Source organism: Hyperolius riggenbachi, chromosome 4 (genome assembly GCF_040937935.1).
Source record: "Hyperolius riggenbachi isolate aHypRig1 chromosome 4, aHypRig1.pri, whole genome shotgun sequence".
Lineage (NCBI taxonomy): Eukaryota > Metazoa > Chordata > Amphibia > Anura > Hyperoliidae > Hyperolius > Hyperolius riggenbachi.
The window spans coordinates 46,140,610-46,284,788 of record NC_090649.1 but is presented as its reverse complement, the minus strand read 5'-3'; the positions used below and the strand labels follow the sequence as shown (position 1 = coordinate 46,284,788).

The 144,179-nt window shown below is 46.6% G+C and overlaps 1 protein-coding gene across 1 annotated transcript; it reads left to right on the top strand.

Moving 5' to 3' along the window:
* Positions 1 to 48,976: 48,976 nt before the first annotated feature.
* On the top strand, positions 48,977 to 135,075 carry LOC137571201 (serotriflin-like). Its single transcript, XM_068280025.1, has 10 exons — positions 48,977 to 49,070; positions 55,397 to 55,457; positions 59,325 to 59,420; positions 67,865 to 67,984; positions 68,569 to 68,688; positions 74,566 to 74,656; positions 83,496 to 83,647; positions 96,809 to 96,903; positions 98,383 to 98,471; positions 131,672 to 135,075. The coding sequence occupies exons 1-10, from the start codon at positions 48,979 to 48,981 to the stop codon at positions 131,803 to 131,805; spliced, it is 1,050 nt and encodes a 349-aa protein (XP_068136126.1). The 5' UTR covers positions 48,977 to 48,978; the 3' UTR covers positions 131,806 to 135,075.
* Positions 135,076 to 144,179: the final 9,104 nt, after the last annotated feature.

Genomic DNA, 144,179 nt, shown 5'->3' with positions numbered 1-144,179 from the left:
TGGCGTACAGATCCCTTAGACAAAGATTCTTTGTAAATATTAGAGCTCGTAATAGGATGTTATCCTAGCCATTAGATTTCAATAAGTAGGTCACACAATTCCCTGCAAACATTTAATGAAAAATGATTTTGTTTAATTTGCATCCCATCAGACACGGAATGAGGTTGCTGCTCATTGGGTCCGCTGAGCAATTGTTGACAAGGAAGGAAGTTTATGATGCTTAATGTCCCTGTTAGAATAGGAGGAACAATCGGGCCATTGTTTGCTGATGTTCTTCTAGAGCAATTGGGAGGCATCCAAATTCTGCGCAGAAAATTATTTCTTGTAGCGTATTGACACAAGAATACGTTAGACAAGCATGCGAGGCTGAGTGTTTTCACTATTGTCACATTATAGTTTTACTTCCTGGAAGGAATCGGACAACATAGGAAAACGTTAGAGAGAAGCACAAACTAATTCCTCTTTCATAATCTCTCCTCAAAACACTGAGAAGCTTGGAGAGAAGTCTCCAATAACGATACATTGTACCAAAACATACAGGCTGGATACAGGGCCGGATTTGTACTCTTTACTGCCCTAGGCCACTTTCACCAGCTGCCCCCCTTCAGTATAGGTAGCGAGATGACCCCTCCAGTATAGGCAGCCAGATGACTTCTCCCCCCTTTCCCTACAGTATAGGTAGCGAGATGACCCCTCCCCCCTTCCCTCTAGTATAGGTAGCCTGATGACCCCTCCAGTATAGGTAGCCAGATGACTTCTCCCCCCTTTCCCTACAGTATAGGTAGCGAGATGACCCCTCCCCCTTCCCTCTAGTATAGGTAGCCTGATGACCCCCCCCAGCATAGGCAGCCAGATGACTTCTCCCCCCTTTCCCTACAGTATAGGTAGCGAGATGACCCCTCCCCCTTTCCTCTAGTATAGGTAGCCTGATGACCCCTCCAGTATAGGTAGTTAGATGACTTCTCCCCCCTTTCCCTACAGTATAGGTAGCGAGATGACCCCTCTCCCCTTCCCTCTAGTATAGGTAGCCTGATGACCCCTCCAGTATGTGTGGCCAGATGACTTCTCCCCCCTTTCCCTACAGTATAGGTAGCGAGATGACCCCTCCCCCTTCCCTCTAGTATAGGTAGCCTGATGACCCCCTCAGCATAGGTAGTCAGATGACTCCTCCCCTTTCCCTCTAGTATAGGTAGTCAGATGACTCCTCCCCATTTCCCTCTAGTATAGGTAGCCTGATACCCCACCCCCAGTATAGGCAGCCAGATGACTTCTCCCCCCTTTCCCTCTAGTATAGGCAGCCAGATGACTCCCCACCCATTTCCCTCCAGTATAGGTAGCCTGATGACGCCCCCAGTATAGGCAGCGAGATGACCCCTCCCCCTTCCCTCTAGTATAGATAGCCTGATGACTCCCCCCCCCCCCCCATTTTTATAGCAATAGCAATTTTTATAGCAATAGCATGTATGGGGGCTTTGCTATTAACTGCCAAAGTCGGCAGAAAATCACACAAAAAACTTAAAAATTACGCCGAAAAATTATGCAGAATTATGAAATATTACTATTACATACGAAATTGATTAATTTAATTTTCTCTGAAATTTCGCATTACGATTAGGATGCGTAATTGCGAATTTCGATGCAACATTTTGGCTCACCACTGGCCGTGATATCCCAGGGAAAACAAAACAAAACACATATATACAGTAACCTGTGATGTCACTTCCTTCAGGAAGGTTATTAGACCTTTCTCTTGAGAACGTATGAGAAATTAGATTTAGAACAGCTTCCTTCTGTGCTGCTTGCATGGCCGGATTTCTGGCAAGGCCACATAGGCCATGGCCTAGGGCACCAGATAAACAAGGGGCGGCCTGCAGGCAGTGGGCATTATTTGCAGGGCATTATTTGCAAGTGTCCAAACAAATGAAAGCGGTCAGGATAACTGCACTATTAGTACCAGCTGGCATCTGCCTGTGCTGTGCTACATAGAAACTGGATAGACCAGCACCCGAATGGGGACAGACGTGTGCTAGAATGGAAAGACCCAATAGCCCTCAGAGGGTCAGCAAAGTCCAACACGAGAAGTCCACAGCACCACGTCAGTAATGTATAGCTCTTTTATTAAAAGAAATACAAAGAGATAGCCATAACAGCGACAGACGCTGTTTCGGACAAGGTCCTTCCTCAAGCTGTATCAGGCTCTCTCTGAAATACAAACCATTTGCTACTCCTATATATACTAGCTGTCAAAACGACATAACCAATCAGGATGCAGGATATATGGAGGACCTGATGGGGAACTGCAAGAAAGCCAAGTAAGCTACACCCACTACGATGAAGAGCCAATCGCTGTCAGACCCAATAATTCAAATATTCCCTTACCTCCTCCTTCCAACTGACAAAAATGTAGAGGACCTGATGGGGATCTGCAGCTCACTCCCCGTGTGCCATGCCAAAACACTTCCTGGAACGTCATGGTGACATCATGACGTACGCATTGACGCATGCGTTAACGTAAATATACGCGTCAAAAAATCCGCATGATTACATGCGTACAAGTGTCTGCGCATGCGTAAAAATGTCCGCATGAATCCCAAAAGTGGGAAATAGAAAAAATGCAAAAAGGCACAATCAACATGTACACAAGTATAGAGCGTACAATATGCAAAGTGATGATGGCATGACAATAGGGGATATCAAAGACCATGCTAACCTACATTAGCCAAAATATGTTCACCCATAAAAAATTAATGGTTGAAAAATGGGCCTATCTGTGACTATCAGAAATCAAAACACAGGTTCCCCCATATCATATCTGCATCCCGACCACATAAAAGAGACACACATTACAAATATTAAAGCCATAGATATAAACCAACAACCACTTACACTAAAAAAGAAAGAGATTGTGGATCACAATATATCACAAGCATGCCACCCCCCAACCTCTACCCATAACCAAGCTAGACCAAGTATCGAAGACAACGGAGTTAGATACAAAAAGAGAGATCATAGTCCCTGTTCAGTCCACTATTACCCAATGCTCCCAGGCGTTTAATCCAGAAAGCTTCCCTCCTGAGAAGATCCTTCGCTCTATCCCCCCTAAAGTCGCTGGGAACCCCATCTATGACTTGAACTCTCAGTTGCGAGATCGTGTGGCGGCACACAGTAAAATGCTGAGAAACAGCTTGTTCCATATTAAGTGTTCTAATAGCAGATTTGTGAGAGGAGATACGTTCGCGCAGCCGTTGTGTGGTTTCACCCACATATACCAACCCACAAGGGCATCTAAGCAAATATACAACATATGAAGAATCACAGGTGTAGAGGCCCCGTATAGAGAACCTCTCACACCTGGATGGATGCGCGAACGTATCTCCCCTCACAATGTGGCTGCATAAATGGCAGCCTAAACACGGGAAAGTGTCCCTTCTAGAGGTCACCGCAGGGATAACAGGCCTAGATTTAATTTTATCCCTCACTGTAGGGGCCCGCTTAAATGAAAAAAGGGGCGGATAGCGGAACTCCTCAATATGAGGAAAGGATTCTTTCAAGAGGCCCCAATGTTTCCTCACAATAGACCCCAGCTGATTGCTGCAGGTATTGTAACGGGAAACAAAGGGGAGTCTTGGCCCAGAAGAACGTTTCCTACGTGAAGGCAATTCATCTAAGGTATATTCAGGATAACCTCTACGCCTAAACTTATCCCTCATTTCCACAATACGGGTCTCCCTGACGGCAGGATTCGAGACAATCCTCCTGACTCTACCCAACTGGCCACCCGGAATATGTTCACGGGTAGACTTAGGATGAAAGCTGGTAAATTCCAGCAAAGAATTTCGGTCAGTTGGTTTGACAAATAGATCAGTTTGGAATGTCATTCCAGAACGGATTACCATAGTGTCCAAGAAGGCAACACGATCGGGGTGCACATGCGCCGTCAACCGGATACTCGGACAGCTCTCATGAAGATCATTAAGGAAGACCGCCAGGGCCTCCTGGGGCCCCCTCCATACGCAAAATATATCATCGATATATCGTAACCAGCACACAACATGCCTACGATAATATTCATGAGTGTAAACAAATGCCTCCTCATAGAGGCCCATATAAAGGTTTGCGTAGGAGGGGGCCACATTTGATCCCATGGCGGTCCCCCTGCACTGTTGATAGTATACGCCCTCAAAGACAAAATAGTTTTCCTCCAATATAATCTTAAGTAGAGAAATAGCAAATTTTCTCTGCCCCTCAGAGAGATCCAATTGGGTAAGTAAGAACCAATCCACAGCCTCTACACCCCCATCGTGTGGGATGGAGGTGTAGAGGCTTTCTACATCAAGAGTTACCAAATAAAAATCAGAAGATCCGACATTCAACAACTTCAACTTATCAAGGAACATGGTTGTATCCTTGAGATATGAATCTAATAATACAACAAACGGTTGCAATAACTTATCCAAAAATTTGGCCAAAGGGACAAAAATTGAACCTACCCCAGCCACAATGGGTCTCCCCGGTGGCTGGAGTAGGTTCTTATGGATTTTCGGTAGCGTATAGAATTGGGGGGTTGCAGGGTGGTCACATAGTAGAAACCTACGCATATCCTCATCTATGATATTTCTAGAATAGGCCTGATCTAAGGCAGTCTGTATTCTTCTGCGTATATGGTGAATAGGATCACCAGTTAGTCTCTTATAGACATCAGATTGACTCAATTGAGAGGAAATTTCATCCTTATAGTAGCTCGTATCTAGGACCACCACTGCTCCCCCCTTATCAGCCGCCCTTATAGTGATGTGAGAATTCGCCTGCAGTCTCTGAAGAGCAATCTTGTCGGATTGATTCATGTTGGACCTATATTGTAAATGTCCACTACGAAAATTGACTCCAGAGATTGTATATCTTCCAGAATTCTTGAAGCGAACATGTCAATTGCAGGGTTGCTTGGCGGAGAGAAAGAACTTTTATTTCTCAGGCCAAATTCTCTAGCAGAAAAAGTTCCCTCCTCAGAGGATCGAGGTCTAGACAAAAAGGAATTATTAGCGAAAAAAACTTTAAGTTTGACATTGCGTAAAAAACGGAAACACTCTTGTTCAATGAGGAAAAAGTCAGGCGGATTGGTTGGACAAAATCCAAGGCCATGGTTCAATACTCGTAACTCCGTGTCATTCAGTTGATAACTGGATATATTTACAACTGTGCTACAGGCAGCTGCAGTCCGTTAACCAAACATCTGTGAACAGTGTGTGACTAGCAAAAGCCAGACCTTGTCCAATGACATAGTAGCAGCTGCAGGCAGTTACAGAAGGCCGGGTTTCACGCACTTGGTGTGGGGGATGAAAGGACCAGAGCCAGCACCAGCAAATAGTACATAATACAGAAGGCATCCTATCACAGTACCCAATTCTTAATTATAAAAAAAATATAGGTAGAGAAAAGTAGACGGGCACTACACTGCTAGTGTGCTTTCATCAAGGTATATAAATGACATTAAAGGAATCCGGAGTAAGGACCAGGTTGGATCAATATAGTTCATGCGTGCTCAAAACCAATAAACAACATTGTGCATATGAAAAAAGAAAAAAAGAAGAAAGGAGCAGTTTGGCACTTGCATTCCACTAAAAAAGCTTTATTCTTGCGGCTTCAGAATTTCTCTTGAATAAATACATGTAAAAATCATGTTGAAAATTCCTACCAGGTCCCTTGGGCGCTGTGGGGTTGGTGGGAGCGGTGTGGGGCCTGACGACCGTTTCGCTCACTGAGCGTCCTCAGAGGCTCTCTCAATTCTCAATTCAATTCTTAATTATTGATTGGCCAGCGCTGTTACCCTGGAGACAGCAGTGGGTCCAGGACTCACTTTTACGTGTTGCTGACCCCACCCAATGTCCAAATGTGAGCCACTTGTGACTATGTGGGTGTGGTGGACGGCTCCCACCACGCCCATCACCTGTAGATCGCTTGATTGACCAGTTCCCCCGTGTGATATGATTGATTTACTTCATGTTACCATGGAGACCTCGGCACTAGCCGCAATAGTGGACACCAGCGACCCAAACATTTTTGGGTGGGTGGGTGTGTTGAGAGAGGTGGTAGGATACGGTTTCGGTTGGGGCGGCTGGTAATAGTCGGCCTTGGGCGGTAAAAAGTACAAATCCGGCCCTGGCTGCTTGCATGTGGTTCCTTTCATGGTAATGCATCTTCTGCAGGGATGGTCGTAGTCAGCCAACTTCACTACGCTGGAAATACGCGTAGTTTTACGCAATTACGCTTCGCCAAACTACGGCTTCGAAAACAAATATTCGCTTCGTATGCATTTCGTAGAATACGCGTTAAAATACGCAATTACGCGTATTAAACCGCGCATGCGCCGTGCTGTCACGCCGGCCGCCGTCATGACGCGCGGCGGCCGGCGTGTGACGTCATTCGTGACGTATGGGGAAGAAGAAGCCCCGACACTCGCCAGTGTCGCCCGGGGGCCCGGCCTGTCCGCGCTATGCGGACAGCCGCCGGGAGAAGAACCAGGAGGCCGGCGTGGGACGTCCCGACCAGGGCTGGGATGGAGAAAGCCCCGGGTAAGTTCAAATTTTATTTTTAATCAGAGCTCGGAGTCCCTTTAAGTTGAATAAGGAGAGCTAAATCATGAGTTAAGTCATTTAAGGAGAGATAATCTGTGAGCACTACCCCCTTAAAGGACTTCTTATGCAAGACATATTAAAGCAGAATGAAACCCAGCAATTCTTCTTTGCTCTAAAACATTATTTACAGCATATTATATACAACCAGCATTTTTTTTTTAAAACTAGAACAGCATTCAAAAGGTTACACACAGGACTTTAAAGTTCAGTGCAGAGAAATCTGGAGGCATCCAAATGTGGAGATAATGTTATCTTGTGTTTACTTAATTGTATCAAGTGAGGAATGTGACACATTCTCTGACTGTGCAGAAGCTCCTGGACACAGACAGACACTCAAAGCATTTCTGCCTTCAATACAACATGAATAAAACCAGTTATGAATAAAATGCAAAGGCAGCTCTCAAAGCAAAAACTTGTAATTTCTATGAATAATAATACTTATGCACAAATGCAAATATGATAACCGTGTGGCATATAAAAAGTAGGAAAACATGTTTTTATTGAATATTATGTCAGGGTTTTATACCGCTTCAAACAGATTTTACTCACCTGGGGCTTCTTCCAGCGCCTATCAGCAGTCTCAGTCCCTCGCCGCAGCGCCTGTCCCCCTCGTTGTCCCGCTGGCCACCGGTAAAGATCGCCGAAGGGTTCAGTCTTCTGAGCCTGCGCATTGTCACCTGCGGCATACTGCCCCTGCGTAGTACTCCCCCAGATGACTTGGCTGCGCAGGCACAAATGCCCGTTCAGTCGCAGAACAGCTGACCCGTGGGGGGGTTGTGATCTTTATAGACGGGGCAACGCGGAGGACCAGGGCTGCAAGAACCCCCGGGTAAGTAAAATATGTTTACTATGTCTCGCATTGGAAGTGCTTTAAGGTTCCTCTGCACAGCCCTGACCCGAACATCACTGTTATTTGGTTCACTGTGGCCTGGTGCACACCAAAAACCGTTAGCAGATCCGCAAAATGCTAGCAGATTTTGAAACGCTTTTTCTTCTTTTTCTGTAGCGTTTCAGCTAGCATTTTGCGGTTTTGTGAAGCGTTTTTGGTGTAGTAGATTTCATGTATTGTTACAGTAAAGCTGTTACTGAACAGCTACTGTAACAAAAAACGCCTGGCAAACCGCTCTGAAGTGCCATTTTTCAGAGCGGTTTGCGTTTTTCCTATACTTAACATTGAGGCAGAAACGCAACCGCAATCCAAAATCTGCAGCAGCCCGGGAGTATGCGTTTCTGCAAAACGCCTCCCGCTCTGGTGTGCACCAGCCCATTGAAATACATTACCCAAGCGGATCCGCACCCGCAAGCGGATCGCAAACTGCAGCCGAACCGCTCTGTTGTGCACTAGGCCTGTGAGACTTAGACAGTAGGATATCCTGTATCATTAACTGTAGACCAACCCTAGTAGCTGATAGCAGTGCCATTACTAGAAGCCACATTAGTAAGCATAGTTGATGGTGATTGCAGTTACTGCTATAGTAAATGGGACAATGGTGTTTCTGGCATGTTTCGTAACTAAGCCACATCCTGTTGTAGCAAGGCTGTCTTTTCTTCCTGGCATTTGCCGGTATTCCGTCCTCTGGTAACGCTGATGATAATAACTCAATTTGCTGGCAGAGCTGTGCTGTAAAGTTTAGATGTCTGTGCCAAACAATACAAGGCGTGGTTCCTATCCAGATCCACTGAGGAAATGCATAATAAATATCCAGCAGGTGATTTATATAACCAGTCCATTAAGTAAATTCATGAAGGTTAACCCTGACGGCTGAGTAAATTGAGGAAACAGACAGTGCACTGAAACAGCAACAAAAAATAAGAAGAAGGAAAAAAATTAAAGAGGAACTCCAGTGCCATATAGTAGAATGCAGTAAATTATTTAGGATACCCACTTTTAAGTTAATTATTCTTGTTATAGCATCAGAAACATTTCCTATAACTATATATTGCTGTATGCTGGTATGTATGTACACCAGGGTCGGATTTACCATAAGGCACCGTAGGCCCGTGCCTACAGGCGCCTGCTGATGGAAGGCGGCTCACTCCCCTACCCAAGTGCCCCCCTTCTTCCTTCCCTATGTAGACTCCTGATGAGAGTGTAAATGAGAGGCTACAGTACTCACCCAGATCTCAGCATTTCACTGACGAGATCTCCCTTAACCCATTCGCGTTCCGTGGTTTTCACGTGAGAAATGTTCACCTCCCATTCATTAGCCTATAACTTTATCACTACTTATCACAATGAACTGATCTATATCTTGTTTTTTCCGCCACCAATTAGGCTTTCTTTGGGGGGTACATTTTGCTAAGAGCCACTTTACTGTAAACGCATTTTAACAGGAAGAATAAGAAAAAAATGGAAAAATTCATTATTTCTCAGTTTTTAGCCATTATAGTTTTAAAATAATACATGCCTCCATAATTGAAACTCACGTATTGTATTTGCCCATATGTCCCGGTTATTACACCGTTAAAATTATGTCCCTATCACAATGTATGGCGACAAAAAATTTTTGGGAAATAAAGGTGCATTTTTTCCATTTTGCATCTATCACTATTAACAAGTTTAAAATAAAAAAAAAAATATAGAAATATTTCATCTTTACATTGATATTTAAAAAGTTTAGACCCTTAGGTAAATATTTACATGTTTTTTTTTTATTGTAATGGTTTTTTTTTATAGTAAACATTTTATTTGGGTAGTTTTGGGAGGGTGGGAGGTAAACAATAGATTTGTAATGTAAATGTGTGTTCATTTTAATTTATTTTTAATTTCAGTTGCAGTATTACTTTTTGGCCACAAGATGGCGGCCATGAGTTTGTTTACATGACGTCACTCTAAGCGTAACACACGCTTAGAGTGACGCATCGGGGAGGGAACGGCCAGAAAAGGCGCAGCTTCCGAGAGAAGCTGACGCTTTTTCAGCGGGGGAGAGGAATCAGTGATCGGGCACCATAGCCCGATACATTGATTCCCTGGCTACCGAATCCGCGGCCGGGAGTGCGTGTGCACGCGCGCGATCGGCCGCGGGAGCGCGCGGTAGCGCGCATGGTTCCTGGACGTAGTTTCTACGTCCAGGAACCAAAATAGGTTAAAGAGACCCTGTAATAAAAAAAGAAAAAAAAAAACCCTCTGGGGTATACTTACCTCGGGAGGGGGAAGCCTCAGAGTCCTAATGAGGCTTTCCCCTCCTCTGTAGCTGGGGGGAATCCAGCGCTGGCTCTTCTGAAAGTCCCTCAACAAATCATGACAAGGGTGCCTGCGCGATTAATATTCACCTATCACGATCCTGCGCAGGCACAGTAGCGGCTCTCCATTCGGGTTAAGGTGGAAATAGCCAAACCAAATCGTATCCGCTCTACTGCACAGACGCAAAGGACTCGCGCCTGCGCAGTAGAGTGGATACAATCGGGTTTATATCCACCTAAACCCGAACGGAGAGTCTGCGCAGGATCGTTACTACTTAATGCTGAGGGCACCTCTGGCTACCTAATGCCCCTGTGGCTACCTAGTATGCGGGACAAGGCAAGTAAGGGGGAAATGACAGGTGGGCCAGCCAGCACACTTGTGGTGCGGTTCGGCGGGAAGGGGGGGGGGTCAGGGGGTTTGTAGGTTCATGGAGGGCCAAGTTTATTGTGCCAGGATATCTGTACCTATAGGCCCCTGTGATGTAAATCCGATCCTGAACCACACCCTCCAATTGATGCTTAGCCTAGGCTGTTTATTATGCAGAATGTCTTATTTCAATGCATTTTGGGAGACGAGGTGGTTTTTCTGCTGACTTCGGAACACAGAGTAAACAAACATTCAGCAGTGATGCACCTGCCAGCAGTAAAGCTGTCGCCATGGGTGATACATTTTAGAATGTAAATCAGAGCGAGAGAGAGATTGTACAATAGGCAAACACTGACTAAATCATTTCTAAAGTGATCTGAAGTTAAAGTTAAAGTCAATAGGAATCATAATAAAATTTAAAAAAGACAGATACTTACCTAAGGAGAGAGAACGCCGTGGGTCCCATAGAGCCTTCCCGCTCCTCTTACGGTGCATTTGTTGCAGCGGCAGCTCCTCCGTTTGAATCCCCCGGCGCAGGGGACCTCAGAAGTCTTCAGGAGCCCGAGTCCTCCCAAAGACACTGCGCTAGGGTGCTAGAGAGGGCGATTGCGCATGGAGTTCTGTCTCTCCAAGACTTCTGAAGCCTCCCTTCGGCGGCGGAGATAGCGGTATTTGACCAAATTGGTGAAATACTGCTACAGGGAATCCCGCGCTGTAACGGAGACCGGGAGAGGAGAGTGAAAGCTCTACAGGACCCAGAGCCATCCCTCTCCTTAGGTAAGTATCTGGCTTTTGTTTTATTACAGTTCCCAATGACTTTAAGTCCCTCATTAACCTTCTGGGCGATATGCCCATAACTGTGTCAGGCAAGAAAAATTAGCTAAAAGCGGTATACCTAACATGGTACAGAGACACCCAGCCCTGTTACTTACCGTGCCTCTTTCCAGTGATCGCAGCACCCCATTGATCCAATTAGAATCAGGATGATTCTCATTGGGCCACCTAGAGGATGAATGGGGGGCCCCAGTGGGAGATTCAATGATGCTTCTGCTGGGGCTCCCATTAAGAAGAGGATGGCAGTGGCAGCGGAGAAGTTCCCAGCAGGTCCTAGCAGTAGCGATGAGAGGCGGGAGGCGACAGACGGTGGGTAAGAACAAAGGATGGCAATTGCGGCGAGTGTACGTGTATCTCCCTGGGTAGCAAGGCAGCAGTGCTGTGGTGCTGAAGGACAGTTCCAAGGCCTAAATGCCTCGATCCACATCGCTCACTACACAGGAGCATCGCTCAGCGAATACCTAGTGTTCCCCTGAGTTATGCTCCTTTACGCAAAGACATCGCTCAGGGGAAACTGGCAATTGAATTGGCCGGTAAATCCTAAGCGATGTTAGGAGACAAGAAGCTCGCATGTTTTAAGCTTCTTATCACTTTGAATTATGGCCCCCATTGCTCATACGCAATTAACTTTTTCTCCTTACTTTTCTCCTACGTGATATTTTCAAAATCGACAATGGCCTCAATTCACTAAGATCATGCTGGAGATAATAAGGCAAGAGTAAACTTACCAGCACACAGTAAGAGAGTTATCTTATCTCTTCATTCCTTAACTTACCTCCTCTGTAGTCAACTTACCTCCTCTGTAGTTATTTTCACACGCAGTTAATTCATAGCCTGGGCCATATGCAATTCACTTTTTTCACTTGAGTTTTCTCCTAGGAGATAATTTTTCATTTTCGATTGAAAATAACTTCCCAGCACTTTTCAACTAAAAAAGTACCAAAAAGTAGTTGGAAAGGTGCTATCAAAATTATTTTGAGTATTTTGTTGCTTTCTGGTGGTTTACAAGGCATTATATTGACAAGTTTAAAAATATCAACTTGGAGAAAACGAAGGAGGAGAAGTGAATTGCATATGGGCCCCTGTCTTTAACTTTAGAATTCTGGAGTTATTTTAAGGATTGAAGAGTTAACTTAAAGACAGAAGAGTTAACTTTAGGGTTGCCTGAGGTAAAATGTTTCCTGAATACGACATGCCTCATCACCATGGTGACAGCTCTAGAAGAGTTAGTAAAGACAGGAGATAAGCTTAGTGAATTGAGGCCAATATATTGCCTTCTAAACCACCAGCAAAATACTCAAAATAATTTTGTTAGTACTTTTTCACCTACTTTTTGGTACTTTTTCAGTTGCAAAATGTTGAAGAGTTATTTTAAATAGAAGATGATGCCCTTTTTTTTTGTTTGTTTACGGCTAGTGCCTTGAGGCAAGTTCTTGTACATCATCATGTTGGTCAGTGCACTTCCCTTTCACCATTGCTAATAGAACAATTATGGTTTTATTGCAGAGTACATAAAGGAAGCCTAAGTGAGGGACACCAGGAAGGAAAGAAGGTTTACAATGCCTTAGTTCTCGGAATGAAGAGGTAACATCTGTTCTCGTCTTGTTTGCGGAACAAAAGCCGAAACCAAGCCAAATCGTAAAGTGGCATCAAACATGTATTGTTTATGGTTCAAGTCAATGCGTCAGAATAGCCCACCGATGTCCTAGGGTGCAACGCTCACATTAAAAAATACCTTCTTACCTGCCAGAAAACAAACAAACTAAAACTTCTTGGTTCTCTCCTCAGAATAATGACTGGTTCTCTTCTGCTGCTCAGACCCATCCACTTTACCCCCATATGATGTGTATGGAAACCTTCTTTTTCCACTTGACTATTCCCACCATTATTTGCATAGTTTCAGAGGAGAAGTATCCTGGTAGTCTGGTAGTCCCAACCTTCTGTGTGCTTCACATATATTGATGTCATGGCATGTAATAATAATAATAATAATTATTATTATTCTTAGATGATGATGACGATACTGTTATTATTATTATTATCATTAGATGATGATGATGAAGATGATGATGATATTATTATTATTATTTGTATTATTACTATTATTATTATTAATTTATTTATTTAGATAGCACATTTTCGGTAGTGCTTTACTATAGTCATGTCACTGACTGTCCTCAGAGGAGCTCACAATGTAATCCCTACCATAGTCTTAGTCTAACATGTTATTATAGTGTATTTATATAGCACTGATATCTCCTGCAGCACTTTACAGAGTACATAGTCATGTCACTGACTGTCCTCAGAGAATCTCACAGTCTAATCTGTACCAGGGATGCTCATCCGATATTTGGGTACCCGAACTATCCAGAGAATCTGAACTTTTTCCACTATCCAAACTTTGATTCAGATTCCGATATCTGTGTAAATCCGAATAGCACTATCTGAGTGAACTCGGATATCTAGGTGAAATCCAGAATCAGGTCGGATAGTTAGTTCGGATACCCGAATAGAGAGAGAGAGAGAGAGAGAGAGAGAGAAATTTCTATCCGGATATCCAAATCAATATGGATTTCCCGGATAATGGGTCGGATATCTGATTCTTTTTTTTTGGTAACACTGTTTTTATTAAAGAATAATGCAGCTTACATAGATCAATTAAAACATTTGAACAGCTTATTATTATCCAACGTATACGGTGATAACATTGTGAAAGTAGAGTATGATGCATTTTCATAACGGATATCTATACGATGATTCGTATTAGAACAGGTGAAAACAATAACACAAGAGTAAAAATAAAGAGAAAGAGGAAGAGAAATATAGAAGTGATAACATAAAGAAAGGTCATAATATATGTGCATTATATTGTAGGTCAAAAGATAGTTTTTGAGTTTGGTCTGGTCTGCCCTCATTTTTTTATTGTGTAGTCATATGTCTAGAGAATAGTATATAGGTCCCGTAGCAGATTTACATCATTTGTATATTCAGAATCCTACCATTCCAGTGTCATCTAGTAGGGTGGATACCTCTCGATATGCTGTTGGAATTATCCCACTTTCTGATATCAGGGGGGGATATAATTTGAGAAATAAAGTTCCCATGAATTCCATACTTTTTCATATTGGGGTTCAGTATCCCTAAGAAGAGCTGTGAGATATTCCATGACTTTAGTCCACTGTAATTTAGCTATGATTTTAGGTGTAGTTGGGGCCTCGACACTGCGCCACTGTGATGCTATAGCTAATCTTGTAGCCGTTAGTATATGTGTCGCAAGTTTCATAGAGTGTCGTCTAGAACCAGTGACCGGTTTGCCCAGCAGCATATTGATAGGATCCAAGGGGATGGAAATATTGGTTATCCTCGATATTAGAGCTTGTATATCGACCCAGAGTGGTTGTATAATTGGGCAAAACCAAAAAATGTGTTCTAGCGTGCCCAGATTATTACAGCCTCTCCAACAATTGCTTGAGACATCGGGATACATTTTTGACAACATGTCAGGGGTTCTGTACCAGCGAAATAGTATCTTATAGATATTTTCCTTCACTTGGCTGCACATCGAGGTTTGTTTAGCATTGTCCCATATAGCTATCCAGTCGTCCACTGTCAGAGACTGACCAATAACATGTTCCCATTTAGACATATAAGGATGTTTGGTTTGAGTTTACCTGATTTATCTAAAAGCAGCGTATATATAGAAGAGATTAGACCCTTTTGGTGCCCCCTAGTGTCACAGATACGTTCAAACGGGGTATGGGTAGGTTTAGAAGTCATTCCTTTAGTATAGGTTTTTAAAAAGTGGTAAATTTGGTTATACTCCATATGAGTTTGTGCGGTGAATGTTATTTTTTCCTCTAATTTACTTTTCGTAATGAGTTTACCAGTAAGAGTATCTGTCCATTTACCAAGAGTATAATATTTAAAAGTAAACCATCTTCCCATAAAATCTTCAGCAGTCCCTGGGAGAAAGGAGGGGTTGCCTAAGATCGGGTATAAAGGGGATATTGAGGATCTGAGATTGGCTGTTTGTGCTGTAGATTTCCAAATTTGTAGAGTAAATTTGATAGTGGGTAGCATTTGTATTGTGGGGATTTTGGGGGGGGGGGGGTTTGAGACCATATTAGAGCCGATAAGGAGATTGGGTATATACTTTTTGCCTCTATGAAGCCCCATTTAGTATGAACCGTAAAGTCGGACCATTCTGGCAGTTGTCGTAAATGAGCCGCCTGATAATAGAGTTTTAAAGATGGTACTCCCAGGCCTCCTTGTTCCCTAGAGGCCATGAGAACAGATGTTCGGACCCTGGGGCGAGAGTTATGCCATATAAATTTCAAGAAGGCTCGTTGCAGTATTTTAAATTGTAAGGGGGGGACCTGGACAGGGAGAGTTTCAAAAAGGTATAAGATCCGCGGAAGGATATTCATTTTCAGTGAGTAGATCCTACCTATCCAGGATATTTTATATGCCGTCCATTTATGGAGGTCTTGTAGAATACAATGTATTAAGGAGGGAAAATTTGCTTTATATAGGGTAGAATAATTAGGTGTCAGATGGATACCAAGGTATTTAATAGCTTGTGTTTTCCATGCGTAATGAAATGAATGTTTCAGACTGTTTAACATCATTGGGGGTATCTTAATGGGGAGAGCTTCTGACTTTTCTTTGTTTAATTTAAAGCCTGAGATGGATTCAAACTCCTGTAAGACTGAGTGCAGGGTGGGCAGGGAAATAAGCGGTTGTGTTAATGTTAGTAGGATATCGTCTGCAAATAGTGAGAACTTGTATTCCTGAGAGCCCTGTTTTACCCCTGAAATGTTTGGATTTTGCCTGATGGCACAGGCCAGGGGTTCAATACTAATGGCAAATAGCAGTGGAGATAGGGGGCACCCCTGGCGTGTGCCGTTTTGAATTGGGAAGTTGTGCGGGGAGGCAAATGGGAGTTTAACCGAGGTAGATGGAGAGGAGTATAAGAAGTGAATTAATTTTAGGAAAGGTCCCTCAAACCCTTGGTGTTCCATAACTTTAAATAGGAAGGGCCATGATAGTCTGTCGAAGGCCTTCTCTGCATCCAAACTAAGGAGCAGAGAAGGCCTTCCAGATCTATTCATTAGTTCTATTAAATTGATGGCTTTTCTAGTGTTGTCACCGGCTTGACGGCCCATTATGAATCCTACCTGATCATTGTTGATTAAGGATGTTAGAATGGGGTTCAATCGATTAGCTAGTACTTTAGTGATTATTTTAAGGTCAGAATTGAGGAGGGATATTGGCCGGTAGCTTTGCGGGAGTTGGGGGTCTTTTCCCTCCTTAGGGATCATAGTAATTAAGGAGTTTAGAAGTGAATGGGGCGAAGGTTTTCCTTCCATTAGACTGTTAGCTAAGTGAGCTAGATGGGGAGCAAGGATATTGGAAATTTTTTTATAATATGAGTATGGTAAGCCATCTGGTCCTGGGGCTTTAGATGAGGGTAGTAGCTTAATAACTTCTATAATTTCTGTGGCCATTATTGGAGTGTTTAATTGTTTAATGTTGTCCTCTGTTAATCGTGGTAGTGATAGTTGGGCCAAGAATGAGTCAATTTTAGAGGAATTGGTTGCAGGGCATACAGGTTTAGGAAGGTTATATAGTTGTGTATAATAATCTGTAAAGATTTGTGCCACTGTCTGAGGATGGTAATGTACTATATCATGACTGTCCTTCATAGAATATATGTGATGTTGCGAGGGTTTCGGATTTAGTTTACGGGCCAAAATAGTATGAGGTTTATTGCCTCTTTCGTAAAATAGTTGTTTTGTCCATCTCAGGCTTTTTTCTAATTGTGTGCATTGTAGTGCTTGTATCTCATGTTTAATAGTTTGTATCGCAGAATAATTTGTTTGAGTAGGTTCTTTTTTATATGAAGTTTGAGCCTTGGAAAGGGTCGAGTGGAGGGTTGAGAGTTTATGTGTTGCATTTTTTTTGCGTTTGGTGCTTTCTGAAATGAATAATCCTCTTATAAATGCTTTATGGGCTTCCCACATAACCCCAAAAGATGACACTGACCCAATATTTGTTGTAAAATATGATTGCAACTCGTCTGCAAATTGAGATAGCAGGTCTTTATTCTGTAATAAGTTCTCATTCAGCCTCCAAAAAGTTGGTTTGTGACTGTATGAGAAGAGATCTATTTCTGCAGTGACTGCTTGATGATCCGTCCATGCAATTGGTTGGATCTCGGACGCTTTTAGCAGAGGTATTGTGGTGGCCGTAGTGAAGAGGTAGTCAATACGGGAGTTGGATGCATGGGGGGGGGGGGAGAAAAAAGTATATTCTATGGATGTAGGATTAGAAATCCTCCAAATATCTAATAGTCTGTATTGTCTTAAGAGAGTTCTGAATTTACGAGAATTGCGATCATGGGTGGGCCTAGTAGTTGAGTTAGGGGGGATATAGCGGTCTTTAATAGTGGAGAAAGCTAAGTTAAAGTCCCCTCCTAATAAAAGGGTTCCTTCTATAACTTTGAACAATTTTCGAAGGAAGGAGTTTAGGAATGATATTTGGTTATTATTTGGGACGTATATATTAGCCAGAGTGATGGGCCTTCCTGCTAGAGATCCAATGAGTATTATAAAGTGGCCATTTGGATCAGTAATAGTTTTAGAGATTTGTAGGGGAAAGGATTTCTTATATATAATAGCTACTCCTGCTTTTTTCTTGGGACCAGAGGCCAAACACACCTCAGAGTATAGCTTGTTGTAGAGACGAGAAGAGTCGTCTTTGCGCAAATGCGTTTCTTGCAAGAAAGCCAGATCAATGTTTAATCTCTTCAGGTCTCTAAACAATGAGAACCTTTTCTGTGGTGTGTTAAGGCCTTTGACATTGAGAGTCAAGAAATTAGCCATAATCGGTATATGCTTGAATATGCACATACCACGTGAGGGCAGACCAATTAGACCTTTTAGATATCAGATTGTTGATATACGTGTCAACATGACAAACCTTAAGAGTTAGAAAGAAAAACTGACAAAACCATAACATTGTAGAGAGCCAATCATCAGAGTTAAAGCCGCTTTCATACCAGCGGCTACATGTACAGGCAGCATAAAACTGCTGCCAAAGTAGAGAACCCCCTGGGTTGGTCAATCGCCATGGCGACTGGTCAAGTCGAGGGAGTATCTCTCGGAGGCACAAACGGGTGACCAAGGTGGTACATTGTATAGTAAGTACCAGAGATAACATCAGTTAAGTGGTTGGGCTCGAATCCACCGCCTATGAGCGGAAGAAAATAAATGTAACCGGGGAGCTTATGTCTCTAGATTCGAGGGGGCAGTTGCAGGTGTGATAAATATTTGAAGAGTTAGTCCCCAGAGGTATTCGCTATAGAGCATTTAAGGATTACAACCAGGGCAGTTAAATTCCAGTTAGAGTAAAGAGAAATCTGAGATGCAGAGTTCAAGTTCAGGCTGGCTGGTCCTCCATCTCCTCAGATCTATCTGGGAATGTGATACTGCGTATGGGGCGTTTGGTCCATTCTGAAATGTGTCATATTTTCTGTGGTGGTGAGGAAGCTGGTGGGGAGCGGGTCAGAGAGGCAGTGTTAGTAGGGAGCCTGAGGCCTAATTGTTTAAGGAACATGGGGGCGTCATCTAGATCAGAAACAGATAGGATTAGTCCTTGCTTGTTTACAGTGAGGCGGAAGGGAAATCCCCATTTGTATGGGATATTCGCATCTCTGAGAAGCTGTGTTACTGGCTTAAACGCTCTCCTTTTTGCCAGTGTGATTAAGGATAAGTCGTTGTAGATGGCGATCTCTTCCCCTTTAAAAGAAACAGTGGAGGTGTTCGGATATCTGATTCTATTGATTCTATTCGGATTCCGGAACGATCAGATTTGGATATCCGATTCGGATCTGGATATCTGGGCATCCGGATCCGAATCAATTCGGGTTTTAAAAAGGGGTATCCGAGCACCCCTGATCTCTACCATAGTCATAGTGTTATGTCCTACCGTATTTTTATTATGTACTAGTAGACCCAGCCCGTTTAAAAATGGGCTCTAGGTCTACGTCCGCCGCCAGTGCGCATGCAACCGCAAACACTCATCTCGCTCGCCCGCACCCGCCCACCTCGCTCGCCCGCACCCGCCTACCTCGCTCGCTCGTCCAGCTCCCTGGTCCCAGCTGTCCGTTACTGCGCACATGCGCAGTAACAAAAATCCTGGGACACAGGGACAAAATTGCTGAACGCAGCGACACTTAGCTTTTATTAGGTAGGATTTGTATAGCACTGACATCGTCTGCAGCACTTTACAGAGTACATAGTCATGTCACTGACTGTCCTCAGAGGAGCTCACAGTCTAATCTCTACCATAGTCATAGTGTTATGTCCTACCATATTATTATTATGTATTTATATAACACTGATATCTTCTGCAGCACTTTACAGAGTACATAGTCATGTCACTGACTGTCTTCATTGGAGCTCACAATCTGATCCTACCATAGTCCTAGTCTAATGTCCTATCATATTATTATTATGTATTTATACAGCACTGGCATTGTATGCCGCACTTTACAGGGTACATAGTCCTGTCACTGACTGTCCTTAGATTACAATCTAATCCCTACCAAAGTTATATGTGCATCATAGTCTACGGCCATTTCCTGGGGGAGAAGCCAATTAACTTATCTGTATGTTTTGGGGGTATGTAAGGAAACTGGCAAGCCTGGAGGAAACCCATGCAGACACAAGAAGAATATACAAATGCTATGCAGATAGTGCTTTGGCTGGGAATCAAACCAGGGACCCAGCACTGCAAGGCAGTGCTATCCACTACAACACTGTGCAGGTATGTGCACACAGAGGGATACAGAGGGGCACAGAGGGACACAGAGGGATACAGAGGGGCACAGAGGGACACAGAGGGACACAGAGGGATACAGAGGGGCACAGAGGGGCACAGAGGGACACAGAGGGGCACAGAGGGACACAGAGGGATACAGAGGGGCACATAGGGGCACATAGCGGCACACAGAGGAATAGAGAGGGGCACAGAGGGATACAGAGGGGCACAGAGGGACACAGAGGGATACAGAGGGGCACAGAGGGGCACAGAGGGGCACAGAGGGACACAGAGGGGCACAGAGGGGCACAGAGGGACACAGAGGGACACAGAGTGGCACAGAGGGACACAGAGCGACACAGAGGGATACAGAGTGGCACATAGGGGCACACAGAGGGATACAGAGGGGCACAGAGGGATACAGAGGGGCACAGAGGGACACAGAGGGATACAGAGGGGCACAGAGGGACACAGAGGGGCACAGAGGGACACAGAGTGATACAGAGGGGCACAGAGGGACACATAGGGGCACACAGAGGGATACAGAGGGGCACAGAGGGACACAGAGGGGCACAGAGGGACACAGAGGGATAAAGAGGAGCACACAGAGGGATACAGAGGAGCACACAGAGGGACACAGAGGGGCACAAAGGGATACAGGGGGACACAGAGGGATACAGAGGGGTACAGAGGGACACAGAGGGGCACATAGGGACACAGAGGGGCACAGAGGGACACAGAGGGGCACACAGAGGGGCACAGAGGGACACAGAGGGGCACAGAGGGACACAGAGAGATACATAGGGGCACAGAGAAACACAGAGGGGCACAGAGGGGCACATAGGGACACATACGGGCACACAGAGGGATACAGAAGGGCACAGAGGGACACAGAGGGAAACAGAGGGGCACAGAGGGACACATAGGGGCACACAGAGGGACACATAGGAGCACAGAGGGGCACAGAGGGACACAGATGGACACAGAGGGACACATAGGGGCACTGGGGGGCTCAGAGGGACACAGTGGGGCACAGAGGGGCTCAGAGGGGCACAGAGGGACACAGAGGGATACAGAGGGGCACAGAGGGGCACAGAGGGACACTGAGGGGCACAGAGGGATACAGAGGGGCACAGAGGGATACAGAGGGGCACAGAGGGACACATATGGGGCACTGGGGGACACAGAGGGACACATATGGGGCACTGGGGGACACAGAGGGACACATAGGAGCACAGAGGGACTCAGAGGGGCACAGAGGGATACAGAGGGGCACAGAGGGACACAAAGGGGCACAGAAGGGCACAGAGGGGCACAGAAGGACACAGAGGGGCATTGGGTAAGGAGAGTTATGTGTTGGGCCTAGGAAGAGGTGAGTAGTTGGGGAGAGGGACACAAAGGGGCACAGAATGACGCATAGGGGCACTGGGGGACACAGAGGGGCACAGAGGAATACAGAGGGGCACAAAAGGACACATAGGGGCACTGGGGGACACAAAGGAGCACAGAGGGACACAGAGGGGTACAGAGGGATACAGAGGGGTACAGATGGACACAAAGGGGCACAGAGGGACACAGAGGGACATTGGGTAAGGGAGAGTTATGTGGTGGGCCTAGGAAGAGGTGAGTAGTTGGGGATGGAAAAAAATCAGACTGTGTGTAAGAAATTGGCAACTGGTTAAAGCCAACTTCAAAGATTTGTATGTATAGTTTTAGATAGAGAAGAAATATTAAGCTTGACCAGGGGCCTGGCAATGGCGCCCTGGAGCAGAGGGGGAGGGATGGAAGTGTGTCATTCTATCGGAGGAATGGCAGTCTATCCACTGTTCAAAAAACAAATGTACACCTGTCAGGTAAGTTTACTGTAGAACTGCAGTAGACAAACTGGAAATGAACATTGATAAACCCATAGGAAAGCATATGTCCATCAAGCCACTATGGCCTACTCCGAGAAATGGTCTGGCAGCTGCAGCATACAAGCTTTGTACAGACGCATCCGGCAACTACAGCCAAACTTTCTGCAGAAAAGGGAGGAGCAACAATAGTGCAGTGCCCGATAGAGCAGCTTCTGGAAAGTGAGATAAGCACAGGAACAATGCACTCAGGAGTTCATTTCCTTAAAGATCCAGCAAGCAGGATCTGAGCTCCTGTACACGTGCGGGATTCTCAGTGAAGACAGACAATAGCTTTAAGCAGTGGCATAGCATTAGGGGTTGCAGAGGTCTAGACCTCACTGGGGCCCTATAGAGCCCTTCCTCAACTGCAGTATTAGTTTTTTATTGGCCCTATGCTTTGAATGATAATGATCATTAACAAGCTGTTCCCCATCCACTTCTTGAACCTCTGACCTCTGTGGTTGTCTTTGGCAGGTTTTGGTACACTGGATAATTGTTATATATAGAGTGCTTAGGGGGGCCCAATGTAAAACTTGATCATGCACTCTCACTGTCGGAAACCCTTCTTGTGGACTAGAACAGACTCAATCTATTTGTAACAAAGACATTAACCACTTTACCACCACAGGTGCGTATATCTACGCTCCTTTTAACACCCTTTCCCCACCAGGAGCGTAGATATACGCACCCCCGCCGCTACCGCCGCTGTTAGCACTCTTGCTCGCGCGGGCGCTCCCGCACTCGTGCACACCGCCGGCCGCTCGCCTGGAGATCAATGAACTGGCAAAACCATTCCCGTTCGTTGATCTCAGCCCCCCAGCAATGATCGGCTGCTTCTATGAGAAGCAGCGCGATCATTGTGAAAAAAAGTTTCCCAGCCTCATTGTACTTCCTGTAAGCATACTTCCGACGCATACAGGAAGCATTCACAAAAAGTTACTGTGGCCATCTTGTGGCCAATAGTAAAACTACACCCAAAAGCATTTTTCATATACAAATACATATTTATACATTATAAATTAACTCATTACCTCTCACACTCCCCAATTTATTTATTTTTGTTGTAATAAAAAAAAAATTACAATAAAAATAAATAAATACATAAATAGTTACCTTAGGGACTGAACTCTTTAAATATTTATGTCAAGAGGGTATAACACTGTTACTTTATAAACTATGGGCTTGTAATTAGGGATGGACGCAAAACTGAAAAAAATGCACCTTTATTTCCAAATAAAATATTGTTGCCAAACATTGTGATAGGGACATAATTTAAAAGGTGTAATAACCGGGACAAATGGGCAAATACATTTCATGGGTTTTAACTACCAGTAGCATGCATTATTTTCCCATTAAAACACATTTAGAATAAAATAATTATTGGCATAATGTCCCACCTAAAGAAAGCCTAATGGGTGGCAAAAAAAACAAGATATAGTTCATTTCATTGCGATAAGTAATAATAAAGTTATAGACGAATGAATGGAAGGAACGCTGAAAGGTGAAAATTGCTCTGGTGCTCAAGGGGTAAAACCCCTCAGTTGTGAAGTGGTTAAACTACTGTTAGCTATGGATATGAGTTAATTGGGCAATTTACATTCTCATGCAATCAACACTGCTTAAAGTTCATGGGCACTGCAACATAGTCTGACTGTAGAGAAGCACAATAAAAGTTCATGGTGAATACACTAAGTACCAACTGGGGCCTCTATGCTTCAGGGCAGCCCCGTTTCTTGCCCCGTTCGGAGCGTGCCGCCGCCCGGGGCGCTGTTGGGAGGGGGGCGCTATAATGGAGGGGGGAGCCGGAGCCGCGGGGAGGGCAGCCCGACCTCTCCCTCCCTCTCCTCTCCCAGGCGCCCTCCGTGCTCCCCCCTCAGATGCAGAGTCCGTGAGCAGCAGGGAAGCGCTGTTTACAACTCACCGGCTGCCTGGCTCCAAGCGCTGCTCTCTCGCCGCTGGTCTCCTCTCTCTGTATACATACTGATACACGCTGCTTCCGGCTACAGGAAGCAGCGTGTATCAGTATGTATACAGAGAGAGAGAGGAGACCAGCGGCGAGAGAGCAGCGCTTGGAGCCAGGCAGCCGATGAGTTGTAAACAGCGCTTCCCTGCTGCTCACGGACTCTGCATCTGAGGGGGGAGCACGGAGGGCGCCCGGGAGAGGAGAGGGAGGGAGAGGTCGGGCTGCCCTCCCTGCGGCTCCTCCCTCCATTATTGGGGGCATCTACCTATCTAACCTATTCTGGGGGCACCTACCTAATCTAACCTACGCTGGGGGGCAGCTGCTAATCTAACCTACGCTGGGGGGCACCTACCTATCTAACCTACACTGGGGGGCACCTACCTAATCTAACCTACACTGGGGGGCAGCTACCTATCTAACCTATACTGGGGGCAGCTACCTAATCTAACCTACGCTGGGGGGCAGCTACCTATCTAACCTACACTGGGGGGCACCTACCTAATCTAACCTACGCTGGGGGGCAGCTACCTATCTAACCTACACTGGGGGGCAGCTACCTATCTAACCTACACTGGGGGGCAGCTACCTAATATAACCAACACTGGGGGGGGGGGCAGCTACCTATCTAACCTACACTGGGGGGCAGCTACCTAATCTAACCTATACTGGGGGGCAGCTACCTATCTAACCTATACTGGGGGGCACCTACCTAACCTATACTGGGGGGCACCTACCTAACCTATACTGGGGGGGGGGGCAGCTACCTTATCTAACCTATACTGGGGGGCAGCTACCTAATCTAACCTATTCTGGGGGGCACCTGTCTAATCTAGCCTATACTAGGGGGCACCTACCTAATCTAACCTATACTGAGAGGCACCTACCTATCTAACCTAGGGGGGGGGGGCGCAATTTTTACACCCTCGCCCTGGGTGCATTTTAGCCTAGAAACTGCACTGCTTCAGGGCCCCATAGCAGCTGCTATGACTGCTATGGCTATTGCTATGCCCCTGGCAGGGGGCACTTGGCTACCTATTATCATGGGAGAAGGGGCCACAAAAACCTTAGCACAGTGATGGCTAACCTTGGCACTTCAGCTGTGGTGGAACTACAAGCCCCATGAGGCATTGCAATACTCTGACAGCTCTAAGCATAACTCAGGGAGGTAGAGGCATGATGGGATTTGTAGTTTTGTCACAGCTGGAGTGCCAAGGTTACCCATCACTGCCTTAGTAGCACCCCTGTTCCAGACACATCTTCCACACACCATCAGCCACACCTTCACCATACCTCCCGTCACTCACTCATGACCAGGGTTGCTCGGGTAGTGCTTTTCATTACCCGCCCGGATCCGGATTCGGGTACCCAGATACCTGGATCCGATTCGGATATCCGGATCCGACCTTGCAGCTATCTGGATCGGATCCGGATATCCGGCCGCATTACCCGCGGATACCCGACCTATTCGGGTATCCGGATAGAGAAACCGGAAGTGCCCTTTAAATAGCTTTTAAAGGGGTTTTTAGGGTAAATGATGCATGTAGCATCATGTTTTTTTAAAGGGAAACACTAATTAAAAATTTTGTTAAAATAAATAAAATAAAATAAAAAGCCGTCAATTAACATCAGGACTAGGTTCCAGACAGCGGTCGTGCAGCCCACATTGTGTCCAAAGTCCAATCGCACAACTGAGACATGACAGTTTTCAGCCCAGACACCTCCAAAAAAATGACACCGCAATTGTGTTTTGGGTTGAATATAGGTGGCAGTATCAGCAGCAGTGGCCTGTGGCACCGTGGCGGCCAGATTGGGGAGGTGAAGATTCACCTGCGGCAGAGGCGTAGCTAGGGTTTTCAGCGCCCGGGGACAAAGACTAGTAATGCGCCCCCCAAAGTCAAGGTTGCGGCGCGCGCCAAAAAGGGGCGTGGTCACATAATAAATGTGGGCGTGGTTATGGGTGGAGCCAAATGTATATGAAGGTTAGCAGGCTCACGCTCACCCACCCTCCCTCAGTATGTACCTTCCAGCATGTTCCAAGACAAATTCAGCAATCATGAGCCCCCCCCATCAAGACAAATTCAGCAATCATGAGACCCCCAACATAACCAACTCAGCAATCATGAGGCCCCCAACAAGACAAATTTAGCAATCATGAGGCCCCCAACAAGACAAATTCAGCAATCATGAGGCCCCCAACAAGACAAATTCAGCGATCTTGAGGCCCCCAACAAATCATGAGGCCCCCAACAAGACAAATTCAGTAACCATGAGGCCCCCAACAAGACAAATTCAGCAGTCATGAGTCACATAAATAGACAGCATTTCACATAAATAGGTAGAATGCCCCCTTAATATGGTAGACACCTCTCACCTGGCAGCAGTTCTCCAAAATACACTCAATCTGACGTGGTTCCCCAAAAATAGGTAGCCCCAGGTCTATAGTTGTCCCCAGAATAGGTGGCCAGCAGTATAGATGTCCCCAGAATAGGTGGCCAGCGGTATAGATGTCCCCAGAATAGGTGGCCAGCGATATAGATGTCCCCAGAACAGGTAGCCAGGGGTAGAGATGTCCACAGAACAGGTAGCCAGGGGTATATGTGCCCAGTATATGTAGGCAGGGATATGTGTGCCCAGTATATGTAGCCAGAGGTATATGTGCCCAGTATATGTAGCCAGGGGTATATATGCCCAGTATATGTAGCCAGGAGAATAATATTTGCCCAGTATATATAGTCAGGCGTATATGTGCCCAGTATATGTAGCCAGGGGTATATATGCCCAGTCCATGTAGCCAGGGGGTATATATGCCCAGTATATGTAGCCAGGGGGTATATATGCCCAGTATATGTAGCCAGGGGGTATATATGCCCAGTATATGTATTCAGGGGGTATATATGCCCAGTATATGTAGCCAGGGGTATATATGCCCAGTATATGTAGCCAGGGGGTATATATGCCCAGTCCATGTAGCCAGGGGGTATATATGCCCAGTATATAAAGCCAGGGGTATATATGCCCAGTATATGTAGCCAGGGGGTATATATGCCCAGTATATGTAGCCAGGGGGTATATATGCCCAGTATATGTAGCCAGGGGTATATATGCCCAGTATATGTAGCCAGGGGGTATATATGCCCAGTCCATGTAGCCAGGGGGTATATATGCCCAGTATATGTAGCCAGGGGTATATATGCCCAGTATATGTAGCCAGGGGTATATATGCCCAGAGTAGGTAGCCAGGGGTATATATGCCCAGTATATGTAGCCAGGGGGTATATATGCCCAGTCCATGTAGCCAGGGGGTATATATGCCCAGTCCATGTAGCCAGGGGGTATATATATGCCCAGTATATGTAGCCAGGGGTATATATGCCCAGTATATGTAGCCAGGGGGTATATATGCCCAGTCCATGTAGCCAGGGGGTATATATGCCCAGTATATGTAGCCAGGGGTATATATGCCCAGTAGATGTAGCCAGGGGGTATATATGCCCAGTATATGTAGCCAGGGGGTATATATGCCCAGTATATGTAGCCAGGGGTATATATGCCCAGTATATGTAGCCAGGGGGTATATATGCCCAGTAGATGTAGCCAGGGGGTATATATGCCCAGTAGATGTAGCCAGGGGTATATATGCCCAGTAGATGTAGCCAGGGGTATATATGCCCAGTAGATGTAGCCAGGGGTATATATGCCCAGTAGATGTAGCCAGGGGTATATATGCCCAGTAGATGTAGCCAGGGGTATATATGCCCAGTAGATGTAGCCAGGGGTATATATGCCCAGTAGATGTAGCCAGGGGTATATATGCCCAGTAGATGTAGCCAGGGGTATATATGCCCAGTAGATGTAGCCAGGGGGTATATATGCCCAGTAGATGTAGCCAGGGGGTATATATGCCCAGTAGATGTAGCCAGGGGTATATATGCCCAGTAGATGTAGCCAGGGGTATATATGCCCAGTAGATGTAGCCAGGGGTATATGTGCCCAGTAGATGTAGCCAGGGGTATATATGCCCAGTAGATGTAGCCAGGGGTATATGTGCCCAGTAGATGTAGCCAGGGGTATATATGCCCAGTAGATGTAGCCAGGGGTATATATGCCCAGTAGATGTAGCCAGGGGTATATATGCCCAGTAGATGTAGCCAGGGGTATATATGCCCAGTAGATGTAGCCAGGGGTATATGTGCCCAGTAGATGTAGCCAGGGGTATATATGCCCAGTAGATGTAGCCAGGGGTATATATGCCCAGTAGATGTAGCCAGGGGTATATATGCCCAGTAGATGTAGCCAGGGGGTATATATGCCCAGTAGATGTAGCCAGGGGGTATATATGCCCAGAGTAGGTAGCCGTGTCCCCCTCCCTGCCTCCCCAGCAGGAGGGGAGCAGCGCAGAGAAGAGGGAGAGCTGCTCTCTCTCCCTCGCTGTCCCCTCCATTAATGTCCGGGTGCTGGCAGCGGCGGCGGGCGGAACTTACCTCCGTCTCGTCGCAGCGCGGATGGATCTGCCGCTACTCTGGTCTAGTCCAGACCAGAGCAGCGGCTGCGGGATCCGAACTTCCGGCCGGCGCTGGAGCGAGACGGAGGTGAGTCCCGCCCGCTGCGCCAGCACCCGGACAATAACGGAGGGGACAGCGATGGAGGGAGGGAGAGCCCTAAGGTGAGAGAAGGGGGGGAGATGGCCCCCTTCTCCACCGTCCGCATAGCTCTCCCTCTTCTCTTCTCTGCGCTGCTCCCCTCCGCAGAGGAAAAAAAAAAAAAAAATCAGCTCAGCTGGGCGCCCTTAGGGACCCGGCGCCCGGGGGCACTTGACCTACCCCGACCCCCCCTAGCTCCGCGCCTGACCTGCGGCCTGAATGGGATGCTGCAGCTTTTCTCCCTGTGGCGGTTGGGGGTTGAGTGGTGCGGCTGGTGGTAGCGGCAGAAGGATGTGGTGGGTCCCACATTCCACGGCCACTGTCTGCAATGCTGATCCTCCGTGCCAAACCCACCGACGCATCCTCCTCCTCAGAGTCAGAGCTGACATCCCCATCCTGTGGATGGTAGTCACGGTCCTTCATCCCATCATCAACATCATATCCCCTCTCCTCAAAACCCAGAACATCCTCCTCAAACTCCTTGCAGCTAACAGACCTGAGTTCAATCGCAGCGCCTGGAGCGAAAAGTTCGCTGACTGAGGGTAGGCTGCCCGCTGGGTCGACACTGACACGGCAGACCTTCTGAGGGTGGCCGTAATGTTGCTCCCTGTCCTCTTGCCCTTGCTGCCCCTCCCCCAGCTGCCGGTGCCAGCAGACATAGTACAACTTATACGTGATGATGTCACCAGATGATGTGGGGTACTTTTACTTTAATAAAATCGGGGTTGGACTTTACATCAAATCAGCATGGAGTGACAGACCGCAGAGTAGAGGACAGACAGTGCACACTGTGTTATGGTGGCGGCCTGGCGGGTACACACCGTGCGTTCCTGCACTCGATTTCCCGCTCGACTCCCGTCGACTCGATTATTTCCGACATGTCCGATTTGCGTTTCGATGGATCGTCAGGTCGATTTGGCATACTTTACATGCGAATCGACCTAACGATCCATCGAAACGCAAATTGGACATGTTGGAAATAATCGAGTCGACGGGAATCGAGCGGGAAATCGAGTGCGGGAACGCACCGTGTGTACCTGCCAGGCCGCCGCCATAACAACTAACTGCAGTACTAACTACAATACAATAACACAGTAATCCTCCTATTCCCTATACTGTCCTGCTGGCCTGCACAGCACACACAGACACAGACAGGCACAGGACCCAACTGAGTGAATGAAAGCAAACAATTACAACAATAGAACAATAGTGTAGTGAAGGTGTTTAGCACTCAAAGCTTTAGGTTTATCACTGTATAATACAGCACTTGCTAAGCCAGCACTGGAGCAAGTCTGTCAGTGACCAGCCAGCCACACAAGCAAGGACGATCTGTCTCATCATGCCAGCCCTCCTTACTATACAGGGGGGCTGGCCAGGGTTCCCTTCTGTGATTGGGTGCCAGGGCTTAGGCTGGTAGGCCTCTGATTGGCTCAATGAGGTCAAGTGGGACTGGCCAGGGTTCCCCTCTGTGGTTGGTTGCGAGGGCTTCTGCTGGGAGCCCTCTGATTGGCTGAATGACATCATTCATCTCCTTAGTTACACTATCCGGATCCGGATATCTGGACGGATACCCGCGGGTATCCGGATTATGCGGCCAGATATCCGGATAGAATCCGGATAGTGCTATCCAGATAGTGGCCCAGGTATCCGGATCCGGATCCGACCCGGATGGCATAAAAATGGTCGGATACCTGGGTTTATCCGGGTACCCAGGATCCAGATGAGCATCCCTACTCATGAATCCTCCAATTACATCTTTATCACACTTTTAGTCAAACAAACCACAAATAGTTTAGAAAAAAAAATACTTCTTTATTATACCATTCAGAGATAAGCAGCACAACAATACGGACATAGAAATTATCACAATGTAACCCTTTTTATTTAGTAGTTACATAAAGTGAGTAATTAATACAGAGTTATTGATACAGGTCTGCACAGGTCAAAAATGGGGACAATAGAAGGAGAAAGAGGAAGATGGAAATTTGTGTACAAAAGAGGGACAGTAATGAGATATGACCTGATAATTAACTCCAGCGAGCAACTCATATTAAAGAGGACCTGCAGTGAAGATAACACAATTAATAAAATTGCTTATACTTTTTTTTACAATATTAATGTAAAGGTTATTTAGTCTGTGTTTGCCCATTGTAAAATCTTTCCTCTTCCTGATTCCTGATTTACATTCTGAAATGTATCACAGGTGGCAACATCTTTAGTTCTGTCAGGTTATCTATATGGAATGTTCATTACTGAAAGTTCTATGCACACTTGCACAGAGGAAGATATTGCTTGCTTGGAAGTGGTCATGACATCACATTGTGGTTGGGGTTTCACCACAATATCACCCCCCCCCCCTTCCCCCATGCTCTATTTGAGAGAAGGTAAAGATTTCTCCTGGGAGAGAGGGTATCATCTACTGAATGGAATGAAGCTCAGTCCTTGGTTACAGTTCTTCTTTAAATCTCTTGTACTGATAATAGGCCTCACTTTTGTTGCTCATTTTTGTCTTGTTGTCTTATTGGGGAATTGTTTATAGGGATCCTGGATTGGTTTTCTCTCACTCTGTTGCCTTTACTCACTTGTGTCATCCTCATCATCAGAGTCATCCTGAGGTGAATAGAAAGCACACCCCTTTGTTCTCACAGCTATGACGTAACACGTACAGCAGACCTTCTGCAACAAGGAGAAGATATCGTGGATTGCAACTCATACAGCCCACTCTGACCAGTGCACGTTTCTATTTTACTTCTGTCACAGGATGTCACTGGAATTCAAAGAACATTGCAAAGAAATGTAAAACCGTACAGTTGCTGTTTGCCTGGTACTACCATAAGAACCTTTCACAGGGATTGGACGAGCATGCACTTAGGCCAGATTCACACTTGCATTAAAAAAGGTCCACTCCCGGATTGGACGGAAGCAAACAGATCCAATGTTAATCCATGGAACCAGAGGCGTAGCTAGGGTTTTCAGCGCCCGGGTACAAAGACCATCTTAGCGCCCCCCATCGGGTGGTCGTGTGGCACGTGAAGTGGGCATGGTCATGCAAACTGTGGGTGTGGTCATGGAGCCAAATGTACATTGTCCATCTGCACAACAGCAGGCTCCATGTACAGTACAATCCCTTCAAAGTGAATTTCAAGTGATGGGGTCAAGTAGTACTATATCAGAAGTTTACTCTATTGGGCATACTTTGTATATTCATACAAACACATTTTTGGGACCCAGGGACTGAGATCACTATATGAAGATAGGTCATACATTGTATAGTCATGAAGGTACATAATCGGGACCTGAGGACTGAGTTTATTACTGTATAGCTGATTACCTGGCATTGCCTGGGTATGTATTTGGCTGGTGTTTGCTCTGCCCACTTTTTCTAACCCTAACACACAAACACTCAATGACCAAGTTTTTGAGCTTTGGGGTCCTTGGCATCAATAATTTGTATGTTCCCATATAAATTAAACAAATCAGAATGGCTATGTGGGGCTCCGCCCCTCTCCAACATTTGAACCACAGTCACCCAATGACCAACTGTAACATGTTTGAGGCATCTGCTGTTAGAAGTGTAAAAATGGCAGCAATTTAAATATTCCCCTTGAAAATCAACAGGTGAATTTTGATTGACTATTATAGGCTCCATCCACTTCCCTGAATATTAATCTCAGTCACTCAGCTACCATTTGGGCAAAGTTTGAGAGCCCTGCCATTAACAGTGTAAGAATGGATGCAGTTTATATTTTCCCAGTGAAATGTGTTTTTTGGCTCTGCCCACTTTTTTAACCCTGACACACATGACCATGTTTGTGAGCTTTGGGGTCCTTGGCATCAATAATTTGTATTTTCCCAGTGAAATGAAACAAATATGATTAGCTATTTGTGTCTCCACCCCCTTTTTCTCTGAATTTGAACCCCAGTGACCCAATGACCAACTGTACCAGGTTTGAGGCTTGTGCCATTAACCGTGCAAAAATGGCAGCAATTTTAATATTACCCTTGAAAATCACCAGGTAAGTTTTGATTGGCTGTTTTAAGCTCAACCCACTTTTCTGAATATTAATCCCAGTCACCCAGTAACCAACTGTGCAAAGTTTGAGAACCCTGCCATTAACAGTGAAGAAGGGCTGCAGTTTACATTTCATTTTCCCAGGGAAATAAGTTTTTGACTCCACCCACTCTTTGTAACCTTGACACACAGTCACTCAATGACCGGATTTTGAGCTTTTGGGTTTCTGGCATCAAAATTGTGTGAATGGAAGCAGTTTATCCAGCAAAGAAATCTGATTGGATGTTTGTGGCTCCGCCCCTTTAGTGATTTTGAACCCCAGTCACTTAGTGACCAACTGTAGTAGGTTTGAGGCCTCTGCTTAACAGTGTAAGAATGGCAGCTGTTTCCATATTCCCCTTAAAAATCAATAGGTGAATTTTGATTGGCTGTTGTAGGCTCCACCCACTTTTCTGAATACTAATCCCAGTCACCGAGTGACTAACTGTGTCAAGTTTTAGAATCCTGCCGTTAACAGTAAGAATGGCTGCAGTTTATATTTTCCCATGTGAAAAGTTAGTTGCTTTTGGCTCCGCCCACTATGTATAACCTTGACATACAGTCACTCAATGACCAAGTTTAGAAGGTTTGAGGTCCTTGGCATCAATATGTTGCATTTTCCCATTGAAATTAAACAAATCTAATTAGCTGTTTGTGGCCTGCCCCCTTTTTAGAATTTAAACCCCAGTGACTGACTTACCAGATTTGAGGCCTCTGCCATTAAGAGTGTAAGAAGGACAACAATGTAAATATTCCCCTTGAAAATCAATAAGTGAATTTTGATTGGCTGTTGTAGGCTACACCCACTCTCCTGAATATTAATCCCAGTCATCCAGTGGCCAACTGTGTGAAGTTTGAGAACCCTGCCCATAACAGAATGGCTGAAATTAATCTAACAAATCTTAATTGTTGTTTGTGGCTACACCCCCTTTAGTGAATTTGGATCCCAGCCATCCAATGACTGACTGTATCAGTTTTGAGTAGTGTTGGGCGAACATCTGGATGTTCGGGTTCGGTGTGGTTCGGCCGAACATGCCCCTGATGTTCGGCATGTTCGAGCCGAACCTCAAACCCAACCCGAACATGTCCCTTTGGGGCCCCTATAGGGTCCCAGCATAAAGGAAGAGCATGCCCCGAGCGCGGGGGGGTCGGAAATGCCCCCACCCCTCATGTAGATGACGCATACCCTCGTTCGCGTCATCGCGGTACTTCTGCGCTCTCTTGATGCGACTTCAAATGTAAACAGGAAGTGCGTCAAGAGAGGGCGGATATAACCAGATGGTACTAGCGCCTAGCATCTCTGGCTTCCCGCTTCCTGCCCTCCTCCTCAGGTACTTTTGGGGGGCTTAAATTTAACATTATAGGGAACCGGCAAAAGGGAGAGCTTAGCGGGGAGGGGTGGGGGGCATTTCCGACCCAAACCCCCCCCCCCCCCCCCCCCCCCCCCGCGCTCGGGGCATGCTCTCCCTTTATGCTGGGACCCTATAGGGGGCTATGTTCGGCCGGACACGGCTGTGTTCGGCCGAACAAAGAAGGCCTGTTCGGGTTCGGGTAGCGTGCCCGAACACCCTCCCAAACACCATGAGGTGTTCGGGGGGTGCCGAACCGAACCCGAACAGGCCAAAATCCGGGCGAACCCGAACAGTGTTCGCCCATCACTAGTTTTGAGCAGGGCTGTGGAGTCGGTACAAAAATCTTCAGACTCCAACTCCGACTCTGACTCCTCAGTTCATGAAACCACCGACTCCGACTCCAACTCCGACTCTGGGTACCCAAAATGGCTCCGACTCCTCGACTCCGACTCCTTAGTCTAATACTTAACAAGGCTGTGGATTTTGTACAAAAATCATCCAACTCCGATTACCGACTCCTCAGTTTATAAAATCACAGACTCTGAGTACCTAAAATTGCTCCGACTCCTCGACTCCAACTCCGACTCCACAGCCCAGGTTTTGAGGCCCTTGCCATTAGCAGTGTAAGTATAGGAGCATTGTAAATATTCCTCTTGAAAATGAATAGGTGAACTTTCATTGGCTGTTGTAGGCTCCTGTCAGAATCCGCTCTGCTGGCCTTGATTCCCTGGACAGTTTTGTTTCCTATGCAGGTTGCATAGTTCAGTCCAGGGAAAAGAGGCCTTTTTGTCAGTTTGCAAGGCTGACTGATTTGCATCCACTTATCTTGCAATCTGCTTGTCTGCTTCCTTTGAAGGTTTCCAGTATAAATGTCACTTCCTCCCAGAATTCCTTGCTCGTCATAGTTCCTGTTTAGGGAGAAACACAACAGGTAGGTATGTTCAGTGATGAGGTGGGTTCACTGAACACAACAGGTAGGTATATGCAGTGATGAGGTGTGTTCACTGAACACAACAGGCTGGTATATGCAGTGATGAGGTGGGTTCAGTGAATATAACAGGTAGGTATATGCAGTGATGAGATGGGTGCACTCAACACAACAGGTAGGTATATGCAGTGATGAGTATTACAATGTGCACCCGTCACACACACAGGTAGTCACTGAATGTGCTGGGCCTGGCAGTGGCACACACACAGTATGAATTATCAAGGCTGTCTATGCAACACAAGTGTCAGTGGAACACACAGAAAAAAAAATAGATCACAAGAACAAGATTAGCTCTCAAAAGAGCTGTTGTGGGGTGCTATTTTAGCAATAAGAATCAGCCAGGAGCAAGCTAACAAGCCTACAAGAGCCTAACTAATGTTTCCCTATGAGAGTCTGCCAGCAGCTGTCCCTTCTCTCACTATTGCAAGCACACAAGTGACTGTAATGGCCGGCGCTGCCTGCCTTATATAAGGGGGGGGGAGTGGCTCCAGGAGTGAGTGTAGCCTGATTGGCTACAATGTGTATGCTGACTGTGATGTAGAGGGTCAAAGTTGTTGAACTCGATGGACGTATGTCTTTTTTCAACCCAAATAACTATGTAAAAGTTGACCCTAATGGAGCATTATGGGGGCAAATTGAACTTCCGGGAAACTTCGCCTTTGCCGGCGAAGGCAAACCACCCAAAGTTCGCCTGGAACCATTCGCCGGCGAACTGTTCGGGCCATCTCTAATGTACACACCCAGGGTGTCCTCAGAGGAGATGGGGCAGTATCTCTCTGTAGCAGTTCAGTCCCCATTATTTTAACCAATTATGAATAGTTATGAATTCTGTTAGACCCTAGTGATAAGCACACATTTTGCATAATCTGAATTTTGTACAGTACAAAATAAGAATGTGAAAATTTCGGGTAAGACCATAATTAATTTTGTTTGTAAAACAAGATCAGGAACCATAATTTTGCATAATTTTCACATTTTTGTGTGTGCCAAATTTAGGAGTTAATAGCAAAGCACCCATACATGCTATTGTCACCAAAATTGCTACATATGATAACGGGAATAGTGGGAACAAGATGGAAAAATTATTTCTCAAAAAGACCTTGTAGTTGAAAAATGCAAAGGAAAAATGATTTTTAACCTGTAATTTTTCTAAATTAAAAAAAAACATTTTTCCTTTGCATTTTTAAAATCGATTTTCTCAAAAACTACAAGCAGGGATGCTCAAAACCGAATTTGGGTGAAACCCGGATAGTAGCTATTTGGATTTCACCCAGTAAACCTGTGCAGTGTGGGCGGGGGGGGGGTCAATCTTACCTGTCTGACGTCTTCTTCGTCCGTCTGTCGGCACCTCCCACGATGCGTTCCAATCCGGCGTCACGTGACTATACACCTCCTCCTTCAACCTGGTGTTTGTAATCACGTGACAGCAGATTGGAACGCATAATGGGAGGTGCCAAGGGACGGACGAAGAAGACGTCAGACAGGTAAGATTGACCCCCCCCGCCCACACCGCACATGTCTACTGGGTGAAATCCAGATAGCTACTATCCGGGTTTCACCCGAATTCGGTTTTGAGCATGCCTGACTACAAGGTCTGTTTGAAAAATAATTATTTTGTCTTGTTCCCTTCTCCTTAACATGCGCAGCAATATTGATGACGATAGCAAGTACGGGGGCTTTGCTATTAACCCCTATTAATCAAAAAGCACAAAATTATGCAAATATTACATAAAAATGTTAATGGATTACATGAAATCAGTTGAATGTCCAAATCATAATTATGTATGGCTGTGATTGCAAAAATGTATGCAAAATTTTGTGAAATTGTAATTAGCAGACTATGGTCATCATTATAACCCTCATAACTGTGTAATTTAAATGGTGCAAATATTTGTAATTATTGTTGCCATAAAGAAAAAAAGTAAGCCTTCAGACTGATCCCGTCATTGTTCTCCTCTGGGTCCCTACCTCATAGTCATCTCAGTTCTCTATTGGAGCACATTATTTCAAATAGTTACATAGTTACATAGTTACTTTGGTTGAAAAAAGACATACGTCCATCGAGTTCAACCAGTACAAAGTACAACTCCAGCCTGCTCCCTCACATATCCCTGTTGATCATAAAATCCCTGGATTAACATCATTGGCATTACCTAGTAATTGTAGCCATGGATGTCATTCAACGCAAGGAAAGCATCTAAGCCCCCTTTAAATGCAGGTATAGAGTTTGCCATAACGACTTCCTGTGGCAATGCATTCCACATCTTAATCACTCTTACTGTAAAGAACCCTTTCCTAAATAAATGGCTAAAACGTTTTTCCTCCATGCGCAGATCATGTCCTCTAGTCCTTTGAGAAGGCCTAGGGACAAAAAGCTCATCCGCCAAGCTATTATATTGCCCTCTGATGTATTTATACATGTTAATTAGATCTCCTCTAAGGCGTCTTTTCTCTAGACTAAATAAACCCAGTTTATCTAACCTTTCTTGGTAAGTGAGACCTTCCATCCCACGTATCAATTTTGTTGCTCGTCTCTGCACCTGCTCTAAAACTGCAATATCTTTTTTGTAATGTGGTGCCCAGAACTGAATTCCATATTCCAGATGTGGCCTTACTAGAGAGTTAAACAGGGGCAATATTATGCTAGCATCTCGAGTTTTTATTTCCCTTTTAATGCATCCCAAAATTTTGTTAGCTTTAGCTGCAGCGGCTTGGCATTGAGTACGATTATTTAACTTGTTGTCGATGAGTACTCCTAAGTCCTTCTCCAAGTTTGATGTCCCCAACTGTATCCCATTTATTTTGTATGGTGTTAGACCATTGGTACGACCAAAATGCATGACTTTACATTTGTCAACATTGAATTTCATCTGCCATGTATGTGCCCATATAGCCATCCTATCCAGATCCTGTTGCAATATAACACTATCTTCCTTAGAGTTGATGATTCTGCACAATTTTGTATCATCTGCAAAAATAGCAACATTGCTCACTACTGTATCCACTAGGTCATTAATAAATAAATTGAAGAGCACTGGACCCAGTACAGACCCCTGTGGGACCCCACTGCTAACAGTCTCCCATTTTGAGTATGATCCATTGACCACAACTCTTTGTTTTCTGTCCATTAGCCAGTTCCCTATCCAAGCACACAGACTCTTCCCCAGTCCTTGCATCCTCATCTTTTGCACCAGACTTTTGTGGGGAACAGTGTCGAATGCCTTAGCAAAGTCTAAGTATATCACATCTACAGCATTCCCAATATCCATATTAGCATTCACTACCTCATAAAAGCTGAGCATGTTAGTCAAACAGGACCTGTCTTTAGTAAACCCATGTTGATGCTGAGAAATAAGATTATTTTCTACTATGAAGTCATGTATAGTATCTCTTAGTAACCCCTCAAATAGTTTGCATACAACTGATGTTAAGCTTACAGGTCTATAATTTCCTGGATCTGATTTTTTGCCCTTCTTAAATAATGGGAAAACGTGGGCTGTACGCCAATCCACTGGGACTCTGCCAGTTGCAAGAGAGTCACAAAAGATAAGATAAAGGGGTTTATCTATAACTGAACTTAATTCCCTTAGGACCCGAGGATGCATGCCATCCGGGCCAGGTGCCTTGTCTATTTTTAATTTATTTAGTCTTGCCTTTACTTCTTCCTGCGTTAAGTATTTAATATTACAGTTAGAAGATTGAGACTCTTCCGCCTCTGTAATTTGCAACAGTGCTGTTTCCTTTGTAAAGACAGAAGCAAAGAAAGCATTTAATAACTCTGCCTTACCTTGGTCATCCACCATTGAGTTCCCACCCTCATCCTTTAGGAGTCCTATACAGTCAACCTTTCTTTTTTTAGAGTTGATGTACTTGTAATGTAAATAAATAAATCCAACTCAAAGGGTTTTTACAGTAGAAATCTTGGTTGCAGGACTCTTTTCTGGACCCTACAGAAAAGCCTCAGTGAGGTCCAGCATCAGGACCCCAAAACTGCAGCCCAAACTCTTTGTCGGCAGGTGGCCCGAACTGTTTGACAGCAGACAGTTCCCGGTGAATATTGGCTGTTCGTGTTCATGTCTTTTCACGACCCGACCCCTATACATTATAATGGAGCCAAAAATGAACCTCTCACCCCAGAGTCAGGGGACACGTGGCAGCCAATCAGCTATCCCTCCCACCGGGACACCACACCCCTATCAACCTGTGTTTGGCTTCTGTTCTAGGCAGATCAGGGAGAGCGTGCTGCTGACAGGGATAGCGTTAGGTTGCTTGCTGTGTTCTGTGATTACAGTGCAGTTTCTTGCTGCTACAGTACCAAGTCAGCATCTACCTAACCCAATAGCCATTCTAAGCAAGGATAACTCACAAGGAGCTGTTCTTACTCCGACAACAGCATTGCTATTTTCAACCTGTGCCATAGGCAACTGAGTCCTGGGAAGGTCAACATCCACCGGGCAGCATTGCAAAGGCACATGCAGGGCCGGATTAAGGCCAAGGCCTGCTAGGCCATGGCCTAGGGCACCACAGGAGCAAGGGCACCAAAGCAGCAGGCTAAACTAGTGCAGCATTTGCTAGCTTGCAAATGCTGCAATGCAGGGAGATCAGGCGAGCGCCTGACCGCGGTACTCTGCTGCTAGCTGCCTGTGCAGCAGCCACCTTGCTCTCTGTGCATGTTTGCATTGTGGCCGGCGGCTATGGACTTGGGCACTGGAGATGAGTGGAGAAATGAGTGACACTGATGGCTGCTGCGGTGTGAAGGTCAGCTGGCTACCTATACTGACGGGGGGGGGGGGGGAGGAGGGATTAGGGAGTCATCTGGCTACCTATACTGGAGGGAAGGGGAGGGGTCATCTGGCTTCCTATACTGAAGGGGGGCGGCTGGTGACAGTGGCCTTGGGTGGTAAAGAGTACAAATCCGGCCCAGGGTACATGATCTCCAATCACAAACCACAGTGGGTGGAACACATGAAGATAAGCAGCACAGAAAGTCAAAGCCTCCCTCCTCCTTGTCCAATTTCTCAGTGATGTCTACCTCTGTTCCCCTTGTCTATTTTTTTTTTTTGATCACTTAACTGTCATTGAGCTTTCTCAGCCCGACCATAGGGGCTGGAAAACCGCAAACAGTGCACTTCCTTAAAGGTGTGCACAAGCCACTACACACCACTACACAAAGATTGCCGCAGAGAGGACTAACATATATGTCCTGGAGGCGTTAACTAGTAAAATAATAAAATCACTTACCTAATGTTGCCACTAAAGCTCTTTGAGGTTATTTGCAGTTCGGTAAATGCAGCAATTAGTCTGTCAGTGTGAACTAGGCCTTAACTCTTACACTACCTGATGGACATGCACACATGCCAGACGTTGCAAAGCACTTTATTCCACAAATTTAGGAATGTAATGTGATTGCTGCCCTTAGGAGATTAAAACACAACTCTGCATAAATTACATAATTGTTCATGTGACTTTTCCCATGGCATACCATGGTCCAGGCTTAAGGCCCCTTTAAACAACTTTTCCGTCACTTTTGTGGCCAGAAACAGTCCCTATAGGTTTTAGAATTCGCCTGCCCATTGAAGTCTATAGCGGTTTGAGTGGTTTCGAACATTTGTGGCAATTTCAAGTTCTCAACATCACTAACAGCCAGGGCCGGTCCGCCCATGAGGCGGGGTGAAACAAATGCCTCAGGCGGCACTTCTGGGGTGCGGCACCCACCTGCCCGTGGGTGTGGGGGGCCGCCGAGCTGGAAGGGGTAGCAGGCAGGAAGGGAATATTGGGCACAGTGGTGGGGAGGGGGGTTGGACCCGCCCTCCCTCGCCTGGGTCCCCCTATCTGCGCTCCCCCTCTAGCTTTTAGCCATCACTGGTAAGAGGCAGTGGGCGGGGACGACTCACCTCTTCCGCGTTCCAGCGTGCGGTCTACTGTCTTCACTTCCTGCAATGCCATCCACTGTATTGTAAGTGGACGGCATTGCAGGAAGTGACGACAGTGGAACACACGCTAGAACGCGAAAGAGGTGAGTCATCCCCGCCCGCTGCCTTCAGTAGCGGCTAAATGCTGGAGGGGGGCGCAGATAAGGGGACCCAGGCGAGGGAGGTGGGGTCCGACCCCCCCTCCCCACTGCTGTGCCTAATACCCCCTTCCTGCAGACTACCCCTTCCAGCTCGGCGGCCCCCCACCCACGGCTTGGGGGGTGGGGGGGGGGGGGCGATTTTTCCGAAGTTTGCCTCAGACGGCAAAAAGTCTAGGGCCAGCCCTGCTAACAGCCATGCCTCACAGATCTTTTATAGATTACTGATCTGTCAGGAGCCAGCGGGGGCACACACAGCCACAAGTAGACGAGTATCTTCAGATGAAGTCCTGCAGGGCGTAGATGCACTGCATGCTGTGCAGTAACTAGTTAAATCACCAGCAGGCAGGAAAATACTCAAAATCATTTTGGCAGTACTTTTTCACCTACTTTTTGGTTCGTTTTCAATTGCAGAGTGCTGAAAAGTTACTTTAAATAGAAGATGATTATCTCCTAGTAGAAAACTCAGGAGAAAAAGTTGATTGCATAAGGGCCAATATCTGTAAAATAATGTCATGTCAAAAGGCAGGATTTTAGACACTGCTACTACTATTACTTTACCCTATCCTAAACTGCTAGGCTGTATTCTCTATTGGGCTTAAAGAGAATCTGTACTCTAAAATTCTTACAATAAAAAGCATACCATTCTATTCATTATGTTCTCCTGGGCCCCTCTGTGCTGTTTCTGCCACTCCCTGCTGCAATCCTGGCTTGTAATTGCCATTTTTATCCAGTGTTTACAAACAAAAGACATAGCAAGCAATAGGCTGAGAGTTCTTACAAGTGTGAGTCATACAGAGTGTGCAGGGGGCCTGGAGAGGGTGTGTATAGCTTCTATCCAATCACATGCAGCACAGCACATTCCAGCCTGACTGCCTGAGCCCGGCAGACGCGACAGAGGAGAGAAGATTAGATCATATAACAGAGATAACACAGCCACTGTGCAACTAGGAAAGGCTGCAGTTAGACAGAGCACATTACAACAGCTATAGGAACATATAGGATAGAAGAAATAAGGATGAACATTTTGTTACAGAGTCTCTTTAAATTATATTTTTAAACCTTATTTATTATTGTTATTATTATTATTATTATACCCAAGTTTTCGTTACCAGCTTGTTGGCAGGGATGGTGTTAAAGGTGGAGCTGCCTGTAATCAATAAACAGCATCCACACATAGCTGTCTCTCTGCTTCACGTGTGATAGTGCAGTGTGGAGGGCGAGTGAAACAGCATCCTCAGTTGACTTATTTGCTCTGTAAGCAAACTGGTGTTGGTCTAGAGAGGTGCAGATCTTGCTCTTTATGTGCCTGAGGACAAGTTGTTTAAAGCACTTCCTAACAATAGGCGTTAGATTCACCGGGTGATACACACTTAAATAGGGACTGTCACGAAAATCTTAAAATTTAAAACACATACAAATAAGAATTGTATTTCTCCCAAAGTAAAATGAGCCATAAATTACCTTTCTCCTATGTTCCTATCACTTACAATACGAAGATTTTGGACTAGCCCATCTTCTCTTAGGGTGGCTCTCAGGGTTTTCTTTATTTTTAAAAGCACTTAGTGAATGGCAGTTGCTCCGTCCAACTGCCAAAATAGTGTGCAGCGAGCAGGGCGGTGGGGCAGCATCATTGTATACATCTTTTTCAGGAAATGTCCTTATAAAGAATAAAGGCCATGCTGAGAATCCCCCATAAAGAGATGGACTAGCCCAAAACCTGTCGGTAATGTCAGATTTCTACTACCTACTGTGAGTGACATCAACATAGGAGAGAACTAATTTATGGCTCATTTTACTCTGGGAGAAATGTACTTCTTATTTGTATGCATTTTAAATTTTAAGATTTTCGTGACAATTCCTCTTTAAGGACCTTACCACTGCTTATTTTGGAATAGGTACTAGTGTTGGGCGAACATCTAGATGTTCGGGTTCGGGCCGAACAGGCCGAACATGGCCGCGATGTTCGGGTGTTCGACCCGAACTCCGAACATAATGGAAGTCAATGGGGACCCGAACTTTTGTGCTTTGTAAAGCCTCCTTACATGCTACATACCCCAAATTTACAGGGTATGTGCACCTTGGGAGTGGGTACAAGAGGAAATTTTTTTTTAGCAAAAAGAGCTTATAGTTTTTGAGAAAATCGATTTTAAAGTTTCAAAGGGAAAACTGTCTTTTAAATGCGGGAAATGTCTGTTTTCTTTGCACAGGTAACATGCTTTTTGTCGGCATGCAGTCATAAATGTAATACATATAAGAGGTTCCAGGAAAAGGGACCGGTAACGCTAACCCAGCAGCAGCACACGTGATGGAACAGGAGGAGGGTGGCGCAGGAGGAGAAGGCCACGCTTTGAGACACAACAACCCAGGCCTTGCATGAGGACAAGAAGCGTGCGGATAGCATGCTTTTTGCCGCCATGCAGTCATAAATGTAATACAGATGAGAGGTTCAATAAACAGGGACCGGAAACGCTAACCCATCACAGATGTTCATTGTTCATGTTACTTGGTTGGGGTCCGGGAGTGTTGCGTAGTCGTTTCCAATCCAGGATTGATTCATTTTAATTTGAGTCAGACGGTCTGCATTTTCTGTGGAGAGGCGGATACGCCGCCGATCTGTGACGATGCCTCCGGCAGCACTAAAACAGCGTTCCGACATAACGCTGGCTGCCGGGCAAGCCAGCACCTCTATTGCGTACATTGCCAGTTTGTGCCAGGTGTCTAGCTTCGATACCCAATAGTTGAAGGGTGCAGATGGATTGTTCAACACAGCTACGCCATCTGACATGTAGTCCTTGACCATCTTCTCCAGGCGATCGGTGTTGGAGGTGGATCTGCACGCTTGCTGTTCTGTGTGCTGCTGCATGGGTGTCAGAAAATTTTCCCACTCCAAGGACACTGCCGATACCATTCCCTTTTGGGCACTAGCTGCGGCTTGTGTTGTTTGCTGCCCTCCTGGTCGTCCTGGGTTTGCGGAAGTCAGTCTGTCGGCATACAACTGGCTAGAGGAGGGGGAGGATGTCAATCTCCTCTCTAAAGTCTCCACAAGGGCCTGCTGGTATTCTTCCATTTTGACCTGTCTGGCTCTTTCTTCAAGCAGTTTTGGAACATTGTGTTTGTACCGTGGATCCAGAAGGGTATAAACCCAGTAATTGGTGTTGTCCAGAATGCGCACAATGCGTGGGTCGCGTTCAATGCAGTCCTAGGCCGAAGAGGTCATAGCCTAGGGTCACAAAACCTGTTTATTTGGGCAATTTCAATGGTGGCGAGTCTGACATACATAAATCGCAGCAATGGCCGTTAGCAACGTCTGAATCTCACGAAATGTCTCATGCAGGTAGAAGACATATTGTTAGACTTGGGCTCCAAAGATGGGTTCCCTACATCTCTGCAAACCAGAGTTACAGGGCTCCAAATTTGGTAAAATCCCCCATAGGCTTTCATTGGGCCTCCTATTTACAGTTCCAAAATCTCACATCTTTTCAAAGGGCAATTACTCAGCAGTGGCAAATTTTCTAGCATTGTAGGGACCCTTAGGGGGAACATGACTGGTGAGTTTCGGGCCCCTAGGCCAAAGAGGTCATAGCCTAGGGTCACAAAAACCTGTTTATTTGGGCTATTTCAATGGTAGTGATGGTGACGTACATAAATTGCAGCAATGGCCGTTAGCAACGTCTGAATCTCACGAAATGTCTCATGCAGGTAGAAGACATATTGTTAGACTTGGATTTCAAAGATGGGGTCCCTACATCTCTGCAAACCAGAGTTACAGGGGTCCAAAATTGGTAAAATCCCCCATAGGATTTCATTGCCTCCCTATTTCACTTTCCAAAATCTCACATCTTTTCAAAGGGCAATGGCTCAGCAGTACCAAATTTTCTAGCATTGTAGGGACCCTTAGGGGGAACATGACTGGTGAGTTTCGGGCCCCTAGGCCGAAGAGGTCATAGCCTAGGGTCACAAAAACCTGTTTATTTGGGCTATTTCAATGGTAGTGATGGTGGCGTACATAAATCTCAGCCATGGCCGTTAGCAAAGTCTGAATCTCACGAAATGTCTCATGCAGGTAGAAGACATATTGTTAGACTTGGATTCCAAAGATGGGGTCCCTACATCTCTTCAAACCAGAGTTACAGGGGTCCAAAATTGGTAAAATCCCCCATAGGATTTCATTGCCTCCCTATTTCACTTTCCAAAATCTCACATCTTTTCAAAGGGCAATGGCTCAGCAGTACCAAATTTTCTAGCATTGTAGGGACCCTTAGGGGGAACATGACTGGTGAGTTTCGGGCCCCTAGGCCGAAGAGGTCATAGCCTAGGGTCACAAAAACCTGTTTATTTGGGCTATTTCAATGGTAGTGATGGTGACGTACATAAATCGCAGCAATGGCCGTTAGCAAAGTCTGAATCTCACGAAATGTCTCATGCAGGTAGAAGACATATTGTTAGACTTGGATTCCAAAGATGGGGTCCCTACATCTCTGCAAACCAGAGTTACAGGGGTCCAAAATTGGTAAAATCCCCCATAGGCTTTCATTGCCTCCCTATTTCACTTTCCAAAATCTAACATCTTTTCAAAGGGCAATGGCTCAGCAGTACCAAATTTTCTAGCATTGTAGGGACCCTTAGGGGGAACATGACTGGTGAGTTTCGGGCCCCTAGGCCGAAGAGGTCATAGCCTAGGGTCACAAAAACCTGTTTATTTGGGCTATTTCAATGGTAGTGATGGTGACGTACATAAATCGCAGCAATGGCCGTTAGCAAAGTCTGAATCTCACGAAATGTCTCATGCAGGTAGAAGACATATTGTTAGACTTGGATTCCAAAGATGGGGTCCCTACATCTCTGCAAACCAGAGTTACAGGGGTCCAAAATTGGTAAAATCCCCCATAGGCTTTCATTGGGCCTCCTATTTACCATTCCAAAATCTCACACCATTTCAAAGGGCAATGGCTCAGCAGTGGCAAAACTCACCAGTCATGATCCCCCTAAGGGTCCCTACAATGCTAGAAAATTTGGTACTGCTGAGCCATTGCCCTTTGAAAAGATGTGAGATTTTGGAAAGTGAAATAGGGAGGCAATGAAATCCTATGGGGGATTTTACCAATTTTGGACCCCTGTAACTCTGGTTTGCAGAGATGTAGGGACCCCATCTTTGGAATCCAAGTCTAACAATATGTCTTCTACCTGCATGAGACATTTCGTGAGATTCAGACTTTGCTAACGGCCATTGCTGCGATTTATGTACGTCACCATCACTACCATTGAAATAGCCCAAATAAACAGGTTTTTGTGACCCTAGGCTATGACTTCTTCGGCCTAGGGGCCCGAAACTCACCAGTCATGTTCCCCCTAAGGGTCCCTACAATGCTAGAAAATTTGGTACTGCTGAGCCATTGCCCTTTGAAAAGATGTGAGATTTTGGAAAGTGAAATAGGGAGGCAATGAAATCCTATGGGGGATTTTACCAATTTTGGACCCCTGTAACTCTGGTTTGCAGAGATGTAGGGACCCCATCTTTGGAATCCAAGTCTAACAATATGTCTTCTACCTGCATGAGACATTTCGTGAGATTCAGACGTTGCTAACGGCCATTGCTGCGATTTATGTACGTCAGACTCGCCACCATTGAAATTGCCCAAATAAACAGGTTTTGTGACCCTAGGCTATGACCTCTTCGGCCTAGGACTGCATTGAACGCGACCCACGCATTGTGCGCATTCTGGACAACACCAATTACTGGGTTTATACCCTTCTGGATCCACGGTACAAACACAATGTTCCAAAACTGCTTGAAGAAAGAGCCAGACAGGTCAAAATGGAAGAATACCAGCAGGCCCTTGTGGAGACTTTAGAGAGGAGATTGACATCCTCCCCCTCCTCTAGCCAGTTGTACGCCGACAGACTGACTTCCGCAAACCCAGGACGACCAGGAGGGCAGCAAACAACACAAGCCGCAGCTAGTGCCCAAAAGGGAATGGTATCGGCAGTGTCCTTGGAGTGGGAAAATTTTCTGACACCCATGCAGCAGCACACAGAACAGCAAGCGTGCAGATCCACCTCCAACACCGATCGCCTGGAGAAGATGGTCAAGGACTACATGTCAGATGGCGTAGCTGTGTTGAACAATCCATCTGCACCCTTCAACTATTGGGTATCGAAGCTAGACACCTGGCACAAACTGGCAATGTACGCAATAGAGGTGCTGGCTTGCCCGGCAGCCAGCGTTATGTCGGAACGCTGTTTTAGTGCTGCCGGAGGCATCGTCACAGATCGGCGGCGTATCCGCCTCTCCACAGAAAATGCAGACCGTCTGACTCAAATTAAAATGAATCAATCCTGGATTGGAAACGACTACGCAACACTCCCGGACCCCAACCAAGTAACATGAACAATGAACATCTGTGATGGGTTAGCGTTTCCGGTCCCTGTTTATTGAACCTCTCATCTGTATTACATTTATGACTGCATGGCGGCAAAAAGCATGCTATCCGCACGCTTCTTGTCCTCATGCAAGGCCTGGGTTGTTGTGTCTCAAAGCGTGGCCTTCTCCTCCTGCGCCACCCTCCTCCTGTTCCATCACGTGTGCTGCTGCTGGGTTAGCGTTACCGGTCCCTTTTCCTGGAACCTCTTATATGTATTACATTTATGACTGCATGCCGACAAAAAGCATGTTACCTGTGCAAAGAAAACAGACATTTCCCGCATTTAAAAGACAGTTTTCCCTTTGAAACTTTAAAATCGATTTTCTCAAAAACTATAAGCTCTTTTTGCTAATTTTTTTTTCCTCTTGTACCCACTCCCAAGGTGCACATACCCTGTAAATTTGGGGTATGTAGCATATAAGGAGGCTTTACAAAGCACGAAAGTTCGGGTCCCCATTGACTTCCATTATGTTCGGAGTTCGGCCATGTTCGGCCCGAACCCGAACATCTAGATGTTCGCCCAACACTACACGTGACCCGTTCGGCCAATCACAGCGCTAGCTGAACGTTCGGGTAACGTTCGGCCATGCGCTCTTAGTTCGGCCATATGGCCGAACAGTTTGGCCGAACACCATCAGGTGTTCGGCCGAACCCGAACATCACCCGAACAGGGTGATGTTCTGCAGAACCCGAACAGTGGCGAACACTGTTCGCCCAACACTAATAGGTACAATTGTGATGGATTTTAGGCATGTGGGGACATTGGCTTGCTCTAGAGAGCTGTTGAACATACTGGTGAACACTGTTCTAAGCTGTTTAGCACAGTGTTTTAGGACCTTTCCAGGAATTTCATTGGGGCCAGCTGCTTTGTGAGGATTAATGTGGTTTAACCTCCTTAGCGGTCTGAACGAGCTCAGCTCATCCATTACCGCCGGAGTGTGCCGCTCAGGCCCTGCTGGGCCGATTTGTTTTAAATAACAAGGAGCACACGCAGCCGGCACTTTGCCAGCCGCGTGTGCTACCTGATCGCCGCCGCGGCGAAAAAGGGTCCCCCCAGCCGCTCGAGCCCAGCGCAGCCGGAACAAACAGTTCCCGGCCAGCGCTAAGGGCTGGATCGGAGGCGGCAGACGTCAGGACGTCGGCTGACGTCCATGACGTCACTCCGGTCGTCGCCATGGCGAGGAGGAAAGCGAAACAAGGAAGGCTGCTTATTGTGGCCTTACTTGTTACTTCTGATCGCCAGAGGCGATCAGAAGTACGCATTAGGAGCACCCTCTAGTGGGCTTTCATGCAGCCAACTTTCAGTTGGCTGCATGTAATAGTTTTTTTTTTTATTGAAAAAAACCCTCCCGCAGCCGCCCTGGCGATCTTAATAGAACGCCAGGGAGGTTATAGCCCAGGCCATTTGGCACATGCCATCATTGAACCTTGCCAACATGTTCCATCATGAACCCATTCCCATCCTGTACCAGTTCCAGAGAAGGTCCTCAGAGTTCCTACAGGAAGCGTGCGCTCACATGCGCGTTTCCACTAAACAAACGACGATCACAAAGCATTATCTTGTCACAAAGTGGATGCATAGGTAGTCAGCACCTGACAAGCTATATTTAGCATAATGTAATCACAACAAGCAAATGCACACAATGAACATTCCTCCAGAATTATGCTTGTTCATTGTCATGGATTATTTGTAGCACGGTGGAGGAATGCCATAAGTACAAGGTGTTTATCGACTTGTAACATTGTGTTTCAGCGATGAAGACAAGAGAAAAAAAAAACAGGAAGGAAAGCCAACAGGAAGTTGAGAAGGAAGATTTCCTGGAACTAGCCTTATATACAACACTCAGGTACGCAGCCTAACATTATCTAGAGAGCTCTGTCACATACAGAGCTGTAAGAAATAACAACTCACCTGCATTCAAAATAAGGTAATGTAATATCATAGTAGATTGTTGTAAGCCTACTGGTATAGCTTCATCCAGGGCCGGGCCGAGGCAAAGGCGAGAGAGGCTCCAGCCTCAGGGTGCAGTGTAGGAGGGGGCGCACAACTCACTCAGCTATCATTCCTCTATTGTGTTTGAAGCAGAGATGCATGGCAGTGACTTCAAGTCAGATAACTAGAGATTAAGGTGTTGGGGAGGTTGTGGGCCCTGGGACGCCTCTTAGTCTAATCAGTAATCAGTGTGTGACAGCTGGGGTGGGAGGGATGGAGGGGCGTACTTTGGTGTCTCAGCCTTGGGTACTGGGGGACCTTGTCCCGCCTCTGGCTTCATCTCTTATCACTGATACCCTTACAGTCAAAATGTGACTACATTTACATTCAAAGGGAATTACACATTTTAATGAGAATTTATCATGCTTATTTATTGCACAATTTAAGCAACTGCACTTTTTAATTTCCTTTTCACATTTTTTGTTGTTGTTGTTAATCCCTTCCGTTGTGTTTTAAAGAGTATAATTTCTAGATTTTCTGTAGGTTTGATGGACTGATAAGAGCAATTATTATTTTATGTCTTTATTTATTTATTTATTTGTTGTATTTATAAAGCGCCAACATATTACGCAGCGCTGGACATTAATTTAGGTTACAGACAATATTTAGGGGTGACAAACAGCAATATGACAATACAGGAATACAAGAAAACCAGATCACACAGCACAGTATGAGTACAAGGTAATGCTTAGTCAGTCACTGGAGGGGAGCATGGAGATTAGGCAAGTTAGGTTCACTCAAATGCATAGCATGGGTGCACAGTAATGGAGGTGCATGATCAGGTAGGACACAAAAGGAGTGAGGACCCTGCCCAAAGGCTTACAATCTAGAGGGAGAGGTAGGGACACGAGAGGTAGGGGACCAGAGTTCGGCTGTGGGTTTAGAGCAATTGTGAGGGGTGGTAGGCAAGAGTGAAAAGGTGAGTTTTGAGGGCCTTCTTGAAGGTGTTGAAGGAGGGGGCTGCCCTAATGGGTGGAGGTAGGGAGTTCCATAGTGTCGGAGCTGCTCTTGAGAAGTCTTGGAGGCGTGCATGGGACTGGGTGATGCGGGGGACGGTCAGGCGAAGTTCATTGGAGGAGTGGAGTGAGCGGCTTGGTGTGTATCTCTGAGTAAGATCAGAAATGTAGGTTGGACAGGTTTTGTGGATGGATTTGTAGGTCAGACACAATATCTTGAATCTGATTCTGGACTGGATAGGAAGCCAGTGGAGGGATTCACGGAGGGGAGCCGCCCTGGTGGAGCGATGGGAGGAGTGGATAATTCTGGCAGCCGCATTCATGATGGACTGCAGTGGGGCTATTCGGGTCTTAGGGAGTCCAGACAGAAGGGCATTGCAGTAGTCGAGGCGGGAAATTATGAGGGCATGGATGAGGAGTTTGGTGGTGGCAGGGGTCAGGAAAGGGCGAATTATTAACAGTGATGAGCGAAAATGGCGATATTCTTTTTGATTCATTTTTGTGAAAGTAATGTCAAATTTGACTTTGCAGCAAAATTTCCGTTTTGTGATTCTTCTAATTTTTTTTCACAAATTTTCACGCTAAGATAAACGTTTTTTCACATTTTCACTGTAAAAATAGAAAAAGAAAGATTTTTTTTAGCAAATGTTTCCAGTATTACTAAAATACGTTTTTCACTAAAAGGATTTTTGGGAAAATTTTCTTGAAATTAAAATTGCCATTTTCAATGTTTGGCGAAAATTTGCGAGCAACACTGATTAGCAGAAAGAAGCATTTTTTCCTTGTGAAATGACAGGTGCTGGCTTGGCTTAGCCTCTTTTCTCCCGCCCATTCGAAACATCTACCAACAACAATTGTAAATAATATCACATTTTTTTTTATTGGCCCGATTGTTCTATACAGTATAATTACAGTTTTATAATAACGCCATTAGATTTTTTTTTTTAAATATTGCATGTTTTTTTGATTAAAAATATGTAAAAAAAATGTCAACCTCCTTATCCCTCCACCCCATCTATAAAAATAGCTTTTTAATAAATATCTGCATTTAGCAGTATGTTCCCCATGCCCTGCATGAATAGTGTGTTTACACAGACAGAAAGGGGAATGATTATCAGAAATTTTTGCACCGATATATTTAACCGTAACATCAGTGCCAAAATATATTCACAATAATTTTGCAATTCTACATTTCCACAATGCAATCTCAGAATCTGCTTAAAGAAAATCTGTAATGAAAAAACCTCCCCTGGGGGTACTCACCTCGGGTGGGGGAAGTTTCCGGATCCTATCGAGGCTTCCCCCGTCCTCCTCGGTCCCACGGCGGCGGAGAAAATCCTCCCGGAGCTGCAGCGATGTAAATTTACCTCTCGGGCTCCAGCGCAGGCGCAGTATCCGCTCTTCTGACGGAGATAGGTGAAAATAGCCGATCTCTGTCGGGCCGCTCTACTGTGCAGGCGCAAGTCTCCTGCGCCTGCGCAGTAGTGCGGACCCGACGGAGATCGGCTATTTTCACCTATCTCCGTCAGAAGAGCCGTAACATCGCTCGCTGGAGCCTGGAAAGGTGAATATTGAACAGGCTGTTGGGTTTTGTCGCCTGTGCGTTCCGGGGGCTGCAGCGAGACCGCCGTGGGACACAGGAGGACGGGGGAAGCCTCGATTCGGTCCAGAGGTTTCCCGCTACTGAGGTGAGTACCCCCAGGGGAACTTTTTTTCAGTACAGGTTTTCTTTAAAGGGACCCTGAACAGAAGAAGAAAATGCCAAACTTAACTTACCTGGGGCTTCCTGAAGCCCCCGTTAGCCCATGAGGTTCCTATGTGTCCTCTGGGCTTCCTACATTCGAGCTCCGTATTGGCTTCATTAGCACACAATTTTGCCTTAAATGTTCTGCCGCATGCGCTATTAGAACTGCGTGCATGTAGAATGCTCACAGCAATGGGCATGCGTGTGAGACGGGTGCACGAACAGGCCACGCATGCGCAGAAAAGCATGACTCCCGGGAAAGTCATGCCCTAACAGAGCCACCAGAAGTGGAACGGAAGGAGCCCAGAGGACACAGAAGAACCACGTGGGCTATGGGGGGCTGGAGGGAAACCCAAGGTAAGTTCAATTTGGCATTTTTTTTTCTTCTGTTTAGAGTCCCTTTAATGCATGGAACCCACTAGCAGTGCTTTTTTAATTACTTGTGATTTGAAACGATCTAGCTAATGTAATTCTATGTGTGTGATCCCACTGCCAGTGGGTTCCAAGCCCACTTAGGAATTTGTTTTGAATGCCGTGTAAAATGTCAAAATCTTAGGGGATTTGCAATACAGCAGTTTCCACCATTCCTACTCACAATATGCATCTTTGTAAACCTGTTGATTTCTCAGAAAACAATTACATTTTTACAAAAGTCTTCAACTTACATTTTTGAAATTTGTGCAATAATTTCAGAGCTCTTAAATTGCCATAATAGTTCCTTAGTAAAGGTCATGTACTATTTATTTTTGCACTGACAGCATTACCTGTATATAACATCTCAGGATGAATAATGCTGGTGATAGACTGCAAGATTTTATCTGAGAGATATTGTGAAGATCGCACAGTTTACGAGCAGTGCAGGCGGTTACTTAATGAAATATGCAGTGAAGACCATCGATGGTTCCAGGGTCGGTTGAAGCAATTCTGGGGCCCTGGGGCAAAATGAACCTTGATGGACCCCTGATCCCACCCCCCTGACCCTGCTCTTGAACCTTTCCCTCTGCTTCCTTGGATTAGGGGACAGCTGGGAAAGGGGAGCATGTGTACACTTATCCAATTTCGATTAGCCACTGATTGGCAAATTTTACCACCTCCATGTAGAATGAGAGCTTGACTGCACATACTATTCAAAGTGCTCAAAAACTTTAGGCCATCATACCACGTGAAGGTGTTAAAATTGGCAAATCAAGTTTGGAAGTGTATACTTGGCTTTACACATTTGCCAATGTAAACCAACTGCACCGTGATGAATTGTGTTATCTGGAAGATATCTATCAGATAAAATCACACTGTGGCAAGCAGTGATTATTTACAACATGTCCGATCTGAATTTCAATATTTTTTTTTATTTTCTGACCATTTTGTTAATCTTTTTTTTTGCGAACGATTTTTGTTCAGTTCTATGAAAATCGATCAAAAAAAAGATTAAAAAACGGTTTTAAAAAAAGATTAAAAAATCGATTAAACTTCAGATCGGACATATTGGAAATAATCGATCTGGTAGGTAAATCTGCCAGAAAATTGTATGGTGTGTACCTAGCATAAGATGAACTGATCATTGAAGGTGCACACACACCAATTTCTCTGTATGATTTCCAGCAGATTTGATCACTCTTACCGAATCTGTGGGGAGCCATTTCCTCCAAAATATCCAATCGGTCAAATGTTGTTTGATTTTGACAAAAGTATCAATTGGACAGGACAAGAAAATTGAAAATTGATTTTGAGAAATTTAGCATAATTTGCATAATTATTATTACAATTGTAGGGGGAAAATAACGCACAATTTTGCATAATTATGACCATATACACCTTTTCCGTAATTGCAATTGTTTTTGTAATGACACACGTTTTGTTGGTGAAATTGCTAACATTTTCATACTTGCGAGTATTTTTCCTGTTGTGTAAAGTACGAAATTACAATTTTGTGTTATTTTATTGTTTCACGAGAAATTTTGAAATTACGGGTAACACAAAATTAAACACAAAATTACAATTTAACGCAAAGTTATGACACAAAATTAGAAGTTATGAAATTACGGATTATTCATTTTCTGATATTTGCAAATTATTCTTTTGTGTTGAAATTGCAAATTTCTTGTTGTAACTAAGGAAACGCGAAATTTCGGATCATCACTACATCTCCAGGGGTTTGATCAATTTTCAATAGCTTCCCTGCTGGGATCTATTGAAGATCTATTTGTGTGGTATGTGGTAGGAATTGGTTCTTCTCTGAATCGATTCTGATCGGAGAGAAATTGATCATTTTGCCACATAGTTTGACAATCTATGACCAGGCCAGCCTAAAGCCTCATACAATTTTCCGTCAGATCGGATCTATTAGACGGATCTATTCAATCATTTCCAACCGGTCCAATCGGATTGCATTAGATTTTGCAATAGATTTTGGGTACTTATCAAAGCAAAACCTATCACAAAATTGATCTGAAACAATTTGGTGGTATACAATTTCTTATTAGATCTATCTAATAGATCCATCTATCTGATGAAAAATTGTACCGTGTAGATGAGGCTTTAAGCTGGCTACATGCTATTCAATGTGTGACGGATTAAATAATCAATCAGTGTCTTCCAGATAATGATCGTTCACCTGGCCTGCCCAAATACACTAAGAAATGATTAGACAAGTCTTCAGCAGAAATCTTACCCAATATTGATTGTACAGCCTTGTGCAGTTGCTACATAAATACCGCCCATGAATCTCCATTGCATACTGTTTCTGACCATGGTCCCAACGCATCTCTCAGTCATTTTCTGGTCATTTAAAGGACTGCTCCCGCGAAAAAATAAAGCAGTTAAAATCTGACAGGACTGACAGGTTTTGGACTAGTGCATCTCCTAATGGGGGCTTCTCAGCGTTTTCTTTGATTTCAAAAGCATTTCCTGAATGGCAGTTGCTAAGTCTAACTGACAGCATAGTGTGCAAGTTAGTAGGGAGGCTGGCTGTTATCGTATGGTTTTAGCAGTTAAACTGACATTCAGGAAATGCCTTCAAAAAACAAAGAAAAGCCTGAGAATCCCCCATGAGGAGATGGACTAGTCCAAAACCTGTCGGTTCTGTCAGAATGTAGCTGCTTACTTTTTTTCTCTGGAGTTGTCCTTTAATATTATGGCTCTCAACAGTATCTTAAGTGTCAACTCCTGGATTTCTTGTTTGGTTTTGTTTAGCATGGATGGATTTCTGTAACAGGAAGTAAAAAATATCTTTGTAAACCCAATGCAGATCAGTTTAGGTAAAACAATCCAGGCATGATGGTAAGGGTGCGTTGCATTTAAACTTTCCACCTTTTTAATCCCACAATGCTCTTTTAACAATACTTTTTCTTGGGTTGAAAATATCTCAGGCAGAATAAAATAAAATAAATTATAATAAACATTCACACTTTTCCGAAAAGCCCAACTTCAAGTCAAGCTGTGGAAAGTAAATGTTTAGCTGACTCCCAGCTCTGTCTTTTGCAGAAAGAAAATGACGCTGATTATTCTTATGTGCTTCCTGACGCTCCTGAACCACTCAGTATTTGTATGTATATAACGTCTAAATCAATGCTTTCTAATGTAATAAACCTAACAAATTATTACTCAGTGTAAATGTCAACTCCTCCCAACAAACCTTCTACTCTACTGTGCATTAAACTACTCTACTGTACTTTACTCTACTATACACTACTGTACTCTGCTCTACTCTTCTGTAGTCTCACTCTCTTCTACTCTGCTGAACTCTGCTCTGCTTCTCTACTCTACTGTACTCTATTCTACTCTTCTGTAGTCTGTTTTACTCTTCTGAACTCTGCTCTGCTACTCTACTGTACTCTATTCTACTCTTCTGTAGTCTGTGTTACTCTTCTGAACTCTGCTCTGCTACTCTACTGTACTCTATTCTACTCTTCTGTAGTCTGTGTTACTCTTCTGAACTCTGCTCTGCTACTCTACTGTACTCTATTCTACTCTTCTGTAGTCTGTGTTACTCTTCTGAACTCTGCTCTGCTACTCTACTGTACTCTATTCTACTCTTCTGTAGTCTGTGTTACTCTTCTGAACTCTGCTCTGCTACTCTAATCTACTCTTTTCTGTTTTCTACTATACAATACTCTCTTCTACTGTACTCTACTACTCTACTCAGCTCTATTCTACTCTGCTGTAGCCTGCTCTACTGTACTCTGATCTAATAGACTCTACTGCACTGCACTCAACTACTCTACTCTGCTTTGCTCTACTGTAGTCTGCTCTACTACTTTATTGTACTCCACTCAACTCTACTCTTCTGTAGTCTTCTCCACTGTGATCTACTCTACTCTACTTTCTTCCACTACACTCTACTCTACTCTACTCTTCTCAGTCTGCTCTACTCTTCTGTATTCTAATCTACTGTACGCTACTCTTCTACTGTACTCTACTCTATTCAGTTCTACTCTGCTCTTATGTAGCCTGTTCTACTCTAATGCACTCTACTCAACTCTACTCTTCTGTAGTCTTCTCCACTATGATCTACTCTACTCTATTTTCTTCCACTACATTCTACTCTACTCTACTCTTCTCAGTCTGCTCTACTCTTCTGTATTCTAATCTACTTTACGCTACTCTTCTACTGTACTCTATTCAGTTCTACTCTGCTCTTATGTAGTCTGTTCTACTCTAATGTACTCTACTGTACTCCACTCGACTATCGTCTTCTAAGGTCCACTCTACTCTTCTTTGTTCTGTTTTACTCTACTCTTTCATGCTGTACTCTGCTGTACTCTGCCCTTCTGTAGTCCTCTCTACCCTACTGTACTCTGCTCTATAGTACTATATTGTACTCTTCTCCACTGTACTCTACCTTACTTTACTGTAGTATACGGTGCTGTACTATACATTACTTTTCTTTACTCTACTCTGTTCTTTGCTACTGTATACTTCCCTTGTACCATAATCTGTTTTACCCTTCCCTTCTACCCAACTCTACTTTTCTTTGGTCTTTTACTCTCTTCTGTTCCACTCCTACCTTATCCAATCCTTTACTGTATTTTGCTTTATCCTACTTTTTCCATAAACCCTCCTTCTATCTATACTTTTCATTTCCTTTCTGTGCCTTTGTTGTCTTCTTTGTTTTTTGGTTGTTTTGCAGACACAGTGTAGAATAAAGTAGAAATTCACCCCCTGAAATGATTCAGTTACATCTTATGAATAAACTAAAACCCCATATGTGAGGCTAGTTTTTTTGTGTGGAGTAAATGTGACCAATAAAAACCACACCATTTAAGAACAGTTGAAAAGGGCGGCACCTGCCTCCTGTTGAAAAGGGGGCCAGAAAAAAAAAATCCCACAATGTTAGGCACGAACAGGGGAGGTTAAAGTTATGCAATCACCGGGGACAGATGGTTACGGTTAGGCACCACCAGGGGATGTTGAGGTTAGGCACGACCAGGGAGATAACGTTTAGGCCCCACCAGTGGGGTAAAGGTTAGGCACCATCAGGGGTGTCCTAGGGTTAGGCATCAGTAGGTGGAGAGTTCTGTGTAGGGTTTGGTTAGGTCATAGTAAAATATTGGTAAATATTTACAGATATTTTATTATATGAATTAAGCAGTAGACTATCATTAAATGTTCCCGATATTCTACTTTTGGCTATTTCCTGCACCTTTTTCAATGGGTGCCTAATATATGCATACAACTTACTTGACCTTTTCAGAGAACATTGTTTTTTTTTCCTCCCTTGTTGTATGCCATTTTTGCTAAAGCTCTGTCTCTGACACTCTATAACAGTAACAATCCTGCCAATCACACCATTTACTAAACTAGGCCCCAAAAGGTATCTATTTTGGTTGCAAAGATTTTTTATGAAAATTGAAATTTCCTCAGATGTGTTGGTTTTGTGGTTGTTTCTCGGACAAGGAGTCCGAGCTATCATATGACAGCTGTAAATCCGGTGTCAGGCGAGTGATGGGAGTGAGCAGAACAGCAAGATCACATTTGCATTAGCAAGCTTTATAATTGGTTATGTTTGATGTTTGAACAGCGACAAAGTATGTCATGTGACCAAACGCCACCATCTATGTGCAGAGCACCAGCATATTGTGTCACAATACCAGCATAGGATGGAGCCAAAGTAGCAGGGGTGATCATTCAGATTCCACGGAAATGTGATTTCCGCATTACTGATCGGAAATCCATATTTCCGCATCGAAATGCAGATTGCGGAGATACTAGTACGTTAAGCGGATTCTAACGAAAAACTGTGGCCATTTCCGCAGGAAATCCGCTCACCAATATACGGTAATTTTAAGGCAATCGGAAGACTCAGAATGAATAAACCAATCACAGAATGCGGATGTAGGCGGAAATTTGGGCGGAAAATCCGCATTACTGATATTCTGTAATTTCAAGCCTATCAAAAGACTCAGAATGAATAAGCCAATCAGAGAATGTGTTTTTTCGTGAAAATCCGCTTACCGATATTCTGTAATTTTAAGCCAATCAGAAGACTTTGAATGAAAAAGCCAATCACTGAATGCGGAAATATTGGCGGGAATTTTTGTTGGTAAATCTGCATAGGAATGCGGAAATCGTCGGAAAGCAGTAGCGGAAATTGGCATTGCCGGAAAGCAGAGTTTCCACAGAATCAGAAATCGGCACTTCCGACCATCCCTACAAACTAGTAGGATATTAAAGCGGAATATAACCCAGCATTTCAACTTTGCTCTAAAACATTATTTACAGCATATTATATGCACCCAGCATTTTTTTTACTAGACCAGCATTCGAAGGGTTACACACAGAGCTTGAATGTTCCGTGCAGAGAAATGTTGCCACAGCCGAACTTTAGATAATGATACATTTAAGTAAACACAAGATAACAAGTGAGGAATGTGACACATTCTCTGACTGTGCAGGAGCTGCTGGAGACAGAGAGACACTGAAAGCATGTCTACCTGCAAAACAGCAATGAATAAAAGCAGTTATTAATAAAATGCAAAGTCAGCTCACAAAGCAAAAAACTGTACTTTTAGAAACCAATAACTTCTAAATGAATAATAATACTTATGCACAAATGCAAATATGATAACCGTATGGCATATAAAAAGTAGGTAAACTTGTTTTTATTAAATATTATTTTAGGGTTTTAAACCGCTTTAAGGAAGATAACAGTATACTGCTTACAGATTAAAATTGGATGCTACATTATTACACAAGATGTCAGCTTCGACCCTAGCTGCAGTGGCCAGAGTGAGAATCCTGATTCTCACAAACATGGCAATAATTTGGGTAAAAGGATGGGATAACCATACAGTCAATAAGAATTGCAGAACTAGTTTTTAATTGTATATTATATCTGTAGTTGCACTTCAAGTACTAGGTTGTATTCTAGGATCAAAAAGAAAGAAATGGTAACGTTGCTTCTCATTTCCAGGGTGGCGTTTCTGATGACAACCAAAATGGCGACACTGGTGGGATTCCAAGTTCCGAAGAAGCAAATTCAGGATCTTCACAAAATTTTTCAATTGCCGTGAGTGTGGCTGAATACCATATCATGTCTTCTTTATTGTCATGTTTGGCTTGGGTCCTGCTGGCAGCATTGCCGAATTTGCCTCCGGCAGCCACGTTTTTTTCTCTATGGAAGTGACAGCTTCTGCCTTGTCAGTACCTTGTCAGGAATATAGTAAACATCACTGATAAGCAAATTACAGTTATAAAAATTTTCCTGGCAGAATACAACTACTGAGAGCAGAGGGAGATAGAATAAGGTCAATGGTTCATCTATTTTTCATTTAGGGACACTTAATAGGCTGCCACTGAGCAGAGACAACGAAACATTTCATTTTTAGGAGTAGGAGGATAAATACAATTGTTTATCTCATCAGTTATTTTCACTTTGGGTTCACTTTAAAACAATGCACATTATCTGGCTGTCCTGCTTCTTTTTTATTGGTGGGAAAAGACACTTCCATCAGCATAGGCCTGGTAGATTACCATTTAAAGGAACCTTCCCGGAGGACCATCTGAGGAAGAAAAGTCAATGAACCAAGGTCCTGAAAGGCTATTGAACCTTTTCTTCAATCCCTGGGTACCCTACCATGCTCGTTTCATGATGGAATCTTGTGCTTTATCCACCCTGTAGCACCTTTATCTGCTGCTGCTACTCCCCGAGTCCCCTGAATAACATGCTTTTTTATGATGACCAACTTGTATGTAGGCCCATGCACACAGGATAGCATGAGAAGGGATATTTTGGGCAGCACGGTGGCCTAGTGTTTAGCACTCTAACACTGCACCTCTCACTTCCTGGTTTGAATCTCAGCCAGGAGGACACTGTCTGCACAGAGTTTGTATGTTCTCCTCGTGTCTGTGTGGGTATCCTCTTGGCACTCCAGTTTCCTCCAACATCCCAAAAACCTACAGGTAAGGTAACTGGCTTCCCCCTAAATTGGCCCTAGATTACGATGCATACACTACACGATACATACATAGACATATGACTATGGTAGGGATTAGATTGTGAGCTCCTCTGAGGGACAGTTCAGTGACAAGACAATATACTCTGTACATGGAAGATGTCGGCGCTATAGAAATATTAAATAAAAATAATAAATAATAATACTCACTTTAAAATAAACCTTAAATCAGAGCTGGGACAAGGTCCTCCAGCACCGGAGGCTGAGACACCAAAGTGCGCCCCTCCATCCCTCCCACCCACCCGTCACACACTGATTGCTATTAGACTAAGAGGTGCACCAGGGCCCCCAACCCACCAACACCTTCATCTCTAGTTATCTGGCTTGCAGTCACTGCCGTGTATCCCCTTTTATTATTTCTCAGTGCCTCAAACACAATAGGGGAATGATAGCTGAGTGAGTTGTGCACCCCCTTCTACACTGCACCCTGAGGCTGGAGCCTCTCTTCCCTCTGCCTCGGCCCAACCCTGCCTTAAAGGGAAAGTTCAGGGACTCAGAAAAAAAAAAATCCAAATCCATTTACCTGGGGCCTCCTCCAGCCCGTGGCAGGGAGGAGGTGCCCTCGGCGCCGCAGTACAGCCCAGAGGACGTCCGATGATGTCAGCGCGCGTGAAACGCAGAATGGAGCGCAGAAGGAGCCCGACCTGGCCGCCGGCCTGGCCAGGTCAGGTCGGCCACCGGAGATCACCGGGAGCCTGCGGAGCGGCGCCGAGGGCACCTCCTCCCTGCCACGGGCTGGAGGAAGCCCCAGGTAAGTGAATTTGGATTTATTTTTCTTCTGAGTCCCTGAACCTTCCCTTTAAGTAAACCTAAGGTTGCCAGCTTAACTTACCTAGGGCTTCTTTTAGCCTCCTGTAGTCATGGCCAGTTCTAGACTTTTTGCTGCCTGAGGCAAACTTGTGAGGAAGCCCCCCCCCTCTCCGATTTGGAATGAGTGCAACAACTTGAGGCATGACAAGCTGCAGCTCAACACAATAACACACTGGCTGGCTGTAACTGTGTGACAAACGAACTGCTTACCCTCAGCCAGTTGGCCATCCTCCATTTCTCCTCAGTCAGGAAAGCAGTGCCACCTCCTCCCTTAAAGAGTAACTGTCAGGCTGCAGAAGCTAATTTAAACCTCTATTCTCCTGTGTTAAACAGTTTAGAAGGAAGCCCAAAAGCCATTAGTGAAGATACAAATCTCAGTTACCTTTGATGTGTGCTTATCTTAAAGGCTGTTATAGACCCATAAGGACGCAAGCCGCATACTAAACTGCAAAGCATTCTGGGGCCCTCCCCTCGGCTGCTAATGAGACGTTACAGCGGCTTCTAATCAGTCCAGCGCGTAGCACTGATAAATCTCTGGGCAGAGTACACTGCAGGAGTCAGCTATTGTTCCTAGCCACATGGCTCATTAATATTCACTGCACACTGTGTTGTTCAAGTACCAGCTTTTCTGTGATCAGGAAGCAGGCAGGACATGACGACACATTTGACAGAAAAACATGGAGCCTGCCATGAGCTGTCAGGAGCATCTATCTGCATATACTATATACAAATTCTGTGAAATCCAAACGTGGACAGTGAAATGCATATGTAATGTAAGTACAGCCAATCTTTAGCTACTGATATATGTGTTTATTTTCTCTGAGACCTTATACCTAACAGCTCCTCTTTAATGAAACTCTGCTGCTCTCCTGCCTCCCCCTCCTCACTAACTGTCAGACTCCTTACACAATACAACAAGCTGCTTTTCCCCACTCTTCACCTAATTCACTCTCCTCTTGCTTCTACTCCTCCTCTGACTGCATGCTGTTAGTGTAACACACAGTACAAACATGCTGCCCCTGTAATCTCTACGCCTTAGGCAGATGTTTCACCTTGCTTCATGAGAGAACCAGCTCTGCCTGTAGTCCTTCTAGTCCCTTGCTTTCCTTCTGGTCTGATCCATTCAGCAGCTGTCCCCTCTGAAAGTTGCATGCGCAGCCTCAGGCCAGAAGAACTCTGCTTTGTACAGTTCGTAAAAATTGCAACTCAGAATCAATCAAAATAAACTTTTTTCGCCAAGGGCCGCACCCAGAATTATTTGTGGACACATGGCAATTGGCATAGTGCAGGTAGTGCAAATTAACAACATTCAACATAGTGCAGATAATAGCTACATAACAACAGCAACAATTTTACAACAACACATAGTGCAGATAACAACCCCATTGTGCAACACAAACATGATAGGATAACCTAGGGCGCAGTGCGGCCGGTGGGACACAGCCTACAGGCATACTCTCGCCCCCAAGCACTCTATACATAACAATTGATACGGCGCACCAAAACCTGCCAATGGCAACTACAGTGTCAGAGGTGCAAAAAGGGGGTGGGGAACAGTTTGTTAATGATTACCACTATTCAAAGTATCTGTTGTGATTATTATGAGCACAGGACCAATAGAGAGCTAATACTGCAGTGTTCTGGGTCCCTCTGGCCCAAGGGCCCCGATGTGTTCGCAACCTCTGCATCCCCCTATTGCTACGCCCACTGGCTTGAGTTGAGTAGGAGGACTGCTTAGGGCCCTTTCACACCAGAGGACTTTATTGGCGTTTTAACGCCACAGTTGGCGTTTTCTAAGGTAAAATGAAAGTCCATAGACTTTCATTTTACCTTTCACATCTAACTCGGCGTTTTGGAGCGTTGCATTTCAACGCTCCCAGGAGCTTTTTCAGGGCTGCTTACAGCCGAAGTTGGCTGTTGGCGTTTCAATGATAGTCAATGAAAAACACCAACTTCAGCGTTTTCAAAGCGTTTTACAGCTGACTTCTTCACTTATTTTTATAGAAAAAAAAAAAGGACGTTTTCATATGAGCTGTAAAACGCTTTCAAAACGCTTTGAAAATGCTTTGAAAACGCTATGTATTGACGTTAAGCAAAAGGCTGACTTTCAGCCTTTTCTACCGCAGCCTCTAATGTGAAAGAGCCCTTAGGTGAAGAAGGTGTTTCTGTGCTTGGTGGTTTTGGTGGGAATTTTCCTGTAGTGGCGGCCTGCGGGAAGCAGGTTGAGGACTCTTGTACACTACAGGCGATTCCAATTTGCGATGTTGATGCGATTTTACATGCAATTCTGATTTGTGATTTTTAATCGGTACTGCGTGCTGCTTTTTTTTCAGCGTTTTTCTTCTTGTTTTTATGGCATCCAGAGAAAATCGGAATCGCAAATCGGATTTGCAGTGTGCAGGGGGCCTGAAAAAGTGGGGAACTGCGCATGCACCGTATGCTCCCGGTTACGGGAGCGCGATTGAGGAGGCGCGAGTCAATGGCCGCACATGCACAGCAGCCAGTGACTGTCTCAGCCGGCCATCTCTTACAGGGACACAGCTGCTGAATGGATCAGTCTGGGATGATAGCGAAGAACCTGACTGACTATAGGGGGCTGTAATGAGCCCCAGGTAATTGGGCTCCTTAGTTTAACTTCCCTTTAAGAAGTGAATTCCTAAAACGGAATTCTAAACAGCAGCCAAGAAAGTCTCATGTGAAATCTGCTTCATTAAACTGCAAGACAAAATAAATAATAGCTGTTTGAACTTTATAGCCTTGTTTTGCTATCAGCAGTGTTATTTCCAGCCAAATAGAAGTGTTTTGGCTTCTGTTTACTTTTCAGAAGACTCTGGGCTAAATTTTACTAGTGATGATCAGAAATTACACCTATACATAATTATGCATCATAATCGTAATGCAAAATTGTAGAGAAAATCGTAATGAATTTTGCATGTAATATTATAGTACATAATGTGCATTGTTTTTTGCAGAATTTTGTGGAATTTTGTGCCAACTTTGGTGGTTAATAGCAAAGCCCTCATACAAGCTATTGACACCAAAATTGCTACATATTTTAAGGAGCAGTGGTGGGCCAAAATTTCGCATATGCAAATTTTCGCATCGAAATTCGCAATTACACATCGCAATTGTAATGCAAAATTTCACAGAAAATTTATTTTATTTTCGTATGTATTAGTAACATTTCATAATTTTGCGTAATTTTTCGTGAAATTTTGCATAATTTTGTGCCGGCTTTAGTGGTTAATAGCAATGATATTGACACCAAAATTGCTACATATGTTAAGGAGAATAGTGGGTACAACCCTAAAAAATTATTTTTACCAAGAAAAATGGTTTTTAACCCCCTTGGCGGTAACCCCAAACGTAGTTCGGGGTAAGCCGCGCAGGAGGTTTTCTCCGGCTCTGCTGGGCCGATTTGTTTAATTTTTTTTTCCTGAACGCAGCTAGCACTTTAATTACAACAGAGAAAGAACATGTGTGCATCAACCAAGTGAACCTGACAAATCTGGCTTTGCAAATTTGGCCTATTGGCTAATCACGAGACATTGCTCATGCAAATAAGCATTTGCTTTCGCATGCCTAAATATGCAGGGTCAAAAACCAAAAACCGCAAAACAATCGCCCTGCGGGAATAAGTTCATGCTATATAGCACTATCCAGGGGCGCCACGAGGAGGCTTCCCATTGCCCCCATACAACCGGGGGGCCGCAGGGGTCCCAGGCACTCTCACCGCCTGGAACCCAAACAGCGGCACCCCAGAGGTGGAGGCTGGGGGGTGCAGGCGATCTCCCCAGCGTGGCCAGCGCCGGGAAGAGCCGCTCGCACACACCTCCCAAGATTAAAAACAGGCACTTACCTCAACGTCCATTGCGTTCTGCTATATGCGCATAACCTGGGCGCGACACATAAGGGGCGGACAGGCGCAAATAGCCTGCTCCAGGGCTCTCACCTCCTAAAACAAGCCACTCACTACCTGCCCTCAGAAAAAAGAAATGCAATGCTAATTACAACAGAGAAAGAACATGTGTGCATCAACCAAGTGAACCTGACAAATCTGGCTTTGCAAATTTGGCCTATTGGCTAATCACGAGACATTGCTCATGCAAATAAGCATTTGCTTTCGCATGCCTAAATATGCAGGGTCAAAAACCAAAAACCGCAAAACAATCGCCCTGCGGGAATTAGTTCATGCTATATAGCACTATCCAGGGGCGCCACGAGGAGGCTTCCCATTGCCCCCATACAACCGGGGGGCCGCGGGGGTCCCAGGCACTCTCACCGCCTGGAACCCACACAGCGGCACCCCAGAGGTGGAGGCTGGGGGGTGCAGGCGATCTCCCCAGCGTGGCCAGCGCCGGGAAGAGCCGCTCGCACACACCTCCCAAGATTAAAAACAGGCACTTACCTCAATGTCCATTGCGTTCTGCTATATGCGCATAACCTGCTAGCGCACTTTGCTAGCTGCGTCAGCACACCAATCGCCGCCGCCCGCGCTCAATCGCCGCTATCCGTCGCGCCGCGCGCCCCCCCCCCAGACCCCATGCGCTGCCTGGCCAATCAGTGCCAGGCAGCGCTGAGGGGTGGATCGGGACTTCCAATGACGTCCTGATGTCGGTGACGTTGGTGACGTCATCACGCCCCGTAGCCATGGCGACGGGGAAGCCCTCTAGGAAATCCCGTTCTTTGAGCAGCGGCTATCATAGCCCTGGGCTCGTTACATGATATAAGAAAAAAAAAAACTGCTGCGCTCCCTCCTGGCGGAATTTTTTATACCGTCAGGGGGGTTACTAGTCTCCTTAACCTCCCTGGTGGTCAATTAGAACTGCCAGGGGACATGTAGCTAGCCTAGCGCTAGCTACTGTACATGATAGCCGCTGAGCAGGTGCATCCCCCACCCTCTCCGGTCGCCTTCGGTGATCAGCGGAAGCAGGAAATCCCGTTCAGAACGGGATTTCCTGCTGGGCATCCTCGGTCGCCATGGCGATGGTTGTCATCGACGTCCGTCATCGGGAGTCCCGATCCACCCCTCAGCGCTGCCTGGCGCTGATAGGCCAGGCTGCGCAAGGGGTCGGGGGGGGGGGGGGCGTCACGGCGGATAGCGGCGAATCTGGGCGGAGGCGATCGGGAAGTACACACAACTAGCAAAGTGCTAGCTGCGTGTGCAAAAAAAATTATGCAAATCGGCCCAGCAGGGCCTGTGAAATCCTCCTGCGCGCGTAGCCCGACCTGAGGTCGGGCTTACCGCCAGGGAGGTTAAGATATGTAGCAATTTTGGTGTCAATAGCATGTATGGGGACTTTGCTATTCACTGCCAAAGTCAGCACAAAATTGCACGAAAATTATGCAAAATTTTATGCGAAATTACAAATGACTATACGAAATCAATGAAATGTACAAATTACGTATAGGCGAAATTGTGAAAAATTACGTGAATATTTGCGTAATCGTAATTAGCTGATTACGATCATCGCTATTAAGTAGAATAGTACAAAAGTCAAAAATATAATTTTTCAAAAAGACCTTGTAGTTTTTGAGGAAATCGATTTTAAAAATGCAAAAAAAAATTAAGTTTAAATGAAAAATTTCTTTGCACTTTTATAGTCAATTTTCTCAGAAACTACAAGTTCTTTTGGGGAAAAAAATCTTTGTGACTTATACTTACTATTCTTAAAATGTGCAGCAATTGGTGTTTGTTAATAGCATGTATTGGGGCTTTGCTATTCACTGCTATAGTTGGCACGAAATTACCCAAAAACTGCAATATTTTGCTCGAAATTAGGAATGACTATACGGAATCAATTTAATTTAAAAATCGTAATTACGTATAGGTGTAATTGGGAAAATTTACATAAAATTTTGCGTAATCGTTACTAGCTGATTTCGACCATTACTAAATTTCACAGATTTTTGTTTGTTTGTTTGTTTGTTTTTTACTCTTACGCCCTTATATCAATAGAAAGGCACCTCAAACAAAGTTATTAGTAGCCTTAGTTCTATAGTTACCCATATTTATCTCTTCATGATAAGTGTCAGTTCAAGTACACTTTAACCCCTCCGGGATTGGCTGCCTACCCCCCCTTAAGGACCAGGCATTTTACATGCGGGGGTGCGTTTGGGGGGGTCAGGCAGCCGGATCCCTACTGTGGGCACTTTGGTATGGTCCCCCCTGGGTGGCCAGGTGCCCCCCGTATTGATGGAAGCCTTTACTCACCTCCAGCGATGAGCAGCTGTAGACACCTCCGCTCTCGCCGGCTTCTGGGCTGGTACTGACGCTAAGTCCCGGGTCGCGGCTTGATGATGACCTCATCAAGCCGGGATCCGGCACTTAGCGTCAATACAGCAGCAGGAAGGTGAGTGGATCCTCCTCTTTCCCCCCTACCGCCGCAGCTCTGTAAGTGATCACTATGATCCGCCGGCGATCATAGTGATCACGTGATCAACAGCCATACGCGATGGCTGCTGATCACTGAGGGGAGATGTCAGCTGTCCTATGACAGCTTAATCTCCCCCCTCTGGTGCGCACGATCGCGTCGGGACAGTTCGTTAGCGCGGACGTTGAATCAACATCCAGTCAGGGTGGCAGCACCACCTGCTGGACGTAGATTCAAACTACGTCGGTCTCCAAAAGGTTAATGTTTAGTCATCAACATTCCTGAATCTTTATTTCAACCTGCAATGTTTACAGATGAAAGGATACCTACCACCCGTAGAAGAAGAATTCACCAGCACAAAGCACGGGAAAGTGAGAAAAGTGAGAGCCGTAGGAAAGCAAGTGAACCTGCCGGCCGATATTGTGAGACAGATGGTGAGCAGCTGTTATGTTTAAGTAATGGTAACAGGGTTAAAGAGAACCCGAGGTGTGTTTAAAGAATGTTATCTGCATACAGAGGCTGGATCTGCCTATACAGCCCAGCCTCTGTTGCTATCCCAACCCCCCTAAGGTCCCCCTGCACTCTGCAATCCCTCATACATCACAGCCATGCTGTGAGGCTGTGTTTACATCTGTAGTGTCAGTCTCAGCTGCTCCCCCGCCTCCTGCATAGCTCCGGTCCCTGCCCTCGTCCCTTCCCTCCAATCAGCAGGGAGGGAAGGGCTGCAGGCGGGGACTGGAGCTCTGCAGGAGGTGGGGAGAGCAGCAGACTGACACTATAGAGATAAACACAGCCAGCTCTGACAAGCTGTTTGTCAGCAGCGTGGCTGTGATTTATGAGGGTTTGCAGAGTGCAGGGGGACCTTAGGGAGGTTTGGGATAGCAACAGAGGCTGGGCTGTATAGACAGATCCAGCCTCTGCATGCAGATAATATTCTTCAAACCCACCTCGGGTTCTCTTTAAACTGTGCCTAATCTGATATCTCAAATAACTCAGTGTATAAACTATTTGTTTGCAGAAAGATACCCCTCTTTCAGTTTTGTCGGGGTCCCTCCCCGAGAACCAGAAGATTATCATCGACACTCACAATCAATACAGATGTGAAGTGTCGCCGCCTGCCGAAAATATGCTGAAACTGGTAAGACAAAATGCAGTAAAACCAAAGCTAAAAAAATAAATAAACTGAATTTACAGATAACTGTATGAAAAATACTGACCTCTACCTAGTGTGCCAGCATAGGGGTCAGTGGCGAGATCATCTCAGGTAGTGGCTCTGGACGATGTGCACCAAAACTTGCAGAAAAGCCTGCATTTAGTTTGATCAGGTGACAAATTTGTAAGACTTAAAGGGGCACTACAGCGAAAAACTGTAAATTTCAAATATGTGCAAACATATACAAATAAGTACATTTTTTCCAGAGCAAAATGAGCCATAAATTACTTTTCTCCTATGTTGCTGTCACTTACAGTAGGTAGTAGAAATCTGACAGAAGTGACAGGTTTTGGACTAGTCCATCTCTTTATAGGGGATTCTCAGGGATATATTTATTTTCAAAAGCACTTAGTGAAGGGCAGTTGCTCTGTCCAGCTGCCAAAAAACTGTGTAGCAAGCAGGGAAGCTGGCCAGCATAATTGTTTAAATCATTTTTAGGTAATATCTTTATAAAGAATAAAAGCCTTGCTGAGGATCCCCTATGAAGAGATGGACTAGTCCAAAACCTGTCACTTCCGTCAGATTTCTACTGCCTACTGTAAGTGACAGCAACATAGGAGAAAAGTAATTTATGGCTTATTTTACTCTGAAAAAAAATATCTATATATATAATAGACTAAGTGCCTCAACCTTCAAACAAGAAGAAGAAGTACTTTGCATGAGAAAATTTATGCGTGCTCAAACACCAAGTTTAAGGCCTCTTTTCCACAGACTGTTGAGCTGTGTGCTCAGCAAGCAGTTACCAGGCAGCAGTGAGCAGATACCAGGCAGCAACAAGCAGTTACCAGGCAGCAACAAGCAGTTATCAGGCAGCAGTGAGCAGATACCAGGCAGCAACAAGCAGTTACCAGGCAGCAGCAAGCAGTTACCAGGCAGCAGTGAGCAGATACCAGGCAGCAGCAAGCAGTTACCAGGCAGCAGTGAGCAGATACCAGGCAGCAGCAAGCAGTTACCAGGCAGCAGCAAGCAGTTACCAGGCAGCAGCAAGCAGTTACCAGGCAGCAGCAAGCAGTTACCAGGCAGCAGCGAGCTGTTACCAGGCAGCAGTGAGCAGTTACCAGGCAGCAGTGAGCAGTTACCAGGCAGCAGTGAGCAGTTGTGAGAGTTTGAGAGCCATTTCACTGCCTATTCACAGTCCATGGAAAAGAGGCCTTACCCTAGCAAGTCTGACATTGCAAATCTGGCCTAATTGGCTATTCATGAGGCAATGCTCATGCAAATGCATGCACAAACCAATACCACAAAGCAGTCACCCTGCTACATGCTACATTAGCACTATCCGGCTTAGTGCACACCAGAGCGGTTTGGCAGCATTTTGCGATCCACTTGCGGCTGCGGATACGCTTGGGTAATGTATTTCAATGGGCTGGTGCACACCAGAGCGGGAGACGTTTTGCTAAAACGCATACTCCCGAGGTGAGGCATTTTTTGGATTGCGGAGGCGTTTCTGCCTCCAATGTAAAGTATAGGAAAAACGCAAACCACTCTGAAAAACGGCAGTTCAGAGCGGTTTTGCAGGCGTTTTTGTTACAGAAGCTGTTCAGTAACAGCTTTACTGTAACAATATATGAAATCTACTACACCAAAAACGCTTTACAAAACCGCAAAATGCTAGGTGAAATGCTACAGAAAAATAAGAAAAAGCGTTTTAAAATCTGCTAGCATTTTGCGGATCTGCTAGCAGTTTTTGGTGTGCTCCAGGCCTCCAGGAGCTCCACGGGGAGGATTCCCAATGCCCCCTTTTTATACAACTGGGGGGACCGCAGGGTCCCAGGCTCTCTCACTGCCTGGAAACCGCAGCAGCACCCCGGAGGGGGAGGCTGGGTGGCGTGGACGACCCCCCCCCCCCAAGTGTGGCCAGCGCCGGGGAGAGCCGTCTGCACCCACCTCCCAATATTAAAAACAGGCACTTACCTTAACGTCTATTGCGTTCTGCTACATGCGCATTAATTTGGGGGCACCACATGAGAAAGGAGAGAAGCATGGGTCACCCCGAGCTTTAGAGCTCAGGGCTGGCTCACATACAGCACTCCAGAGGGGGGGGGAGGACAGGCGCACTCACTCCAGGGTTCACACCACCGGAGCAAGCCATCCACCACCTGCCTCCAAAGGATACAAACTGCACAAAATGCTTTCCATGAGAAAATTAATGCGCATGTAGCAGAACCCAATGGACGTTAAGGTAAGTGGCTGTTTTTAATATTAGGAGGTGGGTGCGGACGGCTCTCCCCAGCGCTGGCCATGCTTGGGGGGGGGGGGGCGGCTGCGCCACCCCGCCTCCCCCCCCCGAGGTGCCGCTAAGGTTCCCAGGCAGCGAGATAGCACTTTGCAGTATTGGTTTTTTGACCCTGCATAGTTTGGCATGCGAAAGCAAATGCATATTTGCATGAGCATTGCCTCATAAATAGCCAATAAGGCCAGATTTGGAAAGCCAGACTTGGTAGGGTTAAACTTGGTGTTTGAGCACGCAAAAATTTTCTCATGGAAAGCATTTTTTGCAGTTGTATCCTTTGGAGGCAGGTGGTGGATGGCTTGCTCTGGTGGTGTGAGCCCTGGAGTGAGTTGTCTGCGCCTGTCCTCCCCCCACCCCGGAGTGTTGTATGTGAGCCAGCCCTGAGCTCTAAAGCTCGGGGTGACCCATGCTTCACTCCTTTCTCATGTGGTGCCCCCAAGTTAATGTGCATGTTGCAGAACGCAATGGACGTTAAGGTAAGTGCCTGTTTTTAATATTGGGAGGTGGGTGCGGATGGCTCTCCCCAGCGCTGGCCATGCTTGGGGGGGGGGGGGGCGGCTGCGCCACCCCGCCTCCCCCCCCCCGAGGTGCCGCTAAGGTTCCCAGGCAGCGAGATAGCACTTTGCAGTATTGGTTTTTTGACCCTGCATAGTTTGGCATGCGAAAGCAAATGCATATTTGCATGAGCATTGCCTCATAAATAGCCAATAAGGCCAGATTTGGAAAGCCAGACTTGGTAGGGTTAAACTTGGTGTTTGAGCACGCAAAAATTTTCTCATGGAAAGCATTTTTTGCAGTTGTATCCTTTGGAGGCAGGTGGTGGATGGCTTGCTCTGGTGGTGTGAGCCCTGGAGTGAGTTGTCTGCGCCTGTCCTCCCCCCACCCCGGAGTGTTGTACGTGAGCCAGCCCTGAGCTCTAAAGCTCGGGGTGACCCATGCTTCACTCCTTTCTCATGTGGTGCCCCCAAGTTAATGTGCATGTTGCAGAACGCAATGGACGTTAAGGTAAGTGCCTGTTTTTAATATTGGGAGGTGGGTGCGGATGGCTCTCCCCGGCGCTGACCACACTTGGGGGGGGGGTTGGGGCAGCTGCGCCACCCAGCCTCACCCTCCGGGGTGCCGCTGTGGTTCCCAGGCAGTAAGAGAGCCCGGGACCCCGCAGTCCCCCGGTTGTATCTGGGCATTCGGAATCCTCCCCGTGGCGCTCCTGGATAGTGCTAATGTAGCATGAACTAATACCCGCAGGGCGATCGCTTTGCGGTATTGGTTTTTTGGCCCTGCATAGTTTGGCATGCGAAAGCAAATGCATATTTGCATGAGCATTGCCTCATGAATAGCCAATTAGGCCGGATTTGCAAAGCCAGACTTGCTAGGGTTAAACTTGGTGTTTGAGCACGCATACATTTTCTCATGGAAAGCCTACTTCTTCTTGCTTCAAGGTTGAGGCACGTACTCTATTAGATAGATAGATGCGGCGTATGCTACGACGCGGGTTGGCTAGTACTTCTTATTTGTATATGTTTGCACATGTTTTAAATTTTACAGTTTTTCGCTGTAGTGCCCCGTTAAATTTGATGGTTGTAATTATGCCTAATTTTCACTTACAGTATTTTTTGCCACATGAGAAGCAATTCCCCCCCCCCCCAAAAAAAATGGGGATAAAAAGTCTCTGCATCTTATACGCCAAATACAGGGAGTCCCCAACTTATGAATACCCACCGATATGAACCGCTGACCCGCCTAGACCCCCGTGTGTCTCCCGCTCTTCCGTGTAGCCTGCTCTGCCCTCCCCTCCCCCCCCCCCATGTGTAAGTAGGAGAAGTTGCAGTGTGTCTAGAAAACGGATTGCCACACGTACTCATCACTCTTGCCGGTTACGACGCAGGCCCCTCTCTCTGCTGTCTCTGTGAAGGCAGAGCGTTGTCAGATGGTCAGGAGCCACTTTCATTGGCTTCTAATGCTCACTTTCAGTGTAAGCCAATGTGTTTGGTTCACAGTGATCACACAGTCAGGAGCCAATGAAAGCAGCTCCTGACCTGCTCACAGAGCTCTGCCGTCTTATAGTCGGCAGGGCGAGTGAATTGCGGCGGGTGCAGAAGGGCGAGATCGGCGGGAACGGCGGGAACGCGAGGCGGGTAAGGGGAAATCTACGTCCTGTCAGAACTGCGCAGCCACCTGCAGGAGATAGATTTCTACCAACACGATCCGGAACTGGTTAATAAAATTGAAGATGCGGTAGCCAGCCGCACCTTCCTAGTAGCCAACAGCCAAATCAGAGGCTGGACTAGGACTTTCCTAAGAAGATATTGATGACACATTCTAACAAAAAATCTCTCCATTCCCCTCCCTTTCCATCCCTTGCTTTGCTATGGTTAGCGAGCATTTGGCTCTACCAGGATTTGATGTCCGTGGATGCTTTCGGCCAGTGCTTTCTGCCACCCTAATGTTCCATGGTGACACGGTTTTACGCAACTTTTTGCGCTTCCCCCTTTTACAGGGTTCGCATCCGCATGTTGTAAATGCGAGGAGGAGGCATTGTTTATTCAGGTTGCCATGGCAGCCCCATAGCGTAGTTTTCTCACTGCATCAGCCCTGAGCGGCCAGTGATTACCACGCCCACCACATGACGGTGCCCACTCAGTGTTGTTGGGTAGCGTAAGCAGGAGGGATGGTTGTTATAGCGACACGTTGACGGATGTGACGTAATGGTCGCATTGACTGTTACCATAGTTAAGTGTGAGTGTAATCGTCGCATTCAGCACAATGTCATTGGGGGATAGTTTCCACAGTGCTCGGTAACGGCTGCAAGACTCGTGGCGCAAATGGAGTACCTATCGCTTTCAAACGGGGGAATGGCTTCGCTTCCCTCAGAACGGATTGACAGATGTAGGTGAGTAGAAGCTACTGTACTGAGGATTATCCACTGACAGCATCAGTACCGATATGATTCGAATATGCATATATGCAAAGGGCTTGATTCACTAAACTGTGATAACTCAAATATCACACCTTATCAAAGATATCACACCTTATCGAAATTAACATGCCTTATCAGAGTAGCATAGAGAGTGCTATAAACCCGCAGGGGCTCAGGGCAGGATGTGTGCCATTGCCAATTAGCAGGCATACGTTTGTAGCACTTGCTATGCTACTCTGATAAGGTGTGTTAACTTTGATAAGGTGTGATATCTTTGATAAGGTGTGATATCTGAGCTATCACAGTTTAGTGAATCAAGCCCAATGTGTGATAAATATAATGGCTCTGCTTTTTGTGCACTGCACTATGCAAGGTGGTTTGGTACTTTGCTTACCTGGTTGTTTACCTGTGATGCAGGAGAAGGGCGGAGGGATTTGCCTCTTTGTTAGTCATGGGTGGATACTCACCCAACGGTATATACAGTATTTGATGAACAGTATGTGGTGAATTGTTTTTCTGCCCTTTCTGAAGAAGGGGACCCGCCGCGGCCTCGAAACAATTGTCATGTATATGTGCTGAGGAAGCAATAAACAGAAGTGTTTGCATCTTGAAGCCGGTGTGCTAGCCTGAACCTATACTTGTACATTTCTAGAAATGGAATGAGCAGGCTAGGGAAAAGGCATTGACGTATGCGAAAAGGTGTATAGAAGACCACAGTCCTATTACACAGAGAACATTACAAGGTAAGCAAGCATCCCTAAAGAGGGGCAGTTGGAAGCTATTTGTAAACCAGTTCATCTTCATTGTACATGCATTGTACTGTGACTCTCATTTCCTCATTCATCTCCCTAACGATTCCAGGACACGACGTCCTGCACTAAATGCTGCCCCATTCCACGTGTGCACTCCCCTGCGTGCGCACGGGCACCCCCCAGGGTCGGTTCTAGACTTTTTGCTGCCTGAGGCAAAATTGTGAGGATGCGCCCCTCTCCCCCATCCCGATTTGGAATGATCGCACAGCACCCGACTGCTTACTCTGCTTCACTTAATGTTCTCACATGACATGCTGCAGCTCAACACAATAGCACACTGGCTGGCTGTGAGTCTGTGACAAACAAGCTGCTCACCCTCAGCCACTCCATTCCTCCTCAGCCAGGACGGCAGTGCCACTTCCTCCCATCTGCTGTGCAAGTCAAATGAAACACTGCTGCTCTCCTGCCTCCCCCCTCCTCACTCACTGTCAGACTCCTCACACAGCACAACAAGCTGCTTTTCCCCAATAATGGCCTCTTCACCTCTCTCTCCTCTTGCTTCTCCCATAGCTCCCAACTGTCCCTCTTTCCCTCTTTCCTCCTCATTTGTCCCTCTTTCAGGACTTTGTCCCTCTTTCTATGTAAATATATATATTTCTCTACTAAAAAATGTGTTTGACTCTAACCCTTATTCCCATCCTTTAAATTGATATATTACTAATTTTAAAATGTTAACATGAAGGAAAATGAACCAGGATAGAAAGAACCAGTGTGGTTTGATTATAAAACAAAATATTTTTCTATTAAAATATTTATGGTATGCATGACTAGGGGTGTGATGGGGGCGTGATCAGGGGTGTGGCAGGGGTGTGGCTTAAGTGTCCCTCTTTCTCTTCTCAAAAAGTTGGTAGGTATGTTCTCCTCCTACTCTGACTGCATGCTGTTAGTGTAAACACAGTACAAGCATTCTGCCCCTGTAATCTCTGTTTAAAGGGGAACTGAAGTAAGCGGTATATGGAGGCTGCCATATTTATTTCCTTTTAATCAATACCAGTTGCCTGGCAGCCCTGCTGGTCTATTTCTCTGCAGTAGTATCTGATTAAAACCAGAAACAAGCATGCAGCTAGTCTTATCAGATCTGACTTTGAAGTCAGAAACACCTGATCTGCTGCATGCTTGTTCAGGGGCTATGGCTAAAAGTATTAGAGACAGAGAATCAGCAGGACAGCCAGGCAACTGGTATTGCTTAAAAGGAAATAAATATGGCAGCCTTCATATCCCTCTCACTACAGTTGTCCTTTAATCTCAGTTTAATGTTGCATGAGCTCTATAGCTGCAATCATTCATTGTAAGTAAAAATAAATAAATAAATAAATAAATAAAGTTTAAAGTGACAGTGTGCCATTAAATAATTAAGTAACCCCCCCCCCCCCCCCTGTGGTTACCTTTTAACCTCTACCTAACTAATTAACCCCTTGTGAGAGGTATATGGAAGCTGCCATATTTATTTCCTTTTTAAGCCATACTGTTGTTTGCTGTGTTAACCCGGAAGGTGAACACCTCCAGGAGAGATGTAATGTATAGTATATGGGGGTGGAGGTGCTCAAAAATAGGTAATGTAATGCAACAAAAATAATAATAAGGTGAAGGAGGTGTCTTTACCACTCCAGATGTAAGAACGCAAACCACAGGGTAAATGCAAAAAGTTTACATTATTTATTCAGCATAATTAAAAGGACAATGCAGCCTGTTTCTTCAGGTCAATACAAGTGCCTTTAAAATTTGGTCACAACAACATCAACAAACACAGAACATTTATATCATGCTTTTCTTCTGACGGACTCAAAGCGCCAGAGCTGCAGCCACTAGGGCGCGCTCCATAGGCAGTAGCAGTGTTAGGGAGTCTTGCCCAATGTCTCCTACTGAATAGGTGCTTGCTTACTGAACAGGCAGAGCCGAGATTCGAACCCAGGTCTCCTGTGTCAGAGGCAGAGCCCTTAACCATTACACTAGGGATGGTCGGAAATGCCAATTTCTGATTCCGCGGTAATTCCGCATTCCGCCATTGCCAAATACCCATTCCGGTTTCCGCTACCGCAGAAATTCCGCCCGACTTTAACATCGATTTTCTCAAAAACTATAAGGTCTTTTTTAAAAGGACGTACGGGGGCTTTGCTATTAACCGTTAAAGTTGGCGGATTTTTCCTGTAATGTAAATGCAGAAAATAGGCAGAAGCAGATTTTCTTTATTTTACATTACAGTAAAAATCCGCCGACTTTAGCGGTTAATAGCAAAGCCCCCTTAAGTCCTAGAAACACCACATTTTCAGAGGTTATTAAACTGAATCTTGTGAACAAGATGCAAAAAAAAAGTTTTCAAAAAGACCTTATAGTTTTTGAGAAAATCAATGTTAAAGTCGGATGGAATTTCCGAGATTTCCGGCGGAAATCCGCCTAACGCACTTGCATTACCGATTTCCGCATTCCGATGCGGAAATGCAATTTCCGATCGGAATTTCGGGAAATTGCATTTCCGCGGAATCCGAATGAGCATCCCTACATTACACCATCCAGCCACCAGCCAGTCACAAGTTGGGTTGCAACGGTATGAAGTATGATGGTACGATAACCGTCTCAAAAAATATCACGGTATAATGGTATACGATATTACACAATTATTGCATGGTCGCTAATGTTTTGGGGGGGAGGTACGCTCAGCGATGGGGGACAACAGAGTAGCCAGGAGAGCCTCAATAGGATGATGAGGCTTCCGTCTCTTAATGTAAGTATCTGATTTTTTTTACTCAAGCTTTGCCTCAGTTACACTTTAACAATAACAATAACAATAACAATAATATTTATATAGCGCTTTTCTCCCTGGGGACTCAAAGCGCTGTGACCCTGCATTATGCAGTCTCAAAGGCTAGGGAAAAGAGGTGAGTTTTTAGCCTTTTTTTAAAGCTGTGCAGAGAAGGAGCCTCTCGTACTGATTGTGGAAGTGAGTTCCATAGAGTAGGGGCTGCGTAGGAAAAGGTCCGAGCACCAAATGTTAAGTGTATCCTGGGAATAATCAGCTTCATCTTGTTGGCAGAGCGGAGGGTGCGTGGAGGGGCATAAAGTTCCAATAGATCCGCTATGTATTTGGGTCCCATGTGGTGTAGAGCCTTGAATGTCAGCAGGCAAATCTTAAAATTGATTCTCCATTTTACTGGCAACCAGTGAAGAGTTTGCAGTACTGGGGTGATGTGTGAGCTGCGGGGGGAATTGGCTAGGAGTCTGGCTGCAGCATTCTGTACTAGCTGTAAGGGGCGCAGAACCTTTTCTGTAGATCCGATGAACAGGGCATTGCAGTAGTCTAGGCGGGAGGATACAAATGCATGAACCAGGGCAGGTAGGTCTTCAGCTGGGATAAGGTATTTGATTTTCGCTATATTTCTTAGATGGAAGAAGGAAGACTTGACGACAGCTGATATCTGCTGTTTGAGTTTTAGATTTCCATCCATCATCACTCCAAGGTTTCGCACAGAGTCTTTATACTGTACAGTATCTCCCCCAATTGCTAGTTTGAGGTGGTGAGCGTTTTGAACTTTATCCATCATGTGTGGACCACCTACCACCAACACCTCTGTTTTGTCAGAGTTCAGCCTCAGCCAGCTGGTGTTCATCCAATTTTGTAAATCCACAAGACACGCATTTATGGATGCTGATGGGTCTTGGGTGCCAGGCTTGAAGGACAGATACAGTTGTGTGTCATCTGCATAACAATGGTATCCTAGGCCATAGTTATGGATTATTTTGCCCAGTGGGAGCATGTAGACTGCAAAGAGTAATGGTGATAGTACAGAACCCTGTGGAACTCCATAGGGAAGTGGCACTGGATTAGAGTAGTGTGTGCCCAGACATACTTGCTGTGTCCTGCCAGATAGGAAGGTCTGAAACCAGCTAAGAACAGTACCCCTTAGGCCACAGTAATTCTTCAGTCGCTGGATTAGTATTTCATGATCCACAGTATCAAATGCTGCAGACAAGTCAAGAAGAATCAAAATTGAGCAATCACCCTTGTCCCTTGCAGTAAGTAGATCATTCATTACTCGGACTAATGCTGTTTCAGTGCCGTGCCTTTTCCTGAATCCTGACTGAAAAGTATCAAAGATGTTGTTATCTGTAAGCCTGGCTTCCAGCTGGTTGGCGACTACTTTCTCGATAACTTTTGATAGGAATGGTAAGTTCGCAACAGGTCTGTAGTTGGTTACAGAATCAGTATCTAGTGATGGTTTCTTCAAGAGGGGTTTTATGATTGCTTTCTTTAGTTCTTCTGTCAAAAGTCCACTTTGCAAGGAGCACTGAGTGATTTTGTGAAGTGCTGGCCTGTTTAGCTCTGGGCACTGCATTAAGGATCCAGTTGGGCCAGGATCCAGGTCGCAGGTAGTGGGGCGGAGACTTTGAATGAGAATTCCAAAATCTTCTTTACTCAGAGTGTCAAAGACTTGCCATGGTGGTACGGTAGTAGGCAGATGCAAAGTCCAGTGGTCAATTGATGTTGGTGTAATGCTGGCACGGATGGTAGACACCTTGTTTGTGAAGAAGGCAGAGAATTCTTCACACCTTTCCCTGGAGAATGTGGTTGGGGCTTTTAGGCAGGAAGGATTGCAGAGTGATTCCACTGTGTGGAAGAGTTGACCAGCTCTGTTGTTGGCTGTAGATATTTTGTGCGAGATAAAGTTTGATTTGTTCTTGGTTATTGCTTGTTGGTATTGTCTGAGGTGTTGAATTAGGCAGATTTTTGCTCCTCAGACCCTGATTTACGCCACTGTCTTTCAAGTCTGCGCCCTTTCTTTTTTAGATCCATGATGGTTTTGTCAAACCAATTAGCTTTCTGCTTTTTGGTTGCTGATTTGGTGCGCCATGGGGCAATACTGTCAAGTGTTTCATATATTGTGTTGTTGTACTGGGTTACTAGAGTGTTTGGGTCCATTTGACTGTGGAGCAGATTTGTAAAATCCAGGTTGGCAGTTATCCTCTCCGGTGTTAATTTATTCAGGGGACGGATTTTGATTGTTTCTTTAGGGAGCTGCTTGATAGGGTGATGTTCAATAGTAAACTGTATTATGTGATGGTCTGACCACACCACTGGGGTTACTGTTATGTTACTAATGTCCATTCCGAGGTGGAACAGTAAGTCTAGCGTATGCCCTCCTCTGTGGGTAGCTGATTTTACAACTTGTGTGAAGCCTAGTCCACCCATGAGATTTATTAGTTCATTTGCATTTTGTGATTGAGTGTCATCAGCCCAGACGTTGAAGACACCAAGGATGATCCATCTCGGATAAGACAGAGTTAGCATTGCCAGAAGTTCTGAGAATTCCTGTAGGAATGGGTCAGCATCTCCGGGGGGACGATAAACCACTAAAATTTTGAAGCCTTTACCAGCTGAGATCTGGGCACCTATACATTCAAAAGACTTTGTTGAGCCAACATTCAGGGCACTGAGCTGCAGAGTTGTTTTGCCACAAATTGCTACACCCCCTCCTCTGCGGTCTCGTCTTCCCTCAATTAGGACTGAGTAATTGTATGGGATGGTTGCTTCCAATGTGGGGCCCGCATTGGCATCAATCCAGATTTCAGTGATGCATGAAAAATCGCATGTCTGAATAAGGTCCGCAATAATGGCTGTCTTATTGTTTATAGAGCGGGCATTGCAGAGCAATGCCGTGACTGCATGGGGCTTAGCATTGGCGACTGGGTTCACTGCCGGGGTGTTACTGCATCTCTGACTAAGGACATGGTAACTTCTGCTACTTTCAGCCTCTGATTTCCAGTACACATCACTGGAGATCGCTGGAAAGTTCTTTCCCTTTAATGGGCCTGGGTCCCTGAAGTTGGACTGAGTCTGAGTGTGGCATTTTTTATGGACCTGGCCACCTTTTTTTCCTCTGTGCGTTTTATTTAAAATCCCTAGAGATTGCAGCAAATTAGCTTGTTTTTTCCCAATGTGAGATGCAGCTCTTGATGGCCTGAGAGATAGTAAGATGCTGGCTGTATAGATTAACATTGCTCTTTGGGAAGGAATGGGTTAAGTAAGCTCTTCCTTTGATTGTTGTTGTTTATCAGTGGGGGGTAGACAAAAGCAAACTGCTGGCCTTGTGAATCAAATAGAAGAGGTGTGAAAATTCCATTGATATGCAGAAACATGGGGCCTACTAAGGTTCACTTAGAAAGGCAATGGAGTCAATATAATTTCAGCCTCTGAATGCATTTAAGTATTTGTACAGTCTGCAAAAAACGGATTGCCAGCTGGAAGATATTACTGGTGTTTGGGGAAGGAGGATGAATTCCCTTACCTTGGGAAGAGGACTTGGGAAGGTCGGAGGGTATGTTACAGCAAGAACCTGAAACATTTGTGATCTGGCTGGCCAATACCCAAACTGGCCAGCTTTGTGACCCCAGTATAGGTTAGCCAAGTAGGTGCCTCCAGTACTGGTAGCCAATATGGTTGCCCCTAGGATAGGTTGGCCAAGTAGGTGCCTCCAGTATGGGTAGCCAGTATAGTTGCCCCCAGTATAGGCTAGCCAGATAGGTGCCTCCATTATAAGTAGACAGTATAGTTTCCTCCAGTATATTTATAGGTGCCTCCAGTATAGGTAGCCAGTATAGTTGCCCCTAGTATATGTATAGGTACCTCTAGTATAGGTAGTTAGTATAGTTGCCCCCAGTATAGGTATAGGTGCCTCCTTTATAGGTAGCTAGTATAGTTCCCCCCAGTATAGGTATAGTTGCCCCCAGTATAGGTAAAGGTGCCTTCAGTAGTATCGCAGCAGGAGAGTGGGCAGAAACTACTCACCTCCCTTCAGCCAGCCACACGCGGCATCTTTCTTGTTCCTCCCAGGCGTCTTAACGTTAATAACAGTGCCTCCTGTGATGACATGCGGCTATGTCATCACAGGGGGCGCTGTTACCAACGGGACGACGCCAGGGAGGAAGGAGATAGATGCCATGTGGCTGAAGGAAGGTGAGTTGTTTCTGCCTGCTCTCTCCCACCGATGCGTCTGCTCTTCTCCTGCTGATGTGGCCGTTCTCCCCCGCTGATGCAGCCCACCCCGCCAATGTTCCACTCTCCTCCAGCAAAGCCCCGCCCCCTAAAACCAGTAAAACGGGATTGTGCATGGTATGGTTACCATGCACAATCAAACTGTGGTATACCGCTATACCGGTATACCGCGGCAACCCTAGTCACAAGCATGGACGCCAGATTTCTGGCATCCATGCTTGTGACCATACTTTAAAGGCACTTGTATTGACCATGAACCAAGTTGTTCTTTTAATCATGCTGAATAAATAATACAATCTTTTTACATTTACCCTGTGATTTGGGTTCTTACATCTGGAGTGGTAAAAACACCTCTCGCCACCCTATTATTATTTTTTGTTTCATTACATTACCTATTTTTGGGTGCCTCCACCCCCCAGTAGATCGTCAGATGTTTTCCCAGTATTAGGTAGATCCCCCTTCTCAGTATAGATAGCCAGATGTGCCCCCTGTATTAGGTAACCCTCTCCTCAGTATATCTGGCCAGATATGCCCCCAGTATTAGGCAGCCCCCTCCCCAGTATATATAGTCAGATGTGTCCCCGTATTAGGCAGCCCGCCTCCTCAGTATAGATAGTCAGATGTGTCCGCCGTTTTAGGTAACCCTCTCCTCAGTATATATAGCCAGATATGCCCCCAGTATTAGGCAGCCCCCTCCCCAGTATATATAGTCAGATGTGTCCCCGTATTAGGCAGCCTGCCTCCTCAGTATAGATAGTCAGATGTGTCCACCGTATTAGGTAACCCTCTCCTCAGTATATATAGCCAGATATGCCCCCAGTATTAGGCAGCCCCCTCCCCAGTATATATAGTCAGATGTGTCCCCGTATTAGGCAGCCCGCCTCCTCAGTATAGATAGTCAGATGTGTCCGCCGTATTAGGTAACCCTTTCCTCAGTATAGATAGTCAGATGTGTCCGCCGTATTAGGTAACCCTCTCCTCAGTATATATAGCCAGATATGCCCCCAGTATTAGGCAGCCCCCTCCCCAGTATATATAGTCAGATGTGTCCCCGTATTAGGCAGCCCGCCTCCTCAGTATAGATAGTCAGATGTGTCCGCCGTATTAGGTAACCCTCTCCTCAGTATATATAGCCAGATATACCCCAGTATTAGGCAGCCCCCTCCCCAGTATATATAGTCAGATGTGTCCCCGTATTAGGCAGCCCGCCTCCTCAGTATAGATAGTCAGATGTGTCTGCCGTATTAGGTAACCCTCTCCTCAGTATAGATAGTCAGATGTGTCCGCCGTATTAGGTAACCCTCTCCTCAGTATATATAGCCAGATATGCCCCCAGTATTAGGCAGCCCCCTCCCCAGTATATATAGTCAGATGTGTCCCCGTATTAGGCAGCCCGCCTCCTCAGTATAGATAGTCAGATGTGTCCACCGTATTAGGTAACCCTCTCCTCAGTATATATAACCTGATGTGTCCCCGTATTAGGCAGTCCCCTCCCCAGTATATATAGTCAGATGTGTCCCCGTATTAGGTAACCCTCTCCTCAGTATATATAACCAGATATGCCCCCAGTATTAGGCAGCCCCCTCCCCAGTATATATAGTCAGATGTGTCCCCGTATTAGGCAGCCCGCCTCCTCAGTATAGATAGTCAGATGTGCCCCTTGTATTAGGTAACCCTCTCCTCAGTATAGATAGCTAGATGTGCCCCCAGTAGGAATGAAAACACATTTTTTATTGAATATTATGTTATGAGTTTAATACCGCTTTAATATTATTTCCTCAGACCCAGAGATGACGTGTGGTGAAAATTTAATGGCGTCACCCTATAAGCTAACCTGGGATTTTGTAGTCAAGTATTGGAATGACGAATACACAGACTTTGAATATGGAAAAGGACCAAAAAAGCCTAATTGTGTGGTTGGGCATTTCATACAGGTAGGCCTCACAGAGAAAATCTGTGCCATCCATGAGAGAGTCTCTAAAGTAAAAATTCAACTAGACACCTGTTTTATGGAAGAAGTTGTGCTGCTCCTGCAAACACCTACTCCAGTTGAGTGATGAGCACAAGTTTTGCAAAGTCGTAATTTTGCAATCACGATGCAAAATCGTAATGTGAAATTTCATTAAAAAATCGTAATTAACCACTACTGGACTGTCAGTAGTATTAAAATGTCCTGTTGGTCCCTCTCAATGGACCAACAGACGTTTTATAACTTCTTGTGTTTCTAGTGCTCAGGCACGCGCACGCACATTCACTTGTGCTCATATCCGCGGCACGCATACCAGAATGTGCACTTTAAAAGTGAGAACCTGGGGCTTCCTCCAGCCCCTGGCAGCCTATCTGTCCCTCGCCGCAGCTCCGGTGTCCCCTATGAAGCAGATGCCGATTTTGCAGGCCGGCATCTTCTGTGCCTGCGCAAGCACGTGGCCATCTCACTTGCAATTGCGCTTACGTGGCCTGGAGCCTTCTGCTGCGCATGCGCAATATGCTCCAAGCCACATGAACGCGATTGCAATCGACGTAGCCACACGCTCGTGCAGGTGCAAAGTATGCCGACCTGAAGAGGTTGGCATCTGCAACGGAGGCAGAACTGCAGGGCCGTTTTTCCCTGCGATTCTCGGGTCTCTGTTGGCTTTTGCGTTTGCGTTTTTGCGTTCACGCTTAATGTGTACATTTTTTCGGGAACGTTTCTGCATTTCTGACAGCATGTACATTATGCAAATGTGAACTTCGTGCAGAAAAAAGCAGAAAGTTGTGCAATTTAAAAATATGTGGAAAAACGCGAACACAAAACCTGAACAAACAGTCACGATGCACGTTTCCCGCACAAGACTATTGACTTCAATAGCCTGTGGAATCTCGCGTGTTTTGCCGTCCATGGCAAAATGCGCACAAACGCGTCTAGTGTGTTCCCTGCCTAAAGGGAACCTTAAGTCCCGTGTATTTTTTAAATCGCACATGACTCTCACGTACGCATTTAGTACATGCCACCGCAAACACAGAAATGCGGAAACGTTCACAGAAAAATGTTTGCATTAAACGCAAAAGCCGATGAAGATCCCTGAATCGCAGGGAAAAACAGCCCTGCAAGTGTTTTGCCTGCCTTAAAGTACACGTGCGGGGGCATGCGCGGATGCATGTGCGTGTGCACTGTAGAATCGTGCACTTTTTGCCGTTCATGGCAAAACGCGCACAAATACGTCTAGTATGTTCTCTGCCTAAAGAGAACCTTAACTTCCACATGTTTTTATAATTGCACAGCTTTCTGCTTTCTTTTTTTCAGCACGACACGCACATTTGCATACCGTATATGACGCTGCAAGCGCAAAAATGCGGAAACGTTCACAGAAAAACATTGTCGTTAAAAACAGTGGCGTATCTATAGGGGTGCAGCTATGGCTAGTGCTGGTGCCCATGGCTAGTGCCTGCACCCCCCTTCTCCCTGTGCTGCACGCAGCTAAGATGTATATATTGAACTGCTGCTCAAATACTATTGCCCCCTCCGCAGAAAGGCGCTTAGTGTGTTCTCTACCTAAAAGGAACCTTAACTAAACTAAGAAAAAGAGTTTCACTTACCTGGGGCTTCTACCAGCCCCCTGTAGCTGCCCTGTAACATCCTGCAACATCTGGAACAATCCTCTGGTCCCCGCAGTGGCTTCGTTTCGATTCCAGCGACAGAGCCAGTTGCCCATGACTGTGCCTGCACATCCCTGGCCGCGCATATCCTCAATCCTGTTCCCGCCTCTGGGAGTGTCTTGCGCATGCGCAGTAGGAGAAAATATTGTACTGCACATGCGCGAGATGCTCCCGGCAGATGATCCCATTCTAGTTTTCAGAAAGGTAACAATTTAATTAGGACATGTATCAAATGTTTTGACACTCCAGGGCCTTTGATAAGAAAGAATGACATTGTTACATTTGGTGAAAAAAATATGGCCTTTAGTGCTACTAGTAGTTAATATTATTATGATTATTATTTATTGTATTTATAAAGCACCAACATATTACGCAGCGCTGCACAATAGATAAATGGGTTAACATACAAGGTAGAACGTACGGAAACTCACAACAAAACAAGATCATGCAAATGATTTCATAACAATACAGTGTCATAGGTCAATAGTCTGTCGTTTGCCCAAAAACCTGAATATGTATGTAGGTTATCATTTTAACCGTGACAAATGAGAGAATAGAATTTGAGGTGTTTGAGAGCTGAGGCTTATGTAATTAGAGTTTTTTGTGCTAATTTGAAAAAACAACTGTAAAAAAATACCATATTTAAAATGATAGTACAATTTCAGAAAAACTGCAGAAATACAAATGTTAAAAAAATATGTATATCTGAGTAGACCTGGGTCTCTAGTTTTCACAATGGTGACATCTATGGTTTCTCTGGACTGTTCATATGCTCCATGGGCTTTGTTAATAAAGAATGTATTGCTTTTGGTGCAAAAAATGATCTAGAAAAATCAATTGGTGCTGCTCATGGTTAACAGTATATTGTGTGGAAAAAAGGCTATCTGATTGTGTATATAGGGTATCAGTTTAACCGTGACAAGTGTTTGGGATCTGACACCTATGACATTTGAAATTTTTTTAGTGGCAAACTGAAGGAGAAGCAATAAAATTGTTATTTTCATATACTTTGAACCAAAATAAAACACTTGTAAAAAACAAAAGTGACATAATTGAAAAGAGAATACACACCGTATAAACTCGGCTATAAGTTGAGAAATTTAGAACTGACTCACTGTATTAAAGTGTGTGTGTGTGTGTGTGTGGGGGGGGGGGTCGCCTTATACACAAGTCAGTCCTAACTTTCCCCACTTATAGCTGATTTAGGGGGGCATTCTCTCGCCTCCTCCTTCCTGTGCTGCAACAGCAAGTGTGCTGTAATTTCTCCTCCCTCCCACCCACCATCACCCAAAGGGAACCATCTGCATGTATTTCCCTCCTCGCACTGTGTAATCCTATGCAGAGTGATTTGCGCAGCAGAAGCCATCACTCCTCATCAGCGGGCACATTGTCCTCTCTTCTCCCTTCACTCACTCTGATCTCCGTGCGTAGACCCGCGTTCCGATGTCAGAAGATGGAGCTACGCTAAAGCATGGTGATCAGCGCGAGTGAAGGAAGAAGAGAGGTCGGTGTGCCCGCTGCTGGTGAGTGACGGCTTCTGCTGTGCAAATCACTCTGTATAGGATTACACAGCACAAGGTGGGAAATACCAGCAGATGGCTACCATGGATGATGGTGGGTGGGGGGAAATACAGGCAGATGGCTCCCATGGGTGATGGTGGGTGGGGGGAAATACAGGCAGATGGCTCCCATGGGTGATGGTGGGTGGGGGGAAATACAGGCAGGTGGCTCCCATGGGTGATGGTGGGTGGGAGGAAATACAGGCAGGTGGCTCCCATGGGTGATGGTGGGTGGGTGGGAGGAAATACAGGCAGATGGCTCCCTTTGGGTGATGGTGGGTAGGAGGGAGGGAGTTAGAGGCAGAGGGCTAATGGCTACATTTGTGTCTTGGAGGATTTATTTGCTGTACTTGAGGGCCAGGAGGGGTTATTGACTACAATACTTTATGCAGTGCAGCCATTAACTCATTCTGATTCCAAAGTGCAGCTATTAACTTTGCTGGATAGACTTATACATGAATAATTAGAAAATGACAGCTTTTGAGGGTCAAATATTGGGGTCGACTTATACACGGGATCAACTTGTATCCAAGTATTTACAGTAAATAGTTACTTTAGGGGATTAGTTTTTTAAATATGTATGCCATGAGGATGTACTCCCCTTTTTTTGCTAATAAGGACTTGTAATCATTGGTAGTGTGCAATGAGAAAAAAAAACCACAACATAGAAAAAATACACCTTTATTTACAAATAAAAAAATACATTTTTAATGTCATGCTCCCTGGGCTCCCTTTGCGCTCGTGCCCACCTTCATGTCCTGGTGTGCTCTTCCCTCCTGCTGATTCACATGCCCCTAGATTTTGGCATCAGTGTTTATTACATTTGTGCCTTCAAAAAATTATTTTCCAAAGGGCTCTGCACCTGCCTGTATTCCCATTTTTTCTATTTTTCATTTTTGGTTGGTTATCCAACATCCTTTTCTTTATTGTTGTCCTTTGCTGGTCTCCCCTCGCTGCTATGCCCAGTTTTTCTGGCGGTGGAGCGGCGGTTCATCAGCATTTGGACTTTATAGATTTAAAAGTTGTCTGGGTTTATATATATATTTCATTTATGTCATATTATGTATATTTTTTCCGTATTCCGCCCCCTACCGCCACACGCTGATTCTTGCCTCCTCCAATCGGTGCAACGCCGCCCCTAGGATGATCTGAGGACGTGCGCACAGAGTGGAGCGCACGCCTGGACTCTTTCCTGAGGTTTGGCACGCACAGCACTGTCACCGAGTGTCAGCTAATGGCTGAGCACGGAAGACGTGCATTACGGAAGTGGGCGTGACTCGGCGGCGGCGTTCTGGGAGGCGGACATCTACGGATCTCTTATGGATTTAAGGGTGAGTTTCTCACTCTTTAGTGTTTGCTATTCTCTTTTTTGGGTTGCTTGCTCCTGATGAGGCTGCTTTGTTTATAGCAGCGAAACATGTTGAGTAAATAGGCCTCTCCCCTGTATGGAGGTTTGATTTCTGCTGTGCAAGGATGGACTTCAAACGCCCTCCCACGCTTCTTATGTGATCACTTCAGACCACTTGACCTGACTTCATTTCAAGATTCTAGGACGGGTAAACCATGTCTGGCATTATCAAACTCACATATTGAGATCCATTGTGTGGTCATGAACTATGTTTAAGTGATACAAGATGCTGGCTCACTAACAACTTGCCTTGCCTGCCACTTTGCTATTCTATTGCTGGTTTTAGCGTGCTGCATTGAACTAACTCTTATTAGCTTCTGGCTTGCTCCTTTTGGAGATTCTGCGAGTGGGAATCATCAATGAACTGCCTACATTTGGAGCCTATTATGTTTAGTTCAAGAAAGAGTTAATAGCCTGCTTGGCTGTTAGAGCTGCATCATCTGATATTCACGTTTACCTGCAATTAGGTCCAGACGTTGTATTGAAGCAGGTCACAACAAGTCCTCTGTTGGTATAGGACTCTTTGAAGCTATTTAAATCCATCTGTTTTTTGGGGTTATTTAGTCCGGTGGAGTTCGGGGACTGCAGCTCTTTTTCCACTTATTTTTCCTTTTGCACAGCACCTTTTTGCCTCCATTTTAAATGTATATATGTTGTACATGTTTATTGATGATCAAGTGGTTTTTTATTAATAATTATTAGTGTTAAAATAAAGTAATATTTTTTACCTCACATGCACCCAAGAGTCAACTCTTTTTCTTGTGCAAAAATTAGGGATGGGACGAATCCACAATTTCTTCGAATCCGAATCCGGATCCGAATCTAAAAAGGTTCTCGAATATCTCGAACCTTTCGAATCCCGAATCTAACGAATCCTGCACATACGAATTGTGCGATCCGTGGTATAGTTGCCCGCAGTATAGGTAGCGAGGTAAAGGTGCCTTCAGTATAGCTAGCTAGGTATGGGTGCCTTCAATATTGGTAGCTTTCAGTATAGGTAGCAAGGTATATGGGCCTTCAGTATAGGTAGAAAGGTATATGGGCCTTCAGTATAGGTAGCAGGGTATATAGGCCTTCAGTATAGGTAGCAGGGTATATGTGCCTTCAGTATAGGTAGCAGGGTATATGGGCCTTCAGTATAGGTAGCAGGGTATATGGGCCTTCAGTATAGGTAGCAGGGTATAGGGGCCTTCAGTATAGATAGCAGGGTATATGTGCCTTCAGTATAGGTAGCAGGGTATATAGGCCTTCAGTATAGGTAGCAAGGTATATGTGCCTTCAGTATAGGTAGCAGGGTATATGGGCCTTCAGTATAGGTAGCAGGGTATATGGGCCTTCAGTATAGGTAGCAGGGTATATGGGCCTTCAGTATAGGTAGCAGGGTATATGGGCCTTCAGTATAGGTAGCAGGGTATATGGGCCTTCAGTATAGGTAGCAGGGTATATAGGCCTTCAGTATAGGTAGCAGGGTATAGGGGCCTTCAGTATAGGTAGCAGGGTATATGGGCCTTCAGTATAGGTAGCAGGGTATATAGAGGCCTTAAGTATAGGTAGGTATGTAGGTAGGTATAGGGGCCTTTAGGTAGGTAAAGGGACCTTCAGTATAGGTAGCAGGGTATAGGGCCTTCAGTATAGGTAACAGGGTATATAGAGGCCTTAAGTATAGGTAGGTATGTAGGTGGGTATAGGGGCCTTTAGGTAGGTAAAGGGACCTTCAGTATAGGTAGCAGGGTATAGGGCCTTAAGTAAAGGGAGGTATGTAGGTAGGTAGGTATAGGGGCCTTTAGGTAGGTAGGTATAGGGGCCTTTAGGTAGGTAGGTAGGTAGGTACGTATAGGGGGCCTTTAGGTAGGTATAGTGGCCTGTAGGTAGGTAGGTAAGTATAGTGGCCGGTAGGTAGGTATAGTGTCCTGTAGGTAGGTAGGTAGTTAAAAGGACCTTCAGTATATGTAGCAGGGTATAGGGCCTTAAGTATAGGTAGGTATGTAGGTAGGTAGGTATAGGGGCCTTTAGGTAGGTAGGCACGTATAGGGGGCCTTTAAGTAGGTAGGTAGGTATAGAGGCCTGTAGGTAGGTATAGGGGCCTTTAGGTAGGTAGGTAGGTAGGTAAGTAAGTATAGGGGCCTTTAGGTAGGTAGGTAGGTATAGGGGCCTTTAGGTAGGTAGGTAGGTACGTATAGGGGGCCTTTAGGTAGGTATAGTGGCCTGTAGGTAGGTAGGTAGGTATAGTGGCCGGTAGGTAGGTAGGTATAGTGTCCTGTAGGTAGGTAGGTAGTTAAAGGGACCTTCAGTATAGGTAGCAGGGTATAAGGCCTTAAGTATAGGTAGGTATGTAGGTAGGTAGGTATAGGGGCCTTTAGGTAGGTAGGTATAGGGGCCTTTAGGTAGGTAGGTACGTATAGGGGGCCTTTAGGTAGGTATAGTGGCCTGTAGGTAGGTAGGTAAGTATAGTGGCCGGTAGGTAGGTATAGTGTCCTGTAGGTAGGTAGGTAGTTAAAAGGACCTTCAGTATATGTAGCAGGGTATAGGGCCTTAAGTATAGGTAGGTATGTAGGTAGGTAGGTATAGGGGCCTTTAGGTAGGTAGGTATAGGGGCCTTTAGGTAGGTAGGCACGTATAGGGGGCCTTTAAAGAGACTCTGAAGCGAGAATAAATCTCGCTTCAGAGCTCATAAATAGCAGGGGCACGTGTGCCCCTGCTAAAACGCCGCTATCCCGCGGCTAAACGGGGGTCCCTTCACCCCCAACCCACCCCCCGCAAAAGAGTGTCGTAGAAAGGTCGCAGATTTATTGCTTCCTGGAGGCAGGGCTAACGGCTGCAGCCCTGCCTCCAGTCGCGTCTGTCAGCGGCGCATCGCCGCCTCTCCCCCGCCCCTCTCAGTGAAGGAAGACTGAGAGGGGCGGGGGAGAGGCGGAGATACGCGCTGACAGACGCGCGTGGGGCAGGGCTGCGGCGGTTAGCCCTGCCCCAACCAGGAAGCGCTCCCCCGCTGCACCGAGGGGGATTTAGGGGTGAAGGGACCCCCGTTAAGCCGCGCTATAGCGGCGTTTTAGCAGGGGCACACGTGCCCCTGCTATTTATGAGGTCTGAAGCGAGATTTATTCTCGCTTCAGACTCTCTTTAAGTAGGTAGGTAGGTATAGAGGCCTGTAGGTAGGTATAGGGGCCTTTAGGTAGGTAGGTAGGTAGGTAAGTAAGTATAGGGGCCTTTAGGTAGGTAGGTAGGTATAGGGGCCTTTAGGTAGGTAGGTAGGTAGGTAGGTACGTATAGGGGGCCTTTAGGTAGGTATAGTGGCCTGTAGGTAGGTAGGTATAGTGGCCGGTAGGTAGGTAGGTATAGTGTCCTGTAGGTAGGTAGGTAGTTAAAGGGACCTTCAGTATAGGTAGCAGGGTATAAGGCCTTAAGTATAGGTAGGTATGTAGGTAGGTAGGTATAGGGGCCTTTAGGTAGGTAGGTATAGGGGCCTTTAGGTAGGTAGGTACGTATAGGGGGCCTTTAGGTAGGTAGGTATAGAGGCCTTTAGGTAGGTATAGGGGCCTTTAGGTAGGTAGGTACATATAGGGGGCCTTTAGGTAGGTATAGGGGCCTGTAGGTAGGTAGGTATAGTGGTAGGTAGGTAGTATAGGGGGCCTTTAGGTAGGTATAGGGGCCTGTAGGTAGGTATAGTGCCCGGTAGGTAGGTACGTATAGGGGGCCTTTAGGTAGGTATAGTGGCAGGTAGGTAGGTAAAGTGGTAGGTAGGTAGGTAGGTAGGTAGGTAGGTAGGTAGGTAGGTAGGTGTCTCTCGCTTCCCCCCCCCCCCCCCCCCCCGTGCCTCCTCCGCTCACCCCCATGGCCTCCTCCGTCCCCCGTGCCTCCTCGCTCACCCCTGCATAAGTGTCAAGTCAACTCACATGTCCAGTGGAGCGCAGACAGAGCGGCAGACCTCGTCCTTACTTCTCGGTTCCCTCTAGTGGCCGGACCGGCTTTTACTGATGACGTCATTGTAAAAGCCGTCACTAGAGGGAACCAGGAAGTCAGCGAGAGGTCTGCCGCTCTGTCTGCGCTCCACTGGACGGGTGAGTTGATCCAAAGTATGCGGGCGGCCGGGCGGAGGAGGCGCGGGGCGGTCGGAGGAGGCGCGGGTCGGAGGAGGACGAGTGCGAGCGGCGGATGCGCGGCGATGCAGCGTCGGGATTCGGCGGATTCGTAAAGTGGAAAATGGCGTCGGGATTCGAATCCACGAATATCGAATATTTCCCAATATTCGAGGGATTCGTGGATTCGCCGGATTCGTCGTCCCATCTCTAGCAAAAATACTGTTTAATGTTGACATGGTGCATGTGAGATATTTATAGGGGTTTTTTTCTTTTTGATTTTTAGTTCGAATGGGCATCCTACCTACCTTATTGAAGCAATTGTTTTTTCTTTTATTTACAAATAATATATTGTCACTATACTTTGTATTAGGGGCATAAATCAAATTGTGTGATAACCAGGACAAATAGGCAGATAAAATGTGTGGGTTTTATGGGCGGCATTGTTTATTTTAAAACTATAGGGGATGGAATTGGATAAATTGTATATTTTTTTCATTTTTTCCTTGTTTTTCCCTTTAAAATGCATAGAAAGTAGAGTAATTACTGAAAACAAATATCACCCCCAAAAAGCCTAATCTGTGGCGTAAAACAAGGTATAGAATCATTTTGTTGTGATAAGTATTGAAAAAATTATTGGCAAATGAAAGGGAACATTGACAGGTGAAAATTGCTCTGGTCCGTTAGGGTAAAAACCCTTGGGGAGGAAGTGGTTCATTTTGTCTGTAATTGCAATCAGGAATAATTTTCATGTAATTTCTTGCCAACTTTAGCGGTAAATAACACCAAAATTGCTACTACAGTTTTGAGAAAATCGATTTTAATTTTTTCCTTTGCATTTTTAAAATTGATCATTTCAAAAACTACAAGGTCTTTTTGAAAAATTGACATTTTTTAGACCCGTACCTGCTATTCTCTTTAACATATGTAGCAGTTTTGGTCACAACAGCATGTATGGGGGTTTTGCTATTACTGTTAAAGTTGGCACAAAATTACACAAAAAATTACTCGAACATCCAAATGGATTACACAAAATTAATTGAATATACAAACTATCATAATGCATGGGCATAATTGCACAAATGTATACATTTTTTTTGTGTGTAATCGTAATTAGCTGATTATGTTTCATCACTACTCCAGTTTAAATGAAGAAATACCTAGGCACATACGTGTACCGATAGTCATTAATTCCATCCAAACCTACTCAAAATGTCATATACTGTAAGGTCTGTTAGTGGTAGGGTAAGGGTTGCGAGATAAATGCTCGGAGTTGTTAAAGAGACTCTGTAACAGAAATGTTAGCAGTATTTCTCCTATCCTACAAGTTCCCAAGGCTGTTCCATTGTGCTCTGGCTTACTGCAGCACTTTCTGCTTGCACCATCTCTGTAATAAATCAACTTATCGGATTTGTCGGCTATGTCTGGAAGGCTGCCAACTCTTCAGTAATGTTAACAAGTTAACTCCTTCCACGCCCCTCCAGTGCTCCTGTGATGATTATTCCTCACAGACAATGTCCCTTGCTCTCACTGTCAGCTTGTCTGCTATCTGAGGTTGATAAACACAGACCGATAAACTGAACAAAGAATAGCTGGCAGAGGAGGAAGTTGCCTGTCAGGCTGACACGAGTGGAGAGCCGACACAGCTTGTCATGCTTCATTGACACAGAGCTCTTTCAAAACTTGCACATAACCTCTGGAGACTGAATTCAATGTGTAACTCACTGAATTCTCTGTGTACTCACTGTGTATTAACTGAGTTCCCTGCTCTGCTGATGTACTTCCTGTTTTGGTGGCCACCTTTTCTGTTTACAGAACAGTTTATAAAAAGTTTTTTTTTACCCTCTTTATTGCAGTGGAGAGCAGCAAAAATATTACAGAGGGGGCTAGGAGATGACCCCAAACAGGCAGGGATGTTTGTTTATACTTCATTTTGTGAATACAGATTCTCTTTAAGGTTGGTTCACGGGCTGGTGATCACTCCAGCACTCTTCATTTTACAAAACAAACACAACTGAACCAGCCTGATAGTGGCTGTGAGCAATGCCAGAGAGGCTTAACTGACCAAGGTCGCCACTTCTCGACATTGCGCTGTCTGCTGCTTTTAATTTTCCCGACACTTTCACCTCCATAGCTGAAATTTGGGTGGATGGAGAACAATGTGCGGCATTTGCTCACTCATCCCTAAATAAGAGGACTTGGGTGCGTTGGCTGGGGGATCAAACCGAGGTCAACTGTTTGGAAGATATTGATTGTTGGCACAGCTAGCACATAAAACCCATACATTTTATCTACAAGTTGCAGGCAACTGCCCCTGTGTCCCTCTGTGCCTTGTGCATCCTTCTTTCCCCCTTTGTACCTCCTTCTGTCCCTTTTGAGCCTCCATCTGTCTCCTTATACCTCCTTCAGACCCTTGTGCCATGTCTGACCCCCTGTTTGTCCTTCTGTCTCCCTACATACCTCCTTCTGTCTCCCTTTGTGCCTCCTTCGGTCTCCATGTGCTTCCTTCAATCCCCCTGCACCACCTCTGACTCCTTCTGTCCCCCTGTACCTCCATATGTCCCCTTGTGCCTTTCTTTGTCCTCTTGTGCTACCTCTGCCCCCGTTCCTCCTTCAGTCCTACTCTGCCTCCTTATGTCTCCCTTTGTGCCTCCTGTCTCCATGTGCCTCTTCTGTCTCCCTTTGTGCCTCTTCTGTCTCCCTTTGTGCCTCTTCTGTCTCCCTTTGTGCCTCTTCTGTCTCCATGTGCCTCTTCTGTCTCCATGTGCCTCTTCTGTCCCCATGTGCCTCTTCAGTCACCATGTGCCACCTCTGTCCATTGCACCTTCCTCTGTCCCGCTGTGCCTCCTTCTCTGTCCTGTTGTGCCTTTGTCTGCCTCCCTGTGGCTTTGTCTGTCCCCCTTTGCCTGCTTCTGTCTCCCTGTGCCTCCTTTCTTCCCCCTCTGCCTCCTTCTGTCCCCCGTTTCTGCCTCCCTCTGTTCCCCTTTGTTTCTTTTTTTTTATCTTTCACTCATTGTGCCTCCTTTTGCCCCCTGTGTACCTCCTTCTTTCTCCTGTGCCTCCTTCTTTCCTTCTGTGCATCCTTTTGTCCCCCTTTGTATCTCAATCTGTCCTCTATTGTGCCTCCTTCTGACCCCCTTTGTACCTCCTTATGTCCCCCTGTGTGTCTCCTTCAGTCCCCCTGTATCTCCTTCTGGCCCTCATGCCTACTTCTGTCCCCGGTACCTCCTGATGCCCCACTGTGTACCTCCGTCTGTCCTCCTATGCCAAAGGTTTTCTCACCTAGAGTGACAAAATGGCTAGAAGTGCAGCTGGGTACAGGCTGTGTGGAGTTTACAGCAACTACCCAGGAGATCGGGGCTCCACTGTGGTAGGAAGACACCATGCTGATCGAGAAAACCGGTGTCTCGCTAGATGCCAGCTCCATCCATTGGCTGCTGCTGCTCCACCGCAGCAGGGACACCTCTGGTTCAGACCCTCCATGATGACAGCCACTAAACCGAAAGTAAGGACCGCCGCAGCCGGATGCTTCTGTGACAGCCAGATTATCTTGACCAGCCCTGCTGAATGCTGCTCAGGAGTCGGGACCCACCACAGAAATGAACAGTACTGCACCTTCTGAACTGGAACACCTTGGCCAGCTCTGCCAAATGTCAGCAATCGGGATCCTTAGCAGCGTCAGCCACAAAGAACTGTCTCATCACAGCTGAACCTTCGCCTCCCTCTATCCCCCCCCCCCCCCAATGTCTCCTTAGGGAATGCAGATGATTGCCAAGTGCGACTGGTGGCGCTGTAGTATGGCAGCCTCGGCTCTTGGCTTTTGGACATTATCCCCACAATCCTTTAAGAACCTGTATGAGCCAAAACCAGTTCCGGGTATACAGGGGCCGGTTCTAGTAACAGTAGGGCCTCGGGCCAGCCGCCAGAATAAATCCTGGGGCCCCCCAATAGACCAAAAAGCAGCATTAGGGGCCCTTTTTTGCAACACATTTCTCTCCTGGGCCCCTGAGCCAGCTGCTGACCCTCCCTCCCAATCACCACCCAACTTAACTGTGCTCCCCGGGGCCCCTGCAGAGTCTTTGGCAGTGTAGCTTCTCACCTGTTAAGATGGGAGGGAGAGGCCTTGGGGGGCCCCTTCAGGGTCTGGGGCCATGGGGCAACTGCCCCCTTTGCCTCTATGGTAGTGCCGGCCCTGCGGGTACAACCCAATGTTTGTACTTGGCAAAATAAATGATACTGATAAGCACCATAGGATGGTTGAGGAAACCTGTTGTAGTAGTTGCTGCTGCTGATAAGAAATGAACAAGTGTCTGTCTGATTACGTAGATTTCTGAGCTCAAATGTGTAAGTATTCAATTACTGAGATGAAATTTCGAGAAAAAAATGTTTTTTTGTTTTATTTTTTTTTCTCCCCAGCTCGCGTGGGCCTCAAGCAGATTGTTGGGATGTGATGTATGGGAGTGTGACAACCTGGTGAATAGGTTTCTCTATGTGTGCCATTACTGCCCAGCGTAAGTAATTTTGAAACAAGCATAGTGGGCCGACGGTTTGGGCTGCATTTATACTGGGGAGAGAGCACCATGCAAGAATAATGGTAATCATTTGAAAAAGGTGCCCATTTAACCTTAAAGGATACCCGAGGTGACATGTGACATGATGAGATAGACATGTGTATGTACAGTGCCTAGCACACAAATAACTAGGCTGTGTTCCTTTTTTCTTTCTCTGCCTGAAAGAGTTAAATATCAGGTATGTAAGTGGCTGACTCAGTCCTGACTCAGACAGGAAGTGACTACAGTGTGACCCTCAGTGATAAGAAATTCCCCTTTTTATCTCTTTCTTGCTCTCAGAAGCCATTTTCTGCTAGGAAAGTGTTTTAATGTTTGACATTTCTTATCAGTGAGGGTCACACTGTAGCCACTTCCTGTCTGAGTCAGGACTGAGTCAGCCACTTACGTACCTGATATTTAACGCTTTCAGACAGAGAAAGAAAAAAAGGAACACAGAATAGTTATTTGTGTGCTAGGCACTGTACATACACATGTCTATCTCATCATGTCACATGTCAGTTCGGGTATCCTTTAATCCCCCAAACATCTAACCTGAGTCCCTCCATGGACCCCGAAACTTAACCCCAGCATTAAGAAGTGTCCTATTTAATAGGGCACATGCTGTAATAGTGGGTGGCGGGGCCGCCCACTATACAAACTGTGACTACAAATAGCACTTTGTAGCTGCAGATTGCATAGCAGACAGCCGACCGTGTCACGCTGATGGCTGTGACTGTGGCGGCAGCCCCAGGGCTGCCTAACGCCGATTGGCGTAATGTCCGGGGACTTCATTTTGCAGGAGATCGCGTGCACAGAGCTCCGCTCCTCCTTCAGTCTCCCAGCGGCAATTGTGATCTGCAGCAGCGCTGTACCGGGGACAGCCGTGTGACATGGCTGTCCCCTTGGGAGACCTGAGAGTGATCGGCTGTCATAGGCTGAAGCCTATGACAGCCGATCACGCTGATTGGCTGGCGGGGGAGGGAGGGGGGGAGAAATAGATAATAATAATAATAATAATAAGAAATGTATTAAAAAAATAGAAAAATAAACATTAATAAACAAATAAACAAACATCCGGGGGGCGATCTGAACCCACCAACAGAGAGCTATGTTGGTGGGGAGAAAAGGGGGGAGGGGGAATCACTTGTGCGGCCCTGCAGCAAGCCCTTAAAGCTGCAGTGGCTATTTTTCTGAAAAATGGCATGGTCTTTAGGGGGGGTAAAACCTGTGGTCCTGAAATGGTTAAACAAGACATGCCTTGTGCTCTTTTTAACTGTTCCTCTTCTGGAGTACAGGTTGCCTAACAATCCCCAACTTCCTGCATGATTAACTAGCTGCACGAAGCAGGGGACAATACATATTTGCAGTGTCTGTTATATACAACTTTTTTTTTTCTTATTTTATTTACGTGTATTTGAAAGTCTCATTATTTTATTTCAGTGGAAACAGGGGCGACAAAACATTGCCATACAAGAAAGGAACACCTTGTTCAGCCTGTCCAAACGCTTGTGATGGGGGAAAACTGTGCAGTAAGTAACAATCCTATAATAATCCTTAATACGTTGACGCTTTATAAATACAATAAATAAATAACATATTTGTAAAGCGCTTTTCTCCTGTTGGACTCAAAGCACTCAAGAGCTGCAGCCACTATGCTGCACTGAGCTGCAGCCAAAATTATTCAACCCCCATTGAAATTGAGTGTCTTGGCCAGTTTGGCATTGATTTTGATCATTTCAGTCATCTTATTTAAAATTAAATCAAAGAGACACTTGTAAGGCAGACAAACATAACATAACATTTATAATGAAATAACCACAAATGTCTTTTCTGTGCTCACATCATTATCAGTTTTATTCAACCCCCAAGTGACATTCATTCTTAGTACTTAGTACAACATCCTTTCCAGTTATAACAGCTTTTAAACGTGAAGCATAGCTTGACACAAGTGTCTTGCAGCGATCTACGGGTATCTTAGCCCATTCTTCATGGGCAAAAGCCTCCAGTTCAGTCACATTCTTAGATTAGGCTTGCACGCTGCAACTGCTTTCTTTAAAGAGAATCTGTAACATCAAAAATTCCCCTGGGGGGTACTCACCTCGGGACGGGGAAGCCTCAGGATCCTAATGAGGCTTCCCATGCTGTCCTCCGTCCCTCAGGGGTCTCACTGCAGCCCTCCATACAGCGATGATGTAAATATTTACCTTCCCGGCTCCTGCGCAGGTGCTCTGGCGGCTGTCGGCTCCGAAGTAGGCGGAAATACCCGATCGCCGTTGGGTCTGCTCTACTGCGCAGGCGCAAGTCTCGGGCGCCTGCGCAGTAAAGTGGACCCGACTGAGATCGGGTATTTCCGTCTACTTCGGAGCCGAAAGCCGCCACAGTGCCCCCGCTGGAGCCTGCAAAGGTAAATATTGAACTAACAGTCGGGTCTGTCAGGTGGCTGTTCGGGGAGCTGCAGTGAGACCCTCGTGGGACAGAGGACGGCGTGGGAATGCTCATTAGGATCCTGAGGCTTCCCCCTCCCAAGGTGAGTACCCCCCAGGGGAACTTTTTGAATTTACAGTGTCTCTTTAAGTCCCACCAGAGGTTCTCAATCGGATTTAAGTCTGGTGACTTGAGATGGTAACTCCAAAAGCAAAATGCTCTAGTGGACTTGGAGGTATGCTTGGGATCATTGTCCTGTTGAAAGGTCCAACGTCTCCCAAGCCTCAGGTTTATGATGGACTGCATCACATTTTCATTCAATATCTCCTGGTACTGAAGAGAATTCATGGTACCTTGCACACGCTGAAGCTTCCCTGTACCTGCAGAAACAAAACAGCCCCAAAGCATGGTTGACTCCCCGCCATGCTTCACAGTAGGCAAGGTGTTCTTTTCTTCATAGGCCTTGTTCTTCCTCCTCCAAACATAGAGTTGATCCATGGGCCCAAACAGTTCTAATTTTGTTTCATCAGTCTACAGAACACTATCCCAAGACTTTTGTGGTAGTGTTCTGTGGACTGATGAAACAAAATTAGAACTGTTTGGGCCCATGGATCAATGCTATGTTTGGAGGAGGAAGAACAAGGCCTATGAAGAAAAGAACACCTTGCCTACTGTGAAGCATGGCGGGGGGTCAATCATGCTTTGGGGCTGTTTTGCTTCTGCACGTACAGGGGAGCTTCAGCGTGTGCAAGGTACCAAGAATTCTCTTCAGTACCAGGAGATACTGGATGAAAATGTGATGCAGTCCATCACAAACCTGAGGCTTGGGAGACGTTGTACCTTTCAACAGGACAATGATCCCAAGCATACCTCCATGTCCACTAGAGCATGGTTGCAGATTAAAGGCTGGAACATTTTGGAGTGGCCATCACAGTCACCAGTCTTAAATCCAATTGAGAACCTCTGGTGGGACTTAAAGAACAGGGTTGCTCAGGTAGTACTTTTTAAAACCCGACCGGATCCGGATCCGGGTACCCAGATATCCGGATCCGATTCGGATATCCGGATCCGACCTTGCGGATATCCGAGTGAATTCAGATATCTGACCAAATTACCCGCGGATACCCGACCTATTCGGGTATCCAGATAGAAAAAACGGAAGTGCCCTTTAAATAGCTTTAAAAAGGGTTTTTAGGGTAAATGATGCATGTAGCATCATGTTTTTTTTTTTTAAAGGGAAACACAAATTTATTATTTGGTGGACATAAAATGAAAAAAAAAAAAAAAGCTGTCAATTAACATCAGGACTAGGTTCCAGACAGTGGTCGTCTAGCCCACATTGTGTCCAAGTCCATGACAGTTTTCAGCCCAGACACCTCCAAAAAATGACACCGCAATTGTGTTTTGGGTTGAATATAGGTGGTGGTATCAGCAGCAGTGGCCTGTGGCACCGTGGCGGTGGGAGCCAGCGTCAGCTTGCTTCAGCCTCTTGAACTCCTCATGCTCAACAACATGTTTTTTGGCCAGATGGGTGATGAAGCTGGAGGTGCCATACTTGTAGGGGTCACAACCTCTGCTCATCTGTAGTTTGCACACATTGCATATGGCAAACTTGCTGTCCAATGAGGGCAGAGTGAAAAACCGCAAGATTGGGGAGGTGAAGATTCCCCTGCGGCCTGAATGGGATGCTGCAGCTTTTCTCCCTGTGGCGGTTGGGGGTTGAGTGGTGCGGCTGGTGGTAGCGGCAGAAGGATGTGGGTCCCGCATTTCACGGCCACTGTCTGCAATGCTGATCCTCCGTGCCAAACCCACTGAGGCATCCTCCTCCTCAGAGTCACAGCTGACATCCCCATCCTGTGGATGGTAGTCACGGTCCTTCATCCCATCATCAACATCCTACCCCCATCCTCAAAACCCAGAACATCCTCCTCAAACTCCTTTGGGGCTAACAGCCCTGAGTTCAACTGTGGCGCCTGGAGCGAAAAGCTCGCTGACTGAGGGTAGGCTGCCCCCTGGGGTCGACACTGACATGGCAGACCTTCTGAGGGTGGCCGTAATGGTGCTCCCTGTCCTCTGCCCTTGCTGCCCCTCCCCTGGCTGCCAATGCCAGCAGACATAGTACAACTTATACGTGATGATGTCACCAGGTGATGTGGGGTACTTTTACTTTAATGAAATCGGGGTTGGATTTTAAATCAAATTAGCACGGAGTGCACACTATCTGTCTGTCTGTCACACTGACAATGCTCAGCACAGCAGCACTGCAGTAATCTGTAGTAAGCTAACACAGTACTGCTCTCTCTAACAACTAACTGCAGTACTAACTACTGTATATAATACAATACAATAACACAGTAATCCTATTCCCTCACCTATACTGTCCTGCTGGCCTGCACAGCACACACAGACACAGACAGGACCTAACTGAGTGAATGAAATCAAACAATTACACTAGCTAGCTAAAAAAACAATAGAACAATAGTGTAGTGAAGGTGTTTAGCACTCAAAGCTTTAGGTTTATCACTGTATACAGGCAGCACTTGCTAAGCCAACAGCACTGGAGCAAGTCTGTCAGTGACCAACCAGCCAGCCAGCCAGCCACACAAGCAAGGATGATCTGTCTCATGATACCAGCCCTACCTATTACACAGGGGGGCTGGCCAGGGTTCCCTTCTGTGATTGGGTGTCAGGGCTTAGGCTGGGAGGCCTCTGATTGGCTCAATGAGGTCAGGTGGGACTGGCCAGAGTTCCCCTCTATGATTGGTTTCTAGGGCTTCTGCTGGGAGCTCTCTGATTGGTTGGGAGCCCTCTGATTGGCTTAAAGACATCATGTCCCTTGTTACCGTATCCGGAACTGTGATGTAGTGAACTTCCGATTTCCTGTTCCCGAACTGCCGCAGAAGGTTCGGTTTGCACGAACTTCCGCGAACCGCAATAGACTTTAATGGGGAGGCGAACTTTGAAAACTAGAAACATTTCTGCTGGCCAGAAAAGTGATGGAAAAGATGTTTCAAGGTGTCTAACACCTGAGATCTTTCAGTGACTACAAGAGGGGAAACATTTTTTACAAAAATACCTTATAGATTTTGAGAAAATCATTTTAAAGTAACTCCTTCTGACCGTGGGAAAATTAAACGCCCGCCGACTTTAGAAGTTAATAGCAAAGCCCCTTTAAAAGCTAGAAACACCAAAATTACTGGGAATGTTAAGAAGAACAGTGGGAACAAGAGGAACAATTTTTTTTCAAAAAGACCTTATAGTTTTTGAAAAAATCAATTTTAAAGTTTCAATGCAAATTCTCCTTCTGACCGTGGGAAAATATACCCCCGCCGACTTTAACGTCGATTCATAAAAAAAGAACTTATTCATTAAAAAGATTCGGCTCATTCATGAGCCGTTAGTATAGCAGAGGATGTGTCCTCGGCAGAACATGAACTTGGTGCCAGCCTAGGTGGGGGTTGACAGGTGCAGGCAGGCAGGTGGGGAGAGACAGCGGGAGCTAGCAGCTATGAGGGTGGGGGGCTTCGGAGATCTTCAATCAACTTAATAGAAGATCGCAACATAAGAGGATTCTGGCGTGGGAACATTTACCGAGGATATTGGCGTGGGAATTTTTTTTTAAAGGTACAGGTAAGTATTTCTGGCTAATTAAGAAAATTAAAGGACTTTTTTCGTGGTTGTGTTTTTATTTCATTTAACCCTTTGTGGAAATGGGTAAGGGGTACTTTGTACCCCCATACTCATTTCTCCTCGGAGCGGGTGGGCATCTGGTATCCCCTTCTTAAATGGGACTCCCAGATGCTGCCATGAACCCCCCCAGGGAGTCTTCACCCCCACTTCCTCCTGGGGCACCGGAGGTGGGGAAGAGCCCCTTGTCCATGGATTGGACAAAGGCTCGGGGGGGGGGGGGGGAGGAGGGAAAGGCTTGGCTGCCCCTCCCCCCCGGAGCCCCCCATACCATGGACCATGCGGGCTGGTATAGCTCAGGGTGCGAAGCCCCAGTCGGCCGGGGCTCCGCATTCTGGCCATCCCAGCCTGCATGGGGGACAAGGGGTTATAGAGGCTCGGGAGGGGGGACCCCACGTTATTTTTTTTCAGATTTCCCACACTCAGCACATAAAAATAATAATAATAATATTTATAATTTATAATAATAATTTATTTATTTTTATTTTTTTAATCACTTAACTACCACGGTCAGCCGATTGGCGGACCTAGGTGTTCAGTGGTTTTACATGGAAACGGCCGTCTCCTGAATAATCTGCGAGCCGCCGATCGCGGCTCGCAGGCGAAATGTAAACACGTGGGGAAGAAATCCCTGCTGTTTACATCATACGGCGCTGTAAAGGAGATCGTCGATCCCCGGCCTCTGATTGGCCGGGGATCGCCGGCAGCTGATAGGCTGATAGGCTGAAGCTTATTAGAGGTGGTGCAAGATGGATCTCTATCCTGCGCCACCCAGGGGAAAGAGAAGAGGGAGGGAAGGGGAAGGAGGCGGAAAATCACTGCGGAGGGGGGCTTTGAGGAGCCCCCCTGCTGATTGAAAATAGCCGGCGGTGATCAGACCCCCCCAGCAGAACATCCCCCTAGTGGGGAAAAAAGGGGGGAAGTCTGTTCGCCCTGGCTGTCTGCTGATCTGTGCTGTGGGCTGGAGAGCCCACGCTGCACAGATCAGCGCAAACAAGCCCGGACTTACGAGGCCACAAGTATGAAAAAAGTTAAATACCATTTCATAATCCAGATCCATTGAGGACGCTATCTGCGCCCTCCCGTTCATTCCGGCATGGCACCCGCAGTAATAACGGCCCCGGTCGGGTCCCGACCCCTCCAAACGGGTCGGGTTCTTATTCCCCCCTCAATATGGCCGCCACAGATTGCCGCGGCTGCGCAGTCTGCATAGATGTAAATGCGGCTGCACAGCTTTAGGGCCTCCTCTCGATGCGTCCGATGTAAGCACGCATATTGATGACGCGGCAGGAGGAGGCCCTAGAGCTGCGCGGCCGCAATCGCGGCTATGAGGACTGCGCATTCGCGGCAATCTGTGGCGGCCATATTGAGTGGGGAATGAGAACCCAACCCGTTCGGAGGGGTCGGGAGTCGGGACCCGACCGGGCCAGTATTACTGCGGGAGTCATGGGGGAATGAACGGGAGGGCGTGGATGGCCATTGCCCTTTGAAAACATTTGAGATTTTGGAAAGTGAAATAGGGGCCTATTGAAAGCCTATGGGGATTTTACCACTTTTGCACCCCTGTGACTCTGGTTTGCAGAGATGTATGGAACCCAACTTTGGAGTTAAAGTATAACAATATGCCTTCTACCTGCATGAGACATGTCGTGAGATTCAGACGTTGCTAACGGCCATGGCTGCGATTTATGTTCGTCAGAATCTCCACCATTGAAATTGCCCAAATAAATAGGTTTTTGTGACCCTAGGCTATGACCTCTTTGGCCTATGGGCTCGAAACTCACCAGTTATGATCCCCCTAAGAGTTCCTACAATGCTAGAAAATTTGCCACTGCTGAGCCATCGCCCTTTGAAAAGATTTTAGATCTTTGAAAGTGAAATAGGGAGCCTGATGAAAGCCTATGGCAGAATTCAGCACTTTTGCACCCCTATAATTCTGGTTGGTTATCATCACCCGCTGACTTTAGCAGTTAATAGCAAAGGCCCCTTACATCCTAGCAACACCAAATTTTCAGGATATGTTAAAAAGATAGAAGGCAACAATATTTAACGGACTTCCGAGACCACAAATGTGAAAAAAGTTAAATACCTTTTCATAATCCAGATTCATGGAGGACGCCATCCGCGCCCTCCCGTTTATTCCCCCATGGCTCCCGCAGTAATACTGGCCCTGGTCGGTTCCCGACCCCTCCAAACAGGTCGGGTTCTCATTCCTCCCTCAATATGGCTGCCACAAATTGCCGCTGCTGTGCAGTCCGCATAGGCGCGATTGTGGCTGCGGAGCTCTAGGCCCTCCTCCCGCCGCGTCATCAATATGCGTGCATACATGGGACGCACCAGGAGGAGGTCCTAGAGCTGAGCAGCCGCAATCGCGTCTATGCGGACTGCGCAGCCGCGGCAATCTGTGGTGGCCATTTTGAGAGGGAATGTGAACCCGACCCATTTAGAGAGGCCGGGACTCGACCGGGGCCGTTATTACTGCGGGAACCATGGCGGAATGAACGGGAGGGCGCGGATGGCATCCTCAATGGATCTGGATTATGAAAAGGTATTTAACTTTTTTTCACATTTGTGGCCTCGGAAGTCCTTTAAAAAAAATTGTATTTCTTTTTTATTATTTTTATGTGACATGTGTGGGAAATCTGAAAAAAAAAATGGCGTGGGGTTCCCCCACCCGAGCCTCTGTAACCCCTTGTCCCCCATGCAGGCTGGGATAGCCAGAATGCGGAGCTCCGGCCGACTGGGGCTTCGCACCCTGAGCTATACCAGCCCGCATGGTCCATGATATGGAGGGGCTCCGGGGGGAAGGGGCCGCCAAGCCTTCCCCTCCCCCCGGAGCCCTTGTCCAATCCATGAACAAGGGGCTCTTCCCCACCTCCGGTGCCCCAGGAGGAGGTGGGGGTGATGACTCCCTGGGGGGGGGGGGGGGGTTCATGGTGGCATCTGGGAGTCCCCTTTAAAGTGAACCTAAAGCCTGGAAAAAAAATGTGATTAACTCACCTGGGGCTTCCCTCAGCCCCCTGCAGCCGATCGGTGCCTTCGCAGCTCCGGTCCGACGCTTCTGGACCCGCCGGCGACGACTTCCGTTTTCGCCGTCACCGGCCGACAGGCATGGAACGCGAGTGATTGTTCGCGTTCCTAGCCTGTATATCGCTCCCTATGCTGCTATTGCGGCCTCCTTAACGTGTGTCTCAGATCGGAGCAAAGCCATCTGTTGTCTCTGCCAGCAAAAATTGAGCCATGGAAAGGCCAACTCTCACGTAGGGACAAGTGCCTTACGAAGGCACCTGAAGAAAAGGCACAAACAGCTAAGGCAAGAACACATGAGGAAAAGCAGCACTCCTCAAAAGACAAGCCACCCTCCTTCTCCTCTTCCTCCTTCAGGTGCATCATCTTCAACCGCTTTCTCCCTTGAACCTTCACAGCCACCCTCCTCCACACCGCCTCTGCCCTTGAACGGTTCCTGCTCCTCTGCCCACAGCAGTAGCCAGGTGTCCGTGAAGGAAGTCTTTGAGCGGAAGAAGCCAATTTCGGGCAGTCACCCTCTTGCCCGGCGTCTTACAGCTGGTGTGGTGGAACTATTAGCTCGCCAGCTATTACCATACAAGCTGGTGGAGTCAGAGGCTTTCCGTAAATTTGTGGCCATTGGGACACCGCAGTGGAAGATACCAGGCCGCACTTATTTTTCACGAAAGGCCATACCCAAACTGTACCATGCAGTTGAGAGGCAAGTGGTGTCATCTATTGCGTAGAGCGTTGGGTCAAGGGTCCACCTGACCACGGATGCCTGGTCTGCCAAGCATGGGCAGGGCCGCTACATTACGTACACAGCCCATTGAGTTAACCTGGTGACCGATGGCAGCAAACAGGGAGTACGTGGCTGCGCAGCGGACCAACTTGTGACACCTCCACGGCTTGCAGGCAGGCCTCCTGCCACCTCCTCTCCGCCTGCTACATCCTCTTCTCTGTTGTCATCCTCCTCCTCCTCCTTGGCTGGTGCCGCGATCTCCTCTCCAGCTACACAGCCACCTCACCCCAGGGCCTATGCTGCATGCCAGGTACGACGGTGTCACGTCGTCTTAGACATGTCTTGCCTCAAAGCGGAGAGTCTCACTGGACCAGCTCTCCTGGCTGCTCTTAACAAAGTGGTGGAGCAATGGCTGACCCCGCACCAGCTGGAGATCGGCACCATGGTGTGTGACAACGGCAGCAATCTCATTTCCGCGTTGAATTTAGGAAAGCTGACACATGTACCCTGCATGGCACTAGAGATGGGCCGAACCTCCGATTTTAGGTTCGCGAACCCCGTTCGCGAACCTTCGTGGAAGATTCGGTTCGCGGAAAAGTTGCGAACCGCAATAGACTTCAATGGTGATGCGAACTTTGAAAAATAGAAAAAATTATGCTGGCCACAAAAGTGATGGAAAAGATGTTTCAAGGGGTCTAACACCTGGAGGGGGGCATGGCGGAGGGGGATACATGTCCAAAGTCCGAGGGAAAAATCTGGATGTGATGCAAAGCAGCGTTTTAAGGGCAGAAATCACATTGAATGCTACATTGCAGGCCTAAAGTGCTTTCAAACATCTTGCATGTGTATACATCAATCAGGGAGTGTAATTAGAGTTCTGCTTCACACTGACACACCAAACTCACTGTGTAACGCACCACAAACAGCTGTTTGCGTAGTGACGGCCGTGCTGGACTGATGCGCAACATTTTTCCAGCCCATATGGTCGCCGGGCTGTGGTAGCTCAATGATAGAACAACAGTGACTGTCCAGCTGATCAAATTTGGTCTGTCCACAATGAAGCAACGACCTTATTATCTTCTTGTATGTAGGTAGGCATAGGTAGGAGCCTCAGTAGTTAGCTAGGCATAGGTAGGAGACCAAGAGCCTAATTAATCTTTCCCTAGGAGAAAAAATCTGCACGAGTAAGTGTCATGGCCAGCGAGCCGGCCTTATATAAGGGGGGGGTGGGGCTCCAGGGCTTAGTGTAGCCTGAATGGCTACAATGTGCCTGCAGACTGTGATGCAGAGGGTCAAAGTTGACCCTCATAGTGCATTATGGGGCGAATCGAACTTCCGCAAATGGTCGCCTGGTCCAGACGAACGCGAATCCCCAAAGTTCGCCTGGAACCGTTCGCCGGCGCACCATTCGGCCCATCTCTACATGGCACATGTGCTGAATCTGGTCGTGCAAAGATTTGAGTCCAAGTACCCAGGCTTAGAGGACGTCCTGAAGCAGGCCAGGAAGTTGTGTGGGCATTTCAGGCGGTCTTACACGGCCATGGCACGCTTTGCAAACATTCAGCGGAGAAACAACTTGCCGGTGAGAAGCCTCATTTGTGATAGCCCGACTCGCTGGAATTCCACCCTGCTCATGTTCTCTCGCCAGCTAGACCAGGAGAAAGCCGTCACCCAGTACCTGTACAATTACAGTAGAAGGACACAATCTGGGAAGATGGGGATGTTGTGGCCCAACAACTGGACACTGATGAGAAATGCATGCAGGATCATGCAGCCCTTTGAGAAGGTGACCAAACTGGTGAGTTGCGCTGAGGGCACCATCAGCGACTTGATCCCCTACGCTTACTTCCTGGAGTGTGCCGTGCGTAGAGTGGTGGATAAAGCTGTGGAGGAGCATGAACAAGAACAGTTACGGCAGGAGGAGTCGTGGGAGCAATTTTCATCCGAACCAGATGTTTCCTCAACACCTTCGGCAGCACAAAGGGGAGAGGAGGAGGAAGAAGAGGAGTCATGTGGGGAAGGAGAGGAGTCAGGCTCGGATTATGATGATGATGAGGAAGGTGTTTCTGTGGAGGAGGAAGAGGCGGCGGAAGAAGAACAACCGCAGCAGCCGTCACAGGGGGCTTCTGCTGCTCCACGTTCCCGTGGTATTGTTCGTGGCTGGGGGGAGGAAGAGGAGTTGCGTGACGTCACTGAGGAAGAGCAAGAGGAGATGGAGAGTACGTCTGCATCCAGCTTTGTGCAGATGGTCTCTTTCATGTTGTCCAGCCTGTTGAGGGACCCCCATATCAAAAAACTCAAGGGGAATGACCTGTACTGGGTGGCCAAGCTTCTAGACCCTCGGTACAGGCACAAAGTGACGGACCTGTTACCAACTCAACAGAAGGCGGAAAGGATGCAGCACTTGCAGAACAAGCTGGCAATGATGCTTTACAATGCGTTTAAGGGTGATGTGACAGCACAATGCAATCAAGGTACCACTGGCAGTAATCCTCCTCCTCCCAAGTCTACGCAGGCAAGGACAGGACACTCCAGCGATCTCAGTGTGATGTCGGACATGCGGACATTCTTTAGTCCAATGCCTCGCCATAGCCCTTCCGGATCCACCCTCCACCAACGCCTGTACCGGCAGGTAGCTGACTACCTGGCCTTGATTGTGGATGTAGACTGCGAGCAGCGACGATGAACCCTTGAACTACTGGTTGCGCAGGCTTGACCTGTGGCCAGAGCTGTCCCAATTTGCCATCCAACTTCTCTCTTACCCTGCCGCAAGCGTCCTGTCAGAAAGGACCTTCAGTGCAGCTGGAGGCATTGTCACTGAGAAGAGAAGTCACCTACGTCACGACAGTGTTCAGTACCTGACCTTTATCAAAATGAATGAGGCATGGCTCCCGGAGGGCTACTGCACGACCGAAGACTAAGTCAGTCCCCACACGCAGCATCTCTGCCTGCAGGGCAGTGGTGCTCAGCAGAGCTCGAATATTCGAGTAGCTCGAATATTCGAGCTCTTTCTCAGCTATTCGAGCTCGGTATTCGAGCTCCGAATAGCTAGAGCTATTCGAATGGGGTATTCGAGTATCAATGGGGTATTCGAGTATCACAGAGGGGGACCCTGGCCAGCCCCTACCCTATAAATAGCGGCCGCCATGTTAGGTTTCTCCGTGCTTGCCTGAGACTTGTACAGAGAGAGAGTTGCTCCTTTGTGCTTTGGCTTAGCAAGAGCTCTATTGTGGTCATTTACCTAGCGTTTTTGCTCACATACACCTCCTATATACACCTATATTGTTGTTAGTTAGATAGACATTGTATTTTAGTTAGTAGCTTTTGTGTTACATAGACAGAGACACAGCTGCTGCAGGCTTACACAGCTTTAGGCCTCAGGGCCTGCCTGTGTGGGCAGCTGTTCTCTCCTGTCCTCTGTTAGTATATTTCTCTCATCTATACCAGTATTTCTGCTGCTGTCCTTTACTACTGATTGATTCTGTATTTAGTATTGTAGTTAGGCTAGGACACTCACTGTCACTGTTCATAGGCTAAGGCTAAGGCTACTAGCTCCTGCGTGTGTGCACTCACAGTCTTGTACACACACACTCTATTTCCTTCTGATTACTGATTGATTATTGTAATTAGTTAGTTACTTACTGTTACTACTTGTTACTCTTACTGTACTAGGAGTCTAGGACACTCAGTCACTGTTTATCGGCTACTAGCTCCTGCGTGTGTGCACTCACTGTCTGAGTACACACTACACACACTCTATTTCCTCCTGATTACTGATTGATTATTGTAATTAGTTAGTTGTACTTACTGTTCTTACTTGTTACTCTTACTGTACTAGGAGTCTAGGACACTCAGTCACTGTTCATCGGCTACTAGCTCCTGCGTGTGTGCACTCACTGTCTGAGTACACACTACACACACTCTCTTTCCTTCTGATTACTGATTGATTATTGTAATTAGTTAGTTACTTACTGTTACTACTTGTTACTCTTACTGTACTAGGAGTCTAGTACACTCAGTCACTGTTCATCGGCTACTAGCTCCTGCGTGTGTGCACTCACTGTCTGTGTACACACTACACACACTCTATTTCCTTCTGATTACTGATTGATTATTGTAATTAGTTAGTTACTTACTGTTACTACTTGTTACTCTTACTGTACTAGGAGTCTAGGACACTCAGTCACTGTTCATAGGCTACTAGCTCCTGCGTGTGTGCACTCACTGTCTGAGTACACACTACACACACTCTATTTCCTTCTGATTACTGATTGATTATTGTAATTAGTTAGTTACTTACTGTTACTACTTGTTACTCTTACTGTACTAGGAGTCTAGGACACTCAGTCACTGTTCATAGGCTACTAGCTCCTGCGTGTGTGCACTCACTGTCTGTGTACACACACTACACACACTCTATTTCCTTCTGATAACTGATTGCTTATTGTAATTAGTTAGTTGTACTTCCTGACTGTTACTACTTACTTACTGTACTAGGGACACTCACTCAGTCACCTCACCCACCAACCCACTCCATTAAAGTACCCCACTTTTCACCCGCCCTTTTAAAAAACTTTTGTCTATACGCCCAAAACATCGAAGATGTCTGGAAGTGGCAGCCAGCGCGGTTTGGGCAAGGGGAAGGGCAGCAAGGGAATCAGGAGGAGAGGGAGCAGCATTGTGGCAGGCCGCGGCCGCGCCACCATGCACAGTTCCGCAGCAGCAGCAGCAGCGTCAGTGGCTAACATTCCTCCCATAGCCACTGGCCGTGGACGCCTTGGGCGCCGCCCAGCAGGAGCATCTGCAACTCACGCTGCAGAGACACAGCAGCAGCAGCGTGTAGCACCTGCTCCGATTTTCCTCCAGCCGGGTCGGAAACGTCCCATTGAGGAAAAGCATGCAGACACTGTGGTGCAACTCATGACGGAGGATGAGCAGCCCGCCATCAGCTCTGCATCCGAGGCCTCCACCCTCACCACCACCACCACCACCCCTGTTCGCAGCAGCCGCCCAGCAGGGTCTGGGGAGGAGGCCAGTTCACCGTCACTCGCCGACCTGTCATTCAGCAGTCTTTTGACCCCAGGCATCATGAGTAAATTGTCTGCTGTTGTTGGCGATCTTGAGGAGGAGATGCTGATGGGCACTTTGGGGGATGAGGGATTGGACAGCAAGACTGTGGCGACAGTCAAGCAGCCCATCCATGCATCAGGAGAGGAGTTTGGGGGGTCATCATCCCAGCAGGACATGTTTCAGGAGGGGGAGGATGATGATGACCCGGTGACAGACAGAGACTGGGTGCCACCACCTCCAGGGGATGTCGTCCTCAGCAGCTCTGAGGAGGAGGAGGAGGATGCGCTTGTGGGCCTTGCAAGGAGGCGCATCATTGCAAGCATTGGCAGCAGTAGGCAGGTCCCACAGCCAGCTGGTGTCTCAGGCTCAGCAGCAGCAGCAGCAGCATCTGCCAGTACCACCACCAGCCGCACCCAAGCCCCCCCCCCCAACCACCACAGGGAGACAGGCAGCAGCGCTTCCATGCCGTAGGGGGATGTTTCTGTCACCAATCTGGCGATATTTCACCATGCCCACTGTGTACAGCAAGTACGCCACTTGCAACCACTGTCAGCGGAAGTTGAGCAGAGGTGCAGACCCCTTAAAGTTCAGCACCAGCTCGCTCATCAACCACCTTGCTGCGAAACATTTCCACCAGCATGAGGAGTTCCAGAGGCTGAAGGCATCTGGTGCTGGCAGTGGCACCACACCCATCACTGCACAGCCTTCAGCAGCAGCAGCAGCAGCAACAGCAGCCACCCGCCCTCCTGCTCCTCCAGCAGCACCAGCAGGAGTGCGGAAACGCACTGCTCCTCCCCCCTCTGCAACTCCTGCCGCCGACACTGAGGCCTGTTCTGGCAGCCAGTCCTCAGTGGCCTCCTCCGCTGTGTCTGCTGATTCCCGTGCCAGCAAAAGGCCACGCCAGAGCCTTTTGAGCGAGTCCTTCCAGGGGGTGGTTAGGGCTCTGCCTCCCAGCAGCCGTCGGCAGCTGAACGGCTTGCTGGCACGGGCCATGTGCTCCCAACTCCTGCCGTACACGCTCGTGCAGGAGGGGAGCGACATTCGTGCGCTGCTTGCTTGCGCAGCCCCAGACTGGCAGCTCCCCAGCAGACACTTTTTCTCCCGCAAGGCCATTCCTGCACTGCACCGCTTTGTGATGGCCAATGTGGAGAGAGGGCTGGAGCACGCGGTTGGTGAAAGGGTCCACGTCACCATGGACTCCTGGAGCAGCCGCTTCGGGACAGGCCGCTACCTGTCCTTCACTGTCCACTGGGTCAGCTTGGTGGAAGGGGGTGAGGATGGGAGAGCAGCAGCGGGCACAGCAGCAGCAGCAACACAGTGGGTGGTGCCACCCCGCAGAGTCAGGGGAACTGCAGCAGGTTCCTCCGATCCTCTGCCATCCTCCGGCACACCTGGCCAAACCCCCCGCCTCAGCAGCAGCGTGAAGGCCCGCCACTGCCAAGCGCTGCTGCACTTGGTCAGCCTTGGGAAGACCAAGCTGACGGCAACCCATGTGTTGGCCAAACTCCAGGAGCAGGAGAGGATTTGGCTGACCCCCAGAGGCCTCAGAGTCGGAGAGGTGGTGGCCGACAATGGGGCCAATTTGGTTGCCGCAATAGACAGGGGAAACCTGACCCACATCCCCTGTCTTGCCCACGTGCTGAACCTGGTGGTGCAAAAGTTCTTGCGCACCTACCAGGGGATGGGCGAACTGCTGGAAACGGCAAGGAACGTTGTGCGTCACTTCCGGCGCTCGGCTGCAGCCTGTGCGAGCCTGGAAGACGTGCAAAAGGAGCTGGATCTGCCACGCCATCGGCTGATCCTTGACGTTCCGACTCGCTGGAACTCCACCCTGGCGATGTTGGAGCGTCTGGTTGAACAGAAGCACGCTGTCAACCAGTACCTTGCCCTGGCCACTGTTTCCGCCGCTCAGAGAAGGGACAAGACCAGCAACATCCCGTCCATCGTCCCCGATGATGACTGGAGGCACATGCATCAGGTGTGCTTAGTGCTGGCTCCCTTTCTGCAGGCCACTAACATGGTGAGCAGGGACCATGCTATGGTCTGCGAGTGGGTGCCCCTGGTTTGTCTGCTGAACAGGGCCCTCGATGCTTTGCTGGAACAGGGAGCGGCAGCCTTGGACCAGCAGGAGCGGCAAGCAGCTGCACAGTCCACCTCTGAGGGGGAGGAGGAGGAGGACTTGGTGGAGGTCCCTGACCTTGCTGCTGATGAGGGGGAGCAGCACAGTGCAGCTGAGTTGGTGCGGGGGTGGAGAGAGGATGAGGCTGACGAGGCAGAGGAGGAGGATGAGGACAGCAGCACTGCCGTCGATGTGCCAGCAGACGTGGCCCGCCTCTTCCCAATGGCAGCGCACATGCTGACGTGCCTGTGCAGGGACCCCAGGGTGATCCAGATGAAGCAGAGGGAGGACATCTGGATCAGCATGATGTTGGACCCACGCCTCAAGGGGAAGTTGAGCCAGTTCCTGCCGCCTGCAGGAGGAGACCCAGCGCAACAAATAAGGAGCTTGCAGCAGGCCCTTGTTGAGCGCTTGGAGGAAGCCTTCCCCCAGCCTTCCACCCCCACTGTCCAGCAGCCAGCACAGAGGCAGCAGCAGGTGCCTGCATCCAGCAGCAGCAAGCGCCCCACAGACCTGCTGTCTCTCAGCCACGAGCTCTACAGGACTGTAGAGGCTCCGGCAGCAGTGACTAGAGAGGAGGTGCATGCAGCAGCATCCTCCTCCGGTCACAGCCAGCGCCTGACCCGCATGGTGGCTGACTACATGGGGTCCTACAGCGGGCTTGACAGCGATGCCCCTGTTGATCCCATGGAGTATTGGGTCAAGCGCCTGGAGATCTGGAGCGAGCTGGCGCAGTACGCCCTGGAAGTGCTGTCCTGCCCCCCTTCCAGCGTGCTGTCCGAGCGCTGCTTCAGTGCAGCTGGTGGCGTGGTCACCGAGAAACGCTCACGTCTGTCTCACAAGTCTGTGGACAGACTGACGTTTCTCAAGATGAACCAGGCGTGGGTGGAAGGCGAGTTCCTGGCCCCTGTTGTCGGCGAGAGGGGGACATGAACTGGCTAAGAACCATCGTTAATGTGCCTTACCACCCTTTACCACCTCCTGGCTCCTGCTCACTAAGCCAGCCTGGTTCACTTTGACTATTACGTCGCCTGCAGCCACACATTTTACACCTACAGTGGGCTGCTGTGTGCTGCTGCTGCTGTCTGTCTGTGTTTCCCACCGCGCTCCGCAGTATTTTAATTGTTTTTAGGGTGGGTTAGTGCTAAGTGCAATACAATAAAGGTTTCATAATTGTCTAAATCCTGAGCGACAGCTAATTTATTTAATAGTAATTCTTGGAAATTTTTATGCAGTTGCTCCTGTTTGTGAAAACACAAACAGTTAAGGTTGACGTATATTGGTGAGTGAGATAGACAGGTTTTGTGGTATTTCATAGGTTTTTGGTGTTGTCTCTCCTCCCTTGACTATTGAGTCGTTGGCTTCAGTTTGACCTTATTGTGCTATGGCCTACGCGATCACAGATGACATTAATCTTGACATTGAATCCACATTTAAGATAAACGACATTGACTCCACTACAGTTGACTCTGATCGAGAAATCAAACAACTATGTCGACAGCATAGGAAACTGACCCTCAAACACCTCAGACGTAAATGGAACATATCGACCTTAGAGTCTTATAGGGAGGCACGGGTTCTACCCTGGGGAATACGGGAAAAGATTATTCCCGCTGAACACCTGCGTAATGATCGATTCCTCCCTAAGTGGAAAGCCGCAAGTATCGCACACGGATTTGTGGTACTGGGCTTAATCATAGAGGAGGAAAAGATACAATTGACAGAAATTAGAGAAGCTGTGGATACAAGTATTGAGGCACTGGATCCATATAAGGAGAATCCAGTGTTCTCAAAACTAAACGATCTATTGAAAGGGGAAGTGGAGAGAACACAGAAGAAAATTAAGAAGGATAAACAAACAAAGTATCTAAAAGATCTAGCGGAGTGGAAGGAGGGGGAGTATTTCCTATATCTGCCTGGAAAACCACGATCTAGATCAGGGAGTAGACCCAGAGCTCCAAGAGATCAGGGAGGAATTGGGGGGCAGCCAGATTCTCCTGAGTCATCGACCTCGGGCAAATCCGTTGCTTTTTTAGACGAAAGCGACGGAGGCAGCGGAGACGAAACAAAAAAGAAGCAAGGAAAAGGAAACAGACGAGGCAGAAACAGGAGGAAAGTGCAGCCTTCAAAACCTATATTGCGTGTCCAACCGCCGCGGCAGGGCAAGTACAAATAGGTGATAATATGTGTAGGCTTAATTACACAGGGGAGGGGGAAGTTGCCCCCGAACCTGGAAAAAGCCAACCACATGAAAAGGCACAAAACGTGATTAATCTGTCTGATTTTCCCCTGGGCCCGGACCACATTTCCCTCCTTGGCAAGGGATTATCCTTTTCACCGGTACAGGGGGGTGATGAATTCCTGGTTCAGAAGGATTTACAAATGTTTGTTCGAAAACTTTGTTTGAAAGCAACTTATGGCAGTAAGAATGAACAGGAGAGAGAGTGCCAAAATAGTAATGAGGAGCCCCTATGGAGGCTGGGGGACCTTGAAGCGCTTAGGACATTGGAAACCCTTAGGGATCAGAACCCAGAGGGGGGCATGAGTCATAATCAGGAAGGAACCAATGAAATGGGACTAATTGAGCATGTGGCATGTCGTGCCAAATCTAACTACATGCCCTCAATACATACCTTTCCATCACTAGGTATTTTTCTCGATCTGGTCACCCGCGATTTTAAAAAGCTGCCATGGACTAGACAGATTAGAGATAATCTCACTAGGGGAGAAAGAAAGGCACTAGATGACTTAAAGCAAGCGAAGGAAGTGATTGTACGCCCAAGTGACAAGGGGGGAAATGTGGTCCTGTGGTCTAGGGACCTTTATCTGGAGGAAGCCGAAAGGCAACTTAGGGATACAAATACATATCAATTACTTCGAAGTGCCCCCTATGAGAGAATCGCATACGGCGTAAACCAATGGGTCGATGACGCAGTAGAAGAAGGTGTGTTAGATGAAAAAGAAGAAAGCTTCTTGAGGGTAGGCACGTACAGGATCCCTGTGTTCTACCTGATCCCTAAGATCCACAAGAACTCAAATAGGCCCCCTGGGAGACCAATAGTCAGCGCCATTGATGGTCCCACTGAGAGTTTGGCCATCTGGATTGACCAGAAGATTAAGAGGCTGGTTACGTCCCTCCCCTCCTATGTACAGGACTCGAGGGATGTCTTGCGATTGATTAATGATCTATTGGTGGACCCTGGCGACCTACTCGTGGGGATAGACGTTGAGAGCTTGTATACGTCTATCCCACACGAAGTGGGGTTGGAGGCTCTGAGGTTCTTCTTGTCTGATGCTTATCCTGATACACCAGTCCACAACGACTTTGTGGTACAGGCCATGAGGTATGTACTGGAGCACAATTGCTTCCTGTTCAAAGATGCCCACTATAGGCAGGTGCGCGGGACGTCGATGGGGGCGTCGTGCGCGCCTGCCTATGCCTGTCTACACTTAGGCCTGTGGGAACGGAAAGACGTTTATACGTTACCTGAATTCGACGTTCATGTGAAGGTGTGGCTCCGCTTTATTGACGATGTGCTGGTGGTGTGGAGGGGGTGTGAGGAGGAGTTGGAAAGATTCCTCGACCGGCTCAACGTAAATGAGCGCAATATACATCTCACTTACACCTACAGCTCAACCAGTATATCCTTTTTGGATTTGAGTGTTGTCAAAGATGGCGGTACTTTGCGGACTACAACGTACCGCAAACCTACCGCGGGGAACACCCTCCTCCACGCCGCCAGCCATCACCCTCCACACCTCATTAGGGGGATCCCTAGAGGTCAGTTCCTCCGTATTAGGAGGAATTGCTCTAGTGAGGTAGATTTTCAGCGTGAGGCCGCAGAGATGTATGATCGGTTCAGAGATCGTGGGTATGGGCATGAGGCATTGTGCTCCGGTGCTGAGAGGGCCATTCGGACCTCACGTTCTGAATTGCTGAAAAAGCAAGATAGAAGTCTGGAGCAAGCTAAAAAGGGAAATACATCTTGTCCCAGCTTCATTTCTTCATACAATTCAAATTGGTCGCGTATACGTGACATATTGACCCGACATTGGTCGGTGTTGCAGATCGATCCGGTATTTGGGTCCATTGTCGGTGAGAGACCACCTCTGGTGGCCCGACGTGCACCCAGCCTGCGGGACCGATTGGTACACTCTGATTTACTGCCACAATCAAATTGGTTGGTAGAATTTAGCACGAAGGGAATGTACAAGTGTGGGGCATGCTCAATGTGTGAATATGTTGATGTAGCAAAAACATTTCAGGCACCCAATAAAGAGAAGGAATGGAAGATACATTCTTTTATCAACTACAACTCAGAATGGACAGTATACATAATACAGTGTCCGTGTCCTATGCTGTATGTCGGCATGACAACAAGAAAACTAAAAAAGAGGATTTCAGAGCATGTAAGCAACATAAACTGCGGAAAGAAGCTCAATGGGGAGTATCGTAGCACTGTTGCTGAGCATTTTTGTGAAGTTCATGGGGGGATAAAAAATGGTTTCTGTTTTAAAGGGATCTACAAAATCCAAAATAACAGAAGAGGTGGAGATAAAGAAAAGTGGTTGCTGCAGCAGGAGGCAAAATGGATCTATTTGCTTGATTCCCTGACACCCACTGGCCTAAACCAGGAACTGAACTATGCCCCCTTTCTATAAGTATCAGTCCTTGATATGTATAAAAGCCCTGTTTACATGGGATAACTATGTACTCAGATGCTGAAAAAGCTCTATGTGTTGTTGCCTCTAAAATAGGAAGTCAGCTGAGTGGATAACAGATACCTGATTGTGGATCACTTGAAGATTGTCATTGGATCGCGTGCGCTATAGCGGCACTGTGGGGAAGATTCCATAGTTGAGCACTGTGACAGAATGCACAGGTGACGTCAGCAGGAACGCCCAGTAATCGCGTCCGCAATGACGCATAAAACACTGACCCGCCCGCCGCGTCATACATCCTGACGAAGCTCGCAAGGGGCGGGCGCAACGCGTCGATGGGCGTGGCTACCACATGCGTCTGAGCGCTCCAACTAGCCGGCCGGCCGTGCTGCAGCAAGAAGATCCTGTGTCTCCCCTCCTCTCCCCATGAGCGGTTATTCCTACTGGGTTGAGAAACACGGAAGTAATGGAGGGTTGAGCAGACAGGCAAACCAGCGCTGACGACTGGACCAAGAAACCACTAAAGATGTGCCTGGTCACCGGGTGGTAAGAGACTGTTGCCCGAGAGAAATTGTCTGAAGCCTTGCTGGGGAACTGCATGTAGCGTGAAGCCGAGCAGTCGGCATAACATACCAACTCAGCAACCACTCTATCTCCGCACGCTGGAAATATTTAAAGGGAAGGTACCGGTACCAGAGTGCATGGAGAGTGTATGAGGTTGTGCTGACATTGTGGTGTGGTGGAGCGCTCCGCAGTATTTTAATTGTTTTTAGGGTGGGTTAGTGCTAAGTGCAATACAATAAAGGTTTCATAATTGTCTAAATCCTGAGCGACAGCTAATTTATTTAATAGTAATTCTTGGAAATTTTTATGCAGTTGCTCCTGTTTGTGAAAACACAAACAGTTAAGGTTGACGTATATTGGTGAGTGAGATAGACAGGTTTTGTGGTATTTCAGGGTACACAGAATTACCTTCTGCTGCCACACTGCCACCAGCTATTACGTCAAACAATAGCTGCTCACATAATTACTCCTCCATTCCTCCTGCTGCTGCTGCTGTCTGTCTGTGTTTCCCACCGCCAGGGTACACAGATTTACCTTCTGCTGCCACTCTGCCACCAGCTATTACGTCAAACAATAGCTATATATCTGTGTAATTTCTTTTACAAACAAAACCAAAAAACCATTAAAAAAAAAAAGGTTTAATTTTTCTGAGGTGCCCAGGTTGAAAACTGTGTTGTCCCAGTTGTGTATTGGACACAATGTGGGCTGCACGACCGCTGTCTGGGACCTCCTGTTGTGTTTATTTACGGCCTGGTATCACCGCTAGGTACCAGGGCTATTATGTCACGCTGTCTACCTGCTGCCACACTCACACTACTCCTCCATTACTCCTGCTGCTGCTGTCTGTCTGTGTTTCCCACTGCCAGGGTACACAGAATTACCTTCTGCTGCCACACTGCCACCAGCTATTACGTCAAACAATAGCTGCTCACATAATTACTCCTCCATTCCTCCTCCTGCTGCTGCTGCTGTCTGTCTGTGTTTCCCACCGCCAGGGTACACAGATTTACCTTCTGCTGCCACTCTGCCACCAGCTATTACGTCAAACAATAGCTATATATCTGTGTAATTTCTTTTACAAACAAAACCAAAAAACCATTAAAAAAAAAAAGGTTTAATTTTTCTGAGGTGCCCGGGTTGAAAACTGTGTTGTCCCAGTTGTGTATTGGACACAATGTGGGCTGCACGACCGCTGTCTGGGACCTCCTGTTGTGTTTATTTACAGCCCTGGTATCACCGCTAGGTACCAGGGCTATTATGTCACGCTGCCTACCTGCTGCCACACTCACACTACTCCTCCATTACTCCTGCTGCTGCTGTCTGTCTGTGTTTCCCACTGCTAGGGTACACAGAATTACCTTCTGCTGCCACACTGCCACCAGCTATTACGTCAAACAATAGCTGCTCACATAATTACTCCTCCATTCCTCCTGCTGCTGCTGCTGTCTGTCTGTGTTTCCCACCGCCAGGGTACACAGATTTACCTTCTGCTGCCACTCTGCCACCAGCTATTACGTCAAACAATAGCTATATATCTGTGTAATTTCTTTTACAAACAAAACCAAAAAACCATTAAAAAAAAAAAGGTTTAATTTTTCTGAGGTGCCCGGGTTGAAAACTGTGTTGTCCCAGTTGTGTATTGGACACAATGTGGGCTGCACGACCGCTGTCTGGGACCTCCTGTTGTGTTTATTTACGGCCTGGTATCACCGCTAGGTACCAGGGCTATTATGTCACGCTGTCTACCTGCTGCCACACTCACACTACTCCTCCATTACTCCTGCTGCTGCTGTCTGTCTGTGTTTCCCACTGCCAGGGTACACAGAATTACCTTCTGCTGCCACACTGCCACCAGCTATTATGTCAAACAATAGCTGCTCACATAATTACTCCTCCATTCCTCCTCCTGCTGCTGCTGTCTGTCTGTGTTTCCCACCGCCAGGGTACACAGATTTACCTTCTGCTGCCACTCTGCCACCAGCTATTACGTCAAAAAATAGCTATATATCTGTGTAATTGGTTGTAAAACCAAAACTACAAAACCATTACAAAAAAAAGTTTTAATTTTTCTGAGGTGCCCGGGTTGAAAACTGTGTTGTCCCAGTTGTGTATTGGACACAATGTGGGCTGCACGACCGCTGTCTGGGACCTCCTGTTGTGTTTATTTACAGCCCTGGTATCACCGCTAGGTACCAGGGCTATTATGTCACGCTGCCTGCCTCATTGACTGCATGCTGCCACACACTCATCCTCCTCCTCCTGCTGCTGAATTTACCTCCTGCTGTCTGTGTGTTTCCACTGCCAGGGAGCACATACAATGGCGCTTCCAACATGCGTGCGCCACCAGCTATTTGTTGTTACGCTCAAAAATAGCTGCATTTCTTTAAAAAAAAAAAATGAAAAGAGAAATAAGTGAAGAAGAAGAAGACGATATAGGAGAAGATGAAGAAGAAGAAGATGAAGAAGAAGAAGATGAAGAAGAAGAAGAAGATGAAGAAGAAGAAGAAGAAGAAGAAGAAGAAGAAGAAGATGATGAAGAAGATGAAGATGAAGAAGATGAAGAAGAAGATGAAGAAGAAGAAGAAGATGAAGATGAAGAAGATGAAGAAGAAGATGAAGAAGATGAAGATGAAGAAGATGAAGAAGATGAAGATGAAGAAGATGAAGAAGATGAAGAAGAAGATGAAGAAGATGAAGATGAAGAAGATGAAGAAGAAGAAGAAGAAGAAGAAGACAATATAGAAGAAGAAGAAGAAGATATAGAAGAAGAAGAAGAAGATATAGAAGATAAAGAAGAAGAAGAAGAAGAAGTATATACAGTACTGAACAAAATTCTGGACACAACTTCTCTTTTCACCTTTTTTTTTTAAAGGAACATCCCCACATAATCACTTGCTGTTGTTACTTGGAAAAAAATATGTTTCTTGCATCATTCACCCTCAAAACAAGTGTTGGGAAGCTATTTAAGGCCAATTCGAATAGTCAGCTCGAATAATGAGCTCGAATACCGACTCGAATAGTGAGCTCGAAGTCCGAGGTCGAATCGAATAGTAAAATTTATTCGACTCGAATATTCGACTGACCTCGAATAATTTACTATTCGAATTCGACCAAACTCGAATTTTAAAAAGGGGTATTTGAGCACCACTGCTGCAGGCCGCTTGACTGCCTTCTCCACCACCACCAACAGGGTCCAGGACTCTCGGAGGATTCCTGAATTTTTAAGGCCACTGCTAGCATACTAATACTAATTTTTCTGGTGCGTGTACATGCCTGCCTAATTTTTCTGGCTACACTGCGGGCGGCTGCAACAAAAAAAAAACAAAAGGCATGTACATGTACTCATCCCCCTTCGTGATCATTACCTTGCCGCGGTTAAGGGGCTTACACTTTAGGCCTGCAATTTAGCATTCAATGTGATTTCTACCCTTAAAACGCTGCTTTGTGTGAAATCCAGATTTTCCCCCGGGACTTTTGGCGTGTATCCCACTCCGCCATGCCCCCCTCCAGGTGTTAGACCCCTTGAAATGTTTTTTTCTCTACCATTATTAAAGCTTACATCTATTTTTTTTTACATTACATTTTCTACTTGCTGTTCAGTACATGCAACGAGAATCTGTTATGGAGGACAAGTCTGCTATTGTGACCAATGGTAATGGTGGGGGAACCCTTCCTGGTGTGATTCCGGTCCAGAGTTGTAGCCTTACAAATGGTCGGCTACCACCACACATCCATTGCAAGGAGGGCAGCAGGCATGCCCGGCTCGAGGTAGTGACCAAAAATAACAATACGGGACTCAGGAGGCCCTGCTGTTTTCGAAATGAATTGACTTTAAATCCTTTAACTGGAATCCGTTATGGAGGGCAGGTCTGCCATTGTCACCATGGGTAATGGCCGGGGAATCAAGGTTGGATTCCGGCCCGAAGTGGGAGCCTGCTGAGACCCATGCTGTACCTGCTCTGACCGTGCTTTGCAGACCAGGCATCTGTGGTCAGATGGTCCCCTGACCCAGTGGAAGAAAAACCAAGTCAAAAGCATTTGCCAAGAATGTTTTATGGAGGGCAAGTTTGCCATGTTTTTTAATTGTGTGAAACTGTAGATGGTACTATAGTCTCAGTACCATGGTGACTGTCCAATGCACGGGTAATGGCCGGGGAATCCGGTTTCTATTGCGTTCCAGAGTTGGAGCCTAAGAGACGGCTACCACCACACATCCAGGCAAGGAGGGCAGCAGGCAGGCATGCCCGCCCCGAGGTAGTGACCAAAAATAACAATACAGGACTCAGGAGGACTTTTTGAGGCCCTAATTGTAATGAATCAAATTTAAATCCTTTAACGGGAATCCGTTATGGAGGGCAAGTCTGATGGTGCCTTCACTGCGATTCACCAGGTTGGTCTACGCCGAGAACCTGTTATGGAGGTCAAGTCTGCCATTGTGACCACTGACCATGGCTAATGGTGGGGGAACACTTCCTGGTGTGATTCCGGTCCAGAGTTGGAGCCTAACAAACGGCTACCACCACACATCCAGGCAAGGAGGGCAGCAGGCAGGAATGCCCGCCCTGAGGTAGTGACCAAAAATAACAATACAGGACTCAGGAGGACTTTTTGAGGCCCTAATTGTAATGAATCAACTTTAAATCCTTTAACGGGAAACCGTTATGGAGGGCAAGTCTGCCATCCATTCAAGTGCAAGTTATGCACTGACTGCCAGGTATAATACAATGTGCAGTCACAGATGCAGTGAAAGGTATGCAGTGACTGCAAACAGCCGTTTGTGTAGTGACGGCCGTGCTGGACTGGTGCGCACCATGACGAGAGTGCAGGTGACGGTGGCTTTACAACCCATGTGGTCGCCCGGCTGATGTAGCTGAATGACAGAACAGTGACCAGCTGATCAAATTTTGTCTGACCACAATGAAACAACAACCTTATTATCTTTGGTGTGCCACCCCCACCCAAGACACTCCTATAGCCGGCCGTCATTGCTTTATTATGATATGCAAGCCCCTTCACCGCGGCAAGGTAATGATCACGAAGGGGGATGGGCACATGTACATGCCTTTTTTTTTGTTGCAGCCGCCCGCAGTGCAAATAGAAAAATTAGGCAGGCATGTACACGCACCAGAAAAATTAGTATAGCGGCCGATGCTAGCAGCGGCCTAAAAAATTCTGGAATCCGCCGAGAGTCCTGGATCCTGTTGGTGGTGGCGGAGAAGGCAGTCAATCGGCCTGCAGGCAGAGATGCTGTGTGTGGGGACTGACTTAGTCTTCGGTCATGCAGTAGCCCTCCGTGATCCATGCCTCATTCATTTTGATAAAGGTGAGGTACTGAACACTGTTGTGACTTAAGCAACTTCTCTTCTCAGTGACAATGCCTCCAGCTGCACTGAAGGTCAGGGCAGGGCAAGAGAGAAGTTGGATGGCAAATTGGGACAGCTCTGGCCACAGGTCTAGCCTGCGCACCCAGTAGACCAAGGGTTCATCGTCGCTGCTCGCAGTGTCTACATCCACACTCAAGGCCAGGTAGTCGGCTACCTGCCGGTCCAGGCATTGGTGGTGGGTGGATCCGGAAGGGCTACGGCGAGGCGTTGGACTAAAGAATGTCCGCATGTCCGACATCACCGCGAGATCGCTGGAGCGTCCTGTCCTTGCCTGCGTGGACTTGGGAGGAGGAGGATTACTGCCAGTGGTACCTTTATTGCCTTGTCCTGTCACATCACCCTTTGAAGCATTGTACAGCATCATTGCCAGCTTGTTCTGCAAGTGCTGCATCCTTTCCGCCTTCTATTGAGTTGGTAACAGGTCTGCCACTTTGTACCTGTACCGAGGGTCTAGTAGCGTGGCCACCCAGTACAGGTCATTCCCCTTGAGTTTTTTTATACGGGGGTCCCTCAACAGGCTGAACAACATGAAAGAGGCCATCTGCACAAAGTTGGATCCAGACGTACTATCCATCTCCTCTTGCTCTTCCTCAGTGACATCACACAAGTCCTCCTCATCCCCCCAGGCACGAACAATACCACAGGAACGTGGAGCAGCAGAAGCCCCCTGTGATGGCTGCTGCGGTTGTTCTTCTGCCGCCGCCTCTTCCTCCTCCTCCACAGAAATGCCTTCCTCATCCGAGTTTGGCTCCTCTCCTTCCCCACACGACTCCTCCTCTTCCTCCTCCTCCTCCCTCTGTGCTGCCGCAGGTGTCGAGGAAACATCTGGTTTGGATGAAAATCGCTCCCACGAGTCCTCCTGCCGTAACTGTTCCTTTTCACGCTCCTCCACAGCTTCATTCACCACTTGACGCACGGCACGCTCCAGGAAGTAAGCGTAGGGGATCAAGTCAGTGATGGTGCCTTCAGTGCGACTCACCAGGTTGGTCACCTCCTCAAACGGCTTCATGGTCCTGCATGCATTTCGCATCAGTGTCCAGTTGTTGGGCCACAACATCCTAATCTTCCAAGATTGTGTCCTTTTACTGTAATTATACAGGTACTGGGTTACGGCTTTCTTCTGGTCTAGCAGGCGAGAGAACATGAGCAGGGTGGAATTTCAGCGGGTCAGGCTATCGCAAATCAGGCGTCTCACCGGCAAGTTGTTTCTATGCTGAATGTCCCCAAAGCGTGCCATGGCCGTGTAAGACCGCCTGAAATGCCCACACAACTTCCTGGCTTGCTTCAGCACGTCCTCTAAGCCTGGGTACTTTGTGACAAATCTTTGCACGACCAAATTCAGCACATGTGCCATGCAGGGTACATGTGTCAGCTTTCTCAAATTCAATGCGGAAATGTGATTGCTTCCATTGTCACACACCACGTTGCCGATCTGCAGCTGGTGCGGGGTCAGCCATTGCTCCACCTCTTTGTTAAGAGCAGCCAGGAGAGCTGGTCCAGTGTGACTCTCCGCTTTGAGGCAAAACATGTGTAAGACTGCGTGACACCGTCGTACCTGGCATGCAGCATAGGTTCTGGGGAGATGGGGCTGTGTAGCTGGAGAGGAGGAGATGGCAGCTTCGCTAGAGTTCAACTGCCACTCAGCCAAGGAGGAGGAGGAGGATGTCAGCGAAGAGGATGTAGCTGGAGGAGAAGGAGAGGAAGTGGCAGGAGGCCTGCCTGCAAGCCGTGGAGGTGTCACAAGTTGGTCCGCTGCGCAGCCACGTACTCCCTGCTTGCTGCCATCGGTCACCAGGTTGACCCAATGGGCTGTGTACGTAATGTAGCGGCCCTGCCCGTGCTTGGCAGACCAGGCATCCATGGTCAGGTGGACCCTTGACCCAACGCTCTACGCAATAGATACCACTTGCCTCTCAACTGCATGGTACAGTTTAGGTATGGCCTTTTGTGAAAAATAAGTGCGGCCTGGTATCTTCCACTGCGGTGTCCCAATGGCTACAAATTTACGGAAAGCCTCTGACTCCACCAGCTTGTATGGTAATAGCTGGCGAGCTAATAGTTCCACCACACCAGCTGTAAGACGCCGGGCAAGAGGGTGACTGGCTGAAATTGGCTTCTTCCGCTCAAAGACTTCCTTCACGGACAGCTGGGTACTGCTGTGGGCAGAGGAGCAGGAACCGCTCAAGGGCAGAGGCGGTGTGGAGGAGGGTGGCTGTGAAGGTTCAAGGGAGAAAGCGGATGAAGACGATGCACCTGAAGGAGGAAGAGGAGAAGGAGGGTGGCTTGTCTTTTGAGGAGTGCTGCTTTTCCTCAGGTGTTCTTGCCATAGCTGTTTGTGCCTTTTCTCCAGGCACTTGTCCCTACGTGGGTGTTGGCCTTTCCATGGCTCAATTTTTGCTGGCAGAGAGAACATATGGCTTTGCTCCTATCTGAGGTACACACGTTAAAATATTTCCAAACCGCTGAGCCCCCCTGGGGTGATGGCACTATGGTGGCATAAACAGCTGACCTTGAAGGGCATGTTGGCTGGCTGGCCAAAGCTGGTGATACATGGCGCCGAACACTGCCCCCAGCTGCTTCTGAGGACGAGCTCCCTCTGCTTCTTTCATGGACTCGTCTCCTCCTACTCCTCTCTGGCTACCCCTCTGAACTGTCCCCCTGGTCATCTCCTCTATTGGGAACATAAGTGGCATCCGTATAATCGTCATCATAATCCTCCTGCCCAGCTTCGCTTCCCTCAGACAACTCCACAACTGCACCAACTTCAGGTGGTTCATCATCCCCCTCCTCACACATTACGTCCATACTATCGCCACCTAACTCAGACGTATGAGGTGTTGTAACTTGCTTAGCGCCTTCATCTTGTTGTAGCATTATTGGCTGTGAATCAGTGATTTCCACACCAAATAACTCCTGCGAAGTGTCAAATGCAGCGGATGTCGCGCTTATTGTAGCGCTGGTGGCTGGGGGAGATGAGGTGTTCTGTGTTAAATACTCAAGCACGTCCTCACAATTTTGGGAAGTGATGGCGCGTGCCTTCAGGGCTCAGTGTAGCCTGAATGGCTACAATGTGCCTGCTGACTGTGATGCAGAGGGTCAAAGTTGACCCTCATAGAGCATTATGGGGCAAATCGAACTTCCGGGAAAGTTCGTCTTTGCCGGCGAAGGCGAACCACCCGAGGTTCGCCTGGAACCGTTCGCCGGCGAACCGTTCGGCCCACCTCTAGCAATCATATGCCCCCCACAAAAAATGTAAATAGATAAATGCTTGCTCTACTTACATATCAGATGTAATGCACTGTCCACATTTTGGTTTCTTTTAATTTTTAATTTATATTATTTTCCTGACAGGTGCCATCTTGTGCCCTCCAGGCGAAAGAATCCCCCCCTCCGCATCCCCCTCCTCCCCACACTGATTCAGAGCTCATCGGGGAGGATAAAGGCAGCAGGTACAGACTCACCTAATAATGTATCCAAGTGGTGGCGTTCCCATCTGTTCTCTGCACTACCGCCGGCGGCAGTGCAGAGAGTATAGAAGGGAACTGCAGCACCTAGAACCATTATTCAGGGAGTCTGTGTGCAGCTCCTTTATCCTTCCCCAATATTCAGTGCAGGGAAGAGGGAGAAAGCGGCAGGCGGCAGATGCAGCAGAGAGGGAGCGGACTTGCCTCTGGAGGAGGGGGGACGAGTACAGTGACAGGAGACAGCCTCTGGCCCCCCTCTCTGTGCACTAAAGCGGCTGAAACATAGAGGGCTTGATTCACAAAGCAGTGCTAACTGTTAGCACGCCTGTGAAAAACCCCTCTTCGTGCCTAAACTCAGTTTAGGCGTGATAAAATCAACTCGTGCGCATAGTCCGCACAGTGTGGTGCGCGCAAAACACGGGGCACCCGATGCGCCTCTAAGGTCGCATGGGGTGCGACCTTAATGTCGCACCAAAATTGGACAGTTGAAGACTGGAAAGATGTTGCCTGGTCTGATGAATCTCAATAGAGTCAGAATTTGGCGTAAACAGAATGAGAACATGGATCCATCGTGCCTTGTTACCACTGTGCAGGCTGGTGGTGGGGGTGTAATGGTGTGGGGGATGTTTTCTTGGCACATTTTAGGCCAATTAGTGCCAATTGGGCATCATTTAATTGCCACGGGCTACCTGAGCATTGTTTCTGACCATGTCCATCCCTTCATGACCATCATGTACCCATCCTCTGATGGCTACTTCCGGCAGAATAATGCACCAAGTCACAAAGCTCGAATCATTTCAAATTGGTTTCTTGAACATGACAAGGGGCCTGATTCACAAAGCGGTGCAAAGTGTTTGCACGCGAGTGAAAAGCGCTTTATCACGCCTAAACTCAGTTTAGGCATGATAAGAAGAAACTCGCGCGAATTTTCCGCGCGCAAAGTGTTGCGCGCGCAACCGCTTCGCTCGCGCGCAGCACCCCCGCTTCGCTCGCGCGCAGCGCCCCCGCTTCGCGCGCAGCGTCCATTAGGTCCTATGGGACTTTGCACGCACGCGTGCGCGGTTGCGTGCACAAAACTTTGCGCGCGGGAGCTTCGCGCGAAGAGCAGCACAAATCGGTGATAACTAGGTGGTGCAAAGGTTATCACGCCTAAAGTCTTTTAGGCGTGATAACTGAGTTATCACCGCTTTGTGAATCAGGCCCAATGAGTTCACTGTACTAAAATGGCCCCCACAGTCACCAGATCGCAACCCAATAGAGCATCTTTGGGATGTGATGGAACGGGAGCTTCGTGCCCTGGATGTGCATCCCACAAATCTCCATCTACTGCAAGATGCTATCCTATCAATATGGGCCAACATTTCTAAAGAATGCTTTCAGCACCTTGTTGAATCAATGTCACGTAGAATTAAGGCAGTTCTGAAGGTGAAAGGGGGTCAAACACCGTATTAGTATGGTGTTCCTAATAATCCTTTAGGTGAATGTATATCACTTTTAATACTACCATTATTTTAAGATTTTTAATGTGTACGTGATTGTAAGGCTATTTATTCTATTATAAATATATAACTTTTTCTATTTATAATATTGTTCATGTGTATATGATTTTAAGGCTATTTATTATATTAAAATATATCCATTATTCTATTCATGTTATTTGTAGTGAAGTATTTTATGGATTAAATATATTATTGTCTTTATGTGTGTAAGGGTGTTTGTGCAGTGGGGATGGTTAAGGTTAGGCACCACCAGGGAGTGGTTAGGTTTAGGCACCACCAGGGAGTGGTTAGGTTTAGGCACCACCAGGGGATGGTTAGGGTTAGGCACCACCAGGGGGGGTAGGTTAGTGTTAGGCATCACCAGGGGGGGGTTAGTGTTAGGCACCACAGGCAGGTTGGGTAGGATTAGGCACCACCAGGGGGGTTTTAGGTTAAGGCACCACCGGGGGGGGGGGGGGGGGGGGGTTGTGTTAGGCATCACCAGGGGGGTGGTTAGTGTTAGGCACCACCGGGGGGTGGTTAGGGTTGGGAACCATCAGGGGGGTTTGAGGGTTAGGCACCACCGAGGGGGTATACCGTTGTGTAGTGGGTGAACACAAAAAATATTTGCAGTGGTAATGACAATAGTACAACACTGGTATATATTGTCAATACTTTACAACTAAATATAACCCTACTCTCACACCGAACCTTCCCCCTCCACACCTTATGCTAGGTAAGCACGACAATTTTCTGAGAGATTTACTGTCAGATCGACGATTTCGAACAGGTCCGATCTGACTTCCGATCGATTTTCCAAGTGAACGGAAAAACGATCAGGAAATGGATTGATTGATCAGATCAGACATGTTGGAAATAATCGATCAGAAAGTAAATCTGCCCAAAAAATCTCATTGTGTGTACCTAGCATTAACCTAAAACACCCCTTTCTGACGCCTATTTCTACAAACCCCCTTCCTCACCCTTAAAGGGACACTTAAGTCAAACAAAAAAATGAGTTTTACTCACCTGGGGCTTCCAATAGCCCCCTGCAGCTGTCCGGTGCCCTCGCCGTCTCCCTCCGATCCTCCTGGCCCCGCCGGCAGCCACTTCCTGTTTCGGTGACAGGAGCTGACAGGCTGGGGACGCAAGTGATTCTTCGCGTTCCTGGCAACAATAGCGCCATCTATGCTACTATAGCATATATCATATACCATAGAGCATCATAGAGGGTGCTAATGTGTCTGGGAACGCGAGGAAATCTCTCGCGTCCCCAGCCTGTCAGCTCCTGTCACCGAAACAGGAAGTGGCTGCCGGCGGGGCCAGGAGGATCGGAGGGAGACGGCGAGGGCACCGGACAGCTGCAGGGGGCTATTGGAAGCCCTAGGTGAGTAAAACTCATTTTTTTTTGTTTGACTTAAGTGTCCCTTTAACCCTAAAACCTCCCTTCCTGCCGCCTAACACTAAAACCACCCTTCCTCCGCCACAAATAACGTAAATTCAAAAAACGATGAATTTCTAAAACAATACATTTTAAAACAATAATTTACAAAATGATAATTGAAACACTAATTTCAAAGCAATCATTTTCAAAATGATCAAAACAAAAAATTTTGAATGGACAGGCCCAGCTCCAGCTATTTATTGGGCTCCCAAATTTCTGCTTTTGGGGCCTGGTAGCAGATTTTTTTCATTAGCATCTATAGGGTGTCCAAATAGACCATTTGCACAGGCGCTCAAAATGTCTTGCTTCCAAATGGGACTGCCTTTTATGACCCCCCAAATCTGCCCCTCCCTCTGCTGCATAGACACATTGCCCCGGCCACAGCTTCAATCACTTTAGCAGAAAAGGAGGGAGGCAAAATGAAGACAGGAATTCTTGCCTTTGCCAATTAGTCAGAGATAAGAAAGCTTTTACTGCTCTCTGCAGTGAAAATAAAAAAAATACACACAGTGAATACTTGGGAATGCTTTGAAATGTTCTTTTATGTAACAGAGTAGTTACTGAAATTCCAGTTATGGGAGTATAATCCCATTATCTTTTCTTCCTTTTTCTGTCTATAATCCCACTGTATACACAACTTTTTTCCCTCTAATACAAACTTGTTTTTTTTCTCATTTGTCCCCAGCAAATGCTTGCCCGGTGGAAGATAAATATAGCGATTGTGGCTCTTATAATACAAATAACGAATGCACCACCGACGAGAGCCTTGTGTCCGACTGTCCCGCCACATGCAAGTGCACAAATGGAGAAATCAGATAAGGAGTCCTGTTTCTCTTCAGAAGCCACCTGCACAGCACAGTTCATGACGTGGCTACAAATCTTATGAGGGGAGTTTGCGCCTTTCAAAATTTTAATGTTTTTACGATTGCTTTTAAAGTGTAATTGTGTGTTTGCCCTATAACATAAATTTGCTAAATCAACCCATTATATCCCTTTGAGCAACCATGCGATTATAATTATTGACTTTTGTCTACCGAAGTATTCTGAAAACCCCTGTTGCCATTAAAAGTATATCTGTTCGAAAGGTCTTCCCCTGCCTCCCATCTGCCATTCAGTATGAATGGAAGTTATCCAGGTACAGACAGGAGAGGAATGGATTTCAGGGAGCACTGATCAGGCTGACAGGCAGAAAACAGATCACAGATATGTGGCTAATCTGGGAGGACTTTGCAGGACAAAGGTAGAGCAGGGAAAGCTGGTATCAGCCACAACACTTTCGTGTACACAGTGTACAAACTATAGGTAACCGTGCATGCATCAATTTCCCCCCGATGTATTAAAATAATTGATCCCTCTCTAATGGAAATCTGATCAGAGAGGGATTAACTTCTGCCACACCCAGCAAATCGGTTTTCAATTGATTTCCATTCTGGACAGATTTATCAAAAGCGGTACAGAGAGAATTGGAGAAAAACTGATGCTTAATGTAGTAGCTGTTCAGAGCGACCAATCAGAATCTTTGATCTCTGCATTTTCGCTCTAATTTTTACCGGTGATGATTGTAATGAGCTAATTTCACATATGCAAGAATTTGCAAAAATGTTGCAATTGCAATGGCGTAAATTGTGAAAACACGTTCCTCGAAGTAAGTTCGAACAAGCCAAAACGTTTGTTTTTGTTTTCTTAAAGAGAACTTGTAATTTTGTGAAAATTGATTTTAAAAATTAAAAGAACAAACAGTTTTTAACCTTTTCGGGACCGCCTCTATGAGATCCTACGCCGCACTTGTGGCTGTTCTAGCCTGATGCGGCGTAGGATCTACGCCGGCCCGCAGTTTCCGCTCCCGACGCGATCGTGCGCACCCGGAGGGGGAGATTAAGCTGTCATATGACAGCCGACATCTCCCCCGAGTGATCAGCAGCCATTGCGTATGGCTGCTGATCACATGATCACTACGATCGCCGTCGGATCGTAGTGATCAGTTTGACAGCTACGGCGGCAGGGGGGGAAAGAAGAGGATCCACTCACCTCCCTGCCATTCCAGCGACGATCGGCGCCCCCCTCCGCTCTGGCCGGCATCTCCTCTCCGTCTGATGTCAGCGCCGGGTCCCGGCTTGATGACGTCATCAAGCTGCGACCCGGAACTGATCGTCAAGCAGAACGGAGGTACCGGCTGGAGAAGAGAGTCCCGTGCGGCTCATCGCTGGAGCCTGGAAGGTAAGTGAAGGCTGCTGGCAGAAGAGGGGGCCCAGACCACCATGGGGGGACACAAATCCAGGCAGCCACAGACGGGATCCGGCCGCCTGACCCCCCCAAACGCGCGCACCCCCTTCCCGCGCAAAATGCCTGGTCCTTAAGGGGGGGTAGGTGGCTGGCTGACAAGGTTAAACTCAGTAAAATATCATGTTGCTGTTGTACATGTGAATGTATATCGAGATATGCATTTTAGACATTTTTACTCAGTAGCAGCAATTGAGTTTTCTATATTTCCTACTAGCAGAAAAGAAAAAAACTGAAAGCAGAAGTCCTCTATTTTTGTCTCACACTGCCCCCCAGTGACAACAATTGGCCATCAGCACACATTACAGCAGTACTAATTAGAAACCAGGAAACGTAACAAATAAGAGATTTTAAAAAAATGTGCTAAAACAAATTGGCCTGGAGCACTTGCAAGCCTCTAAATAAATTGACTGCTGAAAGGTTAAAGCAAACGTTTGACTTTAACGCCTTCCCAAACGCCTAATGCCGATCGGCGTTGGGAGGGTGGCAACCCAGGGCCGCGTAATGCCAATTGGCATCAAGTCCTGGGGCGGGGTTTTGCAGGAGATTGCGCGTGCCGATGTACGCACATCCCTGCTTGACTGATTCTTCTCCGTCATCAATCTCCCAGCTCCGTCATCAATCTCTATTTACATTGTGCAGCGCTGTACTGGGGACCGCCGTGACGCTTGGAGCTCAGGAGCGATCGGCTCTCATAGGCTGATGCCTATGACAGCCGATCGCTGTCATTGGCTGGTGGGGGGAGCGAGGGTAGGCAAGGGAAAATAATAAATAAAAAGTAGGGAATTTTATTTAAAAAAAACCAAACAAACAAAAAATAAATAAAAAAACAAACATGGCAGGAGCGATCAGAGTCCACCAACAGAAAGCTCTGTTGGTGGGCAGAAAGGGGGGGAATCACTTGTGTACTGAGTTGTACGGCCCTGCAGCGAGCCCTTAAAGCTGCAGTGGCCTGAATTGTAAAAAGTAACTTGGTCACTAGGGGGGGTGTAAGCCTATGGTCCTGCAGTGGTTAAAAAGAGAGAAAGTCACATACTTACCTGAGTAGAGAGAAGACTCTAGATTTCTCCTGTGGATTCCCACGTCCTCCACGGGACCACCGATCCAGTGCTGGGAGAGTCTGGAAGTTTGTAACCGCACTCCAATCTATGAACAAGACCAGCCACACTGCGCAGGTGCAGGACGCTTCACGCCTGTGCACTGGCATAAAGCCACTAATGCATAAAGCCGCATTACATCCAGCGCCTGTGAAATTGCAGTCGCGCTCATCCACAGACGGGGACGCAAACTTGCAGAAGGTCCCAGCGCTGGATGACAGGTTTGCTCTAAAATGTATAAAATGTGTACTGAATTTAGAACCGGGTATATAGTCAAGTGTACCGCAGCAAAATGTCATTTTACCAAACTTACGGTAAAAAGCAAAAACAAAAACAAAAAGAAAAAACAAAAACAAACAGAATCAAATTTCTCATTCTCATTTCTCAGTAATTATGCATAACCCTGAAATTATTAAAACGCGATTATGGTTTTGCGCAGAATGAAATATGCATTTTTTAAAGAATTTTGCATTTTGATTTTACATTATGACTGTGGCTCTTGATACAAAATGGCAATTATGCAAATTTTGAGATCGACAATCTCATTTTCACCAGTTCTTCTCCAATTTTTCCTTAAATCTGCCCCCTGTATGTGTGTTTAGCATACTTATGTTATGAATCAGGCGTTTAAATGATTCTTTTAAAAGGATGCCTTCTATATCACGGTTGTGTGTTTAAGAATGATTACCGGTAATATTTTAATAAAGATTTCTGAAACTAAAAAAATTCTCGCTTCAGTCATTTTTCTCCTATTTTAGAACAGCAAAGAGAACTTGACATGCTGATTGTGGCATAATATAAAGTGTAACTTCACCACTATGAGAATGGTGTGTGTATGTGTGTGAGCAGTGTGTGCATGTGTATGTGTGGGTGAGTGTGTGCACTTGTGTGTGTGTGCGTGCATGTGTGCATGTATGTGTGCGTGTGTGTGCGCTTGTGTGTGCGCTCATGTGCGTGTGTAGGTGCCTGTATGTGTGTGTGTGCACTTGTATGTGTGTGTATACGTGTGTGTGCATGTGTGTGTGCATGTGTGTGTGTATCTGTATGTGTGTGCGTTTGTGTGCATGTGTGTGTATATGTGTGTGTGCGTGTGTATGTGCATGTGTATGCATGTGTGTGCGTGTGTATGTGTGCATGCGTGTGTGTGCGTGCATGTGTGTGTGTGTGTATGTGTGTGTGCGTGTGTGTGTGTGTGTATGTGTGCATGTGTGTGCGTGTGTATGTGCGTGCGTGTGTGTGTGTGCGCGAGTGTATGTGCGTGTGTGTGTATATGCGAGTGTATGTGCGTGTGTGTTTGTATGCGCGCGTGTGTGTGTATGTGTGTGTGTGTGTATGTGTGCGTGTGTGTGCACGCTTGTGTGTGTGCACATGCGTGTGGGTGTGTTTGTGCATGTGTGTGCGTGTGTGTATGGGGGAGCAATGTAGTGTTCAGTGTGGTCTTGCTAAAATCCAGCTACCAGCTGTTTTTGTTAAATTTCCATTTTTGTGTTCTCTGATCAGGGGTACAGACTAACTAGCAAGCTCATGGTGAACCAGAACTCATTGGAGTGTGTAAGGGGCTACAATGGTCCAAAAAGCCCCCTTACTAAAATGCTATGGAAAACAAAACTTTGCTTTCTTAAAACAGAAAGAATTTGCGAAGACAACAATGATTAATTTGCATATATTCAGCACGGTTGCACTGGGAGACATCTCAAGCTCACTCCAACCTGAATTATCGCAAATTCTTTCTCTTTTAAGAAAGCAAACTTGTGTTTTCCTGATCAGGGGTGTAACTGTAAATGGTGCAGCTTCTGCAACTGCAGGGATTCCCCGAGCTGCGGGGGCCCCCAACCACTTACCCTCCCACCTACCCAGATCAGGTGTTGTTATGGCCATGCTTGTTGTGGTAGGGGAAATTATAAAAGCCATACTTGTTTTATAACCCCCTGGTAGATGTTCCTCAGTTTGTGGAGGTCACCACAGGGAGACAGAGAAAGCGGTGTGAACAATGGAGGGCTTAATAAAGTTTTTTGAGCAGTCCCGGTGATTTACAGTCACTCCCCCGTCTCTGACGCTCACTATTGAGGATAACTTGGATGGGGGTAGGAATCAGAGGCATCACTAGGGTCGGTGTCACCCGGTGTGGAAACTCATGGTGTCACCCCTCTCTTACCCCGTCAACCTCCAACCTCACCAGGCTAAACAAGACTAATAATATTTTGTTATAGCAATGTCACTTGTTACATTTGTTGAGAATGGGGTTGGGAAGCAGTTATACTGAGTCCATCTGTTACAGCGGAGAGAGGAGTTGGGCAATAGCCTGGTCTATATTTATATAGGCAACACTAGAGTCAAAACAATGGGTCAGCAAGTCCTAAAATGTACATAAAAATGTGGACTAGTTTTTCACATTTGTGAAAACGTAAGTAAAATGGGCTGTTGAACAGTAAAAGCACAGAGAACTAGCAAGGTTTGTACACTGTCCAGGCGGGTGTCTTTGCTGATCCCCCCACATATGTACATATACCCCTCACACAGATAAATATCTCAGTTTCAGGTAAATGGGGTGTAGTTAGCCCTAGAAACCTAGAACAATGGTAGTAGTATATTTACATAGTCCTATTCCACTTTCCCTTAGCCTAGAGCTTGGTGTCACCCCCTCTGCTGGTGACACCTGGTGCAATCTGTGCCTACCGCACCCCCCTAGAGACGCCACTGGTGGGAATGGAAAACACATGTTCGAGGAAAGTGGAGGGATCTCAAATGGGATATGTTGGCATTATAAATAAAGTTAAATATTAACAGACGATGTGAGGGAGTGGACATGGTCATTTTTTTCCCGCTATAATCAATATGAAACTTTTCTTGTGTTCAAGAATATCAGAGATTTTGTGGGACACTTTTATTCATTTATTTATTCTGCTAAAAGCAAAGGGGGCATGAGTAATCCTATTTTTAAGGAAATGCCAATTTTTTGAAAAAATTGCTTTAAAATGTTTATTTTCGTTTGTTTGTTTTGTTTTTTTTGCGCACTGAGAAAAACATGTGCTTCCCCATACAAACAATTTATGTAAATGTTGCCAGTTTATCTCAAGAGAAGAGAAAGAAAATGGACAATTGATCGATAGTGTGTGACCTTTAATGAAAAATCACAAACTGTAGTAAATTATTCAGAATACCCATTTTTATCTTAGAGAGACACTATTGCAAAAAGTGTACCATTTAAAATACATGAAAATAAATAAATAAAAAGTACTTTTCTCCCAGAGTAAATTGTGTTATAACTTACTTTTCTCATATGTGCTTTTGTAAAGAATAAATAAAATGCTGAGAACCCACCACCCATAAGGAGATGGACAAGTCAAACACTTGTCAGTTCTGTCAGATTTCTACTAACTACTGTGACAGCAAGATAGGAGAAAAGTATTTCACAGCTCATTTTACTGTGGGAAAAAAAAACATTTTTTATTTATATGTGTTTACAGGTATTTTAAAGGACAACTGTAGTGAGAGGTATGCGGAGGCTGCCATATTTGTTTCCTTTTAAGCAATACCAGTTCCCTGGCTACCCTGCCTCTAATACTTTTAGCCATAGACCCTGAACAAGCATGCAGCAGATCAGGTGTTTCTGACATTATTTTTAAATCTGACAAAGCTAGCTGCATGCTTGTTTCTGGTGTTAATCAGACACTATTGCAGCTAAATAGATCAGCGGGGCTGCCAGGCAACTTGTATTGTTTAAAAGGAAATAAATATGGCAGCCTCCACATACCCCTCGCTACAGTAGTCCTTTCAATTTGACAATTTTCATGACCTTTGATTATCCTGCTTTCAGTGGTAGAATTGCTGCTTATATCTATTTATTCCTGTACTAGCTGGACGCCCAGCATTGCCCGGGTATGTATTTGGCTAGTGTTGGCTCCTAACCCTAACACACAATTACTGAATGACCAAGTATGTGAGCTTTGCGGTCTTTACCCAGTAAAATTGGTATTTGTCTCTGCCCACTTATGACTCGGCATTGCCCTTTTATGTAATTGGCTGGTGTTGGCTGTGCCTACTTTTCTAACCCTAACACACAATTACTCAATTACCAAGTTTGTGATCTTTGCGGTGTTTGGCATCAATAATGTGCATTGAAATGAAACAAATTTAATTGGCTGTTTGTGGCTCCACCCCCTTTCTGAAATTGAACCCTAGTCACCCAATGATCAACAGTACCAGGTTTGAGGCTTGTGCCATTAACAGTGCAAGAATGGCAGCAATGTAGATATTCCCCTTGAAAATCAATAGGTGAATTTTGATTGGCTTTTATAGACTCCACCCACCTTTCTGAATATTAATCCCAGTCACCCAACGATCAACTGTGCAAAGTTTGAGAACCCTACCATTAACAGTGTAAGAATTGCTGCAGTTTACATTTCCCAGTGAAATTTGTATTTGTCTCCGCCCCCTTTTTAATTATGGGAATAAAAAGTATCCTATACTTTATTCCAGGTAGTGTACTATGTGTGTGCCAAATTTCATTCAAATCCGTTCAGCCATTTTTGCGTGATCGAGTAACAAACATCCAAACATCCAAACATCCGAACTTTCCCATTTATTATATTAGTAGGATGTTGGAATGTTAATTCACCCCCAGTGATGTCATAGCCTAGGCTACAATGTCACTCAGCCTTCTCCCCCAGAGCACTCTGGAGGCAGGTTAGGTCATGTACCTGCTCATTCCAAAGAGGGGGAAAAGAACATTCCACAGTGAGTCACCTTGCCTCGGGAAAGAGGTAAAATCATAAAAAATTAATACTGTAAAAAAAATAAAAATAAAAACTATATTTACTTCAGGTACCTTTTAATGGCCCAGGTAAAAGTCTTTTGAGGCCTTAATTTCTTCTCTGTCTGTGAAAGTCTCTACACAGAGCATTACAAAGAAAAAAGGGCGTGGAACACCTGCCCATGGCCAAAGGGTTGCACATGAGATCACGGGCATGCGTAACGGTGTGCACCCACCAGAGTGCCTACATGTGAACATGGTAATCAGGTTGTTAGAATGAATACAGTACAATAAATACAGTACTGTAATACAGTACATCTATTTGAAATTTGAATACAAGGACACAAGAGTAAAGATGGCCCGAACCACAGATTTTGGGTTCGCAAACCGTGAACGCGAACTTCCGCAAAAGTTCACGAACCGCCAAACTCGACGAACCGCAATAGACTTCAATGGGGAGGCGAACTTGAAAAACTACAAACACTGTTTCTGGCCACAAAAGTGATGGAAAAGAAGTTTCAAGGGGTCTAACACCTGGAGGGGGCATGGCGGAGTGGGATACACACCAAAAGTCGAGGGGAAAATTACGGATTTGACACAGAGCAGGGTTATAATTCCTACAGAGCAGAAATCACATTGCATTCCTCAAATGGAGGCATAAAGTTCTTGAAAACATCTTGCGTGTGTATACATGGATCAGGTAAGGGTCTGGCCGAGGCAAAGGCGAGAGAGGCTCCAGCCTCAGGGCGCAGTGTAGGAGGGGGTGCAGGGCGGGCCGAGGCAGAGGCGAGAGAGGCTCCAGCCTCAGGGCACAGTGTAGGAGGGGGTGCAGGGCGGTCTGAGGCAGAGGCGAGAGAGGCTCCAGCCTCAGGGCGCAGTGTAGGAGGGGGCGCACAACTCACTCAGCTATCATTCCCCTATTGTGTTTAAAGCAGAGAGAAAGAAGGAAAGGGGATGTATGGCAGTGGCTGAAAGCGAGATAACTAGAGATTAATGTGTTGGGGGCCCTGGGGTGCCTCTTACTGTAATAGCAATCAGTGTGTGACGGCTGGAGTGGGAGGGATGGAGGGACGCACTTTGGTGTCTCAGCCTTGGGTGCTGGAGGATCTTGTCCCGGCTCTGAATCAGGTAGTGTAAGTAGTGTACTGATTCACACTGACAGACCAAACTCACTGTGTAACGCACCGCAAACAGCTGTTTGTGTAGTGATAGCCATGCTGGACTGGTGCGCACAATGGCAAGAGTGCAGGCGATGGCGGTTTTAAAGCCCATATGGTCGGGCTGAGGTAGCTCAATGACAGAACACCAGTGACTGTCCAGCTGATCGAATTTGGTCTGTCCGCAATGAAGCAACGACCTTATTATCTTGGGTGTGCCCCCAACACACTCATATAGGTCATTGCTTCATTGTGATATGCAAGCCCCTTCACCGCGGCAAGGTAACAAAACTATCACAAAGGGGAATTGACACTTGTACATGCCTTTTGTTTTGTTGTTGCAGCCGCAGTGTAGCCATAAGAATTAGGCAGGCATGTACATGCACCAGATAAATTATTATTCTTATTGTTAGCGGCCGCTGCTAGCAGCGGCCTTAAAAATTCAGGAATCCACCGGGAGTCCTGGACCCGGTTGGTGGTGGCGGAGAAGGCAGTCAAGCGGCCTTCAGGCAGAGATGCTGTGTGGGGACTGACTTAGTCTTCGGGCAGGCAGTAGCCCTCCGGGATCCATGTCTCATTACTTTTTATAAAGGTGAGGTACTGAACACTTTTTTGACCTAGGCAATTTCTCTTCTCACTGACAATGCCTCCAGCTGCGCTGAAGGTCTTTTCTAGGACGCTTGAGGCAGGGTAAGCCAGAAGTTGGATGGCAAATTGTGACAGCTCTGGTCCTCCAGCACCCAAGGCTGAGACACCAAAGTGCGCCCCTCCATCCCTACCACCCGAGCCATCAAACACTGATTGCTATTAGATTAAAAGGCGCCACAGGGCCCACAACCTCCCCAACACCTTAATATCTAGTTATCTGGCCTGCAGTCACTGCCATATATCCCCTTTTCTTATTTCTTTCTGCTTCAAACACAATTAGGAATGACAGCTGAATGAATTATGCGCCCCCTCCTACACTGCGCCCTGAGGCTGGAGCCTCTCCAGCCTATGCCTTGGCCCGGCCTTGGCTCTGGCCATAGGTCAAGCCTGTGCACCCAGAAGTCCAGTGGCTCATCACTGCTCAGACTTTCAATGCTTCTTTCTCTACCATTGTTAAAGCTTACATCTATTTTTTTGAATTACTTTGTTTGCTGTCTGCGCAGTTCCTTCGACGAGAATCTGTTATGGACAGCAAGTCTGCCATTATCACAGGTAATGGGCTGGGAATCAAGGCTCAATTCCGGCCCGGAGTGGGAACCTGAGAAACGGCTACTACCACACATTTAAGGAAGGCAGCAGGCACGGCACACAAGTCCTGACTCGGAGGTAGTGATGAAAAATAACAATACAGGAGGACTCTTTCGAGGCCCTGCTGTATAATGATGAGACTAACACACTTGAACAGGCCCATTTCTAGGGCCGTGTGGCCTGTGCCGCCGCCCGGGGCGCTGTTGGGACGTGGCCGCTGAAATGGAGGGGGAAGCCGGAGCCGCTGGGAGGGCAGCCCGACCTCTCCCTCCCTCTCCTGGGCCGCCCTCCGTGCTCCCCCCTCAGATGCAGAGCGCAGCAGCAGCAGCCAGGGAGGAAGCTCTGTAAACAACATACCTCCCTGTGTTCCAAGCGCTGCTCTCTCGCCGCCGGTCTCTTCCTCTCTGCCGCCTATACGATGATGCACACGCTGTTTCCGGCTAACAGGAACCAACGTGTGCATCATCGTATAGGCAGAGAGGAAGAGACCGGCGGGGAGAGAGCAGCGCTTGGAACACAGGGAGGTATGTTGTTTACAGCGCTTCCTCCCTGTCTGCTGCTGCTGCACTCTGCATCTGAGGGGGGAGCACGGAGAGCAGCCCAGGAGAGGGAGGGAGAGGTCGGGCTGCCCTCCCTCCGGCTCACCCCTCCATTATGGGGGACAGCTACCTATCTAACCTACCCTGGGGGGAACCTACCTAATCTAACCTACGCTGGGGGGCACCTACCTATCTAACCTATACTGGGGGGCACCTACCTAATCTAACCTACACTGGGGGGCACCTACCTAATCTAACCTACACTGGGGAGCACCTACTTAATCTAACCTACACTGGGGGCACCTACTTAATCTAACCTACGCTGGGGGGCAGCTACCTAATCTAACCTCTACTGGGGGGCAGCTACCTAATCTAACCTATACTGGGGGGCAGCTACCTAATCTAACCTATACTTGGGGGCACCTACCTAATCTAACCTATACTGGGGGGCAGCTACCCATCTAATCTATACTGGGGGGCACCTACCTATCTAACCTATGCTGGGGGCAACTATTCTGGCTACCTAAATTAGAGGCACCCACCTAGCTAACCTGTACTGGGGCACCTACCTAACTAACTTATACCGGGGGCACCTGCCTATCTAACCTATACTGGGGGCAACTATACTGGCTACCTATACTGGAGGCACCTACCTGGCTAACCTATAGCGGGGGCAACTATACTGGCTCACCTATGCCTGGCTACCTATACTGGGGTACCTATTCTTGGCCACCTATACTGGGGGGACCTATACTAAGTGCAACTAGACCTGGCTCACCTATACTGCTGGCACCCATACCTTGCTTGGGGGGGGGCGCAATTTTTACACACTCGCCCTGGGTGCATTTTAGCCTAGAAACTGCACTGCACTTGAAATCCTTTAACGAGAATCGTTATGGAGGGAAAGTCTGCCATCTATTCAAGTGAAAGGTATGCACTGACCGCCAGGTATAATACAATGTGCAGTCACAGATGCAGTGAAAGGTATGCACTGACTGGACTAATATAGTGTGCAGTCACAGAGATGCAGTGAAAGGTATGGACTGACTGGTATAATACAATGTGCAGTCACAGAGATGCAGTGAAAGGTATGCACTGACTGGTATATAAAACAGTGTGCAGTCACACAGATGCAGTGAAAGGTATGCAATGACTGGTTTAATACAGTTTGCAGTCACACAGATGCAGTGAAAGGTATGCAGTGACTGGTATAATACACTGTGTAGTCACACAGATGCAGTGAAAGGTATGCAGTGACTGGTATAATACAATGTGCAGTCACAGATGCAGTTAAAGGTATGCGCTGACTGGTATACAAAACAGTGTGCAGTCATATAGATGCAGTGAAAGGTATGCAGTGACTGGTATAATACAGTGTGCAGTCACACAGATGCAGTGAAAGGTATGCAGTGACTGGTATAATACAGTGGGCAGTCACACAGATGCAGTGAAAGGTATGCAGTGACTGGTATAATACAATGTGCAGTCACAGATGCAGTGAAAGGTATGCAGTGCCTGGTATAATACAATGTGCAGTCACACAGATGCAGTGAAAGGTATGCACTGACTGTGCTGGGCCTGGCACAGTCAGACAGGGCTGTATGTGCAGTGTCAGTGGTACACACATACACACACACACACACACACACAAAAAACATATCAAAAGAACATTAGCTCTTAAAAGAGCTTTTTTGGGGTGCTTTTCAGCAACAAATATCAGCAAGGAGCAAGCTAACAAGACCTAACTAACGCTTTTTTCCTATCTCTCCAGCAACCTCTCCCTTCTCTCACTAAGCAGACAGCAGACAGCGTGAGAAAATGGCCAATGCAGCAGCGTTTTTATAAGGGGACCGGGGGTCCAGGAGGGAGTGCAGCCTGATTGGCTGCCATGTGTCTGCTGACTGTAATGTAGAGGGTAAGCTTTTAGCCCAATGATGTGGTATAGGGGGCGGGTCAAACTCGCTATGTGTTCGCGGTTTGCGGGCGAGCCGTTCGGGCCATCTCTATTTAAGAGGTGAAAATGGCTGATTTGAAGATTTAAGAAAAAGATCAGTCTGGAACCTACAGTACAATATTTCATCTGGAATAGGGATATCATTTTGAACTCAAAGGAGTGTCTTTTCCTTTGTTT

Coding starts and splice junctions, on each gene's coding strand:
- LOC137571201 (XM_068280025.1), top strand. CDS start 48,979: ATGAAGACAAGAGAAAAAAAAAACAGGAAGGAAAGCCAACAGGAAGTT. Junction 67,985..68,568: donor CCGATATTGTGAGACAGATG/GTGAGCAGCTGT, acceptor ATTTGTTTGCAG/AAAGATACCCCTCTTTCAGT. Junction 83,648..96,808: donor TGGTTGGGCATTTCATACAG/GTAGGCCTCACA, acceptor TTTTCTCCCCAG/CTCGCGTGGGCCTCAAGCAG.